This window comes from Sarcophilus harrisii, chromosome 3, assembly GCF_902635505.1.
Source record: "Sarcophilus harrisii chromosome 3, mSarHar1.11, whole genome shotgun sequence".
Lineage (NCBI taxonomy): Eukaryota > Metazoa > Chordata > Mammalia > Dasyuromorphia > Dasyuridae > Sarcophilus > Sarcophilus harrisii.
The window spans coordinates 461,121,409-461,265,587 of record NC_045428.1 but is presented as its reverse complement, the minus strand read 5'-3'; the positions used below and the strand labels follow the sequence as shown (position 1 = coordinate 461,265,587).

The window sequence follows — 144,179 nt, the reverse complement described above, 5'->3', positions numbered from 1 at the left end:
GAATGGCCAGTGTTTGGTGATCAGATATCCATGCTGAGACCATCAAAGGGCAAGAATGATATCCCTAGAATCAACAAGATCTGCCTATTCAAGCATTGCCCACCTTTAGAAATATTCTAAAATTTCTATATTCTAAAATTCTAAATATTCTAGAAATTAGAATATTCTAAATATTCTAAAAATTATTTTTGGAATTCAGAATGCATTTTCCCAAGGAATAATCCCCATATGTGGTAGCTATATTCCTAGCTAAGCTCACAAATCTTATATAAGCCATAACTTCAATGAAATTGCCATTAGAATGGCATTAGAAAAATTAGGAAGGCTCAAAAGTTGATCAGTGGAGCAGGAAGAAAGCAGCCATTAAAGAGGGCATTAGCTTCTCTTCCTTCCTGAGGCTACCTATAGATAATATGAAAAAGCAATAAGATATAATTATGCCAAAATATTTATTACAGTACTTTTGTAACAGTATACTAGTGCTCCTTCATTTTATAATAGTACTTGGAAAGGTTGAATAAATTGTAGTATGTAATTGTGATGGAATATTATTGTACCTAAGAAGTAATGAATATAAAGAATTAGAAAAACTAGAGAGAACCAATATAAATTTTACTAGGGTAAAATTCAAAGAATCAAGAAAAAAATGGAAATGATAATCACAATAATGTAAAGGAATACATTATTAAAAGACTTGAGAAGCTTTTAAAGCTTTGTGAAATGTTGTATTTATTCTCTTAGAAGATTCACTCTATGAATCTGCCCATGGTCCTAAAATGGAGAATAACAGGTACCTAGACCAAGATCAAAGTGATCCTGACCCTCTGCCTTCCAGGGTTATCCTCCCTACCCTACTCAAAGAAGAAATTCACATATTCTCTGAACTCAAGACTCCAGTTTTTCGATCTTACTTCCCTAGAATCCCCTGGAATCTGAATAGCTACAATGACAAATGACCAACTGTGATTTCAGTAGGTCATCTGTGAATCATGCCTCCTGTCTAGTAATGGAGAGAGAGATGGTAGACTGTAGGTACAGAATTAGGAATACATTTTCATGCTTAGTCAATGTGTTGATTTACTAAACTTCTGTATTTGTTGCAAGGAAGGGTTGGGGGTAGGGATTGCAGAAGATGAATAACTGGAAAGTTGCAATAATACTTTTTTTTAAAGTATCATTAAAATATTTTTAAAACCCCTAAGCACCTGATACCTCATGGTTGATGATTAGACTGGACCAATTTTTTTTGGCAAATCAGTATGGCCCTGGGGAAGTTGGTTGGCTTTTCCTGTGTTGTATGATTGATTCTCTAGAAAAGATTCATACATTAAACCAAGTATAAAATGACTAAGGTCTTAAACACAGAAAATAAGAGTTGGAACATGATGATTCTATGTTGGAAGATAATTGACAGCTATACTTTTGACAATGTCTTCTTCCTTTTCCCTTAGGCATGTCTATGTCAGAAATCCAAGGTGCCTGACAGTCACAGACCACAAGAACCTTACAAACAGTCCCTTCAAATCTACTCACCAGTGTTTCAAAGTAAAATTTTCTTCAGATTTCATCATGAGATGTCAAAAAACAGTGATTCTTATTTCCCTGCCATCCTATCTTTAGCCACTGTACCCAGAAAGAGAGACCATTAGAATCACTGACACCCAAAGCTGGAAAAGATCTAGATCATCAAGGCCAAACCTTAATCTGAGCATCCCTGACAAGTAATCATCTGGATCTTACTTGAAGCCCTTGAATAAGAGAGAACTTCCAGCAGCATCCCTCAAGTCCAAGTAACTCTAAGAATGAAGAAACTCAAAAAAACTCAGTGCCTCAAGTTGAAATTTAAAGATTAAGCAAAATTTTAAAACAATAAAAGGAATCAGACTATTAATAAAAACCCTTATGTAAGAAACAAGAAAGAGCTGGTGCCTCAGGTATCGATGGTGGCCAGGAGGGCCTCTAACCTCTGGCTTTATCCTTTACAGAATCTCACTCAGACTTCCTCTGAACTTATTATAAATACATTTCCTCTAAGAGTAGACCCTGGGAATTAATGAAAAAAATCAAATGAAGGTGGCCTAGCTGTACCTGATCTAAAGCTATATTATAAAGCAGCGGTCACAAAAACCATTTGGATAAGAAATAGACTAATTGATCAGGAATAGATTAGGTTCACAGGACAAAATAGTCAATAACTATACCAATCTAGTGTTTGGCAAACCCAAAGATCCCAACTTTTGGAATAAGAATTCAGTATTTGACAAAAACTGCTGGGAAAACTAGAAATTAGTATGGCAGAAATTAGGCATGGACCCACACTTAACACTGAACACCAAGATAAGATCAAAATGGGTCCATGATTTAGGCATAAAGAATGAGATTATAAATAAATTAGAGGAACATAGGATAGTTTACCTCTCAGACTTGTGGAGGAGGAAGGAATTTGTGACCAAAGAAGAACTAAAGATCATTATTGATCACAAAATAGAAAATTTTGATTATATCAAATTAAAAAGCCTTTGTACAAACAAAACTAATGAAGACAAGATTAGAAGGGAAGCAACAAACTGGGAAAACATTTTTACAGTTAAAGGTTCTGATAAAGGCCTCATTTCCAAAATATATAGAGAATTGACTCTAATTTATAAGAAACCAAGCCATTCTCCAGTTGAGAAATGGTCAAAGGATATGAACAGACAATTTTCCGATAATGAAATTGAAACTATTTCTACTCATATGAAAGGGTGTTCCAAATCACTATTGATCAGAGAAATGCAAATTAAGATAACTCTGAGATACTACTACACACCTGTCAGATTGGCTAAGATGACAGGAAAAAATAATGATGAATATTGGAGGGGATGCGGGAAAACTGGGACACTGATGCATTGTTGGTGGAGTTGTGAACGAATCCAACCATTCTGGAGAGCAATCTGGAACTATGCTCAAAAATTTATCAAAGTGTTCATACTCTTTGATCCAGCAGTATTGCTACTGGGCTTATATCCCAAGGAGATCTTAAAGAAGGGAAAGGGACTTGTATGTGCAAAAATGTTTGTGGCAGCCCTTTTTGTAGTGGCTAGAAACTGGAAAATGAATGGATGCCCATCAGTTGGAGAATGGTTGGGTAAATTATGGCATATGAATGTTATGGAATATCATTGTTCTGTAAGAAATGACCAGCAGGATGAATACAGAGAGGCTTGGAGAGACTTACATGAACTGATGCTGAGTGAAATGAGCAGAACCAGGAGATCATTATACACTTCAACAACAATACTGTATGAGGATATATTCTGATGGAAGTGGATTTCTTCGACAAAGAGAAAATCTAACTCAGTTCCAATTGATCAATGATGGACAGAATCAGCTACACCCAGAGAAGGAATACTGGGAAATGTGGACTACTTGCATTTTTGTTTTTCTTTTCTGGTTATTTTTACCTTCTGAATCCAATTCTTGTGCAACAAAAGAACTGTTCGGTTCTGCAAACATATATTGTATCTAGGATATACTATAACATATTTAACATGTATAAAACTGCCTGCCATCTAGGGGAGGGGGTGGAGGGAAGGAAGGGAAAAATCGGAACAGAAGTGAGTGCAAGGGATAATATTGTAAAAAAAATTACCCATGCATATGTTGTCAATTAAAAAGTTATAATAATAAAAAAAATTTAGTTAAAAAAAGAGTAGACCCTGGGCATAAATTCAGTGTTCCCCTCCTTATCCACTATAAACAAACAAACAAAAAAAATGGCATGGTTAATCCTCTCCCAAGGTTCCTGTTATCAGTTCACCAACCAGTTCTTTCTTGTTAATTACAAACTGGTCTAGAATAGTAGTTTCCTCTCCCTAATGAATGATAAAATTAAAAGTAAAGCAAGTAAAGAATGTTTCAATTGCTCCTTTTTTTTAACAAAGAGAGATTCTCCAACAGTGGTGTAGTTAGAAGTTGGCCCACTACAATAATAGCCTGCCTCCATGCTAATTTGAGTGATGTGTATTAGGAATTCATCAATTTTTCTCAAGTGCCTAGGCAGGGTACAATAGACTCCTACAGTATAACCTATTTCTCTAAATTTATGCCTCTGAAATACTCTTACAATCATAAACTTTCAGATTCATGAATTTCTACACAAACCTGTGTTGTTTTCTACATAAACCTAGGATGTCTGCACAAATCTAGGTTGTCTTCCACACATCTACCATGTTACTGCATCACACTGCTTATCTGATCCATTCTTTTTTGGACAAAACTTAACCTGCCCGGGCTGTACTTTGGTAAATACCTCCCTGTATTGTGACACCTAGATTATTGTTTCTTGCTCCCAGCTCTAGTAGTAACAGCCCCTGTGAAATAGAGTTGTGGTTGTAAGAGGGTAGAAAGGGGCTGTGATGAGAATAAACTCTTGCTAGGAGGGGACATTTGAGGCTATAGTAGAAGGGATTTAGTGAAGAAGGAAGAGGGACAGTAGAGATAGGGAGAGATCAGGGCTGGTAAGACAGTTGTTTACACATTCTAGGCATTTGTAACTTGGGTTTCCATAATTTGAAGTCTGCACATTTGAGGATTTTCTCCATCTGGCCTTGGTTGTCATTGACCACCCCCACCTGCTGCCCCCAAATTGCCTTAAGCTTTGATGAGTTCTTGAATAACAGAAATTTTGTCACAACTCAAGACCTTTATCTTCAGCTTTGTTTTCTGTGGGAGACGTTGCCAGAGTCATTCGGTAGCCAGACTATGAGTAATGAAGGAGTAAATGAGTTTCTTATGTAACAGGAAACAGCAATCTCTAGGGCACATAGTGCGCACAAGGAGCCAGGACTCCAGACTTCTATTTCTGATTCTGTCACTGCCTAGCTCTGGATCTTAGAGCTATTTGCCTTCCTTCATCTCCTCTGAAGCCAGGGAAGCATGATTCTGTTCTCCCTTCCCCCACTCTCTCTGAGGGAAAGGGAATTCAACAATAAGAGAAATATTTTCAACTCTGTGACATCCTTTCTCCCATCTCCATTTTATCTTCTGTTCCCTCTCCAACCTTGCCCCTTATCCAATCCCCCACTCTCTTCTCAGAAACTCCATTAGTGTCACTTTCTGCTTTATAGAACAGTCTCAAGAAACTTAAATATAGTTTGATGAAAATAGCTCAGACCTGGGAGTCAGGAGATCTGAGTTCCACCGCCAATTATGTCTACCTAATTGTGTGACTCTGGGCATGTTATTTAATCCTTTTGGGCCACAATCGTTTTTAACTAAACAATAAGAGAGTTTGACTAAGTGATCTCGGAGATCCCTTCTAGCTCTCAAATTCCATGATGCTATTTCATGATTCTTTTTTAGGTAGCCTCTAATCAGAGGTCAAACCTTTGTCCCTTAATTAGCTCTTGGCTCTTTCTAGGTGTCTCAGATGACTGAGTATTTCTCTAAAGCTCAGGAGGCTCTAGAATTGTGAATCTTCTATGGACTGGTCCTACTTAGAGAACATAACAGGAATTCCAACCTCCAAGCAGCAGTTCTATAGTGTAGTGAGGCAAAATAGAGTGACCACAGGCAGCATGGGCAGAAGGCACACTAGAAAAGTATTGAAGCACACTTTCATGCATTGCAGCAAAACTGGAGGGCTAATGAGCAACAGAAGTTGAGTCTTGAAGAACTGAGATTGGCCATCATCTGATGACATTGTAGAGTAGCTGCAAGTGGTATTTGTAGGGACCTGCATCATTTGAACATGAAATGAAAGCAAGAGGTAAACAATTGAACAGTATTTTCAAGATGTCAAGAGAACATAAGGAGTCCCTTATAAAGCACTTATGGGAAGACATGGACAAGAGTTGTCCAGAGTGGATAGAATGGCTGGAATTTCATCCACATCATTAGACAAAATACTCAGACTGGTGAAATCACAGATTCATTTGAGTATAATCTTTTCAGGTGAAAACCAAAGAATAGTCTTTTTTGAAAGCCTGGCTCAGAAAGATTGTATGTTTTAAAGTTTTTCTGACCTATTCATTCCCACAAAGTATCAGAGTAAATGTTTCCCACCTCTCAGTGTTGAGAATAATAAGGGAGGGTACAACCATCCTGTTTGGAGAATAGACTCCCTCAGGAATAAAGAAAAAGTGACCCCTAAAAGGACACCAAGTCTCTTCCCCATCCAAACCTCACATCTCAGCCTTAGGACAATTCTGTAGTGCTCCACTCGCCCTGCGTGGGCTGATTCCTGTTGCTAGGAGACCCTGACCATTTGCATCTCCTGCTGTTTTTATTTTAGATTAGCAGCCGCACTGCTGCAGGAACACAGAGTATTTTAAGAAAGAAAAAAAAGAGGGGGATGGTTAGGGCTTCCTTCCCACAGATCCCAGAAGGATTCAGACCAAGACCAAAGTGGCATCTAATCCCAAACTCCATCTGGCCTTGGATTCCTTCCCTATCCTTCCCCACCCTGACACCATCATAGGTATCTTCAAATCTTAGCAGGAGTTTCAACGAAATCATCTCTCTAATAAGAATACAGAGGTCTCAGCCCAATCCCAGAAAAGGAACCAGTTCCCCATAAATTCAGTACCACATTCACTCCTTGGATGCGAACCAACTGATGGCAAAACTGACCTTAAGTGGTGATTTATTTTGTTTTCTTTCTCCATCCCTCCTTCATTTGAGTACCACCCTAAGGAAAGATGCTATGTGTATGTCACATATCTCTTTATGTGACCGCAATTGCACCAAGTATAATCCCTAGGCTGCCTCCTATGTCTTCCCCTAATATGTCTGTACTCTCTATCCCTTTCTCTATCCCTTCTCCATCTCATCTTTCCTTGGAAGTACATACTTTTTCCAACTCCTCAGTTTCATGATCCATGCTATTGGGAGCTAGCAGAGGACAAAAAGAGTACCACAAGGTCCGGTCCCCAGCCTTCAAAGAAATTCAAATTTGCCATACCCTCTGCATGACAGCCCTCAAAAAGACCAACCTCTGAAGAAAGATCTTCCAAATCAGGGCAGTTGTTGGATCTACCTTGTACCCACATCTCATTGTGTATCTGGCAGACAAGGAATCACCACATCACTCAATTTTAGAAATGAAAGGGCCCTCAGAAGCCCCCTAGTCCAATCCATACCAACACAGGCATTACAACATACCCACTACCTTCTAAAGCAGCACTTTTTTTGACAATTCTAATTGTAAGAATTTTTTTTCCTTACATCAAGACTAAATTTTTTTCATCTTCTGTCTATTGTTTCTGGTTTTTTCCTTCTGTGACCAAATAAAATAAATCTGATCCTTTTACACACAAAATACTTCAAATACTTGTGGATTACTAGCATGCCTCTCCTTGTCCTCTGTTCTAGTCTTCCCTTCTTTTGATTAAATATCTCCAATCTCTTCACTCTGTCATCACATGGCATAGATTTAAGGCCCTTCATCATCCAGGTTATCCTCCTCTAGATACTCTCCATTTTATCAATGCTTTTCCTATTCTTTAGTGTCTAGAACTATGGGATCAGGGACAAGAAGTGAGAGTAGTCAGAAGCTTTTTAATTCCAGATCTCTGATTTTGAAGTGACCCGTACCTGATCACAGGACTTCTAGGCAAAATAATGCCCTGAAAATCATTTTTTGCAGTGTTGAAAAGTTAATGCTCCCTTCTTCTTGTTTTCCTTTCATCGAAGAAGATGAGAATTACTTAGAGACAACTGATATCTCAGTGGATAGAGTGCTGAATCAGGAGTCAGGAAGACCTAAGTATAAATCTGACCTCAGACATTTACTAGCTATGTGACATCTGACAAGTCACTTAACTTAAAACTGCCTCAGTTTTCTCAAGTGTAAAATAGGGAATAATAATAGCACCGAATCCATATTTGTTGTCAGCAAAAAAAAAAGAGAGAGAATTGAAAACGACATTTGACACATTCCTAGCACTATAAATGCTTATTTTTTTTCTCCTATAGAGTGTTAAGTAAGTCATATAATAGCTATATACCAGTCAGATTCCTCCTTTCTTCCCTGCTGTCTAGCACTTTCTTTTCAGGGGTCTCAGAGCAGGCCACACCCCTATCCCACCATCTTTTCTCCATCTCCCCTCTCCTCACCCCACAATCCTCCCCCAGTAACTGCCAATCCGGCTCCAAAGGCACTTTACCAGGAAGGAAATTAGCATGTATGTTGGGACAGAAAGTGACACTGCTCAGCTCTCACTGTCATTCTGCTCTTAATTAATATTTAACCTCAGAGAGACTGTAGCAGACGGAAGTGGCTGACAGGAGAACAAAGCCCAGGCTGGCACCCCGCCTCCCTTCTGATTCTCCCATCTCCCCAGCTTCTCTCTCCACCTCCCCTGGGTCTCCAAGCCCCCTGATGAGTCCCGCAGAGTCTCAGGGCTGGGGTACTTTGGAAAAGAGCTTTATTCTAAAAACCTTAAACTAAATTTGGTATAATAGCAACATCGAAGACTTTGAAGCTCTAGAATGTCTGGGCAACAACGTACAGACAGTAGCGACCCAGAACTCCGAACCGAGAGCCCCAAACCAGAGCCCAGCTTCTGCCCCGTCAGGGAGGCTGTGAGGAGGCAGGAGAGAAAAAGCAATGCAAATGTACCCCTCTCAGGATTATATTTAATGCACTATATTTAGTTCCCTTCAATCCCTCGGGGCTGTCAGGGGCGGTTGCAGCCCCACTCCCCCGGGAGTGAAATGACAGGCATTGTTACCCAGCCCGATAGAGCCGGCAGCCTAGTAGATGGGGGAGGTGCAGCTGCACCAGTTTTGAAATGTAAAGATTTGACTTCTGCGAGGATATGGAGAACTAACCCCTTGTGGCAGGAGCATGATTACCCCTCCCTCTTCAGACAGCCTTCACAGGCTGACCGAGATCAAGTACTCACCAAGCCCACCACAATGTAGGTGTCCTCCCCTACCTAACCCCACCCCACCCCACTTCTTTAAAATCTCTAGAAAATGTTACAGAGCCTTCCTGTTTTTGCCAAGTTCTACCTTCTCTCTAACTTTAGTTATTTTAACACTTCTATTTAAATACTATTTTCCCTTCATTTCACTACCTCTTTTTCTCTCATCCAATTTTCCAAGTCCTGTTCTTATGTTTCTTTTTAGATATAAAACCGTATTTAAGGACTGCCTAAATGCTGAATATAATGGAAAGATCCAATTGTTTGTTATTTCCTATTGTTCTCTAATGCATCATGTCTCATAAGACTGAAAGGATCTTAATATCAAGAATCCCCTTTTTTTAAACATCTTTTATATCATCTTCCCTCATCCTTTCTCTCCACACAAGTGTATAGCACTCTATTCTGGACACACAGAAAGTGCTCAGGGAAATGTTCATTTACTGGAATTTGTGCCACATTCCAAAGAACATTTATTTTCTTATCCAGGGCAATATCATTTTCTTATGTTTCCTTTATTATCCACCAAGTTACCTAGATCTTCTTGGGCCTTACATACACATAATCTGGGCTTCTACATCTTAAAAGTTATATACTTGTTTATCTCTCCAATGGGATTACTTTCACATTTATGACAACAACAAAAATTCATGAAAATAAAATCTGGAAAGGACCATAGAAATTATCCAATCCAACCCTCTCCTGTTACAGGTAAGGAAACTGAATCCTAGAGAAGTGATAACTTGCTCTAAGTCACTGAAATAAAAAGTGGTAATCAGTCCCTGAACTCAGAACATTATATCTTGAAGGCCAATGCACTTCCCATTAAATCAGAATTTTTTTGTTTCTAATGAGCAAGTCTATTTGCTCATCATCACTCATTTAATTTGTTCCAATTTGTTTAATTCATTATTCTCTTTTCCAAGAGACCTGTCACTTTCTTATACCCACTGCCCAATCTTTAACAATAGTTCAGCATACTCTGTTCCATATTCAAGATATCTGATGAAAATGTTATACATCCCAAGAATGATCCCTTAGAGTATACATATCCCCTATGGGATGCAAATTCTTTATATTTCATATAAACTGGGGTGCTAAGTCCCTCCTGCTTTACCTCCTTGCCTCAAACTATCCCAATGACCATCTGTACTGAATGTAGTAAGACTAGAAGAATTATGGGTCAAGTGAACCAACAATCACTCATTTGCTTTCTTCTCCTTGCCTCCCTCCCTTTTCTTCTCTCTGGTCATCATAGCCCACAGGCACTGGAGGTGGACTTTTAGTCCACATTCCATAAAGCAGAAAGCAAGATTCCTTCTGTAGATAATATCTTCAATTCTGCAAATCTGAAACTAGACAGTGAATTTTATATTAGTCCATTCTAGAATTTTGGGTGGGTAGGACCATTCTAGAACTGAGCCAGAGTTCTTGGAGTGATATGTTCAAAATTGAGCTCCAATATTACAGTAGTTCATGTATATGTAAGAATAGAGACCTAGAGTAGATGACATCAGGGATTCCATTTTTGGACATCAGAATATTGCTACCTCCGCTCAAAATGGAGCTTTCTAATTACTACCAGATGTGTACCTTTGTCCAAATTAATTTTTTTGAGAGATATGTACCCTATCACCTTGATTAGATATAGTACTCCTGATGTGCCTTAGTAACTTGGGTTTTGTCCAAAACAACTAGTAATTAAACATCAGGGAGAATGGACTCTTATAGAAAAATACCTGTTTTTAGAATCTATCAGAATGAGGCTATGCTACCCTTTGGATCCTTATGCCTTGGCATTCTTTTCTAATGTTTTTTCTCCTATAGATTTATAGCAAGGGGCAGGGATAAAGTTTATTTGCACTCACCTAGCAGCATTGTACATTTGTAACAGAAACAAGTCAGATGAAAAAATTAATGCCCAGGAAAATCTGAGACTGCAACTTAAAGATCTACTTGTGTCTTTTGGATTCCTTCTCTTAGCACAAGTCAACAATTAGCAATTCTGGAGAACAAATTTCTAGTCTTGGTGGTCAAGAGTTTTTGGATTTGGGATACCAGATGACCAAAAGAAAATGATAACCATAATTCCATACTTCTTAGAAGGGAAGAAGACAAGTTATTTTCTGTAGCAACTACAGAAATTATGGCCCTGACTGGTTGAGAGATCTGAACCTAGTCAATCTTCCATAATGTAGTTTCATTTCTAAGACAGTGTAGAATTCAGGTAAATGGAAAATAAATATTTAGCAGTTTCACAAAGGTGCTTAATAAATGTTTATTGAATTTAGAGCAAATATAATATACTCATTATATGGGCTTTTTGAGTATTCCATGTGCACCTGTAAACACTATGTATATTATACCATTTCATTAGTGAAAGAAACAGTTTTCCCATATTCTATGACCACATTTTCATAACCTCCTGATCATCTTTATGGAAGGGGACCCTGTTGTTTGTGTCAAGGAAACCCAGAGATATAAATCATACCTAAGCTTTTGGAGATTTCCCTGAAATTACTTTGGAGTAGGAGCAAAACCAGCAAAGATAACTTAATCTTCCTTGTGATCAGGGCCACTAAGAGGGATCTGAGGTCACATAAGCCCAGAGGGGTGGGGCCAGGAGTTGAGAAAGGGAAGAGGAGAAGAAAAATGGCCATAGAGTATATGATTTTATTATATATTTTTATATTTCATTTTTAACAATTTTATTGATCTTTTCTTTATCTCATACTCATTTACCTTGCACTCAACCCTCCAGATTAAACTCTCTCTTGTCCTTTGATCCAGCAGTGTTACTACTGGGATTATATCCCAAAGAGATTATAAAGAAGGGAAAGGGACCTGTATGTGCACGAATGTTTGTGGCAGCCCTTTTTGTAGTGGCTAGAAACTGGAAACTGAATGGATGTCCATCAGTTGGAGAATGGCTGAATAAATTGTGGTATATGAAAATTATGGAATATTACTGTTCTGTAAGAAATGACCAACAGGATGATTTCAGAAAGGCCTGGAGAGACTTACACGAACTGATGCTAAGTGAAATGAGCAGGACCAGGAGATCATTATATACTTCAACAACAATACTAGATGATGACCATTCCTGATGGATCAGGCCATCCTCAGCAACGAGATCAACCAAATCATTTCTAATGGAGCAGTAATGAACTGAACTAGCTATACCCAGAAAAAGAACTCTGGGAGATGACTAAAAACTTACATTGAATTCCCAATCCCTATATTTATGCACACCTGCATTTTTGATTTCCTTCACAAGCTAATTGTACAATATTTCAGAGTCTGATTCTTTTTGTACAGCAAAATAATGTTTTGGTCATGTATACTTATTGTGTATCTAAGTTATATTTTAATATATTTAACATCTACTGGTCATCCTGCCATTTAGGGGAGGGGGTGGGGGGGGGGGTAAGAGGTGAAAAATTGGAACAAGAGGTTTGGCAATTGTTAATGCTGTAAAGTTACCCATGTATATATCCTGTAAATTAAAGGCTATTAAATAAAAAAAATAAAAATAAAAATAAAAAAATAAAAAAATAAACTCTCTCTTGTGACAAAGGAAAAACAATTTAAAATATTTGATGTAGAAACATGATTTGATAACATATATAAATATAACATTATGTTCTAATAGCCTCCCACATCTCTTCCATGAAGGATATATTTTTCATTACCTCTTCTTGAAGATTTTTATTAGTTTTTCTGTTACTCAGAATTCAACTTCCTTTTAGTCATCTTTTAATTTAAACTAACAATCATTTTATAAAACACAACATATTAAGCATATGCATACATGTTCCTCTGCACATTTATACTTCTGTAAATTATCATTAATTCACTTTGCCTTTCCTTAAAATTTTAAGTTCTCAAAAGGCATGAACCTTGTCTCCATAAATTTAGAAAACTTCAATCACAGCCATTCATTTAATGGACATAGGATGCATATATATTGCAGTTAGTGATATAATTAATGATTAGGAGTTGCAAGATAATGAAACTGTCTAAGAATAATTTAATTCCATAAATATTTACCCAATAACTTTCATTTATAGGGCACTGTATTAGATACTATGAGAGACTTCTAATTCCTCAAACTCTCAATAATATGGTCACTACCTAACTCTTAATTCAGTTCAATCCTTCCTTAACCTTCCAATTCCTCCTTAAAATCTATGATCTGTTCTTTCATTCTATCTCAATTACACATAGGGGTGGTATTCTGTATCTCACAAATTCTGAAAAATTTAATCAAAATGACTTAATAACTTAGTTAAAATGACCTATCATAATGACATCATATAACCTATTATTCCATCTCTCTCTATGCTTCATTCCTCCAATACCCATTCTTTGCCTTCTTTACTACCTTCTCTCCTTTTTCACAATTCTTTCTGTGGGTTATTACCCCTGCTCTGACTTTGAATTCTTCCATTTCCATTCTCTATTCATAATTAGCCAATTTAACTCTATCCTGTTCTCCGCTCTCAAATCCCATGCCCTCTAGCTACTGCTGTTCCTCACACAAGACACTCCAGCTCCTAATTCAGAATTTTCACTAGTTGTCACCCATGCCCAGAACTCTTGCCTTCTTCAACTTCTAGTTCTTGGCTTTTCTGGCTTCCTGAAAATCCCACCTTCTATAAGAAGCCTATTCTGGTCTCCCTTAATGCCAGTGCTTTCTCTGTGTTGAATATATCATTTGTCTTCTATATATCTTTTTTTGTATATAGTTGTCTTGAGTTCTTAGAGAATGAGAATTGTCTTTTGCCATTCTTTCGTATGCCTTGTGCTTAGCAAAGTGCTTGGCACATAATAGGTACATAATAAATGTTTATTTATTTCCTGATTGACCAGATTACTATTGATGCTCTTTCCTCAACCCTTGATTTCTCCCATCTATCTCCATCCTTCTGCTCATAGAGTTGGAGAAAAGGTTGAATAAAGCTGGAAGAAATCACACAACTATGCTGTTTGAGCACATTATAAATCTTGTTTCCAACATCAACTGGATTCTCATTGAATCAAAGCAATCCTTTTATTTCTCCTTAGTTTATTCTCTATCCACTCACCACAGAAGCTATCTCAAACTTTCTCTTCTCCTAGGCTTCTCTGATCTTTACCTTCCTCTCTCTCTGCTAAAGACTTTTTTGTCTTTTAGAAAATTGAAATAATTTGACATAAGCCCAACCATTTTTCCTTCTCTTCATCCTCAAATCCCTTGACTTCATCCCCTACTCTCTCTCAGTCTCTGACACTAAGAAAGCCTTTCCCCTTGCCAAGGCTAAGCACTCTACTTTTATCCTTGATCCCCTTCCTCTCATCTTCTCCAATATATCGTAACCTCAATCATCCTCTCCCCATCTTCTACTTCTTCCTATCTACTAACATGATCAAGTCTCTTCTATTCATAAAAAAAAACACTGTCACTAGACCCTATCATTTCATCAAATTTTCATCTTATAACTCTTTTGTCCTTTTCAATTAAACCTATGCATTTACTACTAATTATTAATCACCCTGCAATCCTTTGGAATTTGGCTTCTGACCTTACCACTCAATTAAAATTGCTCTCTCTAAAATACCTAACTTGTCCAATCTTTTTTCTATCCTTGTCCTTCTTGACTTATTTGCTATACTTGACATTGCTGACCATCTTAGCCATATGGATATTCTTTCTTAAGTTCTCCTACCTATCAAACTATACTTTGAGGAAACTAGATGACATAATGGAAATAAAAATAGAGTAGTGGACCTAGAGTCAAGAAGACCTAAACCACATTTAGCCTTTAACATTTACTAGTTGTGATATCCTGGACAAGTTATTTAACCTCCATTTACCTCTATTTCTTCTATAAAATGTAGATAATAATATCCTATAATAATTTCCTATAAAATGGGAATAATAATAACACTTCCCTTGCAAGATTGTTGTGAGGTTCAAATGAGGTGAGATCTTTAAAAAGCATTTAGAGCAATACCTCGCACTAATACACAGTAGTGTCTATATAAGTGGTTATTTCTCCTTATTCTTACCCTCTCTCTAATTGTGCTGCCTTTGCTGGCTCATCATCTCCATTTATGGCCCCTAACTATGAGTATTCCCCAGGGTTGTGTTTTGGGATCTCTTCACTCTATCTTGATAATGCTATTAGCTCTGATGAGGTTTAATTATTATCTTTATGCAGGTGAATCAGAGATCTATATATCTAGCCCTAGTAGTTAGAACATCTATCTTACATTTGCTTATTGGACATTTCAAATTGGATGTCACGGTGACATCTTAAACTCATGTCCCAAAAAAGTCCCATTATCTTTCTCCCAGAATTTTCCTATTTCTGTCAAAGACACTATCATTCTTCCCAGGTTCCTAACCTTGGCATTATCCTTGACTTCTCACTCTTCCTCATCCCACATATATAATCAGTTGCCAAATCTTACCCCTTCTACCTCCACATCTCTCACATCCACCCCCTTCTCTCTACTCATAGCTATGAGCTTAGTTCAGGCTCTTCTCACTTCTCATCTGGATTAGTCTCCTAATTGGTTTCCCTACCCAAGCTAGTCTATCCTTCACCCTCCTGTCCAAGTCATTTTTCTTAAGTACAGACCTGACCACACTACTCCCCTACTCAATAAAAAGCAGTAGCTCCCTATTTACATCTGTGTAACTTTGAAGCCCTTCACAACCTGGTGCCAGCCTATCTTTCCAGCTTCATTATGTATGTTTCTCCCCTTCCTTCACTCTCCAAACCAGTAGAACATAGTAAAGAGCAATAAAATTGTTTTTGGAGACAATGACCTTGATTCTAATACTGCTGAAGAGTGGGAAATTAAATCATACATAGGGCTTATTCTGCCTAGGTTCATGTGCTCTTTATCCAGAGTACTATTGGTTAAACTAAAATTTCTCCCCTTTTCCTCTGTGGGACATGGAGTGGGGAAGAGTGGGAAGATGCCAGTTTGGCAGAAGCCTGTTTAAATATGTACCAAACCAGCCAAACTAAGCATTTCTCTGTTCTTTACACACAACACTCCTCAAATATCTAGGCTATTGTACTGTCTGTCCCTCATGCTTGGGATGCACTCCTTTCTTCAGCGTCATAGAAGACAAAATTTAAGGACCATTTTTTATCTTTTATGAGTTCTTTCTCTAACCCCCACCCCCAAGCAAAGTACCTTTTATTTAACCACTTTGTTTCATATGTATTTGGTTGTAAACTTCTTAAGGGTAGGAACTGCCTTTAGCCTCCTTTTGTATCTCCAGCACTTAATATACTACCTGGCACATAATAGGCAGTTAATGAATGTTTATTTATTGATTGGTTTGTATTTATCCTTTTCATGTTTATTTTTATATAATTATATGGGGAGGTCCCAAAAAATCAGTTTTAAATTAGTAAAGCTTTTAAGCTGTAGTTTTAACTACATGAAGACTTTTAGGACATATTCTATCCATACCTATATAATTTAGAATATAAGCTCCTTGAGGACAAAGATTGTTTCATTCTGTTATTTGTATTCTCACCATTTAGTATAATGCCTGGCATTTAATAATTGTTTGGTTATTTACTACCTGATGGTTTTTTATAAATATGTAGGCATATCTCATGTCTCCTGGAAAATTATAAGACTTTTGAGGGCAGAAATCATGTATTTTAACCTACAAGTATAGTCTAAGAAAGGTATTCAAAAGGAGAGACTTGTTTCCCCCAGTGAAATATAAACTCCTTAAAGTTGGGGACATTTCGACCTTACATCCTCAGTTCCTAGCACAGTGTCCCCTACATATTCCTTGTTGTTCAATTACTTCTGTCATGTCTGACTTTTTGTGACCCCATTTGGGGTTTTCTTGACAAATATCCTGGAATGGTTTGCCATTTCCTTCTCCAGCTCATTTTGCAGATGAGGAAACTGAGGCAAACAGTATTAAATGAATTGCCCAGAATCCACAGCTAATGTCTGAGGTCAAATTTGAACTCAGATCTTCTGGACTCCAGACCTAGCATTTTATCCTTACATAGTAGAGAGCAATAAAATTATTTTTGGAGACAATGACATTGGTTCTAATATTGCTGAAAGGTGGGAAACTAAATTATGCAGTGGGCCTATTCTGCTTAAGGTCACTCATTAATGAAATAAGATGTACTTTTTCTCCAGAATAGTACTGATTAAACTGAAATTTCTCCCCTTTTCCTCTGTGGGACATGGAATGGGGAAGAGGTGGGAAGACGCCAGCTTGGCAGAAGCCCGTTTAAATATGTACCAAAGCTCCACCTCTGCCAGCAGGTTGCTAAAAATATCACCACAGTGAGAAGCTGAAATATTTTCAGAGGGAACTGTCTCTACTGCTCCCCACTTATGGCAAAAGCCTGGCCCAAGAAGCCCCCAGACATTATCCCTCCAGAACACAGAAGGTACTATCTCCACTTTTCCCACTCATTGGCTAGTCTCTGAGTTGAATAGGTCTAAGTTAAGGTACTATAACCATAGAATGCCCATACTCCCAGGTAGGAGTAAATAAGCATTGGCAGTAAAAGTGCCACATGGCTTATGATTTCTATTGCCTTCCAGGACCATCTCCACCCAGATTCTTCTCCATCTGTCTCAATCAGGATCTGGCCTAGAACCCAGAACCCTCCCTTCCCATCAATCCATTCCTCTTCTGCTACCATCAATCAACCAATCCTCATTCATCCATAGGATATCCTTCCTCTGACACTATTAGCTAAAGAATGAGTCTTATTATTAGGGTGATTGGTACTCAGCAGACCAAGTAACAGGCTAATCCCAAATGAGATGATTTCTTATTCTCTTCTAATTCTCAGATGCTGTGAGTTAATAATTCCCTTTATCCTACTTTCTGCCCAACTTTCCACCATTCTCCACCCACAGACCCAATCCCCATGCCAGTTAATGCCTCTGCTTCTTTCCCACTATCTTCCTCAATTTATTGCTTTCAGCCACATTATCTATTCCCACATGTATTTTTATTTGTATACCTGCAAGCCTGACACAGTTGGGAGCTAGGCAAGGAGGAAGAATATTTAAATAGGAATAGTCCTTAGGAGAGAGCTAAAAAACACAATTCTAAATGTTCCTGGGGTAATTCCTAAATATTGTCATGTAGTACTTGGAACTAGTGGGGCAAACAGACACGTAGAGCAGCTCCTTTTTCATCCGTGTGATGCCCTCCTAACAAGATGCATTTCCTGATGCTTTTCTATTGGGAATCTAGAGCTTGTATTAAAGGAAGCATGAAAGAGAAGGAAAAGTACTGGATTTAGAACTAGTTTTGATTTCTCTTTCTGATTCTTACTAAGGCAAGTCTCAGTCTCTGTGACCCTAATTTTCCACACCTTTTCTTTGACAATTTGACTACATATCCCAAGGGGAACACACAATTTCAGATGTAGCCTGACTAGGATAGAGTTCAGTGGAATAATGATTCTACCGCATGATTTTCTTAAAATTGTATAAGCTTTTTTTGACTGTGTCAATGAAGTCTACTAAAGCCCCTGGGCCCTTCAATGTTAATTGTTGTCTAGTTATAATGCTTTTAAAACCCAAATGAAAGACCTTCCAGTGAAAGAGAATTTACTCTGGAAGGAAACAACACATTACATTTCTAGTCAGATATAATGATTTTTCAAATTGTTCAATTTGCAACAAGCCCTAAGACAGCTGAGATCCTCTTCCCTGAAATCCATGGTTGCTCAAAAGAAATGGGCCTAATAATAATTCACATAGGAAAAAACAACAACAAAAACTAAGTGATTCCTTATATGACTCTGCTTAGGGGAACAGTTTTAACTGAACAAGATATAGAAATTATTATTTTATAATTCTTATATAATTATATCACATAATATATTTATACAGAATTCTTTCAATAACTATAATTATTTTATAATTTTCATTTGATCAAATTGCAAGACTTTTGTACAAACAATATCAAATAGAACTAGAACTAGAGAAAAAAATTAACTGGAATAATCATATGAAAAAATATGCTAAATCACATAGAGATTTGGAGAAATGCAAATTAAAGCAACTTTGATGTTATACTTTATACCTATCAGACTAGCAAAGGTGGCAAAAGAGGAAGATGACATATTGGAAGGCCTGGAAAAAATAAGAACACAAATGTTTTAAATTGGTCCAGCCATTCTAGAAAGCAGTGTTGAACTATGCCCAGAAATTTATAAAACTTTGTATACATTTTGATCCAACTATATCATGACTAAGTCTCTACTCCCCACCCCCCCAAAAAATTCACAAAGAAGAAAAGAATTTGGCAGTTCTTTTGTCAATAGCTAAACATTTTAAACTATTGGGAAATAGCTAAGCAAATTACAATATAATTAAATATAATATAATGGAATATTTATTCTGCCTTAAGAAATAATGAAATTGAATTGAAAATTTCAGAGGAAACTAGGAAGAATTTCATGAATGGATGCAGAGTAAAGTGAGCAGAACTAGGACAATGTATACAATAATAATATTATAGAGAAAAACAAAGTTGAAAAACTCTAGGGGCATCTAGATAATGCAACAGATAGAGCACTGGCCCTAGAGTCAGCAGGACCAAAGTTCAGATCCAGCTTCAGATACTTAACAATTACCCAGGGCAAGTCTCTGAACCCCAATTGCCTCACCAAAAGGAAAAGAAAAGCTCTAGAACTTTGATTCTGATCAATGCAATGAAAAGACATGAAAGAATAAAGATGAAGTACTATTTGACAGAAAGGTGCATGCAGAAGATGCCCATTTCTGGAAATTGCAAATATAGATATTTGTTTTGTCAGACTAAGTATACACATATTAAAGGATTTGATTTTCTGGGTAGTAGGGTTTTTTTTTAATTTTTCAGTAGGAGAAGGGGGATACTATGAAGGATTTATTCATTTTTAAAACACTTGTTACTTGAAAATAAAAATAATAAACTGAACTAAAGAAGAAAAAGTTCCTTAATTGGAAAAGTTTTTCACAGTAAATATTTGTTAAGGATTTACTGTCCAAGATACTTAGGGAATCTATATAAATATATAAGAAAAAGATTCTCCAACAGATAAGTAAAGGATATGATATTAACTAGATGTTTTCAAAATAAGAAATGCAGATTATTACCAATATGAAAGAATGTTTTAAATCATCAATAGTAAAAGAAATTAAATTAAAACAACTCTGATTTTTCTTTTCATAGCCATCAGACTGGCAAAGATAGGAAAAGATGGTAAATATTGAAACTGAGGAGACAAAGACACTAATAATTCACTGTTAGTAGATATAAACTGGTCCAACTAGCATGTCTGGAAAGTTTTTACAGAATAGTTATTATAATTTAATTATTAAATTATTCATTAAATAATAATAATAGGCAATAAAACATTTAAAGAAAAAATCCATGCCAGAATTATGGCTTAGAGGTGGGAAAGACTTTGTGTATACATGGGCGTGAAAATATACACATTTATACGTATATACATACACACCCTTACCTGTGAGTACTCTGCCCAAAGAAATATAAATTTTGATCACTAAAACTTCATAAGATATCTTGGGATTTACAGATTTGATTTCTTTTTTTTTCTCTTCTCTACTTATTTTTTCCATGTTTAATTTATTATCATTTTTTAAAAATTGGGGACAATTAACTATTTTGCTCTATGTTAGTTTCATTTATGATTTCTTGAAATACAGCATTGGAATGGAGCTACTTAGATTACTAGTGTCTTTGTCTCCTCAGTTTCAATATTTACCATCTTTTCCTATCTTTGCCAGTCTGATGGCTATGAAAAGAAAACTCAGAGTTGTTTTAATTTAATTTCTTTTATTATTGGTGATTTAAAACATTCTTTCATATTGGTAATAATCTGCATTTCTTATTTTGAAAACATCTAGTTAATATCATATCCTTTACTAATCTGTTGGAGAATCTCTTTTTCTTATATATTTATATAGATTCCCTAAGTATCTTGGAAAGTAAATCCTTAACAAATATTTACTGTGAAAAAGCTTTTCCAACAAACCCAAATAACACTGGTTCTCTCTGATTAGCCAACAATAAGTCATAACCTTACTTGGTCATTGTTTGGGGTTCCATAGTTTGGAGTGAGTGTAAACAGCAATTGTTTCTGTTTCAGCCAGAAACTCTGAAGATCTTCCCCTCCCAGATAAATTTCTTTTAATTAGGTAAAAGAGGTCATTTTTTGCCTCATTTTTTCCTAGTCTTGATTACTGAATGAGCTTTGCTCAAACTGAGACCTGGCAAAGGCCAGTCTCCAACTGTATCTGAGACCATCTCCAATTATCCTGATCTATAACTTGCCATTGTACTCAGATGGCTCCAGAGGGGAGAATGAAATGATGATTTTGCACATGGCTACTTCACTTAAATTCAGTTCTCTAGTGCCTTCTTGATGTCTTAGGTTCTTTTTGAGAACGGGACAAACAATAATACATACATATGATGAGGTCCTGTGTAGCTAGGTTTAAGTAGAGAAAGCATGATTATAATGCTTCCTGGGGCTTAAGTGAGCCTTTTATTCAAGTGGACTTTTGATTACAGTCCCATCCCAGTTGGAGGTCTGAAACTCCACTTTACTGTATCCAATCAGAAAGCTGAGTAATTATGTCAAACCCCAGAGGTTATATTTCCCTAATAAAACATAGGCTCCTGGTGTAGATTTTTGCTAAATTCCTTTTAGGGTTAATCTACCAGTAATGGTATAATGATGTAATTTCCTTCCCTTGCTAACCCCCTTTTGGACTTAGTCTGCTAAACTCCTTTATTTCTGTAGCCTGCAGTCAATAGTGGACTTTTAGTGTACAACTTTAATTCTTTGTAGACAACATTCTATTATGCATAGCAATATAACATCACCCAAATAATACTAATATTTTAAAATAGGGCTTTTTTTTAATCCAAAGAAGGTAATCCCCTTCTATCTATCTATCTTGACTATCAGGTGTCTCCTCCTCCATACTGATACACACAACATGGATAAGCTAAGTTTTTTGTTTCCCCTAAAAGGAGAATAGTCAATAGTGTCATGTATCCTTTTAATGGCATCTTCCTTCTGTTTAATTAATTGTGTCTTCTTTCTGGTTAATTGTGTCTTCCCTCTGATTAATTATGAATTCCACTAGGGAACTTGTCTTTCTCCTGATTAATTGCTCATTGTTAAAACCTTTTTCCTTACTAACTCCTGTGTGCTATTCACAAAATAAACGAGCAAACCTTTTTTACCCTGTGATGGATGCCTATGACATAATTTCTTTTTGTCAGGAACTGAATCTCTATTATGCTATTTTTATGTAATATTCTTTTTACAATCTATTGCTCTCCTGAATCTATTTCTATTTACCACTCCTAGAGCCTATTTTACCTCATCACATACATTCATGCATTTACATGATATTCTAAAAGTCTTGTACAGTTTTAAACTACAAATCTTAAATATACATAAATATAAAAATACAAAAATACATATCTAGAGTTGTTGAAGAATGACAGTTAGCCTGCTCAAAATGGTTAACAAAGAGAAGTTGATATTCTCTGGTAGTTTTGTGATCTTGTTAACAAGGGTACTCAATACAAAAATCCAGATAGCAACTTATGAATTCCTTCTCAGCCTGTGCCATTGTACTCTTCTCTATATCTTTCCATAAATACTCAAAGCACCTTCCCAATATTTCTTGATATTTTCTAGCTACCAATGTAGCACATAGATTTTTCTTTGGTTATCCATTGTTCTGTCTACATAACCAAACCACCTCTTTTGTTACATATATCTGATGATACACTTTATGTCAATTCTACTATGTAATTTTTCACTGGTAACACTGCCACCTACTCATGGCTACCATTAACCTCTATATTACCCTTATGAATTAAACACAACTTGAATTCTTTGGAGACAACATTCCATTATGCATGGCAATATAGCATCACCAAAATAACATTGATATTTATAAAATAGGGCTTTTTCCCCAAAGGCAATCCAATCCCCTGTGATAGGGGGCTATATACTTGGGGTCTCCCCCTCCATACCTATACACACAACATGGGTTAGCTAAGTTTTTTGTTTTTCTGATTCCCTAAAAGGAGAAAAAGCTATCCCCAGGATTTGAACAGTCTTTGGGGCTAAGGTACAAGGTAAACCTTGAATCAGTTTCCTGGTAGGCTTCTGGTCATATTTAAGTGACTTCTTAGTCACCTAAAGATATAAAGAGGCTCTCCCATGGGAGTCTAGGTCTTCAGACTTGGAGAATGTCCCAAGATTGAGTCACCATACCCTGCCATGCTGAGCAGACACATTTCCATATGGAGATGAGAGGAACTGTGTCTACCCAAACTCAGTGCTGGAATATCCTTTCTATATACTATGTTATGTAAGTAAACCTCCTTTTGTTAACTGTTGAATAACCTCAGGCTTACCCCAGCACTTCCTCCTTCTCCTTCTCCACTTCAGTGCTGGATCCAGTTCATTATTTGTCCATATGTAATAAATAACACACAAAATCACTACTGAGGTCTAGGAGGGCTAGGAGGGCTGGGGAAATTGACTTCTCCCTCTCAGGTTAAAATCCATATGCATGGACTAAATTCAATCACAGGAGAATTGTGTTCTGAAGAGGGTTCAGGTCCCTTTTCTCGAACTCTCTGGTTTTTAACCCACCATCCAGAAGCCCCAGGGAGAAGCATATAAAGTTTGGATTTGATTCATGACTACCTATAGTAGGGGGAAAATAGAAAGGCATTCAATATACAAATATAAATCAGGTATAAGACATCTATTTATTTCCTACACACACACACATACATACACACATATTAAAAACATAAATTACTCATAAGTGTGAGCATGTGTGTGAACTTAGAATTATTATTATTATACTCTCCCTAAAGGTTGAAAAAATGTCAAAGCACAAAACATTCTGTAGGACTGCCTAACTCCCATTTCTCATTTATCTTTACTCTATTGTCTCAAGGTCCTTAAATAGAAGGGAGATTCTAGGGGGAGACCTGGCTCAGGTTTCTACCTTGTTAGTTCTGGTTTGATGTTGGAATAAAATGAGCCACTATAGAGGTTATTCAACTGTTAACAAAAGGAGGTTTTTTATATAACTATATTATATAGAAAAGATATTCAACAAAGATATTTCATGAATCTTCTAGCAAGCCAAACTCTAAGAAATGTTAAAAGGGGTATCATGTCATGCACAAGGATTAAAATAAAAGTGTAATCCAACTACACTAGTTGATTAACCCCAGTGCTCAACCTCTCCAAACTCACAAGATTGCTTCCAAGATTGGAAATGTCCATCTGAGGGTCACTGTTTGATCACTTGTGCTCAGGAAAGAAACATAAATCAGAAAATGCCAGCAAAGCTTTGAAGTCTAGGCTAGCACATGTGCTGACTGCCAAGTATGAAAAATTAACCATTTCTGTCTCATTGGAAGTCCAGGGAGAGATCTGAAGAGTTCTGACTTCTTCAGTGAATATGAGGGTTGAGGAATGGGCAGGAGACAAGAGAGAAAGAGAAGGAGGAAAACAGAGACAGACAGACAGAGAAATGGGAAGAAAGAGAGTTTTAGTCCTTTAAGATTTTTAAGTGAAAAAGCAATTTATAAGCCTTAAATTTCATATATTGTTTTTATTATCTTTCATAAAGTTTTGAAGCAGGCCTCCAGAGGAGAGAAAAGGACTCATATGTGCAAAAATGTTTGTAGCAGCTCTTTTTGTGGTAGCAAAGAATTGGAAAATGAGTAGATGCCCATCAGTTGGGTAATGGTTGAAGAAGTTGTGATATATGAAGGTAAAATAGAACATTATTGTTCTATAAAAAATGATGAACCAGCTGATTTTAGAAAGTCCTGGAAAGATTTACATGAACTGATACTAAGCCAAGCAAACAGAACCAGGAATACATTGTACACGATAACAGCAAGAATTTGCAATGGATCAACTATGAGAGACTTAGTTCTTCTGAGTGGTTCAGTGATCCAAGGCAATCCCAATAGACTTTGTATAGAAAATACCATCTGTTTGGTATTTGGTAGAGATTAAATGTAAATCAATACATGCTATGTTCACTTCTTTTTTGTGTTTTTTAACTCCTGTGGTTTTTCCCTTTTGTTCTGATTTTTCTCTCCCAACATAATTCATAAAGAAATGTATTAAAGAAGTTAGTATACATATATAACCAGAAAAAAAATTAATAAATGCAGCAGGCCTCCTCTCTAGCCTGATAGCCATCATAGTGTGAGGTGAGAAACCAAGGGATCCTCAGAATTTGTTGCACCATCCCAAAAGACCTTCAGAATTGAGTCTCATACATTGTCAGGGGAGCTCAGTGCATGCTCTATGAAATGGCCCCTGCAGATCAATCCCCATACATTTTCCATGGCATGTACTCTGGCAGATTTCCCCTGAAAGTCCAAGGGATTTTCAGACTAGATTCATTAGATATTATTATAAAGGGTATCTGGAAGAATGGCGAAAAAAAAAAAAAAACATTGGGATTTGGAATAAGAGAGCTTGGATTCAAATCTCATCCCTGTCTCTTACTACCTAACATAGGCACCCTATTCTTTTTGGTTCCCCACTTCTCAAAAGAGGTAGCCTAAGCTACAGATTTGTTTGTTGGCTTTTGCTTTTGTTTTTATTTTGCTTTGTCTAATAAAACATGTAGCCATAATGACTATATTCTATGTATGAGGATCATTGATTGACAAGGAAAGTCCAGAGATGGGAATGGAAGTGGGTCCTAAATATGTCTAGGTTTCCCAGAAATTATAACCTAAAATTCATTATTCCTTAATATAAATTAAAAATTTTGTCAGTACAGGTTTTTATTTTTCCCTTCCTTCTTTCCCTTTCCTTCCCCAAACCACTATAGTTATATGACTTGTAAGGATGGGAAGCCTTCTCATGCACACCAGAAACTCTAAGGAAAACATTCAGTAGAGATTTGAGTATACCACCCACTTGTGGAATAATTTTATATGACTTGCTATCATGCAGTGATTAATAAATTAATATTTTGTGTAGCCACAGCTATTACAGCCATGTCACATGGAATATCCATGAAACATACAAACTAATTATATTGGTCATTATCACTTTTTCTCAACAAGATCTGTGATTTTTTTTCCACTGAAAGAGGGAAGAGGTATCTACCCTAGTCTCAGGTTTTTTGAAAATCAATTCCTCAATGTTCTCAAAATTGTTATCACCTCTAGCAAAGCCACATAGCTATATGTGGCACAGTGGATAGAATGCTAGGCTTGCAGTTAAGCCTGAATCAACTGTAGTTAACTGTAGTCAATTCCTGAATTCAAATCCAGCCTCAGACACTGGCTGTGTGAACTTCAGTTTGCCTCAGTTTCCATATCAGTATAATAAGCTAGAGAAGGAAATGACAAACCACTCCAGTATTTTTGCCAAGAAAATCCTAAGGGAGTCATGAAGAGTCAGACATGATTGAAAATGACCGAACAACAACTAACTTTATGTATTTGAAAGCTCCACTTTACTTATTTTTTCTATAATGTCATTTCTATTTTTACATGCAAGACAAAGAAGGCTGCAATTTTAAAGCCCAAGTAATGTAAACCTATTATCACTGACAGAAAAACTAATTTGATATATAATTTAAAAAATAAAAAAAATTAAAACCAGGACAAACCCTTATCATTTTTTACTTTTTTGTTATTTTCCTTTCAACTTCAATGTTCAATATGTTTAAGAGGATCTGGCTTAATTAAATCTTTCATCAAATATTTGTATTTATTGTATACTTGTTTTCCCTTTTTTAACAAGATAATGCTACACATAATCTCCTACCATCTTTACTGATAGAATTTTATGAACCATTTTGTTTTATAAATAGATATTGCCCTTAATTGCCATATCTCTCTATAACTGTTGACTGATGTAGTTTCTGTGCATTTCTATTCTGAGTTTTTGTTGATTTTTATTTTTTGTTTTTCTTTATTTTTTTCATTGATTATATCATTAGGAAAGGATGATTATCTTTGTCAATATCTATTCTTTTATCCATTTCCCATTTTTGGTGTCAACAGTTTTATCTTATATGCAGTCTTTTTGCAAAAGATTGTCATATATAAGTGAAACTTAAAACAAATATAAATTTCAACTTTACAAGCAGCAACCTGGGGAAAAAAGGATAAAAGATGGAAATGGTCAATATTGGAGGAACGGCAAAAAAAAAAAAAACAACCTATTGTTTGGAGGATCTGTGAACTAATCTGTACAATTCTAGAAAACAATTTGGAATTGTGAAAAAGAGAAAGAGAGAGAGTGAAAAAGAGAGGGAGAGAAAGAAAGAGGGGGAGAGGGAGGGAGGGAGACAGACAGACAAAGAGACACAGATAGAGAAACAGAGACAGAGACAGAAAAAAAGAGAGCTGCTATGAGGAATAACTACTATCCATATGCCCAAAAGAGATCAAATAAAGATCTCATATGTGCTAAAATATTAAAAAGCATACTTTTGTGAAAGCAAGAAACTTGAAACAAAGTAAAAATCAATTAGGTAATGATTAAACAAATCGTCACATAAATGTAATAGAATATTACTATGCTGTAAGTTGTCAACAAGCATGCATTAAGCATATACTATATATCTTCCAAAGTAAAAACATTCTTTTCTGGATCTCGAGCTGCTGCAGAGTGGGACAGTAGCCATGTTATCCTGGATGTGATAGCAAGAGCTATCCAGTGGTTTGGGGAATGTTGCTCTTACTGCAGCTCTTGCTCTTAGCTTCCTATAATTGGCAATTCTTTAGCAGTTTAGTGATAGCAGCGTCAGGACGGTTTGGCTTGTGCTCCACAAAGAGTTTCCTCCACACTACCCCAAGAATGGCTTTGTACTATCAATGATCTGGGGACCACTGCTATTCTTGCACACAGAATTCTGGGCTAGATTCACGCAGTATGAGAGAAGGCACATGCGGCCTTTCTATCTCTCCTTCAAGACACTTTGATACTCTGGCAAAGCATTATATGTGGTAATCAATAGATGAAAGATTCAAAAATGAATCTCCCTCCCTTCCTTGTAGAAGTATGGACCATTGTGTATACTATCAGATATGGTTGATGTGTTGGTTTTACTTTTTTTCTTTCTCTTATATTGGTTATTACCAGGGCTCAATCACTGGGTTGGGGAAGGAGAAAAGGTATATTTAGGAATGATGCAAAACCAAAAAATATTAAAGGTTTTTTAAAGAAAAAAATCATTACTGTGGGCCAAGGACATGAGATGATGAAATATTCTAAGAAATGCCATTTCTTATTGTCTTTGAACACACAACTAAATGAACCCTTACAACAATTTCTTTCTGCCCTCTCCAAGGAGAACCTGTGACTCATCCTTTCATTTAGTCACAACTTCCTTTTGTCTTCCGATTTCATCTACAAGAATATTAAAAATTAGATTTAAGCTCTGTGAGGGCAAGAACTATCTTTTGACTTTTTGTATGTTTCCAGCATTTAGCACAGTACCTGGCATATAGTATAGATGCTTTATCCAGATTTGTTGGTTAATGGATACAGTTTGTTGCCTCTAGTTATTTACCTACTTGTTGGTCATTGAATATAAACTTTTATATTTAGAATACTAGAAGCTAAATTAATCTTCATAGGACATGTAAAAACCAAATGTTATCATTTTGATTCCTTTTCTGTACCTGCTAGTGTTGCTGTCAGTATGGGAAGGGGCCACACAAGACTGATTATTTTTTATTTTTCTTTGTATATTGGATTACCATGGAAAATAATTCATTCCCAAATGGTTAGTCTACTAGCGATGAGTTTCTTTGTACTTAATTAACTATATAGGCTCACAAGAAACTAGATTGGCCCACTGTTACATAAAATGACATAGTGAATACACTGGACTTGAAATTAGGAACACCCAGACTAGGCAATTTTTTTTTTTTTTTTGGTTTAAGCAATTGGGGTTAAGTGACTTGCCCAGAATCACACAGCTAGGAAGTATTAAGTGTCTGTGATTAGATTTGAATTCAGGTCCTCCTGACTTCAGGGCTGGTGCTCTATCCACTGTTAGACAACCTAATCTTAAAGAATGTATGGGTTAAAGAACAAATGACAGAAACAATCAGTAATTTCATTAAAGAAAATGACAGTAATTTAACAATATATTAAAACCTGTAGGATACAACAAAAGTAGTAATCAAAGGAAAATTTATATCTGTAAGTGCTTATATCAATAAAAAAAGACAAAGAGCAAACCAATGAACTGGGTATGCAATTAAAAAATAGAAAAAGAACAAATTAAAAATCACCAAACACTAAATTGGAAATCCTAAAAATTAAAAGTGAAATTAATAAAATTGAGTACAAGAAAACCAATGAATTGATAGATAGAACTAGGAGGTAGTATTATTTAAAAAATCAATAAAACATAAACCATTGGTTAATATGATTTTTAAAAAGTGAGAAACCAAATTATTAATATCAAAAATGAAAAGGGTGAATACCACTAAAGAAGATGAAATCAAAGCAATTATGAGGAGTTATTTTGTCCAATTCTATGCCAATAAATTTAATACTTAAGTGAAATGGAAGAATATTTACAAAAATACAAACTGCCCAGATTAGCAGAAGAAAAAATAGAACATCTAAATGGACCCATTTTAGAAAAAGAAATTGAATAAGAAGAAATGAGCTTCCTAAGGAAAAAAAGTACCAGGACCAGATGGATTCACAAGTGAATTTATCAAGAATTTAAAGACTAATTCCAATATTAAATAAATTATTTGGAATAATAGGCAAAGAAGGGGTCATACCAAACTCCTTTTTATGAAACAAACATGATATTGATACTGATACTTAAATCAAAAAAAGTAAAAACAGACAAAGAAAATTACAGACCAATTTCATTAATGAATATGGATACAAAATTCCTAAATAAAATGCTAATTAAAACATTACAACAGCATATTACAAAGATTATACGTTATGATCAAGCAAGATTCATAACAGGAATACAGGGATGTTTTAACACAAGGAAAACTATTAACATAATTTATTGTATCAACAATAAAAGTAACAATATCAATAATGATATCAATAGATGCAGAAAAAAATATTTGATAAAATGTAACACTCATTTCTATATAACACTTGAAAGTAGGGTTATAAATGGACTTTTCCTTATATTGATAAGAATCATTTATCTAAAACCATTAGCAAGAATTATCTGTAATGGTGATAAGCTAGAAGCCTTTCAAATAAGATCAAATATGAAATAAGGATGTCCACAATCAACAATATTACTCAATATTATGTTGGAAAAATTAGCCATAAGAGAAGAAAAAGAATGAGAATGTAGAATGAGGCAAAAAAAATCTATCTCTTTTTGCAGATGATATGATGGTAAACAGAAAATCCTTAAGACTTGATTTGAAAGCTACTTGAAATAATAATTTTAGTAAAATAGCAGGATTTAAGTAAACCCACATAAATGATTAATACTCCTGTATATTACTAAAAGGATTCTGTAGGAAAAGATAGCTAGAGATACCCCATTTAAAATAACTCTAGAGAGTATAAAATAACTGAAAATATGCCTACCAAAATAAACTAGGATTTAAATGAACAAAGCCATAAAAAGCTTTGTGCAGAAATAAACTCAGATTTAAATAAAGGGAGAAAAAACAATTGTTCATGGGTAGGCAGAGCCAATATTTTTAAAATTACAATTTTACCAAAATTAATATATATATTCAATACCATTTCAATTAAATTACCAAAAAAATATATTTTATGGAACTAGAAAAAATAATAACTAAATTCACTGGAAGAACAAAAAGTCAAGAATATCAAGAAAAAATAATAGGAAAATAATGTAAAGGAAGAAAGTTTAACTGGACCAGATCTTGGAGTAAATTATAAGGTTGTAATTATTAAAACTATCTGGTGCTGACTAAGAAAAAGAAAGGTAGATCAATGGAACAGAGTAGATATATAGCAGCAAATGAATATAGTTACCCAATGTTTGACAAGTATGAAGACGAGATTTTGGAATAAGAATGCATTATTTGATAAAAATTGTTGAGAAAGCAGTTTGGTAAAAACTAGGCAGAGACCAATATCTTATACTTTTTACCAAGATAAATTCAAATTGAATACATTATGTAGATATAAAGGAAATATTACAAGAAAATTTCAAGGACATGGAATACATTACCTATCAAAACTTATGGGTAGGTGAAAATTTTCTGAAGAAACAAGAGATAGAGAGAATGTTATGAGGTATAAAATGGATAATTTTTGATTACATTAAATTCAGATTTTTTTGTACAAATAAAACAAATGTAGCCAAAATTAGAAGAAAAGTAGAAAAATAGGGAAAAATTTTAGACAGTTCCTCAGATAAGGGTCTCTTATCTTAATTATATAAGAAACTTTATTGAATCTATAATGTTAAGGGACAGGTCAATTCTCCTAGAGCCTCCACAGCTGTAGATCATAACATCCGAAGGAGTTGCAGAACAGCCTTTGCTTTACTGGGAATGAAATAAATTGGAGGCAGAGGGAAGAGAAGAGAGGTCAGACAATGCAACAGCCTCTCAGTCAGAGAGGTCAGAGAAAAGTAACTGCCTCTCTGTCTTCTTGTATCATTCTCTCACAAGAGGAGATCCATTTTGGCTGGATCTCCAGCAGCCACTGTCAGGTGGCTCCCGTGTAGTAGCTCTCCCATGAATTCCAACACTATAAGAATGGGGTATCATTGCCTAATTAATAAATGGTCAAAGGATATGAATAGTTGTTTGAATCCAGAAGGAATATTGTTGTGGGGTAGGAAATGATGAGGGGATTTATAGAGAGCTGGAACTCTGAAAAGGTGTAATTGAATCTAAGGCAGCAGCACTTAAGGCTAATTACTTACTCAATGTGAGATAATGGTTCTATAAGCATATATTTAGATGATATGATGATTGTGGTGGCTCTCCTCACTATTGGTACTTGCTGAACAGTTGGTGTGGTAGGATAATTGTAGGCAAGGATTGGAGAGCTGAGGGGAGAGTCAGAGTCAGAGAAGATTCCAGAGTCCAGGATCCATCTTTATCGAGCCACATGGCAACTTGCCAGCCTCCTTCACTTTTCCTCCTAAAGACCAAGGATTTCGACTAATCCTGAGGCCCTCCAGAGAGCTAGTCCAGACATTATAGGGATTGATTTAGAAAAACAGAAAGGCTTGGACTTATTAAGGAAGATGCCATCCACCTTCAGAGCAACAAATGATAGGAAGTAATAAGCATAGTATGGTCTCACATTATATGTATGAGTATATATACTTTGTGTTTATAGATATCTATACATATATATATATATATAACCATACTTAATTGTAGTCTTCTTTAGGATAGGGGTGAGGGGAAGGAGGGGAAAAAATAAAGTAAAAAGTAAATAGCAGAGAACAAAAGAAAACCAACAAGGAAGAAAAGCTAGACAGCTTTGAAAATAATGTATAGTTTTTATTAGATAGATTTTCCTGAAATGGAATTTTATTGTTTTATATTGAATTTTCTTGTGATCTGCTGTATACATGGCAATAGTTTTTTTTCTCATTTTGGAATTAAGTGTAAATTTTTAAAAAATTAAAATTGTTTCATAGGAAAGAAAGAAAAAGGGAAGGAAGGAAGAGAGAGAGAGAAGGGAGGGAGGGAGGGAGGGAGGAAGGAAGGAAGGAAGGAAGGAAGGAAGGAAGGAAGGAAGGAAGGAAGGAAGGAAGGAAGGAAGGAAGGAAGGAAGGAAGGAAGGAAGGGCAGTTTGCTACCAATAGAAAGAAGGCACAATGAAAGGGGAGAAAAGCACTGATAAGAATTAGGAGTAGTGTTGAGGTAAATTGGGATGAGGGATCAGGGACTGGCATCCTTTGTTTATAGATGAAAAAAATTAAGAACCAAGACATCAACTAATCAATCATTAAACATTTTTAAGTGTCTGCTATGTGCCAGAGATTGGACGGAGTGCTAGGGAATACAAATAAGAAAAGGAGAATTAATAAATAAATGCTGGTAAATTATTGGCAAAGTTAATATTAATAAATAAGTTAACAAATACTTGTTGCATTTATTAGGAGCCTACAACATGTCAGGTGTGGTGCCTGCTAAGGAGTATACAAATACATAAGCCTACTTTCAAGAAGCTTAAATTCTAATAAGGGGATAATGTGTGTGTGTGTGTGTGTGTGTGTGTGTGTGTGTGTGTGTTGAGGAATAGAGGATAACACCAAGGTTATGAACTTGGGGTGCTAGAGGAACCTAATGGTGCTGTGAAATAAATAGAGAAGTTTTAAAGTTGTATTTGAGAGGAAAAAATGAGTTCTGTTTTGGACAAATGAATTTTAAGATGTCTCTGGTACAACTTTGAAATACCCAATAAGTAATTGACATACAGGACTGATATTCAAAGGAGAGACTGGAATTGGATATATACATCTCTGTATATTAGAATTATTATTATATTTATAATTAATACAACATGACATTTAATTACAATGTTTATTATAATTATATTATTTATTATCAATTATTACATTATGATTAATAAGATGTTTGAGGTATATAGAAAAATATGTAGAAAAAGAAAATAAGGGCCAGGACAGAGACTTGAGGAATATCCACAGTTAGTTAGGGAACATGATATTGATGATGAGCTAGTAAAGACAGGAAGAGAACCAATAGACCCCCCCAAAAAAAAACCTAAGGTAGAAAAGAGTTGTCTCTATTAATGATGGAGAATGAATAAAAGAATCACTTCATAATCAGTAAAGGCCTAGAAACCAAAACCTATCAATTTCTGACCATCCTGACCAACCTACACAAGCAAGTTTCTTGGACCACTTACATCATCCCAGATACAGGGTCTCAACACCTCTCCACACACTAAAGAAAACCGAATCACCAGCTTAGCTGGAGCCTAGGTCATAGATCCCTTTGCTACCCAAAAGTTCATAACCATTTATTGTTCTATGCTAGCAAACTCTCATTTCCTACAAATGCCTGGGATTCTGAATCTAGCCTGCAGGTGCACTCTCTTCTGCTGCCAGTCCCTGCTCCCTCATCCCAATTTACTTCAACACTACTCCTAATTCTTATCAGTGCTTTCCTTCCCTTTCATTGTGCCTTCTTTCTATTGGTAGAAAACTGCCCTTTCTCATATTTTCCCTTTTCTCACAATCCATTCTCTTCTTCAAAAAAATTTGGCTCTTCCCCAAAACCACTGAACTAGTTCTCAGATGTAACTTCCATTGTGTTCTCCAGTACAATGGATCAGAAAGAGGAGTAAGTTTACCTGTGCTCTTTACCTGTCACTTCCAGGTCATCCCCTTGCCACCATCATTCAGCTTTCTCCTCATTTTATAGAATCACTCCATCTAGATTACCATGACTTCCAAATCTTGGTGGAAGTTATCTACTCACCTTCCAATCATCCTCCCTCCTTTCTCAAGGAATTCAGTACTTCAAGTCACAGATCATCCCAATCCCTTGTCCTTATATCTGCATCCTAAAATAGTTCATCAGCCTCCTCAACTCCCATGACCTACCACACACTCCACCTCAGCTACCCTTAATCTCATTGTCATGTATTCTACCTAACTCTAAAATTACTTTATCTTATTTTGACCTATGCTTCCATCATCATCTCTCCTAAATATATTTTTTGTCCTAACTGTAGCAAGTGAAACTTTCTAAGACACAGTTTCAGGGTAAATTATAATCAATTTTATTAACTACACTTAGCAAGTAGTCTATAAAATGGACTCGTGTGTTTTTCTTTCTATGAGCAAAGAGAAATCAGTCCTTTCTTGTCACTTATGATCATTTGGAAGACTATGGAAATCAACTCTGATAAGTTAATAATAAGAAGAATGAATATTATTATGGAGATCCGGAAGATGTGATTTTGATTATGTCATTTATAACCAGACCACTCCTAGTCTCAAGCAATCTAGAAAAAGGACCTACCCCCACCTCTACCCTCACCCAAGCCAGAATAGAACACATGGGCAAAAATTCACCCCATTAAATTCTTTGTAAATTGTTCATGGGAAAACAATTTAACCTAAGATTTAGGTGAGGCAAATTTTTGGACCAAGTCAGAGATTTCCTTAAAAAAGAAAAATATCTTGGATCTTCCCAATTATTTGGTTATTTAATAATCATTTCTCTCAGTATTCTGTTCTCTAGTCACTTTACCTCTCCCTTACTTTCTAGTCTATAACCCTTGCTTTAACCTCACTATGATGTGATTTAGGAGGGCAATTCTTAATTCCAAATAATGTGTTTGGAGTTTAGAAATTGTTATAAGAAAAAAAATAATAAAGCAAATAATAATTCAATGAGCCCATAAAAAAAAAGAAATTGTTATAAGCTCCAAATGGTGGGGTTCGATCATATGAAGAATTCACAATGACCATTCTCTTGGGTAAAAGGCAGGTTTATTTAGAAGAGTTAGACAAAACGAAGAGATATAATAGATACTAGGAGTGGTAAATATGAAATAGAGTTGGGGAAGTGTATAGTTAGCAAGGAAAGGGGTTTTAACAATGAGCAATGGAAAGGACAAGTTCCCTAGTGGAATTCACAGCTAACCAGGATAAAGGAACTATTCCATGAGGTGGAAGTAGGATTTAGCACCCTAAAAGAAAATTTAGCCACAAGGAGAAAGATACCTTTGAGGTATGGTGGGGGAATGAGAGGAGAGACACCATGAGGCACGTGGGGGAATGACACCATGAGGCACGCTGGGTGATAAGGCTGAGTGCTAAACTCCAAAGGGGAGTCAGCAAAGATGGCGCAAGCCATGGACTGGTTTATAGGAGAAATTGAACTTCAGGAGTTTGATATAACCCAGATTTCTGACTGGGCATAGCAAGGTGGGGCGACCCTCGACTTCCCCAGAGGACTATAAGGTTGAACTGACCTCCATCAGTGCCCTTCCCTGCTTGTCTCAAGGAGTTCTATCTCCTTGAGATTAGAGCATTCTATCAATGCTCTAATTATTTGGGACCTCATCAACTATATTCTCTTTAAAATTCTGGTTATTGGCAAAATGCAGCCCCTGACTAGAGACTTGCACCTAGAAACTCTTGAAATACATTGGAAAATGTATTTAATTGTTTGTAGACCTGATGGCACCTACTGTAGCTCCATGAAAATCATCTGTAATGTAAGTAAGAAGATTCTTAAACTGGCAATCAATATCTCCCTGGAGAAGCTGGTGCCTCTGGGGACCTGCTTTGGGAAAAGTTCAGATTGCTCATTACTGCCCTGAATTACGTGGCACCTTATGCAAGACATAAAGTATGGGTAAAAACTGGAATAGAATCATATGTTAACAGGCAAGGAGTTGGGGCAGTGGATGGAGTGTCAGGCCTGATGAGACTCATCTTCCTGAGTTCAAATCTGACCTCAGATACTTACTAGCTGTGTGATCCTGGCCAAGTTACTTAACTCTGTTTGCCTCAGTTTCCTCATCTGTAAAATGAGCTGGAGAAGGAAATGATAAACTACTCCAGTGTCTTTGCCAAGAAAACCCCAAAAAGGATCACAAAGAATTGTAACTGAAAATGACTGAACAACTACATGGACTGAAGTCTGGCCTGGGTCCAAACACAGAAAATACTAATAGTTTCAAGGACTGGTGTATACTATGAAAGATGTCCCTTTGAATTTTGGTGTGGCAGCAAAGTCTACACAGGACTGCAGGAAGGTGGATCCCATGGCAATTATTATGTTTCACTAAGCTGACATTAAGAAAAATGTGTATCATGAAGACACTGATTTGATTCTTCTTATAGGCTTGAGAAAGAGAAGAAAGACCTCAATTATTCTCTTCTGAAAAATGTGGCCTACAAATCCATCCTTTTACTGATTTACTATCCACAACACTGTGACCTATGTATATACTTCTTCTGTTGGCCCTTCTCAGTACTACAGAGGTACCAGATGGACAATGGATTTGGAAGTAGAAGGATTGGAGTTTGACTCCGGTGCTTAGTATAGTGCCAGGCACATAGTAGGCACTTAATAAATGTTTACTTATCTCAGACATTTAGTAGTTGGGTGATCCTGTGACCTCTAAGTTGCCCACGGTTCTTTCTAAGAGTCTTTTTTATTCTCTCTTCACATTTTTCCCTTGATTATTTCATTGACTTTCTTAAGTCCAGTTATTACCCATATACTGATGATTCCCAGTTCTACATATTTAATCTTCATTTCTCTTCTGTTCCACACACCAAGTACTTGTTAGACCAAGTTGTATTGTAGGTATTTCAAACTCAACATGTCCTGAACAGAACTCATCTTCCTCTCAAAATCCACTCCTTACTGAAAGCTGAGTGGATGCCCATCAGTTGAAGAATGGCTGAATGAGTTGTGGTATATGAATATTATGGAATATTATTGTTTTGTACAAAAGGACCCAATAAGATGATTTCAGAGAAGTCTGGAGAGACTTACATGAAAAATGAAATGAGTAGAACCAGTAGAACATTGTACAAGGCAACAATGATGGATGAGGCTCATTTCAATAGTGAGGTGATTCAGGCCAGTTCCAATGATCTTTTGATGAAGACAGCCATTTATACCCAGAGAGAAGACTATGGGAACTTGAGTGTGGATCACAACAGAGCATTTTTACTTTTTTTGTTGTTGTTTGCTTGTATTTTGTTTTTTTCTCATTTTTTTTCCTTTTTGATCTGATTTTTCTTGTGTGGCATGATAATTGTGGAAATATGTATAGAAGAACATAACAGCTCCTGTTTAACATACTGGATTACTTGAAGTCTAGGGGAGGTGGTGGGGAGAAGGGAGAGGGAAAAAAATTTGGAACACAAGGCTTTGTAAGGGTGGATGTTGAAAACTATCTATGCATGTTTTGAAAATAAAAAGCTTTATATATTTTAAAAAAACCACTCCTTCCTAATTCCCAATTTCTGGAATGGAACTAAATCTTGCCAGTCACTCCAGTTTCAACTTAAACATCATCTTTGACTCTTGATTGTCCCCCAAACCACCATATCCAATTAGTTGCTAAGTATTGTCAATTCTACTGACAAATGTCTAGCATCTATCTCCTCGGCAATTGTATCTTTTTTTTTTTTTTTTTTTTTTTTTTTTAAGCAACTAGGGTTTAGTGACTTGCCGAGGATCACACATCTAGAAAGTGTTAAGTTGTCTGAGGTCACATTTGAACTCAGATACTCCTGACTTCAGGGCTGGTGCTCTATGCACTGCGCCACCTAGCTGCCCCTCGCCAATTATATTTTAACTTCCTTGGTTCCAGTTCTCATCATCGCTCACCTGAGCTTTTTATGACAGCCTCCTAATTTGGGTCATTATCTCCCCCTTCTGATCTCTTTCCCACAGCTGCCAAATTGATATTCCTAAAGCACAATGGTGACCATGCAATGATCCTAGACAAATCATTTAATCTTTACCTCAATTTCTTCATCTGTAAAATGTGGTCATTTGCCTTATAGAACTGTTATGAGAATTAAGTTAGATAATATTTGTTAAGAGCTTAGCACAGTGCCTGGCACTTCCCTGTCCCTTGCCTTTGTCTGGCTTTTTAAAGCTCTTCCCAATCTAGCTTCAATATACTTCTATAGAATTATTTCACACCATTCCCCCTCATGAACTATATTCCAGCCAATCTGGCCAATTTGCTACTCCTTGTAGATAACATTCCAGCTCCTGCCATCATACCTTTCTCCCATGTCTGGAATATCGTTTCTCTGCTTCTCTTGAAATCCTTTCTCCCTTCAGATCTCAGATCGGTGGCTTTTTCTGATTCCCCTAAATCACTTTGTAATTTTTTTTTTTATTTTATCTGTGTATACATGTCCTTCTCCCCGCCCCGCCCTCATTCTCTTTAGACCGTGAAAACCTCCAGGTTAGAAATAGTTTTATTGTTGTCTCCGAACCCTCAGTGCCTAGTTCAGTGCATGTCACACATCAGGTACCTAATAAATGCTTATTTTATTTAATTGTAGATTCTTTCCATCTAGTAAGAGAAGACCCTCCCTTTGCAGTTTTGACCACAGCAGCGGTGTCCATGAAACACCAAGTACAGCTTTGTGTCTTTGTCTCTGTAAACATGTTAAGATAATTGCAGTGTCCATGACTGTCTTTATGCACACGTATCCAATAGTCTATGTCTGCCAGTGACTCTGTATCTGTGCATGTGTCTGTGGGCGTGGGGGGAGGGATATCTATGTGTCTATCTCTCTGCATATGTATATCTTCTGCCATGTCTAGTCCCATCTTGGAGACATCCCATCCCCCAGGGCAGGAACCATGGCCAGTGTAGCGTGGGTGCTTGGAGTGGGCTGTTGCTGTGGTGTTGATTGTGTCACTGGGCTGACAGTTACCACAATATCCACTCTCCCGTAGGCTTGAGACTTTTTAGAGAGACCACTTTCCTCCCCCCACTCCCCAACTCAGACACCACAATGTTTATGTAGGAAAAAGGGATAGTGCTACAGGTATAAGGGGGCTGGGGGATTCACTGCAAAGACACCCCCTCACCAGCTCTGACCAGCAGGAAGAGGGACCAGGAGGCAGCACAGCCTGCAGAGGAAGGTTGCCTAGCAACTTGGGAGACTTTACTGCAAACTCACCAAATCCCAAAACTCCTCAGTTCTAAATTAGGAAGAGAGAAGCACAGAGACTGGGCCTGATACCTACCTTCCCACTTCCCCTTCCATCCCCACAGGACCCTAGAGATAGAGTCCATCAGGGAGTTATCTAACCTAAGGCTACATCTACTCCCAATCAGCTAGGTAAGAGGTGTGAGCCCCTTAGGCAAGTTATGGTTTATTAGAGTCAGAAAATGGTATTTTGTACCAAGAACTGACTGCATTCTCACTACATGATTGGGTCTTCAATAAACTGGGGGGGGGGAGGGGAAAGAGGAGAAGGGGAAGAAGAGGATGGAGAAGTCTCTCATAACTCTAAAACTTTGGAAACTCGGCATCAATTTAGTTTTGAGGGACCAAGCTAATTAATTTCTATCCCTACCCTTGCTCACAATTAGATCTTCTTTTCTTTTCCTTTGGTCCCAAAAACTCATATCTTATCCTTTCAGAATCAACCTATGCTTTTCCACCCTCTACTTAATCTTAATTACAAGGCATCTCCAGAACTCCATCACCTATCTTCTTTCTTCCCTGAATGGCCCTATCAGCAATTCTCTCTCTCCCTCCTTTAGGTTCTTGATTTAGAATTTTCCATTTTTCTTACACACATCTTACCCTTATCCATAGTATATTCTGCACCATTACCAGCCCTACATCTCTGAAAGTGATAGCCTAAGGTAAAAGACATGAGATTTTCCTTCCTATGTAGATTTCCCCACAAATTCCTTCCCCCCAGCTTTTCAAATACTGACTGCATCCTCCCCCTAACACTTCCAGGATCCCAGAGAGATAAATGGAATTCTGATAATTCACTGTGCTTTAGGTTATGATGGCTTTCTTCTTTAGATGTACAGGAAAGGGCAAGGGCAGGTGTGTATTTAAAAGCAAAGGATTTCTCGGATTTTGAGGGAACTTCCCCTACAGCAAGGGGTAGGGACGCAATAAATTCTGGGAAGACAGCTTTCTTGATAGATGTAAGGAATAATGGGGAGTTGATTTTTGAATATTCTTTCCTACAAATATATATATATATATATCATATGCAAAAGGAAAATGTATTTCGCATTACCCTGTAGCCTGTGTATCACAAATCTGCAGGTCGCAATTGCATATGTGTCTTTCTGAGCAGGATATGTGCGTTTTGGGGGAAGGGAGCCTAAGTGTATTTCAGCTAATCTATTTAAAGTACAGCAGTGAGTGTGTGTACAGCTCCTTGTGGGGTATCTGAATTTTTGAGTATTTGTGTATGATTATGCGTCCATCACTGGTCTTCATAACTTGTAGGAAGAATAGATCCACCCTGTACTGGATATGAAGAGGAGACAGCTGATATTTTGGTATGAGGTCTGTGTGTGTTTACTTTGGGGATTCGAGTGAGAACGGAGAAGATGGAAGAAATGATCGGGGGAGGCACATCTCTGAGGGATGGAAAACAAAAAGTGGGGGGCCATCTCTCGGGGGGAGCTGGAGCCTGAGGTAACTGTTATGTCTGTCCGGTTTCCCGTACTCCTTGTCTGCCAGTCTGCCGTAATGGGGAGCAAGAGTGTGGGGGTTATTCCCTGGGAGTTCGGGAGGCTGCGGGCGTGTAGGAGGAATAGAGGAAGGTGGGTAGGTGGAGGGGCCGGGGCTGCTACCGGTAGGGGTGATGAGGAGGGGGAGAAGAGAGGGTATAAAAAGGGCGGAGCCTCGAGACGTAGCCTCGCCTCTCCTCCGCCCACTCACGCTAAGACTCTTCCTGATTGGCTATCCTACTGTGGGGTTCAGGTTACATCCCAGAGCAGCCCAGAGCGCGGGAGAGAGAGGAATAGAGTCGGGAGCGGATTTTGCACTCTGAGCCGGGCAACCCGAGTCCCCGAAGCGCGTCGGACCGCACACCGCCCCCGCCCCCGCCCCCAGCCCCGCCCAGCCCAGCCCTGCGGTCGGGATGGATTGCTGCACGGTAAATACAAGGACCACCAGAGGTGGGGTCTGAGGGGGCTTTGGGCCAACCGAGCCGGGGGTCCCCCGAGGCACCCTAAAATAGGGCATGTGGGACCTGAGGGGTGGGCGACCCCAAGAAAGGAATTGGGACATCAGTTAGGGGGCAAAGGTAGCTGCTCGGGGGGAAATTGGGGGGGGGGCGCGGGGGCGCCCCCGCTAAGCTTCCAAATCCTAAGAACGATTCTGCGGAGACGGCAGTTGTGGTTATTTATTTATTTTTTCATGGTCGGACTTCCCCGGCCGGAATAGACCGTAGTCTTTACTTAGTGAAGCTGCGGCAGGACCGAGGTTAGACTGGCAGGAGACCCTTTCGGAGAAAGAAGGGTAGGAAGCCACGAGAACGAGAAGATTGTGGTGGATCTCTCCCTGGGAATTTGTAGGTGGGGTAGTCTCCACCTACTGCCAGTCTCCCGAGTCCAACTATGCTCTAGGTGGGAGTAATCAGTTAATTGGTTAATGCTGATCGTGGACGAGAAACAATCTGGATGAAAGTGTTCTATCCTCGTTCCTTTCCCCCTCTTCTCTTCAGGGAAGGGGGCGGGGGGGATTGGATGAGGTGACCTCCAGAGGTCTCTGCAGGCGAGGAAGGAAATATCTGTAATTTATCATCCACCCACATAAGAAATCAGAACGTAGCAAATAAGAATTTGTCTAGCTGCCCCGGGAACGGTCTGAATTATCTTACTTTATTCACACCTTTTCATTAGTCTAGATCAGTAGAATTGCACATCGAGAGGATTATGAACTCAGAGCCTCTGTCTCTCAAAACGGAGATCAGGCAGTGGGGAGAGAAAGGTTTAACGTGGAAAGAATGGTCCAGTTCTGTGAGAATACCAGGAAAAGGAGAGAAGAAAATTGAGGAAAAGAGGGAAGAGGTTGGTTTTTTTTTTTTTTTTTAGGTATGGTAGGATCTGGAAGAAGAAAGGAACAAATATCGTGGATAAATATATTATTAGTTGTCCAGAAATGGCTTAATAATCATCTGAATGTTGTAAAAAGGGAGTCTTGCCACTAACAAGTGCCACCAGTCAGTAGTTCTAGTTGCTGAAAGGAGTGGGGAAGAGGAGAGGGTTTGAGAGAGAAAATATGGTTTCCTGAACAACAAAATGAGCTGAAAGGTGAGAACAAAGAGTACAGATGCCATAACTGAAGAATTTTAGTACTGGAAGAGGAATATAATATTTAGAATTTGTACAGTATTTTTAAATTTGCAAAGTGCTTTACATGTATTATTTTATTGATCCTCACAACAACCCTATGATGTTGGCACTGTTATCCCCATTTACAGATGAGGAAACTGAGGGAGAGAGATTAGAGTGATTTGCACAGCTAAGAATTATCTGAAGCAAGATTTTAAATCAACTCTTCATAACTCCCAGAGCAACCTCTTTCCATTGCCTCAGTGAATCTTTCTCCCGTATTAACCTTACTCCCCTGGAGTAACTAGAGAATTTGCTTTATTTCCCTATCATTTGGGATCCAGAGGATGTTACCTAAATTGTACACCACAGAATAGTCCAGCTAAAGCCATGCCTGAAAAGAATTTTGATGAGGGTAAGGAGATTGCTGAGAGAAATTAGGAACTCTCATTAATACTACAGTCATTCCTATAGCCCAATAGCCTTGAAAATTTAAGAGGGCTCCAGAACTGGGTCACCTCCCCCACTCCCACTTCACACCTTCACTACCACCACTACATACACACACACACATAAACCCCTACATCAGAGGGATTCCCCTTCTTTGGGCCCTTCACTGTATTCTCTATTCTCCTACATTTGTCAGGTAAACTGGATAAATAAATGTTCCCAGATTGTGAGCAGTGAGTTAGCTTTGCTCCTGTTCTGGAAAAAGAAAGTATGGACACAGATTGAAGGGTGGGGCAGGGAAGAAGACAGGGGCTGAGGGGCTCAGGTATGGTTGAATTGTAGAGCAAGTATATAGCTGGAATACAGGTTTCATTCCTCATTCTTCTCCACAGGAGAAGTGGCTATTAGAGAATACTATTGAATTCCATACAAGAACTGGAACAGGCAAGAAAAGCCATAAAGGACTTCTTGAGTATTTAAGAGTAAATAGTGTATGAATGGAATTGGAATTAGGATACTTGGTTTCTAGTCTCAAGTCTGCCATTGACAGGGTTTCTGACCACGGGTAAATCACAGTAAATCTCTAAGCCCAAGTTTCTCATTTGTAAAATGAGAAAATTGGGCCAAAAAAATCTCTTAAGAGCTCTAGATTCTATTTAATCTCAACCCTGAGTCTTATCCCACCTTGTCCTTCCTCTTCTCTCCCCGTTCCACAATTTCCTACTGGTTCTGACTATAGAATTTGGGATAAGGCCCAGCCCTGCTTTGTTCTTTACTTCCCCTTGATATTAAAAAGAAAAAGGCTAGACCTCCCAAGGCAAAGAGGGTTGAGAGGGAAGTGCCTTTCCTGTTGATGCAAGCATTATAAGTATTCATTTCCAAAGTTTTCTGTCTTGCTTACTGTTCATTTCATATGAAAATATATACCTCATCACTCCTACCCTTCTTCCCTTCCAACTACCTCCGTCTTTCCCTAGCTCCTGCTAGGTAAAATTGAGGTGGCCCAAATGAAGCCACTAGAATCATAGCCACTGAACCACCTCGGAATTGAGACCCTCCCCTTTCTTTCTTTCCTTTCTCTTCAATTGGGCTAGCTGGTCCTTGAGGATTGAAAAGAGATGCCAGGAGGAGGTGAGGTAGAGGGAAGGCTTTTGCTCTTTATTGCAGGTTTTCACTCTGACTCTGGCTTTGGTAGATTCAATCCTTCTGGGACTTCTCCCTCCACCCCCAACCTTATTCCTTTAGAGTTGCTAGGGTTCTGGAGAGTAGGACTAGTAGTGATCATTGTGCGTCCAGCTCTGAAGCAGAAAAATCACACTTGAGAATTTGGGAAGTGGGGGTAAAAGACTGACCCTTGATCCTAGGGATCTAAGAAAGAGAAAGAAGGGTCCGTTTAAAAACTAGAGGATGTTCTAAACCAAAGAAGATAGAGGGGCCAGTGTTGCCATTCTAGCTTTTTTAATAAAGATAGGAATATTTTATTAAGATAACATATAAGGTTAAAACTTAAGTGCCATTTAAAAAAACCTTAAGATAGAGTGGCAGAGCCAGAAAAGGGGTTGAAAATGGGAATAAGGAGCATGATAAATATATTTCAGAAGTGTTAGTATTGACCTTTTACGTAAAATTAGACTGAGTGTGCACAGAATTTAAACTGATATTGTCCAAATCCCTAGCAACCATGTTAATAAGAACCAAAGGAAGTGGTCTACTGAAACTCCAGAGAAAGAAGAGGCTTACATATATCTTATCTTCTTCTTTCCCTCAACTCGGTGTCTTAACTTGTTTTTTTTTTTTTTTTTTTTTTTTTTTTCTGCTCCAGGGAGATCATCCTCCACACTTCAGTCTCAAATACATTCACCCTATCCCCTCTTCCAAGAAGAGAAACTATGGGAAAGCAATCTCCAAATCCAATTGACTAAATTCTAACTTGCAGTTTCTTTTTTACCTGCTCCCAAAATATTTGAGACAAATATAACATAGTATAGAAGACTTAATAATTAATGCTGTCACAACAAGAAATGGTGTGAAAGTAGTGCCAGTGGTCATATGTCCAACAAATTCCCCCTACCCTAACCTCCCATATACATATAAATGATAAGACAAAAAAGTCCCTTTAAAAACTGGAGAAAAGTTGCTAGAAATGACATGACAAAACCCAACTTACATACTTCAAAATAAAACTAACTCTGAGAAGGAGAAGCACAAACTACATAAGCTCCTTGAATTGAAATCCAATCTATTCTGGATTAATGTGATGTGATTAATACCATTGTCTCACCTCCTGCATCCCCAGTTATGCCTAAATACAACTTTTAGGGAGGCCATGATTCTATGTGGTCTTTGGAGGTCAAAAGAGCCTTAGACTAGGGGTAATTAACCTTTGTTATGTCTTGGATCCCTTAGGCAGTCTGTTGTGGACTCCTCAGAATAATATTTTTAAATAAATAAATTAAAATAAATATAAGTACCAAAAAAAAAAAAGTTAGTGAAAATAAAAATATAATTTTTTTTTCCCCATCCAAGTTCATGGACTTTCAGAAATCTATTCTCAGGCTCCAAATGAAGAATCTCTTTTAAAAAATTTGCTTCATCTAGCATTGTAGTTCAATTTATTCATATTTCATGTTGTCCCTGATTCATTCTCCCATACACACACACACACCACAGGCCTTTCTGCTCCAGTTTATATTTCCTTCTTCTCTTTAGTGGGTGGAAATGAGTTTTTTCCTCTGCTGCTTTTCCCATCTGGACTTAAAAATACTCTCTCTCTCTCTCTCTCTCTCTCTCTCTCTCTCTCTCTCTCTCTCTCTCTTTCTTTCTCTCTTGATGGAACTACTAGAGGTCCAAATTCTTTTGGCTGTAGCTGAGATACTCAAACTCCTTGAGGTTCTGTGAGCCAAATCTATTATCTAAATCTGTGTGATCCTATACAATCTCCTTAATTCACTTTTTCAGTTACCTAAATCTCTTCAATTGTGAACTCTCTCCCTAAAGGCTGATTGCAATCCATCTGCTTTTCTCTTTCGGTGTTGTTGTCAGTGACATATCCTCCACCAGAAGGAAGGGAGAGGGGAAGGGTGAGCTCCACTATCTTGGAGGTTTTCTCTAGATGTCTTGACATTCTATCTATACCAGTGAAATGTGTGGTTTATCCCTAAAATTATTCCCTGATTTTGTTAATGAACCAGTCCTCCTTTTTTCCTGGTCATTATGTCTCTCTATGGACATTCTCTAAGCAATTTCTCCTTCAAAATTCATCAGTAAGACTTGAAGCCTATTCAGATCAATAAAAATTAACCCATATGCCCTCTTTATATCGCTACAAAATTATTATGACCATAATCTCCGTCGAGTGGAAACCATTGTTGATGAAAGTATTAGAAAAGATTCTACAGCAGATTCCATTTTTATGGTACCATCATTGATTGAAAGATGTAGAGAATCCAACTCCCATTTATTGTTGTTGGCTGCTATTAAAGCATTTGATTTAAAACAAAATGCTTCTTTTAAATGGCTCCTTTGACAAGAACCCCAATCACACCTAGTCCCCAAATAAGGAAAATGTTGCTGATTCTCTACAGTTCTGGATTCTCTAACCTGGATCCCTTGTAGCTGAAAGATATCTCAGATATCATATAGCTCAATCTCTTTATCACAGCTAACAAAGCCATATGCCCAGAGGGATTTTAAAGTTGGGTGGTTATAGATTACTCTGACTAGACTCTCACTAGATCGATTCTCTGATCAAGTGGGTCTTGGGGGGGGGTCAGAACCGGGAGAGGGAGCTATGCTTCCTGCCTCGTTTCCTGTTGTTTTTGCTTCTCCAAGTTTTACTGGCTATCCAGATCCTCCCCCATCTCCTAATTCCAGTTGGCAGAATTTCCAGCCCCAAGCCTTAGGCTTCCTTTCCTAAAAGGGTGTGGCCAGAGAGACTCCAGGACCACTCCGGGACCTCTCCAGTCCCTTAGGGGCTATTCTCCATCCAGGTTTCCAATGTGCAGGTTCCCACCCCCGGTACCCTCCTTCCTGTGCTATTCCTTCCCATCTATTCTTGTCTGCAGTCCAGATCCCTAAATACCTTGACTCAGTTCACCCCAAGAAGGTCCCCTTCCCAAGTCTCTAGGAAGCCCCGTCTCCCAAGACCCTCTGGTTCTCGATGTCTCCCTTCCCAGCTGGAGTTTCTTCTCATTCCTGATCTCCAACCACACCCCATCCAAGCACAATTCTCCTTTCCCCTCCCAATTCCCTAGGAGAGCGCTTGTTCCAAGCCGGACGATGACATCTTGGACATCCCTTTGGACGATCCTGGCGCCAACGCGGCAGCTGCCAAAATCCAAGCGAGTTTCCGAGGCCACATGGCGCGGAAGAAGATCAAGAGTGGGGAGCGAGCACGGAAGGGCCCAGGCCCCGGAGGGGCGGGTGGCTCTGGAGGCGCCCGGGGAGGCGCGGGAGGCGGCCCCAGTGGAGACTAAGCCAGGTGAGAGCCAAGTGTCACCATCTATCCCCAACCCTTTCCCGGTTTTCCCAGCATTAGTATTCCTTCCACTCCCATTTCAGCCCTCCGCTCACTTGGGACCCTTCTGCTCCCGATGTCCCAAGAGAAGGGCGGCTAATCGTGTTACCCCGGGGTCTAGAGGGATATCGGGGCGGGGGGAGGAAGGCCGAAATCCCTAGCCCAGATGACTGGCTGCATGGTGGGGAGGAGGAAAAGGCCCTGTGGATTCAGTAAGCTCACCTGTTTTTCTTTCTTTACCTCTCAACCCTTCATCGCCCCTCAACCGAAAGTGAACTGACTGTTTTCTAAGGTAATTATTGTGTTACTCGGGAGGGGCTGGAGTTGTGCTAGTATCAGCCGGGGTGTATTAGTATCTTTGTCGGGAGGGGGCGTGTCTGTCCGTGGGAGGTGTCAAATCCTTCCTCTCCTTTTTCTTCAATTCCAAGGCTAGGAGACACCACCTGCTGCTGCCAGGGCTGGGGGAGGTGGAGGGGGCTGAGGGGGAGGCGATGGTTGGGGGAAGGGAATGCTGTGAAAACTGTCGGTGACCCAGAGACAGAGACAGCATACACACCTGGACAGACGTACAAACGGAATTACACACTTGGGGCCACTGGCATACACAGCGATTCAAACATACGCAATTTCTTTCTCTTGGGTAGGTCATTTCAGTTCAATGACTGGGGGTTGGGGGGTGGGGAGCAGTTTCTGGATAAGTGGAAGTCCCAGGCATCCTCCTCTGAGGCTAATCTCCTTGGCATCTTTGCGGGGGCGCAAGAAGAAGGGGGGGGAAGCAACAGCTTCTGACCCCAGCTGGGGGGAGGAATGGGGACGAGTGGGGGGAACAGGAGGCGATGATGTTCAGAGGTTCTCCCTCCGCAGTTCCCTAGGTGAGATGGATGCCACGTCCCCTTCGCAGTGACAAGACTTCCTTGCAATGTTTGTGACTCCTTCCCCCACCTCTCCTGCCAGCCTCAGGAGCCCACACGCCACCGGGAGACCCCTCCCCTTCGGGCCGGCTCCTTTCGGAGTCACTCTACCTGTTCTCCAGTCTGAAAAGGGACCTGATTTCCCTATCTTCTTTATCCCTCTCCTCTCCGTTTGTCCTCCTTTCCTCCATCTCCTCGTTTCGCCTAACCCGCTCCACCTCCGCAGCGCACCCGCCCTGCATGAACTCACCATCAACTTTGCTAAGCTCCTCTTCGCTTTCTCTCTGCGGATTGCTGAGAGCGCCCCCAAGTAGTCCCTTTGTGTGTGTGCTCCCTCTAAGGAAACCCTGTTTGTTTTTGTGGGAAGCCGAGGGGTATGCCTGCCCCCCACCCATTCTCATTATGCTGCTGTAACCATCCCCACCCAGCCCACCCAAGCTCCAAGACTTTGGGCCTTCTGCTCCTCCACAGGCGGTCCCCAGTTTACACACTCGGGGTGAGGGGAGGCTTTTGGGGGTGCCGGAACCCTTCTGGGCGAGATCCTCTTCTGGTTGATGGGAGAAGGAGCGGGTTCCCGTTCCAGAGGTCTTCTGAAGTGATGGATATTGCACGCCCAGTCCCACGCCTGCCTGAAATTTCCACTCCTGAGCCCATTCCACAACCCTGTCCCCCTCGCCTCCACTGCTGCGCATCCCGGGACCACCTCTCCAACTCTTCTTGTTATGCAAACTCCTAGGCCGAGGTATTCGAGAGGCGGTGTGGGGGGAGTCAGAATCTGCCCCGCCCCCTGCCCTGCCCGCCCAGCCCCGAGTCGGGCTCCTGGGGCTGTGGCAGAAGGGTTTTTAAATTTTCGTGTGTGCATGTGACCGCTCTGGGTTGGAATGTGAACAAATAAAGAGGAATGTCCAAGTGTTCCGGGCTACCCTCGAGAAGGGGTTGGGATGGGCTTAAGGAGAGGGAAGGCCCTGGCCTGGACTAGCCCCAACCTGACTTAGAACTTTTCAGAAATACAAAGAAATTTTCTGACAGCCCTGCAAGACAGGTAGTACAAGTATCCCCATTTTATAGATAAGGAAACTGAAAGAAAGGTTTAAGTGACTGAGCCCAATAGTTTGTAAGTGACGTGGCCTGGATTCCAAAATATGGCTGGAAACCTCTACCAACATGTGAGGGTGGGATGTATCTAGATGATCTGGATAGATTGATGGACATCTTGAGCACACTTTCCATGCAACAACTCCAGGTAGTCTCTTACTTTCTATCCCAAGGTTCCAGAGAGGTTAGACCCATTCTATCCCCTGATTCAGCCATTCCTTAAAGAAAAAAGCCAGAGATAAGATAAGACATTTAATTTATAAATCCAAATCCCAGAGGAAAGAAGCAGAAAAGCATGAGAGGTTGTCACACAATCATGGGGAGCTTGGACTTGGTGGTGGTCACAGTGCTGGCAGAAGGGGACCTCTCCAGTAGCCCAACATCTGAATTGCCTCTCCGGGGTAGTGAGTCATAAACCCCTGGGGCCTTGGCATCCTCTCTGATGGAAGAACAACAAATTCTCAAATAAAACCAGAGATGGTCATCTTTTCTGTTTTCCAGCTTTCCCCTTGAACCCTTAGAACTACTACCTGTGGCTAAAGGAGAGAGTTCTTCTAAACTTCACCCTTTCAGCCCCCTCTCTTCAATAGATAGATATATATGCCCCCAGGACCAATTACCCCGCTCAAAAATGCCCCAGGTTTGGAATCTACATGAATCCAGATTCAAACCTATTATCTCTCAATTTTCCTGGGCAAAATTTCCAGCTCAGTTGCCCTTCTTGACTCTTACCAGTCCTTAAATATCCCGTAGGAGGGTAACATGTGGTAGGGATGTTGCCTCTGGGGTGCTCTGGTGTACCCTAACCTGACACCACCCTTTCCCTTCCTCTTCCCACCTCCAGCCTCCTCACCTAAGGTCATTGCCCCCATATATCTCTGTTGGCTTCTTACTCCTCTGCTTCTGGAACTTCAGTAGGCAGAATACACCTATCACCAAGAACAGCAAACCCAGGAGGATACCTATCACAGCCCCTGCAACCCGGCCCTTGGAAGGGTCTGAGAAGAAACAAAACTCAGAGGACACTCAAAGAAAAATCTTGCTGTTAACCATCTTGTACAGCCCCACCTTTAACATATTCTCCACTGCAAGCCTCCCCAATCCTGTATCTTTCAAGATAGAAAAGTCAGAGTTCTATCCCCATACCAGCCACTTCAAGGGTCAGTTCACAGAAAGCACTGCCTAACTGATTGGCAGCCACACAGCGATAGACTCCGGAGGAAGTGAGAGAAAGGTTGGTGAGGATGAGCCGACCAGAGATCTCATCTACAAAAAGGAAAGAGGAGACGTGATAGAGTAGCTTCGTCCATCGGACACAGAAAAACCAGGTGGTTGGGGCACTCAGGAACAGACTGCAGTTTGTTGGTATAAGTTACAGGGGCTGCCTCTGTCAGACTCTCCTGTGCTATCCACCCCTTATGTCCCAAGCCCTGCTACAGCCTTTTCCAATCATGGCCACTTCCCCTCCTCCTCTCCACTAAGCACAGTGGTTAGGCATTAATAGTCATAAGAGCATAGATCCAGGCTTAGAAGGGCCCTTAGTGGCCATCAACCCCAACCTTCTCATTTTAAAAATCAAGAAACTGAGAAGCACAGAGGGCTTATGTGCCCATGCTCACACAGCTAAGTGTCTGAAACAAGATTTGAGCCCAGGACTTTATGCCTCAAAGTCCAAACCATGCCCTATCCATTATGTTATGCTGCTTCTTAACAGTAAGAGCATAGGGTATCAAATAAAAGGGTGATCAAGGTTTTCCAAACTGCAGGACCCTAAGCAGGAGCCAAATCACTTAGTCACATAGATTCTTGGGTGGTCCTAAAGACAGATCTTGCCATTCTGGTTTCCCATATCATAAATATTGACTTCTCACAACTCCACTCTCTTTTCTCCCCAACGCACCCTCCCCCAACCAACACTTACCTTGTACCATGCTGCCAGGAGCTGGTGTAGGAACAGAACCCAACCGAACCCAGGTGTACACAGGTCGGGGGGCACCCCCTGAAGAACTGCAGCTCAAAGCAGCACCCCCTCCTACAGAAATCTGCCCACTTTGTCCACATGTGGGCTTTGTCGGGGGTACTGCAGATGAAATGTTTTAGGTGAGAATTAATCAACAGAGCATTTATTAGGCACCTGCTATAAGCCAAACACTAAGGATACAAAAACCAGTCAGTCCCTACCCTCAGGGAACTTGTATTTTCTGTTGGCAATAACATACATATAATCAATACAAGATAATGGGGGGACAGAAGTGCAGAGGCACAAATGGGAGCTAGAAGGAATTGGGGAAAAGCTTCATATAGGTAGTGGTGCCTGAGCTGACTTGTGAAGGACATGAAGAATATTAGAAAGGAAGAAAAGAATATATTCCACAGAGGAGGCAATCAGAAATAAGGAAAATATTGTTTTGTATAAAAAACAGAAAAATAGGAGCCATTAGCTAGACTGTAGAGTACTTGAAGGGGTGTAATGTGTAATAAGTCTGGAAAGGTAATGACTGCCAGATTGTGAAAAAAGTTTTAATGCCAAAAAGAGTTTGCCACAGAGGCAATAAATTGTGCTTGGAAGCTTTTGTCTAGGGAAGGTCTGTTTTAGGAATATTGATTTAGCAGTTATATGGAAGATGGATTAATGAAAAGAAAAAATGAAGGCAGGGACAGTAATTAAGGATGCTATTGAAATAGATGATGAGAGCTTGAAATAGAGTGGTTGTGGCGTGACTGGAAAGAAAAATTAATTCTAGGATTGGTGTGGAAGTAAAAATTAAGAGGAATTTGCAAGTGATTAAGAAAAGGGGAGGTAGAGGGAGAGTAAAGATCAAGTAGGACTTTAAAGTTTCAAAACTAGGTGACTGCACCAAAAGTAGTTCTTTTGACAGAAAAAGGAAATAGGGTGAATGTGAGGGGAGAGCAGGAAAGTAGGGGATGATGAAATTATTTATTTGTTTTGGATGAATTGAGTTTATGGCACCTATGAAACATTGGACAGGAGCAGCTAGATGGTGCGCTGGCCCCTGAAGACAGGAGGATCTTAATTCAAATGAGGCCCCAGACACCTAACACTCATTAGTGGGTGACTCTGGTCAAGGCATTTAATCCCAATTTTCTTGCGAAAGAAAGAAAAAAAGAAAAGAAAAAGAATAGGATTCTTTCTAAGAAAAAGAAAAGAAAGAAAGAAAGAAAGAATGAACAAAGAGCGAGGGTAAAAATCAGAAACCCTGGATTCAGGTTCCACCTATAAAACCACTGACTGATCATGGGCAAGTAAACTTTTCAGACAACTCCCTAAGACTATACAGACCTTATCTCCTATGGGAAGTTAGATAACATCCAATATAGACAACTAGCTACAACTAAATATCAGTGCTTAATGAGGAGGCAACTAGTGATCACTAAAGACTCATTCCCATAACACCACTCTCTTGCCTTTGTGTTTAGGAAAAAAAGGTGTCTGAACCCAGAAATGAGAATTTTTTCCTTGGATTGGGCCTATGGAAGAAGAGCTCAGCTAAATGCTCATTTTAGGAGAGAAAGAGCAAAGATAGAAGCGGCATTCCTTAGTAGGAGAGTCTGGGTGGGCCCAATGAGTCTCTCTAAATGATCTTGATAGCTGAATCAAAGGCGAATATAAATATGCCAGATAATAGTGGGTTTGCCCAATCTCAAAGTGTCTACAAGAGAGGTTGTCTCAGGAGGAAAAGAAATGTTTCCTTGATTTTCTTAAAGTGGGTGACTTTGAGGTTCAGAGCAAAGCTATATACCCTAGAGGAAATAGTGGAGGAAGCAGGAAGTGGAAAATACACATACACACACCTACTACATAAACACACATTGTATGTGTATGAGTGTATACATGGGTCTGCCAGATAGGGCCTTTCTTACCCAGCACTGTGAGATTGATCAGCCCCAGACCATTGCTGTAAAAGTCTGGCGGATTGTTGACCTGGCAGACGTAGGTTCCAGTATCTGAAGATCGAGTGTCTGACAGTCGAAGTGTGGCTACCCCTCCTGTAGGGGGATTCTGCAGCAGAGTGACCCTCTTTGCCTGGGGACCCGTCAGATATAGCTCCTTATTGGTGAAATATAGGATCTTAAGAAATGTCAGAGAAAGGGAAGTTACATATGGTATTTTTGTGGCTATCACTTCTATGACTTTCCCAAAAGTCAGGAACCAACACTCCCTCCCATAGTGCTTCAAATTTTACTATTAAATGTGTTAAGGGTTGTTCTTCCTAGGTGAAGTCTTAAAATGGACCTGCTCCTGATTAACACAAAAATCGAGTCACAAATTTATGTCACTAACAGCTTAATTTAAATTATTACATTGAATTTTCTCTGGGACAAGGTGAGTTTGGAGCTGCTTAACAGTAAAAGGGGTAGATAAGAGGCAACGGAGCTAATTAGGGTAAAGACTATGGAAGGAAAGGTGAATAGTTATAAACAATTTTGTATAGAATGGGCCTCTCTCTATCATGGGAATTATAATAGGAACAAAAAGGCTTTGTGGCCATCACATTCTCTCACAGAAGCTGCTATATGCAAGATTCCTAGCTTTCTACTATCTTTCGATGTTGGGAGAGGGTTAGGTTATAGATATGCTAGATTAGGTAAAGTTGGGTAAGAGGGAGGTCGGGAGGGCATCTGGATTGCTTCTTTCAAGTAAGGGAAGGACAACAGATGTGCCCTTAGACAGGCAGAAGAAGTGGCTGGTAAGAAGGGAAAGGGAACCTCAAACTTTTTCAGGGGGAAGGAGATACAGAATAAGGGGTATGTGAAACAGTGACATTTATGGAGTCTTTCCCTTGTGATTCCTGTCCAGATAGGAAATTGCCTGCTCAGGGTAGGAAGACCACATATTCTAGAGGCTATTTTCCTTCTTTACCTAAGTAGATACAAAGGAGGTACATCACCACATCCTTCCCTGAGTGATTACTATGAGTCTATCTCTACATTGCAAAGTTGCCTTCCTCTTCCCTTATTCCCTCCACCTCCATCCCATTCTAGGAGACTTAAGATCTCCCAGTTCACACTCACAGTCTCAGCTGAAGAGAGGGGATTACCAGGCTGGATAAAACTCCATTTCAGCGCAAAGTTTTCTCCCACAGATGTGGAATAACTACAGGTCAGCTCTGCAGTCCCACCAGCAGGTTTGCTCAGGGGTTCAACTGGCACTTTCACTTCCACAGGGCAGCCTGGGGCTGGGGAAACCCCAAGGGGAATAGGGGGAAACTTAAGCTCCTAGCCAAGAAGGGTGGAAGCAGGAAGAGAAGACCAGGGCAAAAAACAAAACAAAAACCAACCCTGTACTCCATCTAAACTCCCCACTTCTCTTCCAAAAATAATGTAAACTTGGTGTCTAGAACTTCTCAGAACATCCTACTCCCCACTCCACTCCAGCACAGGCTATTTGAGTCATTCCCTACCCCTTTACCCCCATGTACACACACCACCTTGAAACTTAAGGTAAAAATGTCTAGGAGGAAGGGAGGGGCTTCTACTGGCTAGGCTGGGTCTGTGGATAAAAGAGAACAAGACAGGGCCAGATATGAGGGTGTGTTTGTAAGTTTCTATGAATTTCCCTTAGAGTATGAAAAAACACTGTAATCCCAGAGTTATTAAAAATCTTGTCAGCAACCCAAATGTCGCTTCCGCTTTTGGGGCCTAATCCGTTCATCATTTAACCTCAGTTTTCAGGAGACCTCTCCCCATTCTACTCTAATAAATTCTCCCTTTTAAAATTGTGTTGGTCTAGCCAACATCCTTCTCCAGTTCTGGGGCATTCCAGCTATTCAGTTTCTGAGACAGATGAAGGAAGAAAGTTGTCATAGGGGTGATCCTGAACTTAGAAGTAAATCTGTGTTCCCCCTTCCCTTCTAATCACTGCTTCCAACTCATGTAAACAGCAAACAGCCCCCAGCTCCTCACCAGTCAGGTAGATGAAGGTCACCATTGTCCAAAACACCAGTGATCCAGGGAGCCAAGCCATAGCTGCCTTGGGCTGTCCTTCTCTGTGTGGGAGGAGAACCCCAGGTGGACTGTGCACAGAGGTAAGTGGGACTGACTAGCACAAAGAGCAAACAAGAGGGAGAGGCCAGGCCTGGCACCTTCAGGAAATGGTGCTTTACCTGGAAAGAAAAGCACTAGGGAGAGCAGAAAAACCTTGGGAAGTCCATATTTAGAATCAATCCCAGGATAGGTTGGGTGCACAAAAAAGAAGCCCAATCTCAAGCTTTTCCAAGTGTAATCAACTCAACATGCTACACAACAACAGGTGTGAAGGACAATGATAGATTGGAGGCTGGGAACAATGAGAAAACTATTAGGGGCTAGGAGTAGGGCAATTCATTACAGGAGGGCAGGGACTGAAATCAGAGGAAGGATTCAGGAAGTTCCTATTCAATCTGACTCAGAAATAATAGCATTGTTATATGCAAAACAATACACAAATGAATATTTTGCATTAATTGCTATTTTGGTGAATATAATATTAGTGTGACGGATATAGTGGCACTGAGGCACTGTGCTTATTACATAGATAGCTACTGGTTCTTGGACAGGGACCCTGCGGCCAAGAAGGACAGTTCATTTCTCTTCCTAATTCATTTTGAAAATAGCAATTAAGATAAACATCTAAATGAAAACTAAAAAAGAATTGTCTTTGGAACCAGAGGGTCTGAATTCAAATCTTGCCTCTGAGCTTATTATGATCTTTGTGGTCTTGGGACTTAGATTCTTCATCTATGAAATGACATGGCTAAAGCAGATAGCCTTTGAAGACTTCCTTTCCAGATCAAGATGTATAATCTTAATACTATGAGAAACTGAAACCAGAGGTCATTTGACCCAGAATGTGGAAAGAAAAAAAAAAAAGCCAACAGAATCTCTAGGGCTAGCAGGGTCATTCTCCATAAGCAAAGGCAGAAATAGAGAGAAGGAGAAAGGGGAGGAAAAGGTCAGGTTACTCAATGTCTTCTGAGCCACATGGTCAGGTTACTCAATGTCTCCTGAGCCATATGGTCTACTTCTACTCCTATGTGGATCTGGAAGATTCTTCACCTTGGCTGCCTCATGCCTCAAATGCTTAAATTGCCATTGGGTAATAATGGAGTAGAGCAAACAGACTAAGAAAAAACAGAGGGACAAGAAGAGGGGAACTCGAAATAGGTTCTTCATCCTACTCCATTTGAAACAGGAGTTTGGAATGGTATTCCCAATACCACTCTCTCTTTAATGACCTCCAGAAGGAGGAATATCCATTTCTGCTTCTTGCTGAAGAACCTTAGTAAGTGATACAGATTTATCTGCATGCCTTGCTTATGCCATTATTTTTCTTTTGGGGCGGGGGGAGAGGGAAGGCTGATGCCATTTTAGGATGGTAAGAAGACTGGAAGAGAAAAGGTGGGAGAAAAATAAGAGAAAGTAGCCATAGTATTACTACCATAAGAATATATTTGACTAGAATACAGAAGACTCTGGGGTCTATTCTGATCTTTGTCTTGATCCTAGGAAAAGTACATGTCTTCTCTGGGCCTATTTCCTGATCTGTAAAATTAGGGTTTTATTTCCAAGATTCCCTTGAGCTTTCATAATTTATAGAATCTTTAAGAATGAAATCTACATAGGAATGATTGAACAGTATCCTACATTCTTTTCTTAAGCTTCAGTTATAAGAAGGAGCACATATTGCATGTAATTCTCACTTTCCATACAAATAAAAGTTGTTTTTCTTTATTAACATTTACAAAAAAAAGGTCAGTTCAAGGTAGTTTCTAAAAATTACATCCATTAATCCTTTCCCCCCATGATAATCCAACCAAAAAAGGTTATTAATGAAGTTGACTCTGAGGTAAAATCACAGGAAGAATATAAGCAGAAGCATCTTGAGAAGGTGGGATGATCACAGATAAACCCCACCACATTGTCTTCCTTATAAGCCCATCTTGGCAGCATTTCAGCTCCAGTCACCAGGCAGAAGATTTGACTCTGGAGTAATATGTGAGATCTAAACTCTTCCTGAGTCCAGGCTTACTTCCTAGTGCTTTCTGCTACCTGCCAGCTATCTGAATGAATATTGATGAAACCTTTTGAAAATGGGTTTTCCCCCACAATAACAGGGAGTTAAGAGAGGTATCTTAGAGCAATATATAGAAGGCAAGCCTTGGAATCAGGACAACAGGGATTAAAGTCCTGCTTCTGACAATATATCAACTGTGTGATTCTGGGGAAGTCGTTTAACCTCTCAAGGGCCCTAGTCAATTCTCTAAAATGATAAGTTTTTGATGGGTTGTCTGTGTCAGAGAAGGGAATTTCTCTGTACCAATGAAATCATGGGTCTAGACCAAAAGGAGGATATAAAAATTGGAGGCAGGGTCAGGAGTTGAGGAAGGAAGCTACATGTCTGGAATATGGTTGTCTTTAAAGCATTCTTACTCCCAACATGGACAATCACCCATGAGGTGTCAGTAGAAAGGGCAAACCAGTAGATCGTTCAGTCAGGATAAGGCTGGCAATTATACCAAGGAGCCTGCCTGGTTCTGAGCAGGCACCATGACTGGCACAGCACCCATCCGACTGAGAGCAGAAGAAGATACCCCTCCAAGGGTAGGTGATACTGCAGGAGGATGAGTCCTGTTTGTCCTGGGTAGCCCTGGGGAAGGCTGGGCCTGACTTGATAGGCTGGGTGTAGGGGTCAGTGCACCAGGTCGGGTAGGTCCATGGGATGATCTGAGAGCACGGGCGGAAGTCACAGAAGAAAGGGTCCCATTCTTGGAGATGGTGTCTGAACCCTTAGGCCAGGGCAGTGTCCGGGGAGCAACAGCATCCTCCCTGAGTTAGAAAGGAGGCATAATGACAAGTCAGAACCGTCAGGGACTCTGGGGATTGGCTTTTACCTCCTACTAGTTCCCCCATCACTTGATCTTCTACTCCAATCTCTTTAAACATTTCTTAAAAGGAGTTTCCATATTTGGCTATAAGATGAAATTGAGATCATAGCCATGAACTCTACTGCTGTTTATCAAGAGTTGGCTAGATTCCCAAACTCTATTAGGAAAATGCAAAGGGATCAAAGTTTTGTATAAGAGTCAGAGACACTTACTTGATGTCATTGGCTGACTCCTCTTGCATTTTTTCCCGGTGATAGTACAGGAGGACCAATACAGCCAACAGCACCAACACCCCCAGGGTGCCCACCACAGCTCCAGCTACCACTGCTGCCTTTGGTCCTAGAAAAATCTAGGAGTCAGAACTGGACATCCAATTAATACTATGCATAAAATTGGTCTTTTCTGAAGTATCCTCCTCCTCTAAGGAGAATGGAAGAAGGGGTTGATTGGGATGTGTGCAGTCAATGATTGCTATTTCATTATTTTGGACAGGAGTAAAGGCTTTAATTATTCATCCCAGCATCATGTGCTTTAACCTTCTCTCCTATACGTCTCCCTTTCTTTGCTGTCACCCATCATTGACCACCCTTTTTGTAGCCACCACATCATCCCTACTGACCTGAAGTTACCTCTAGAGTCACATTGCACTGGGCACTGCCCACCTTGTTGCTGGCTTTGCAGACATAGACTCCAGACATGGAGGCTGAAAGGTTGGTGAGGAATAGAGACCCACGGGTGCTGTCTGTAAGCATAATCCAAATGGTGAGCCCATAAATACCTTTTCCCAATGAACTGTCCATTTCCTTTGGATCCAACTCTAATATGTCAAGTCTGTCCATTTCCAATTAGAGTACTAGGGAATATAGCACTTAGAACCTCCTAGGTTCCAATTTTTATACTTTAATAACTCTATCTGTTAGGTTTATTCTCAGACTCATTCCTAACTTCCCATCTGTCATCTCATAACTATGGACATGTATAGCCACAATGTTGGTTGAGGGGAGGTATACTAAAGGAAATTCACTACTCTCTCAATTTACCTTACACCTTTATCAATTTACTCCCAAATTATCCCTGTCAACTCCCTATCTCCTCAGCTCTTCCTTTCTCCCTGTCAACTCCCTATCTCCTCAGCTCTTCCTTTCTCTTCCCTTCCTTTCAGTTCCTCTTGTTCCTCTTCAACAAACAATAATTAATTATTGTTCCTTTGCTAGGTGTTGGAGATATATAGTGAAAAAAGAGGACACATCTAGACATTGAAAGTATTTATAATCTAGTGTTATCTGTAAGACATACACAAATACATGAAATATAAATTAGAATAACATCAAACAAAATGGTATAAGGAATTTTAAAAAGAAAGAATCAGAAAGGCTTATTTCCAACCTTTCTCACTCTGACGAATCCTAGACATTTCCCTTTCTTGCCCTTTCAACGTTCTAGCACCCCAGCTCCCAAGTTCTCCCAAATTCTCCCAAATTTTCTCACCTACAGCAGGTGAGAAGAAGAACTGGTTCCGTGGAGGGAGACGTTCCCAACTGTACTGGGCAACTGGTTTGCTTCTTGGGGTCTGGCAAGTCAGGGTCACATTAGCTCCCATTCTTGGAACACCATGGAGATGACATGATGGGATAGCTGGGGACACTGAGGAGATGAAGGGATCAGGTGAAAGACTAAGATCAATTACTTCTGAAAGAAAAGACTAATGGCTCTGTCCCACCTTCCCTAAGTCCATAGTTCTCTTATATACTTTTTGGACGACATCAAACTGTAAGGGTAACAGGAAAGGAGAAAAGTGGGGATTGGATGTCAATAGTAAGAAAAGTTAAAATCTAAATAGTACTTTACATTATTGAATATCTCTCTTATGCATATAGGGTAAAAGGAGATAGACTCAAGAGTTTAAGAGTGTTGTTCACTTACCCAGAACATCAAGTTCCAAGCTGCCAACATCTGACATACTATTTCCTTGGTCCTGCACATTCACAGAGCATTTGTATAGCCCAGAGTCCTGCTCTTGGAGCTGGACTAGCTTCAGGGATACGTTTCTGGAGGGCAGGGTGTGTACTAGGGATACTCGAGGTTTGTTAATTATTAACACTCCATTAAGATAGGACAGCACCTAGAAAGACAAAGGAATCAAAAGGCTTCATTACTGGACACTGGAGGTGCCTAACAGAAAAGCAGCCTTCAAAATAAAACTTTTAATTTTGTATTAAAATTATGTTAAAATAATGCAAGAAACAAAACAAATTCAATTGTGGGGGTGACTAATTTTTGTACTGGTTTATGTGTTCCTGGTGTGCATGTTACATTTTGGTGTCTTGGGCTAAGCAATTAATTGCCCCATCTCAATTATGAGTCTCTGCTCTAGCCCAGACTAATTAGTTTTGGAAAACCCCACTTGGTCTTCCCTATTTGACTCATTAATTGTTCTCCTCCCAGATGTTGGAGACATAGGGACAAAAAGAGAACACAGCTTGAATAAGATAATGGATATAATAGTGAATATATTTTAGTGATATCTCTAAGACATGTACATAAGTTGGGCTAAATGGTTTTTAAGGTCCTTTATAATAAATTCTAACAATATCTACATCCTGGACTAAGCACCCACCCGGTGGTCTCATCACTGTCTCAGCTCCCCATAAAATCTTTCCTAAATGTTGTCCTGCCTCTTCTCTGGGGGTACCCTTCTCCTTCACCTGCGCCATTTCCTTCCCGCTTTGTTCCAGGAACCATAGCACGTAAAGGGAGGCCTCAGGCTTCAGAGAAGACATCATTCTGTTCAGCGTGTACCATGCAGGGAGCACCACCTCTGCCCCTTCCACTGCTTCCACCTTGGGAGAACCCACGTGCACTTTCAGCTGGGCTCCTCTGGAAACCGACACTGTGGGAGGGAAGAGAGCCACGTCACTGAGGAGCTGGGCAGAGGGAGGGGGAAAGAGTAAGGGAGAAAAAAAATCATTCTTCCTTCTGCCCACCCTCCCTGCCCCACGTCTCGCTGAAAATAGACCTCTGCAGAGATGGGATGACGCTGGAGCTCGCGCTTGCAAAAGTGAATGGGTTAAGATCTGTGATTCTCTCTCTACTTGCCCTGTATCAATTAGGTCTAGGAAGAGGTATTTCAAAGCTCTTTGCAGAAGGGTGGTTTCCTCCTTTTTCACAGCAAAAATTAGCGGAGTAGTTACACCCTAACCCCTAATCCATTGCTTCACTTTTTTAATCTCAGCACTCCTGATCCCTGAATCCTACTTCCTCCCAGTCACTTGTAGGAATGGGATAACTACCCTTGGTGCTTTAAGGAAAAAAAAAATCAGCACAGCTCCTTCCCGTGCTGCCTTTACTGCAGGGTTCAGAGCTAGCCCACTCACTCCCCTGCCGAAGTAACAGGCAGGTTACTCGCCTGCAGGGCGGTGGGTTTTGCATCACTTCAGTTGCAAGCCATTCTCTTCTCTCCGGACTGAGTACTTAGAGAGGGGCCACGTGAGTGGGAGCGCTCCAGTTACTCATTAACTCGGCGGCTTTATCAAAAGTTCTTAAGAGTGGGGAAAGAAAAAGTGGCTTCAGTGCCTGGGCCTGGCACCAGTTGGGTCTGAGTCCTCGCCTTCCCGGTCATGGACACTGGATTTTTCTCCCTTCAAAAGTGAAGACTTGAGAAGGGAATTCAGAAGAAACCTTTCTCGAAATGGAACTATCCCATACCTATCATGGGAAACAGATTGAGGAATGGAAGGGGTGGAGGAGACAATAGAAATAGTTCATATTTATATAGATGTTAAGGTTTGCTAAGAGTTGTATTTAATTTATGCTGTTTGATCTTTTCAGCAATATAGCAGTCGCTATTATTAATTGCATTTAACAGATGAGGAAGCTTTGAGATATTGACTCGCCCAGTATTTGAACCCAGAAATTGGAAAAACTCAGGTTCTTGATACCAATTGCATAATTCTATCCAAACTGCCTTCCCGATGTTAGCACAGTTAGTGGGCAATGCTAATATCGCTTTATATGTGATTAAAACTCAGGTTTTTAAATGATGGGGGAAGGTAAAAGTTAACAAATTGCTTGAGTTCTCTGAAAATTCCAAGTAGTACATAGTCTGCCATCCTTGGAATCCGTCTTGGCTGTCTGCTTAGGTTCTAAATAGCAAATCAATGAACTTTAGATAGAAGTCTTATTAGAAGTAGTCTTCACCAACTTCCTTCTCCCATTCTATAGCTAATAGGCAGAAGGGATAGAGTACTGGGCTTGAACCAAAGTCTGGACCTTCCAAGGCTCTCTTCTAATGTTGCTGGGTAGAGAAAAGTCATTTAAAATCTCTGAGCCTCAGGCAATTCTGAAAATATAAAATATAAAAGCTAGCATTTATATAGTGCTTCAAGATTTAAAAAATGCTTTATGTTTTTAAAAGTGCTTTAATCCTCACAACTGCCCTGAAAGGTAGGTGCTATTATTCTTTCCCCTTAAAGACGAGGAAACTGGGGTAGAAGGTTAAATAAATTTCCCAGAATCATAAAACTAAAAAGTGACTATGACAGGATTTGAATTCAGACCTTCCTAACTCCAAGTCCAATAGTATCAAGTGTCATTTATCTAGATAGTAATCATTTCCACATAGATGAAATCACATCTCTCTCACTTAATGATAGTAGCTGACATTCATAGAAGGCTTTATGATTTAAAAAGAACTTTACATATAATTATCCTGACAACTCAGTGAGCAATAGGTACTTTTTTTCTTTCTTTCTATTTTTCAGATAAGGAATTGAGGTTTACAATGGACATATAAGTTGCCTATGATCATCCAATCCAGGCTCCTCCTCTCCTGACTACAGGTTTGAAACATTCTTTTCAGGTAGAGAAACAGGTTCAGAGAGTTAGTGAATGGAAAGCTAAAAGAGAGGTCCAAACTTCAGGCCCTACCCCCCCCCCCTCCCAGTCCAGACATTTTTCTATAACCCCTCAGATACTTTTTGGCCTTGCTTTGTAATTTAAATTTCTTAATCCCTAGCCCATTTGGGGTTTAGTAAATCAGCACATATTTATTAAACACTTAAATTTCTCGTCTTCACAGAATTAAAAAACCTAATGGATGAAACAAAATGCAAACAATTATGTACATCCCCGATGGATATAGTGTAAAATGGCAGATAATCTCAGAAGGAAAGCCCTGTCTCCACAAGGACAGAAAAAGGTCTCTTATTGAGAGTATGTGAGATTTAGCAGTCTTGATGCCAAGGAAGCTAGGAAGAAAGTGAAGAGGAAGAGTCAAAAAACATGGGGTCAATCAGTGAAAAGGTACAAAGTTTAGAAATGGAGTGTTGTGTTGGAAGGACAGCAAGAAGGTCAGAGTTAACAAAACTTGGAAAGACAAAGAGGGTTTAGGACATAGCCACTAGCCACTAGGCTTTAGGAATCTGGGATTAACCATAGCCACCCTCTAAAATGTCCTGAATACTCCCTTGAGATAGGGAGGAAGTGACTCTAGTGCAGGATGCACCCTTCCCCCCACCTATTGCACTAGCCCCATTTGTTTGAAGGGTCCCTTCCTCACCCACCTCTTTCCTTTGGATTTTCAGTATTCCCACCAGCAAAATACACACAACCCTCCCCCGTTTCCTGGCAATGTCTTCACAGGCTGGACAGGAAAGAAAGGCCTGAGAGATAAGTAGGGAGACAATGAAGGGGGGGACACAAAACCGGAGACACCCCACCCCAAAATTATCCGGCCAAGTAGCTAAGCCTCTTCTTCCCCTACTGGGCTGAACTATTACATTTGCGTGCCTTTGATATTTCTGCCTATTATTGTCTTTGCTATAAGGAGGTAAGAGGTAAAGGAAAGAAACCATACTTTTCCTGGATTATCCCTAGCTGGGAAGGGGTGGGAGGATAATAGTGGCTGGGGGAAAGTTTATCAAAAGCTTTCTCTATACCCAAAAGCAAGGAATTCTGGAATCCCAAACTTCAATAGTTTGGGAAGACCTCGATTTCTCTCTCTCCCAGAGGAAGCTCTTAAATCTGGAACTAAGACCGCAGAACGACCACTTCATCCATTTCTTTGTGTATGTCTCCCTATCTCCCCGACCCCCATCCCACCCCTATTTCAAGAGAACAACACAACTGAAAGAACAATTTTTAAGTAGTCTTTCTCCAGAGCTTGGATTCACAACTCTAATGTTTTCAAAAATGATGGGGCTAAAGGATCCAGAGAGAACGAGAGTGTATGCACATTCTCCTAGGATCTCTAAGAATATATGGCCCATCACTTATCCATTCTTTCCATTCTACCTCTGGCCCCTAAAAATCTATTCAGGGGAAAAAAATATTTTAAATTATCCAGATATCCTATTTTCTCATCCCCCTCCCTCCCGACTTCTTCATTCCAATGGCCTTTGGCCAGATCTTAATTGGAGTGGAGAGAGGTTGTTATCAGAGTAGTGAGGACATAGAGATCAGATCGGGCCAAAGTAAGGACCATATCAGGGTAGGGGAACTCTTTTCTGCAAAGAGGAAAGAATGGGGGAGCAGGCAGCCCAGGCCCTAGCCTCTACCATCCCCTGGCTATTTTTAGTCTCCCTCCTTCTCTGGGAACCTCCCCCTGCTGGCTTCTCACGCCCCAAGGGCAGCAACACAGAGTCATGGAGAACAAAATGAACTGAGTGGGGCTGAGCCTGGACCAGAGGGTTGAGGATCATCAACCAATGGGTCTATTAACCAGCCCTTTGCCAGTTCAGTATGGTAAAGCCCCTTAAAATCAAGTAGGTAATCTCTAATTCGGGGATAGAAAATTGAAGATTATGGAGGAACGGGGCAGTGGAATTTAGGAGTGAGTATGAACCCAGCTCTATACAACCACTCTCTCTTCACTCCTCTTTATCTAGGCCTGAGGCAGTTTTTCCTTTCAGCCTGGGTAGCCCAAAGGGAAATTGGGGAATAAACAAAAAGAAATTGAAAGAGCCAGAGGATCCCGATCAGTAGCAACTACTATTTCCTAAAGGCCCATACTCTCCCAAAAACTGGAAAGGGTCTTTTGCAGATATGAGCATATTAGTAAAGGAATCACTCAAGGGAGCGGGAAAATCTAATATTCCAATATTAGGGAACTAGATCAAACTAGAATATAATGGAGGGGAGGCTCCCTCATCCCACTACTTTTTGTCCTCAAAAGATTGCGTCCGGATCTTCAACCACAGGTTTTAGTTTTGTTTTTGTTTTGTAATCCCTTAATTTTTCCTTAAAAGACCAATGTGATGAGAACTATAATAATGATGGACAAACTGACCCGGACCCTAAATTTACTCTGGCCCGCTCACACTTCAATCCAACAACAGAGGTTGCCATCTGCTCCACCCCTCCACAAATAATCAGCACGGGGAAGGAAAGAGCGTCAGGAGATAAGGTACGCTGAGTAACGGGTCTGGAAGCTTTCCATTCTCCTTCAGATGTAGCAGCGAAAATGAATTCTGTTACGCCACCCTAACCAAGAACTAGATTCATTTGTAAGATCTTCAAGCACTTACTCTCAAGGAGTATCTCATGTTTTCCACTGTCCCTCCTCCCCTCAAACCCGACGGTTTTATCCTATAAAAGATCAGAGTGGGAAACCTTTTAGGGTTGCAAGCCTGCACTGCCCCACTATCCCCCATGGATCCCTCCCTCCTCTTCTCCCCCTCTCCATACTTCCTGTGTCCCAAATAACCTCACTGCCATGCTCCCGAGGGTGCATCCCCTAGTTCTCCGGGCAGGAAGCAGCCTGAGGGTGGGGGGAGTAGAGGAGGAGGAGGCCCAAGGAAGGGGACGCTAGTATAGTGATAATACTTTAATGTGAAACCCCAAAAGACAGTTAATTTTCAGGTTGTTTGGGGGGTCTCCCCCCGCTCCAGCCTTTTCCGACGGGGTGGGTAAGGGTGCGGTTAAGCCCTTAAGCTCTTTATAGTTGGTTTCTCAACCGGGAGCTCAGAGCAGATCAGCTCAGCTCATCCTAGCTGAAGATGGAGTGGGGTGGAGTGGAGGAATGGGGTTACTAACCCTTGAGAGTGTCCAGATCTACTACCTTTCCCCTCCTTTCCTCCCCCGTTTCCCCCACTCCGAGAGCCCGGGCTCTTTCAATCTGCCCAAGACGGTCAGGAGCCTTGTCATGTCACCGAAGAGGTAAAAGTACTTTCCTTCTCCCTCTCTCAAAATATGAGAATGCTCAAAAGTTTCATCTCCTCCCAAAACAGCATCCACAGTGTCAGAAGCCTCCCTCTCCCCATCACCACAGGCAGCGACCGCTGCAACCACACTTTCCCCTCTAAGCCAGGGGGTCCCGCCAAGGTCGAACTCACCGAGAGTGGTCATCCCCAGGAGAAAAAGCTGGAGGTGGAGGGACCATGGAGGGCCAGGCAAGGGGGCCATGGCACTCCCAATCCCCAGAGCATGCAGCTACTCCGAGTCCTGAAACAGGTGTCGCGTTCGCGCTAGATCGGGAGTCAGAATACCAGCCACGGCCACAGACACCAAATGACTCTGCGGGCGGAGGCTCAAAGTCGGGTGTCCCGGACCTCGGGGAGAGAGGAGGGAGGGTGCTCAGGGGCGGGGCCTTAGCAGGGGCGGAGAGGTCACGGTTCGAGGGTTCGAGTGGCTGGATCGGCCGCGAAGTGGCGCTCCTTCCTTCTTCAGAAACCTGAAGCCCGTAACCTCTCGCAGGTAAAAGCCAATCTAGAGGGGGCAGGTGGATGGGAACATCCTGGGCCCCGAGCAGCGTCGCCCTGGGAAAGGGTCCTTTGCTAAAATGTTTACTATCAGTCCTCCTCCGCCACTTTTTCAGGAGTTTGAGCCTCGGGAATGGGGGTTTGGGGAAGGGACGGCGAACTTTGAGCAAAGAAAGAAGAGCTCAGGGAAGGGAAAAGGATCGAGAATCCACGAGCGTAACCCGCTCTGGGCGCAGCCCCGTCCTTAGGATTCCTTCCCCAACCCATAAAGGTGATGGTGCGTGTCACACAGAGCTGTTGCTCAAACCGTTTTCTATACATAAGGAGTGGAGCAGGATCCTGAACTTAAAAAAAAAAAAGAAAAACCTACTCCTCCCGCCTCCCTAGGCAGAAGGTCCTTCTTAAGTTGGGCCAGTGGGCGTCCCTAGCAGCCTGGGTCTTTTTATCATGGCCGGAGCAGCCGCAAAAGCCCAAAGATGCGGCCGGCCTCGGGCACAGGTTATTCAGCACCTCCCCCTCTCCGCCCCCAATAGTTTTCTGGGGACATGGGGCGGGGTTACCACTGGGAGAGTAAGTCTGTGACGCTACTCAGCCCAGCCTTCTTTTCCTGGGCCGAGAGCTTCGCAAATCAAGAAATCTTTGATGGTCAGGAAAACTCCAAGCAACCCTCCCCACCCCGCTAGGAAGGGAGGTATAACGTACACTCTGGTTGCTTTGTTCTTACCTAAGTGGAGAGGGGAGAAATCGAGAACGAGAATGCTAGTTAGACACAGGGCCCAGGGCCCACGCATCTCAAAGCATGAAATACCTCCTGAATGCTTCTCTGACTCTAGTTGACCTAAGGCGGCTCAATAAACAGAACGAAAACCAGGTGTTCGGGTCCTCTTGGACCCTCCTTCTGGAAGGGGAGTGGCTCGTAGCCTTAGACATACCGGGTGGAATGCGGGAAAATACATAGCTCTCAATTATCCTCCCGTCCGGTGCATGGCTCAAGGCCTGATCTGATCCTTTAATGCTCAGGATTGCGTACTCCGGTTTGCTGAGAATTTAATTAAATTCACAGGGAACAAAACACGCCAGGTCTACCAGACCAAGAGCCTTTTTGGTAATGGTTAAGCGCCCTCCGAGCGCAGCGCGCAGGATCTCGGCCACCACGGCTCAAATGAAACACATTAACATCTGTTTCTCTTCTCCAGTCTACGGTGGGGGGAGGAGGGGGATGCTTCAAACGGTGCAAAACTAGGCTGAAAATAAAGTCAGAAGTCACGTTGGATAGAGAGCTTAAGTAACTCGTTTCATTGCTGTTCACTCCAGCCTTTTGGGTGCCAGGATTTTAGAGCACCACAAATGTTAAGACAGAAGCAACAACTACTTGTTAAGGGCTTACTAAGTGCACAGCATCTCACCAAAGTTTAAGGGAGTAAAGAGAAGAACCATGACTCCTGAGTTTCATTTTCTAATGGTGACCACTCTCATTCTTCCCTACTATTTCCTCTCTAATTCCTTCTCTGGCGTGTCTTTCTGGGCTTTACAGAACGCCAGATTAAATGGCTAGTGAGTTGTCAAAGGGCCAAGAACAACCATGCAAAACATCAGACAAGCCATGAAACCCCAGGAATTTAGTGATGTGGGTACTTGGCTGTAGAGTGTGTGCAGGTGAAAAACTTTTGGAGGCAGAGGCAATAAAGAAGCCTTGAAAAGTATGAGTCCAATATATGAAGTCCAGGAAACACCAATTCAACTGGGGGTGAATTAAATTTTATGCATGCTAATCATCAACATAAAAGCAATATCCTTTTAAGATCTGTGTATTCTCCAGGCTCCACTTTCTACAGTTGAAAATTTGTGAGCATGCTTGTCTAGTTTCCAGATTTGAGTTAAATCAACCCCACAGCTTGTGCCTTCCTGATTTCATTCCATGAAGAACTGACACTCCCACCACATACATCTGATACCACATCCAAGGAGCACATCCTCCCAAGGTACCTCAAATAACCCTTTTGGTACATAAGGCAAAATCTACAAAAGGGAAAAAAGAGATCTTTTCCACTGCCTCTCCTTCCTGTTGATGCCTGTCATTAGAGATTCTTTTCTGTTTAGCCATGGGGATTCCAGGCTGTCAAGTGCTTTAATAAGATGCACTCTGAAGAGTCCTCACATTACTAAAAATCACAATGACAACTTTCTTTAGACTTTCTATAGTACATTTCTCATTCTTATCTGAGGCAAGTTTTTAATAAAAAGAGCAAAGGATAAGGAATAAAGAACCTTGTTTCTAGACCCATATCTGCCATTAATTTTACCTATAATTTTGAACAAATTAACTTAGTTTTCTCCTCTGTAAACTGAGGGGTAGGAGGTAGATCTCTAAGAATTTTCCAGCTCCTAGAATTCTATTTCTTTGATCAGGTAATTTCCAAGTGCTGGAAAGCTGACTATCAGTGACACCTATTCTTTGCTCTAAACTCTGTCTGGCATATGAAACATTTATTTTTCATAAAATGGATTAAATTTTTGTTTTAAAAATATATGCCTTGAATATCATAAAAAGTGAACTATCCTGCTGTTCATAAAATTATTTTACATAACATGCAAAAACTGGGCTGTGAATTATTGAATTAGAATGAGATAGCTGATAAAAGCCAATGTCAGTTTCATGTTGTCTCATTAGGTTTTTTGACAAATTACAGTCAGTCCCACATCTCTAAAATCTTTCCAAACACTGGTTCTGCTTAGTAACTTTCTCCATCACCCTATCTTTAAGAGTTCAATGAGGTCCAAATATTTTTATTTCATTCTGTTTTTAGCAATATTTATAAGCTGAGAGCAACAATGTGCCATCCTTCCTACATTTTTCTAAATATATGCATAGATTTTACACCCAAGGCCTTTTCCAGACAACCTCCTTTCCCCTAATCCTTGGTTCCATTCATTCAAAGCTGAATGTTAACATGACTGTTAATTGTTTTGGGCCCCACATTCTCAGATACACACACACACACACACACACACACACACACACACACACATTTCCCTTCCCTAGTTGAGCAACTATTAAGCTTAAGGGAAGAAGGAAGATTAGAGGTGAGGAACACTTATCTTAAGGATATTATGTGGTATTCCTGATGATAATGTAATTTAATTTTCCTGTATATCTGGATTATTGGTATAGCTTAGAAACATTGCTTAAGAAGAAATGCTATAATTACACATGATTCAGGATGCTTATGTTCATATTGTGTACTGCTATGCCTGGTCAGCATATACCAGAACAGGTAATTCTACATATTACATATCCCCCACCTCCTTAGAGTCACTTTCATCACAAATGGAAATTATATTATTTCAAACTTAATTTATCTCTAGTCACTGGGAAATCAGTTAAACTTAAAAGAAGAAATTTAAAGGTCAAAACAATAGTCAAAATTCACCAGACTGAAGAACAGAATCACTGGTCTACAATTGTCTGTCATTTGGTTTTCAATGACAGGAAGTATTGTAAATCTTACCTGATTTGTACCTCCTGTTGAAAGAATTCGAGCTGGGTGACATTTCCATAAAAGATACTAATGGATCATTGAGAGGAAGTGATTCAAGAAATTTTCACCGTATTAACCAAAACTCTCTAAGTTACATCACTAAACTTGGCTAAATTTAAAGTGGAAAACCACTTAGCCTTGAGAAATATCTGGAAGACCTAGATAAGAGTTCTACTCAGCTATAATCTTACAAATCACTATCTTTATACTTAGCTGATATCAAAAATGACTTGTTTACATCAGTTCCTTTGTTTCTTCAAAACAATATAAAAACGTTTTCATTTTACATTTTGGGCAAGGTATCTCTGTTCACTAAGTAGAGAATACAGAAAAAGAATATCATAGTTCAAGTATTTAAGGATAAGATATTCATGATATTTTGTAAAAGTCCAGATATACAAGATAATAGAGAAGTGGTGACAATAGCCAACAGAATCTAAAAGACTGCTCCTCAAATCACCTGCTCTCATCTTCCACATTGCTAGTAATTACTTTCAGGTCATATTTATACCTTCTTTAATGACTTTAAGTTGACTCACAAAATTTCTTTCTTCCTGACAATGTTATCATCCTTGTGTGTTTCAACATTCATGTTAATGAAGTATACTCTCAGTTCCTTATGTTTCTCTTTTTTTTTTTTTTTTTGGCTGAGGCAATTGGGGTTAAGTGACTTGCCCAGGGTCACACAGTTAGTATTAAGTGTCTGAGATCAAATTTGAACTATGGTCCTCCAGACTTCAGGGCTGGTGCTCTATCCATTGCGCCACTAGCTGACCATTTCTTAATTTCAATAGTCACCATCTATTTCAGCTCAGTCAATAAAACAACTACATGGCCCTACCTCAGACTTCATGACGACTCAAAACCCTACCCCTAAAATATCCTGAATTCCAAAATTATTTTTTCTGCGTACAACTCATTTTCATTTCTTTACTCTAAATTTGTTCTTCATCCTCAGCATGATGTTGGGCTCCCCAACCTTTCTCTATTCTCTGAAATTCTTTCCCCAAATCCAGGTTCTCTTACTCCTAACCCAATGTTGATATTATCCAGGAGCAGCTATCTTACTGATTCATTTGGTATAATCTTATAATCCCTTCCTTCTCCCTTTTGCCTTTTACAAAATTATGATTCTATTATAAAATTATGTAAAATTATGCAATAGAACCTTCATTGATGCTCATCAATCCTTTTTGTTTCTCTCCTCTAAATCTGTTCATTCTTATCTTTTTTTATAGATTTCCCATCCAGTTCTTCCTAGAGAGGGAATCAAATTTAGAAAGCCATGCCTCATATTCTACCATGAAAACAGGCTCCCTTAAATTCCCACCTTCACACTTCAAAAATTTGTCTTTATTATTCTTTCCTGCCTCAAAGATATGTTCAAGCAGACACATATGCACACAGCTTAAACTTTCCTTTCCATCCCAAGCTACCAACTCATCTCTCTACCAAGATTCTTGAAAAAGTATAACCTATACTTGCTTTCTCTACTTCCACATCATAACCTAAAACTGCATTGCCTTTGAGATCCCAAATACCTAGATTCTCAACTACAACTTCAATCTTTCTGCCTCTCACTACCCCATTCTTTTCAAGTCCCTTGCAATGTGACTTCTTCCATTTCTATTATTCTACAGAAACTGTTCAAGGTTCATCGATGATTTCCTTGTTTCTAAATGCTAAAACTCTTCCATTCTGTATACTTCTAGATGTTTTTATAGCATGACACTTTTGGCCACTCCCTTTTTCTCAATACTTTTTTCTCCTTTTTATTCCCTGGTTCTTAGTCTATTAGGGAAGATAGGGCAATTCCAGATAGGCAGGTATGCCAAAGGTACATTTGAGTAAGACTACTTTACAGAGAACAAATGCAAGGAAGGCATTAACATGGTGGTCAGAAGTGATACAAGGGAAGACACTCAAGGACTCTTAAGAACTCTGGGATTGATTTTGTGACATGGGAGATGCTGACATAGGACTACCCAACACTGTGTGCTCCCACCGAGGAAAGAGCTGTGCTCACTGCAGTAGCTCAAAAAAAATATGAGATGCAAAAACTTAATAGATGTCTGCAGGCCAAATAGTCCTAACTTATGGTAAAACCTTCTAAAGCTCACATTGGTCTGATCAGTTAGTCGGACACATTGGAACTTGACTCCAAGAGAGTGATGTTATTTTAGTCCTTTTCTAACAATCAACCAACCAATTTTATTTTACTGTTCTAATAATCATTTCTGTTTCCTCTTATCTTTTTTCAAACCCCAAATATTGGAATTACTCAAGGCTCTGCCTCTGCCTGAATAGTAGGATAGGAACATAAATTAGAGCTAAGAAGGGCATTAGAGATCATCTCCAATTTCTTGATTCTAAAGATGAGGGAACTGAGGCTCAAGGGAGTTAAATGACATGCAAAGTCACACTGGTAGTGGCAGAGGCAGGATTTGAACCTTGGTCTTGATTCTAAATTTATTGTTCTTTCTCATGTGCCACCAGGGCTCTTCTCCCTAATTATTTTTCAACAAAAGTATATTTTCCCTTTTAACTTTCTATTTCTGCCAATGGTATCACTATTCATTCAATCACTAAAAGCTATTTAGTGTTATCTGTAACTTTTGTGTTATATTTGACTCTATCTAATAAACTGCCAAACCCTGCAAACCCTTTTTACTTATTGAAGGATCTACTTGCCATGTACCTGGCCAACCTCTTGTGCTCTTTCCACCATCTTGCTTCTCCAATATGAATTTTACTCTATAATATACTAATCTGACTTACACAAAAATCTTATCATCCAGCTTCTCTTGTGTTCAAATTTCTGCAATGGAGCTCTGTTCCCTACTATATAAAGAAGAAATTCCTTTGGTATTCAAGTATCCTATCTTTCCAGTTTTCTCTATCATTAACTTCTTTCCATATATTTTTCATGTCAGCAAATCTAGACTAAACATTGATCCTTCCTTTCTCATCCTAATATTTGTTACTACTCTGGATACTACAAAACTTCCTACTCACCAAGTTTCACAATTTGGGAATCCTCCTTGACTCCTCACTCTTTCACCTCTCTATAACTAATCAAATCACTAAATCTTATCAATTCTATCTTTATAATGTTTTTCATAAACATATTCTTATCTCCTCTGACACTACAGTATCCAATTCTAACCCCATTATTACTTCATATCTGAAATCTTTGGTTGTTCTGCCTCAAATCGCTATACTTTTAATACATCCTCCACTCACTCAGCTGTCAAAGTGACTTTCCTGTAGTGCAACTATGCCATTCCCTATTTAATGAGCTCCAGTGACTCCTTTTTAGCCTCTAGGATAAAATATAAAAATCTATTTTATATCCCAAATTCTTAACCTGGCCCCCTCCTGCCTCTTGAGTTTTCTTATATCTTACTCTCTTCTATAAACTCTGGATTTCAGTGAAATTGATCTCCTTGTTGTTCCTCACATAAGATACTAATCAATTTACTCCAGAAAAAATCCTCTGCCTCATCTCTGCCTCCTGACTTCCTTTAAATCCCAGCTAAAACCTTACCTTTCATAAGAAGCCTTTCTCAAATCCCCTTAAAATTAGTACCTTCCTTCTACTGTTTATTTCCAATGTATCTTGTATAGCTTGTCTGTATGTATTTATTGCATGTTGTCTCCCCCATGTCTTATTTATGCTGTTTTGTATACTGGAATGTCCTCTCTACCATCTCTAACTATTGAAATATTGCCCACTTCAACAACCAATTCCTCTATGAAGTATTCCCTTGTCTACTCAATGGGGAATTATTTTTCTTTTCTTGAACACAATGATGTGTGCCTCTTAGGAACTTATATTCTAGAGTTTTATCTCCCTCTTAAATTGTAATCACCATGAAGAAGGCGCATATATTTATTAAACTTTTATACCTCCCATGGTATTTAGAATAGAGTTCTACACATAATAACTAGTTTAAATGTTGTTCAATTGAAAAATACCCCCTCTTGTGGCAAAACTAATCCAGGCTGATAGTGCCATATAGTAGCCAGTGGGGAACAGAAAATTAAAGTTTTACAAAAAAGGCAAGGTATCCTACTTTTGCCCTTTTTTTATGTGCTCTAAGCAGCAAATATAGGAGCTTCGAAGTTCAGCTGCTTTAAAGGATCGTTATGCTACAAAAATTCCAACTATTATTTCAAAAGACCACAAATTACTTTAATGTAAAAAATAAAAAATAGAATTGATATAGCAACACAACTAGTTAAGTGAATACATCACAAAATAAATTGTTTCGTTTGGTTTTTCCAGGCAACACTGGCTGTAAATAGTAAAACAAGTAAAACAGGTTAAAAATGAATTCTAAATTATATGTAATAGTAGCTAAGAATGATATTGAAAAAGTCTCATTTAACATGACTCAAGATTTAACTTGCCATTATCTATTGCTTATTTATTCAGGGCTGTAAATAACACTTATATAGAGACATAGAGAGATGTGTAAAAATGAAACATTGTGAAAAAAATACAGTTTTTCAATTTCATATGAAACTCAAAAGTATAAGTTCAGTCCAATGTGGAATGTACCTACAGTTGTTTATATCAGGGCTCTAAAATCCATATTTTAAAAATTTTTGTTTTAAAAAAACAAACAAAAAAACAAAAACAAAAACAAAACCAGCTGACCCACCCTGCAAGTCCATTGTGTCTCGTTTGCTCAGAATAAGCATTTTTCAGGAGTGGTTTTGTTGCTTCTTTCTTGAAGTTCACTTTGATTCCTTTAAAGTTGTACTGGCCCAACTGTGGAAAGACAATTTCCATGAAGAGTCCGATGGCAGTGGGTATATGGGAGAGGCAAATAAGGGGAGGAAAGGGAGACAAAAACCCAAATCCTTATGAAGGATGGAAATCAGTTGTTAAATTTTAAGGGGTATCCAATGGCTTTTTCCAGGCACTCCACTAAAGAGCCAGCGGAAAGAAAGTCCCTTTCTACTTCCACAAATTTGATATAGATGGACTTAGGGGACACACCAGGTTCCACAATGCAGTTCTGAGACAAAAAACCATTGATACCAACCCAATCTTTACTGAAGGTTTTGGTGTTTGCTTGGAAATGTAAAAACAAACATTGCTGCAGAGTCCGAACCTCAGCAATCCCAAGGTAGCAATAGATAATGCGGGTGGACTCCATGTCCACCTGTAAAGAGGCCTGTGATGAAAGAGTCTCTGTGTCTCCTCGGGCTTCCTTTCCTATGTCCTGGGTACGGCGTTCCAAGTGTGGTGAAAGTGCCCTTTCAATACATTCTTCATAGCCAATAGCATAAAGGCCTGGGCTTTTGGGAATACCCCCTGGTAATAAATATTGAACAACGTTCCCACCAGTTGGCTTGGAGTGGGCAATGGGTATCCAGTCAATCTCCATGTGCAACTCTAGGCATCTGGCTTCACTAATTGTGATTTCTAAGAATTTATAATAAACATTTTTCCAGTTCATTTTCTGTACTCGTGTCATAATGATCCGACCTTCAGGTTTCTCTGAATTGAAGTACTCCCGAAGACGCTTGCCAAGAGGCACCTGGGAGCTGATTTCAGCATAGTGGTAACGGATATCCTCTTTCCAACGAGTGTTGTAGCCAATGCCAAAAATGGCCAGTTTGTTAGAAAGATGGAGCCTGGAAAAGTCTGTCCAGCTCTGAAACAGTTCCCATTTTAACTGTACTGATTCCAAAATCTGCACAATATTTTGCATAATGTCACGCTTCCTAAAAGGAAAAACAAAACAAACAAACAAAAAAAAATTCAGGTGGGCAGAGGATCACAGTAGCACAATTTTCCTATAAGAGAGGTCTGACTTAGCAATCTTATCAAAAGTGAAATAAAGTTAGGTTGACATGACACCAAAAAAAAAAAAAAAAAAAAAAAAAAGAGAGGTCTGAGAAAAATTTACTCTTTGTGGAATTAAAGGAAGCAGACTTCAATCATCTCTTTAGTCTGGGTACAATCCAATTTAATAAAATATTTTTTGAAAAAAATCAGACATTCACATTTCAGGAATCACAAACATATCAAAAAGTACCTATCAATAATGTAAAGTCAATGGTGAGCTTTATGAGCTTCCATTCCTGAGTGAAGCTGAAAAATACTGGTTTTGAAAACATATCTTGTACCACTTTAAACAATCACTGTAGTCCAAACCTGGTATTTCTGATACATTAAACCAAACTTACATACCCTACACCTGCCATGGAACCTATTCAAATAACTGGACCAAAAACAGACATAAAAAAAGATCAGTGTCTTCTTGCTTTTTCAAAAATTATTTAAAATACATCACCATCTCAGTGTCTTACTAATACCACTGTTAAGTTGACTTAGCACAGCATTAAGCCATAAGAATGAATCTATATGGCAAAGACTTACATTCAATCAAAGCCATTAATCCTAACAAAAATAGACATTAGGAGTAAGATTAAAGAGTGTTGGAACACAGCAGAAAATATATACTAAAACTGTCCTGGGAAAAGAAACCAGCAATGAAGAAAGTTCTTGAATACACAAAACAAAAAAGAAAAAACTAGGAAATTCTCATTTTACATTTGCTCAACTTGGAGTTGCAAAAATGCAGGGTTGATCAAGGGGATGTAGTTGGTTGAATTCTTTTCTTGGCTGGTCTCATTTATAGCAGTAGCTAAGACCTTTGTTTTAATGGAATTCATCAGAATTATTCTGATTTACCCTTCTATAGGAATCACTATACATTAATTGTAGATTCAATCTGCAATATGCTGAACCAACACACTCACACACAGTCAAACAAAAGTGAAGAGTAAAGATGCACACTCCTGATTTAGTAGCAGCTCTTTGGAGGAAGAGGAGAGAGAATTGTGGCCTTCTGAGACATTCCTATCAGGCTGAACACTCTTTGAGGGACATCCATATGTATCTTTCCCAGAATACACATGATCACATGTCAAATCTGTTCTCCTACCCTTTCTCTTTTGTTTGATAAAGAGTTCATAAATTGCATCATCTTCCTCTGGGTGTCAGAGACGTTCAGTGTGAAGGTCTTTTTGTCTTACGTAGTTCCCAGAAGATGAAATGACCCTTCCAGATTCATTTGCTGCTTTGTTAAAAAAAAATAACATCTATTCTTTTACATTTATCCTGGAAAATAGTAAGCATCCAATATTGTCTATTTTTATAATTCTTGGTACTCTCAAGGCCAAGGTCCAGGATTCTATTTCTGAATGGGCAAATTAGCTTTGAAAAGAGAAAAACCATTCCATGACCAGTTTTGCAAATCCCTGATCTCAGCCAACTATCTTCCAAATGAAATTTTATCCGGTCACAAGGAGGACCAAGCAACACAGTATGAATGGTTTAACATAAAGCCCTTCCTCTCAGTGAAAAATAACTTAAAGAATATATATTTTTTAATGATGGGCTGGATAGCATCATCTTTGGATGGCATATTTTATTCTAACTCATGACAGCTAACCTGGTTAAGCCCTCCTGTGTCTAGTACAGCTACACAAATGAAGATAATTTGTTCAGCATTGTCACACCCTACACCATCAGTAATGCTACAATTAGACACTGCAGGGAACAGTTCTGGAGAGACCCCTGCACTGCAGAGTGAGCACCCTGAGAGGAACCTCTTCAAATCTCTCACCGTGTGGGGTGTGAACTGGAGAGAGGAGGCGGCACAGCTTGGAGATCTCTGCAGAGCCGGTCAGTTTCCTGCCCTGCTGATCTGATCTCAGCTTGGAGCTCCTACGGCTCACATCAGCTCTTCGGAGCTATGGAGCACAAACAGGGAGCTAGACCCAGAGTTATTCAAAGAGTCCCTGCGATCTGTTTGTCGTTTTTCCTGGACTCCGGAGTTCCAACAACGGGAAAAGTTCAGGTGGTTTGAGGTTGGTGGCACCGATTCTGTGCAGTTTGAATTCAGCCCCAGTTACACCAACTGCAGGGCCTCCCCTGTAGATCTCTGGTGGCTAAAGGGAGAGGTGGGACATTTTAGTGAAAGAGCCAATGGCTTTTTTGGAAGTGGGGTGGGGTATGGGGAAGGATGAACTAAGAACTTTTTAAAGTTTACTTTAAAAATTGTAGAATTAAAGTGTTTCCCTTCTTTTGGGACTCTTTAGTTCCATAGTCATAAAAGATGAGACCTAAATTTAGTCAAGGGATAGTTCCAAACTTAGTTGAGTTTGAAATTATTTGTCCTCATTCTATTGCAATTTTTTGAACAGCTCATTAAAATGTTAATCATAACTGGTAAAATAATAGGATCTTAGACTTGGAAGTGATCTCAAAATTCCTATCTAATAAAAATATCTAAAAAGTCTAATAATTCTTAAGGAAAAATAAAGGCCCTCTACAATATACCTGACAAATGATCATCTAGCATCTACCTGAAGATATCTAGAGACAGGATTCTTAAGGCAGCTCAAGATTCTTAGCTCAAATTTCTACTATCCACCCCCCCAGCTATAGCATCAGGCCTAGTGATTAACGTTCTGGTCCCAGAGGGACTGTTCTAAGTCAAAGCAGGGCAGCTGTCAAAGGGAGAGGGAAAGGGAGATTCCAAAGAAAAGCACCTAGTCTCTCTTCACTATACTGATCATTACCGCAGCAATTTCTTCTTGCCACTTTCTCTCCACTTCTTCCCACCATCTTCTCAGATGATGTCGAGAACTTGTATTTCCCCATAATTTTGTCTCTTCACTTTTTCTCAACAATAATTAGGCTTAACACAGCATTTAAAAGCATTAAAAAGAATAAATCATTTACATTTACTGAGATCCCAGAGAGTTGAAATATTTAACATAACAGAAAATACCAGGCTCCTGGGGAAAAAATTAGGTCATCAGGCCATAATCAAAAGGCTCTGGCTCCTAACATTTTGCATTCTCCTTTCTATTAATTACTTTCTTTACTTCCCAATTAAGGAAGTAGGACATCTGGCTACACAAAATGCAACTTAAGATGTAAAATAAGAATTGAGTACTTTTTGTCCCACAATTTTTCCATCTAGTCTTAAGACCCTTCTGCTTTATTTATGAATCTGTTTAAATAGCAAAGTATTTCACACCCACACACTCTAGCAGACACATACACACACCTTTTTACTTAATAATGAATTTGTCCTTCTCAGATGTAAAATTCTCAGCATTTAAAGATGACTTCTAGGGATAACATTATGGAGAAAGTCAAGAGATGAATAAATGTGCTTGTTTAGTGGTATGGCTATGATTTTGCACACATGTATAATTTCAAGTTCCTAAATTTCTCCCAATGTTCACCATCCCTAGGGAAATGCACTTTGTGGCAAGGTGAAACAGCTACTTACTGTGCTTCTTCAGAAGACTCTTGTTTTATTTTTAATGTTCTCTTTGTGACAGGCATTTCATCTGAAAGGCAAAATTTTGAAGATGAATTACATATTGCTAAGCCACGACATACATTTATGCAGATTTGTAACTATCTTTACTGTTGATTCCATATTTTCAATTGCTAGGCCTTAATTCTGATGTCAAATACTGTTCAATGCCAGATTTATAAATATATCTCCCAAATAATGAGATGCACACATTTATATGCATGATCAGAAACCAGCTCTACATGTACAAGATTCTTCAAGGTCACCAATGGATTTCTAGTTAGGAGATTAAAGTTTCATTTCACTATGAACATGATTTTAAAACCACAAGAATGAAAACAATTCTGTTCAACTTAGATTTTCCATGTAAATTTTTCAAAGCAATTATTTCCCCAATAGCAAAAAAACTTCCTAAATGTATAATTTTTTTCAAAGGTTTTAGTGAATTAACCTATCAGAATAAAACAAGTCGCAGGACACTAAAATAATTTAGCCTTTATTAATGTGCTTCAAAAACAAAACGTGATTAAATACTTTCTGCTATTTAAGTATATTATTTTTTTCCCTTTCCTACTATATCAAGACCCTTTCCTGCATTTAGCATTATTTTTTTCTTCCTCATTCAACATGTGAACATTTTTTTTATTTTAAAATACAGTATCATTTTGAAATACTAATTTTAGATCAGCATCCAACTCTTGCTTTTGTCATCCAATTCTTTTCTGCCATTAGGATTTTATATATTGTATTTAGATTTTATCTGCAAAGGAGTTCATGCTAAGCTTATTACAAAAGTATGAATAGTTCTAGATAAATTTCATAGGGATTTCTTAATTATCTCAACATAAGGTAACAGGATTTTGGCCAAAGTATGAGTTACTTTCATAAAACTTAGTTGATATAGTGACAGAAAAGGGACTTTTTCATAAAATAATGATCAGAGTTAAACCGTTAAAAAAAAAAAAATTTCTTGATCAGGCTCAATGGATCTATATTTTTGAGGAAATCATACTTTTTAAGACTTTTTCAAGGTAAATTGAAGAACTCTACCTTTTTTTCAGCCAGATTGAAGCCTGACAGGGACCTTCATCCATATTTAAGTTTAAAAACCAAAAAGGGCAATCAAAATGTCAGTATTTTGTCCAATTGACAAAAAAAAAATAATAAAACCAAACAATATGGAAATAGCCAATAAACTTTGTAATTATTCGGGAATTATAGGATACAGATACCATATACCACATTTAAAAGTAAATTGCTCTGAATTCAAAAGTCTTTCATATCAATAATCTTGCTGATATCTTAAATATCAATAGAAAAACCATGCTGTAAGATATCTGCCTACAAGTAATTACACCTAGTGCCAAGTGGGAATGGTACCAGGATATAGTCCTGGATTATCTATAGCAGTATGCACATAAGGGTAGATAATGGCTCTCTTACCCAATTCCTGATCTGTTGGATAGCCATGTAGATCCTGACTGTGGTTTCCCCAGTCCTCCTGTGAATAATCCTCCATAGTGCTGCCATCTGACTCCAGCTCCTGGTACAAGCCACTACTGTTAATAAGTACAGGCTGGCAGGGCTGAGCATCCCATCCTCCCTGACCAAACACCTGTTCCAACTGTTCAAATGTGTAACTGCTCTTTCTTTTCCCAACACCATGTTCTTTCACCCGACTGTAACACCTGCGAAGGGTCTAAGACACAAAGTCTTTTGTTATTCCTTTAAATCTGTACTTCCTCTTCCAGGTATGGACCACAGATATTAATTACTATTAAACAGACACAAACAGACAAACACAGACACATTGTTATAGGAATGCTAAATTTCATTTTCATTCATTATATTAGAAAAATACTATATTCAGCAATAACTCAAACACATTACAATTCAAACAACAGTTTTGCAGTTAATTATCCATTATAAAACAAGAAACATTACATCATAGCATGTCCCCGATACACACATTTTATCCCTCCTCCCCCATTAAAAAAACAACCAAGAAGTACCAGCCAGCCAATAGGATGCACACCTGCCACAGAAGAGAGAGTACAGCTGCTATTGTGCCCAGAATTTGGAAAAAGGTGAGGGAAGGGAGGACAGAAAAGAGGATTCCCCAAAGCAAAGAATACAACCTTCCTTATTCTAAATTAAGGAGGAATACAGGTAAAAAAACAATTGCCTAAACTAATTAGCTAGTAAAATATATTACTTACATAGTCTGTATTCCTTACTAACTCATTCTGTCTCTTGGGAAGCTGCTGAAATTTAAAATAGAGGTCAAATCAATAATACTCAAAATTCTCAATCTAACATATCAATTATCAAGAAATAATATTCTAACCTTGATCTAATAAGAACCTAATATACTACAAATCTACTCTAAGACCCAAATTATCAACAAAAATGAACAAATAAAGGTACATAATTGCCTTTTTTTTTTTTTTTAGAAAGTGAGTTGGAAGGCAATATATTTATTTCTTTTCCTATTAAATTATTATATATTAAAAATTTTATACAAATACACAGATATATTAAAGTTACTGTTGCACAGAAGCTGTTATTTGTATGGTCTTCATTTCATTTCTGATTATCAACACCATTTTTTATAACCAAGTGATATACTCTAAGATATGTTATTGAGTAGCACACCCTAAGATGTTATTTTAAAGAATAAAATAAAGACCTGATACCAACTTCCAAATCTAGTTAGCTAGATTCCTACCCCCTCCCCAAGTGTAACTTTTCAACATCCATTCTGTTTCCTTATGTTTAACTGCATGAGCAGTTTGCCCAACAGACAATGCCATCTCTCTTCACCCCCACCCCCACCTCTTATTCCCAGATGAATTCCAAGTACTTCTGTATTCAACTATGCATAGCTGGTTCATTTCAGAATTAAGTTGGAGGCATTAGTATGATTGTAAATTTCTTCTTTAGATATAACGTTAAATCCTGTAAGTCAATACATTATCTATTCCATCAAAAACTCTGGATAACTTTAAGGCCTCCAATACTATTAAAACAATGATTTTACATTTTATTCCAAAATGTGTCACTTGAAGCTAAACATACAGAACGAACAATGGTAAGTATAAAAGAATGATAAAGATGATGAACTGCACAGTCCATCCTAAATGCTACCCATTGTATTCTCTGCATAATCACTTCCCTACTTAATTCAACCTTCTTCACTTTCTCTTTTGGTGTCTCAAATGAACCATTCAAAGGATTAAAGTTGTTGGTAAAATTTCTTAAAGTCTTTTTTTTTTTTTTTTAAACCAGGGGTAGAACAATCCCCTTCGACACAACCTTCTTAATGGGCATTTTAGGCTCCAAATCTGCCCAGAACTAGTGTTAAAAATCTGGATTTGGAAAATGATCAATAAGCAAGCTTTTTAATCAAAGAAGACAAGTACCTTCAAAGTTTCTCTCATTCAAACCTCAAAATATTCCCGTACCCCATTGAACTCTGCACTCCTTACAAAGATTAGAATTTGAATTGCAAGCGACCCCAGCCAAGTTTTTTTTTTTTTTTTTAACCTTACAATATTTTGTTCTTGCCTCCAAAAAACCCTAACCCCGCCTTATCCAGCCCAACTAGGGCCATAAATGGAGATTCCCAACCATGCTCCTTTCACCCTCCAAGGCCATAAATGGAGATAGAAATGATGTCTCTGCTCAATTCTTTCAAGTAACCCAGAGAAAAAATTCACCAAATAAAATATCCCAGCCAGAATTATCACTGATAACAATTTGGGAAATCAAGGAATAACGCTAAAATCATCTCTCTAAAGAAAGGTAACTTAGCCACATCAAACCCACTAGGAAATAATACAGACCAAAGAAAAACCACCAATCTCTGATACCAAGCATGGTGGGAAACCACAAAACAGGCTCTTTTACCATCTGTGTAACCACTAAATTGTAGTCAGCTAAACTTGAAATTTCATGAGGCTTATGTAAATGTGCATGAAGAAAGTAGTAAAGTCTAGTAGTTACACAATGGTTGAGAAGTTCCAAATCTGTTTTAGGAATATTGGCCTGATGACTTGGTTTCTTTTACTCAAGAGGGACTAATAATTATTGCTATAAACCTACTTGTAATAGCTAATGTAGGAAAGAAATACTCGATTTCATTGTTGAAGATCTGAGTAAGCAAATATCACATTAGGAATTTGATATATAAAAGAATAATGTTAAAACTAGTTAGAAACATAGATCTAGTATTAGAACTCAGAGGCCATTTATTCCAACCCCCTCATTTACAAATGAAGAAACTAAGGCCCAGGGAGATTAAGTGACCAAAGGGCATATAAGTAGCAAGCATCAGAGACAGGATTTGAACCAAAGTCTTCTGATTCTATGGCTGGTATTCTTTCCATTGAACCAGACTGCTTTCAGGTAAATTTGGCTTCAGTTCTCTCAAGAAATGTACATTTTTCAAGAAACGTTTATAGCAGAAGTGCCTTGCTGATCTCCAGTATGGACCCAAGAATCAAGAAGATTTCATATTTTTCATATAACATAGGTAAGGCATGTTCATCAAGATAGATCATGTCTCCAGACTTGAAGGAAACATTATAACTGAGAAATGTTTGTCTAACTCTCTGAGAAATATTATGATACAGCTAACTTGGGGGATTTGTGGTAGATAAATAGGAGGGAGAGTCCTCCATGTCTCAATATACCTGACCAGAAAAAAAGCAGACCTTTCTAACTACGAAAGATTACTTAAGGGAAATAATATAAAAACTATGTACCATATGTACAAAAGAATATGGGGAAATCCCCTAGTCTAAGTCCTGACACCAAATTATAACACTCCAGAATCCAGGAAAGGGAACCTTGATGATTCTCAGGGAGAAGTCTCATCTCTCATTTGCTGACAGGCCATCTCTGGCAAGAAACTCATTCTGGCCTTTCTTAGGAAAATAATTTCAACTATTAAGAAGAGATGTTTCTTTTTTCCCTTCTCTTTTTTATCCCACCTCAAAGTCAAAGGAACTTAGATTCAGAAAAAAAATTTTAAGTAAATTAAAATTTAGGGGAAGAAAATTTACTTAAAACTTATTGGAGGATTTACTTTTCTAGGCTACAGAAAATATTCAAAGTGGAGTAGTCAGTATAGTTACTTATTATCAGATATTTTCATAGAAAACTAAATATATATCTATATCTATATATAGATATACACATGATTGTTCTCATAAGAAAAATTAAGTCACATATTATCTTATATCTTGAACAAGTTTTGTTTTTTTTTAAATTACAGCTATATGAGCACTAAAATACCAATTTGATCAGATGACCAAATCATACAGGTGTGAATGCTTCAGTATTGAGTTTACAAGAAATGCCAAGTGAACTCTTATTGAAGTCCACCATGCCAATTATTTGAGGATTAAAAAAAAGGCAAGAATCAAAGAAAAGATTTGAAAAATGCCCCACTACCAAAGTAGGGAGAAAAAGATGACTGACAACTTATAGAACATAGTTAATTTTTTGGCCAATTTTAAGATTAAAAGAAAAGAAAATGAAAGAACAAGAAGATGACATTCATTGGGGATGAATGCAAAGCGGTCTATCTGAGGAGTAAACAGAGGCAGGAATTGAGATTGGCAGGATTTGGGTTTAACAGTAGCAATGCAGAGAAAGACCCAGGGTTACAGTACACGAAACATTAAATACAGTGCACAATGCAACTCTCTTGCCAAAATAAGTAAATCCAGTATTGGGTTGTATAAGCAGAGGAATCACATGTAAGCTATGAAGGTGGCTCTTCCTCTCTATTCAGCACCGGTGAGGCAACAGCTGGAGCACAGCATTCAGTTCTGGGCATCGCACCAGCTACAAGAGAGGGAAATTGTAGAGTTCAGAAAAGGGCAAATAAAATAATGAAAAGCTTGGAAAAATAAGATCTACAAGTAGGGCAGTGGTTTCAGTATAGCCCTCCCTGACATTATACAAGATACTTTTGGGGTAGGAGTGGGTCTCTTTCCCTCATATCTCCTAAAATCCTAGATTTTCAGGAAGTGAAAAGAAATAAATTCTTCCCAAAACTGCCACAGCATAAAAGGAATTAAGCAAATTCATAAAGCAGGGTAGAATGTCACCAATTTCTACTATCAGCACAATCATCTCCTTAAAGTTTGCCCCATTTTACATATAATCAGAAAAGAATTATGACAGAACCACTGATCTATGAGAAATGGTTATAGGTGAAACAGAACATTCAATAAGAAGTAGAAAAAATGGGCCACAATAACCCACATAGGTAAATGTGTTGTTTGAAAGACACTTGGCATGATCACGTGTCAGAAATCAGATGAAAAATAGTCATATTGTAGGAAAGAAAGCTGAGTGGTAATAGTAGGAAACAGTTAAAAAATAAAAATTTAAAAACCAAGTAGCAAAATAAACTTTCAATGGTAGTTACAGAACTACCCATACTAGATGGGGATTAGATATACTTTATCTTAAATCCTTTGCCAATTGAAAATTATCCATGTGATTTCCTTTTTTTGGACAAATGATTAGAATGGGGGTAACAAAATCAACCTTGGGAAAAGTATCCGGAAATTCATTTTCTAAGAACCAAAGAAAAACCTATGGCTAAAATAGCTGTAACTCTTAAACGCACCAAATCACATGTCCCTTCTAATAATACCAGCTGATAAAACTTTCCCATATCCTTATTCATAAAAACTACAAGTGAGAATCCTTCCAAAAGGAGGTAAAAATGAATTGCTGCCAGTTGTTTTTAAGAATTATCTTTTTAAAAATCTTTATTATTTTAGGCCATACTAAAATGTTCTTCATCACATTTTCTCAGTGTGATCAGCAAAGTTACCAGAAGAAAGTTTCAATTAGCAGCTGTTAAGGGAAAACAAACTTATTTCAACATGGGCAAGAAAGATGATAAAAATACAGGGTACAACTTCTGGCAATTTACTTCACACATTTTTTTGAGGTCTACCTATCAGCAACACAACATCAAATTCTATCCATTCTTGCAAAAGGTTTACTAAAATCCCAAGTTTTGCTCTGCTCCCATTTGTTTTCAATGTATTTATTTCTATAATATTGTGATGCTGACAATCACCTTTATACCATTTTGTCATTTATTTGAGCATAAAAATGCATTACAAAGAAAAATAATTATAGTTCTGGAGTCTTTGACCACCTAACATAACATGTCAAGTTACTGAGTAAAATGTAAAAGAGTGTGTATGTGTGTGTGTGTGTGTGACTAAAGCAACAGACTATTATTGGCTCTTCCTTTTCCCTTTCTAGATCACCTTAATTACGCCTTTGTAATAGAAAACAGTTTAGCTATGTGAGTAAGAGACACAATAGGTCTACATAGTAACCTCTCTTGTAACAAATATCACAGTCCTCATGGGAGATTGTAAATCTTGAGTTAGTTTGGGTTCTATTTTCATACTGAACCTCGCTCAGAATGAATGGCATGTAGGGACAAACAGCCAAAATTCTCTTGTTCTCTGGCAGAACCAAAAAAAAAATTTAACAAGCAGAAGTGTATACTAGATTTTAATGCAAAACATTTTCATAATTTAGAGGTATAGATCTACTGGACAAGAATTTTTTTCCTGTTGCACCAATTAAATGTTATTGCCAAATTGATTCATTCTATAGCTTTGTGATTGTCATCAATTATCTGACTTCAATATTCAATTCTTATTTTAGATAAATTACCTATAAGAATATTCATATAATGCATGGTAATCTCACATTTTCATTTCTAGTGATAAGCAAATTTAAATATATTTTGTCTACCTTCTTAAGCAGTTACAATGATAAAACCTTAATCTGTCTTCCAATTTCAGTATGACAAATAGGATATTAATCCTAGTGATATGGAATCGCTGTAGAAAATTATATCTGTCCATTTAGACAAGTAATTTAAGGAGTGAAAAGCAAAGATTGGATATGGTCAGAAGAATAAGTGAGGAGTGTAAATTTAATCAAAGCCACCTAAATTCCATGTTCACTCTGAAGGTGGAAATATTTATTAGGGGAGGGCAGAAGTCAGTTCCCTTTATCACACATACTCAAGTTCATTCCAAATTTGATTTTTAGAAATGGTAGATGATGTTTAGAATGCTCAGAGTGAAGGAAAAAGAGACATATTATTCTCACTTGAGCAAGGGAGCTCAGTTTAAGAAATAAGAGGGAAGAATACCATCCCCTCATATATTATCCCAGAATGTTCAGGGCTAAAATATAACACCATATACACAGCTAGCTCCCAAAAAGTCAGTCTTTGTTCTTAGTGGGAAGACATATAAGAGGGTTGTCCTCGGTGAGGGAGAAGGAAAGGTGTCTCTCTATCTCTTGCTGCTCATCCGGATTTCTTTGCCGTTGCTAACAAGATTGGAGAAGGGGGTTGGAGTGCCAGCAAAAGCAGACTGTGGCTAGGCTTACTTGCAGTGATTCAGGTGCTGTGAAGGGGTACATGGGGTAGATGGGGATCACTGCCTGAGCCAGGGTGGGGAGGGGGGATGTTAGGCCATTCCCATTCTGACTCTTAAGAGGCTGGAGAGGCTGCAGGAAGGCCAGCTGGAGGCTGGGAAGTGGCAGAAGTGCTGTCGTTCTGTATCATCTTGCTGGGGAGCTGAGCTGCTGGGCACTCTACTCAGGGTCTGGCTTGCTGAAGTTGGGGCCCTCAGAATAAACCATACAGAATTCTCCAATCTTCTGAACATCACCCCCATGGCCAGTGTAGAGGGTCAGAAAGCCTTTAAAACTGAAGCATACCCCTTGGTGAGTCGGATAATGTCCCCAGGATGGATCAGGTTGTCAATATCATCCCAAAAAGATATATTGATGCTACCTGTTTTGTCTGCTACTTTGCAGATCCTCACCTCATGTCTTTTGTCTTGGTCACTCGGCCTGTCTCTAGCACAATGAAGATGAGATTCAGGTTCTTAAGTCCTGGGCTTGATATCTTTCACAAAGGTCGCCATCGCCATGCTGCCCAGGCCTCCACACTCTGAGGGAGAGCCAGGGTTGTCTCCCAGATAAATTCTTGTGGGCTGTTGATGTCTGGGAACTGGTGGATTTTGCAGCTGCAAAGGCTGTAAGAGTTGCCAAATTTCTCTTTTACTATGCAAATTCACAATATAATTTTTTTAAATCCTTTCCAGGGGAGGAAGAGGGATAAGAGAATTTCTGATTGCAACACAGGCTCCAATTACATCAAGTAGACACTTCCCCAAAAAGACTTTGGTTTGTATCAAAAGATGACACAATGTTTAATAGTTAAATCATGACTGGATTTTAAAAAATTCTTAGAATTAAAACAAAAGCTCTTTAAATATTTAAGAATTTTTTTAAAATTCCTTAGAGGTTAATTTTAAATAAAGGGAAGATTAACAGAGGGAAGAAATAGAATTTTTCTAGAAAAAAGAACTGAAAGTCATTGGCAGAAAATTTTCTTGGACTAACTACAGTTAACTTGGTTTGTTATCTGGCTAGACTTAAATTGGGCATCTCTCACTGTTATTCTTCTATATACACTATTGTTGCCATACTACAACACAAAATCTGAGATGTTAAGAGTTTCCTAATACCTCCTAAGAAAAACAAGCAGAAAAGGTAATAAAAAGTAGGTACAAATGTAAAAAGTAACATTCTTTTACTCAGTGCAAATGGTGACAAGGAAGATTGTTTAAACAGTACCTCTAATCTCTGATTATGATTTCCTTATCAATGAAACACTACATTTTAATTTCAACATGTTAATCTGTAAGGAATAGTTCTGTGGTTATAGGATAATGGAATTTAAAAGTTGGAAGAGACTTAAGAGATCATGTAATCTGATCCCCACATGAAGCAAGAAAGATTTCTACAATCATAACCCAGTCATTAAAATTAAGTTGTTTCTTATATTTGAAATATGGCTTAAGGAATTCAAAAATATAGAATAGCTATTTCTACTATAAAGATGAAGGAAATCAGTTGATTTCTACTCTTGAGTTTTATAAGGTCACATAGAAAAAAGATGACCATTGTCAAAAGGTTTCCTTTATTTATAGCTTTAGTAATTCTAAGAAACTGTTCAGAAGTGAAATTGTTCAGCAATATACATACATAATTCACTTAGTTGGAAAGGACCTCAGTCATCTAGTCCAATTCACAAATGACTGAAAATCTCCTTTACAAGAATTCCTACAAGTCTTTGCTTAAAATCTTTAAGAAACCTAAGAAGCAGCATTCCTGGTTTTTTATCCTAAGTTTTTAACTTAAAAAAAATTTTTTATACCAAGATTAAATCTGCCTCTCTGCAAGTTCACTTACATCATCTATTTCTACATTTTTCTTTCAATTGTCACCACAATCTTCAATGAGATGTAATACTTATTACTCCTGGATATCCATTTACTCCTTTAAGTGTCATAAAATCATCATAAGAGAAAGATTTGATAGGCTCATAGATCTACAGTTTGAAGAGGCTTCCCAGGCTATCTAATCCTTTCCTCTTATTTTACAGATGAGGAATCTAAGGTTCAGGGAGATTACATGACATGCTCCAAGGTAACTTAAATAGTAGGCACCAGAGACAGGTTTTGGAATCTGGTTCATCTGACTCCAAAGTTAGTTCTGATAACCAGAAAAACCTGATCCTCTTCCTGAGCTAGCTGTTTTAATCTGGGTACTAGTATAGTTTTCTGTACTCATTAGGTCTGATTGTTCAAAGAATCCTTGAGGAAAAGCGAATGCTGAATACTACAAAACATAATAAACTCTTGTTGCCTCAAGAGCTAATCACAAGTAGTCATTATTTTTAAGGCTATAAGAAACAGAGTATCAGGACTGCACTTCAACTTCTGATGTCCCTCAATGAAACAATGGTCACAGGACTACAGCAATAAGAACTGAAAGTTCATCTAATCAAGTGATTCTTATACCTTTTTTTGTCATAGATCTCTTTTGGGATCTGGTGAAGCCTATAGATCCTTTCTTACAATGTTTTTTTAAAAGACATAAAATGAAATACAAAAAATTTGAAAGGAACTTATTTTCTTACACACACACACACACACACACACACACACACACACAGTTCCCAGGTTAAGAATCCCTAATTAATCCCAACTTCACTTTCTAGATAAGAAAACGGAATCCCAGAAATATGAAGCAATTTGCCCAAGGTCTCTCTCACAGACACAAGGAGTAAACAGAAAACCTGGGATTCAAATCTAGATTTTCTGACTCTCAATTCTGTGCCTTTCTACTGAATTATGCCTGCAAAGATCTTATAATATGGACTTATTAGATAAGGAAGAAAATACTGTCATGATATATATATTTGAGAACTTCATCAATACTTTCAAAGCACAAAATAAGGGAAAGAAAAGGTAGTTTACCTTAATACTTGCTAGGGAAAAAAACAATACATAAACTCAAGCATCATGAAACATAATTTTAACAAAAAGAAAATTATTGGACATAGAAAAGAGTAGGACTAGGGTATGCCCTTCTTAATGCAACATTTTCAAATAAAACAGAGATTCCAGTAGAAAAAGATGGAGAAAAATAACCAAACTGAAAGAATACAGCAATAGATCACAACTGGGCAGGTTAGAGATGCTATAAAGTTATCCTTATATCTTTATGTATATCAGCATTGTCATTCTAATTGAATCCAGCAAAATATATATGATGTAGTAATTAATAAGCAAACACACATTCCATAAGCTTAATGTTTCAAACATACATATGTGATTAGTTGATTTCTTAGCTACTTAGTACCATTAGTGAAGTATACATAGCCCAATCTGATTTGCAATTTTCAGTTAATATTTAAGGAATTCTTCGGTTAAGGAAGAGTTATTTTGGAAGATGAAATCCTTGAACAATGACATACATATACATTTAGAACAGATGTAGTCACCCATCTGAAATATGTTGGACATTTCAGCTACTTTACAAGTTATCACTAACAGGTAGCTATGTCAATAATTAAAACTTGCCTTTTGCCACCTTTCCTTAAACTTCCCGTATCATTTTCCATATCACTCTACTTTCAGCACTGTTGCTAAATCTTCATATTAAAAAGTATGCTGATACATTACTATATGTATATCTTCTGTCCCAAAGATATACCCTAAAAGTCAGTAATAACCAAAGAAATGTTAATGCTCCTATTCTAAACTTAATATCTATTACAAAACATACCTGACACTATCTAAAACACTCCAATTATAGAAAAGGAGAGCATTAAATTTTAAGTGCTTCTTATTTTCTGCTAAGTATAGTCAGTTGCAACTAAAAATGTAATACCACTGATCTACCATTACAATATTATTTAATACTTCTTGTTTATTAACTAAATGGAAATTTTTAACCTATAAAGACAATGTTTGCAACAAAAACTGGTCAGAGTGAAATTTTAACCCAAAATATAAATGTCACTTTTCTTCTTTCATTTAAATTACATAATTACTTATTTTCAAATGGGACCCTAACACTATTTGCCACTCATGAATTAAAAATAATTTGTAATGAAATTATTTTTCATAATTCATGCAAAGATCTTGACATTGAATGTGGAGATTTGAAAGACTTTGGTAAATAGATCAAAAAGAAGAGTATACAAAGACTTTGTCTTAGGATCATAGGATAAAGGGACCTTAGAGAGCATGTAGCACAACTGCCAAATTTTTTTTAACAGATGAGGATGCAAAGTTCAGAAAGGTTAAATGACTTGATAATACAAGTAATAAGTAGCAGACATAGGGCAACTTTCACCTCCCTTTATTACACATGATCTCTTCATCTGATGCCACAACACTTTGTCCTCCTTCTTGTGCACTTGTCACTTGCATTCTAAAGAGAAATACACATCTTACTAGGTTGTAAGAAATAAAATTAGGATCAAAGCTTACTTATAGGAAGAAGCTAGAATGGTGCTGCTAGTAAGCCTACAACCCAGTGGCAATTTACTACATAATAGAAAGAAATAGCCCCTAGATAAATAATACACATTATCTTAATTCAACACAGAAAACTGGGATTTTTCATGATGTACCCAAAAACTACAAAAGATCAACTTCTGGCTTTAAGAAAAATAATTAGTCCAAAGAATTTTCTAAATATTGATATAAAAGGAATCTCTTCTCTTAAAAAAAGTTCAAATTCTGTTAGCTGTTCTAAATTACGTATATGAATTACTAACATTTTAAAATAGGAAGAAAGGGAGGGAAAGAAGGAAAATAAGCATTTATATAACTCCTACCATGTGCCAGGCATTGTGCTAAGCACTTTTACACATTTGACCTTCAACAATTCTTCCAAGTAAGAACCTAATTTAAGGAAATGAGGTAAAAGAGTTAAGTCAATCAATTAATCAGCAAACATTTATTAAACACCTACTATCTGCCAAATTAAATGACCTACCCAGGGTCACAGAGCTGAACTCACATCTTCCTGACGCCTGGCCCAATACGCTATTTACTTCACCACCAATTACCAAAGTAGGTAGCTAAAAGGTCAAAATCTAGAACAAAACATTTTTCAATTCTTCTTGAACCACAATTCAAGTCCTCTCTTGCAGGGAAAGAATCTGCAGATGTTAGAAATAAACTAAATTTTAACCAAAAAGAATTTTTCCTGATCACACTAAGATCAATTAAAAGAACACTTGGTTTAGTCAGAGAAATGGGAAGAAGAGTTAAATAAATATAAATACAACAATGAATTTTTAAAATATAACTTTTAAAAATTTTTTTAAAGGATCAGTTCCAACAAACAGTGTCATTCCACAGTTTCAAATACACTACTGTTCAAATACAGTACTGTTACTGTTACTGTTCAAATACACTTGTGTTAAAGCACAAGGGGCTATAAACATACATATAAAAATATGTAATGATAAAAACAAACATTAAAATGTTTAATAGTGGAATATCAGTTAATCAATTAACAACCAATACTTCCTAGGAAGCAAAAATATGGCATAGCACTACTCTAAATTATTGGGAGAATTGGACTTTTATTTACAAATGGGGAAACTACACTAATACTTTACTAATGACAAATTTAAGAAACACAGAAATAAAACTAAACCAAGCCAAACTAAAAAAACAAGCAAGTTGGAACCAATGCATTAAATATCAGAGATTAGAAATGGAAAGTACCAACTAAATATCCAGTCCAATCCCTCTCCTCTTTTATAGAAAAAAAACAAGCTCAGAAAGTGAAAGTGATTGGCCATAGATCACTCTAATAGTAAGAGGTAGAGTAGGACTTTGAACCCAGGAGCCTCTGACTCCAAATCTGGAACTCCTTAACTTTACATGGAGAGGTCAACATTTTGGCAAACAATTTCTAGCGCACATTAAGTGTGCTTAAGGAAATTAAGTGAATGCACATAACTTAGGGAATGGCTGAATAAATTGTGGTATATGAATGTACTGGAATACTATTGTTCTATAAGAAATAATGAGTAGACTGATTTCAGAAAAGCCTGGATAAGACTTACATGAACTGATGCTGAGTGAAGAGAGCAGAACTAGGAAAACACTGTACACAGTATTGGCAAGATTGTGTACTGAACGACTATGACAGACTCAGTTCTTCCAGCAATACAATGATCCAAGACAATTCCAATAGACTTGGGATAGAAAATGCCATCCCCATCCAGAGAGAATTACAGAGATTGAATGAGAATCAAAGCACACTATTTTCACCTTTATTTTAGTTTGCTTTTTCTTTCCCACGGTTTTTTCCTTTTGTTCTGATATTTCTTTCACAACATGACAAATATGGAAATATGTTTAAAATTACTGTATATGCATACTCTATATCAGATTGCTTGGAGGAGGGAGAAAAAAATTTGGAACTCAAAATCTTGCAGAAATGAATGTTGAAAACTATCTTTACATGTAATTGGAAAAATAAGATATTATTGAAAAGTTAAAAAAAAAATTTCTACCACAGGATAGAAAAATCCCTGCAGCAATTATATTGTAGAAACTTATGTGGATGACATTAAACTATCTCTGCAAATATGATAACCAATTAAAAGCTGTTATACAAAACTCTTGCTTTTAAGAATTTTACATTTTTCTTTTTTGCATTTGTTTTCATTTGCATTTTTAATTGAGAAAAGTCATTTCTTATATTCAAAAATTTTCATGTTGCTCTAAGAAATCTATGAAGTTTGAGTACAGATCAATGTGATGACATATTGGCCAACATCTAATTGGATATAAATTTCAATTATTACTGTCCTGTGAAAGTGTTAAGGAAATGGATAAGGTTGACAAAAGAGAAATAAGAAGCCTGTATAATTTACTCTTCCAAAATTGAGTTGATTGATTTCCAAGTGATATCTTCATATCAATTTTTACAGATCTTTTAAAGTTAAGCCTAAAATTTGAAACTGTGTACTAGTTCCTTGCTAAATGGTGATCTCTATATATAACATGGTAGACTGCACGTTCTTATTAATGTCTAAAAAGCAGATCTATAATTTAAATATTTCCCTAATCCATGTCCTTCCCAAATTTATTTTTTTTTAATACTAGGCTTTCTGAAAATAGAACACAACCCTATTTTAATTCTATACCACACCAGTACTCCCACATTTAAATTTTTTTTAAACCCAGAATCCTGTTCATTTACAAATATATTTGCAAGTCGATTTACTTTTAACTAGGGAAAACTCTTGATATGTTTCAAAAGGTTCCACAAGGATATGTTTTAAAAGGTATGAGACAATATTTTAAATGAGTTGTTCTGGGCACTTCCTACACTTCTCGCAGTCTCATCAACAAACCTGAGAGTGAATATCCTTTCAGGTATTATCTGTAAATATAATAAAGTAGAACAAATAAAAATTTTAGTAGAGATAACCAATTTAATTAAATTCTAGATACTTTGATAGCACTATTCAGCTTGTAGAAAACTTTTCATCATAATGCAGAAAGTTTTTGTAGAACCTAGGGAGAAAATTATACTCCTATTAAGATGCTCAATAACAAGGCAACTTTTGGCCCTAAGCAGCTCTTTGATTTAAAACAAAAAACTCCCACTATTCTTTCAAAAGGAGGGTTATGAAATTATAACTAGAATTAAGGCAAAAAATAATTTATCTACTGAATCATAAAAATTATTCTGGATATTATAATTATTTTTAATTAATCCAAAAATAATCATTAAGAATTATTTTTAGTGGTAAGGAGAAACCCCACCCATTATCTTTAAACATATTCTTAAATAAACAATTGATCCATTAAAGACAAATTTTTTAGGTCACACATTCACCTTGCATTCATCTTATGGCAAGCTAGAAGTACACATCTGTTTCATGGACATGAAGCCAACTCCCAAGAGGCAAATTTTTGGAGAGTGCCCAATAACATGGGACTTGAGAATGAGTTTTGCAGTGCATTAGATTAACTGACTGAACGTGTGAACACAGCATCTGGCTCAATAGTGAATGATTTTATAAATTCAAAGCTTGGGTAAAGTGTCAAAACCAAGAACTGCTAACAGTATGAACTGCAACATTCCCTTTTTTTCTGAAAATAGCCTTTACTGATACTCCTTCTGTTGGAACTTAAATCATACACTGTATTAAGACACCTTGTGCATTCATTGACTTGTACTGTTACTCATCTTTTTCACATATTTCTTATCTTCCCAAACAGGTTGTAATCATGGTATAAATTACAAGTATTTACTTGTAATCATTAGATTGCAAATTCATAGCCTATTACTATACACTATATACAATAATAAATGTATACAGTATCATACAAAGAATATTTACATGTCTAGAGAAAGATTGGGAAGCTCATCTGCGGTGATCTGTCCTATGAGACTGCACAGGATGGATACATTGCAACCTTCACAATTTAAGAAAGCATACATATCAATGAAACCCATTGATCACTTAAGTATCAAGTATATTTCTTTGTTTCACTCAGAGAACCTAGTGTTTTAAATATATACATAGTATTCAATAAATGGATATGAATAAATGTTCTTGCCAAGCACAAGAAAGAATTCAAGATTAGATCACCCCAAAACAGTCATTTTTACCTTTTTGACAAACAAATAATTTTTCTGAAGTAAATAATCAAATCTTGTTAAGTTGTGAAATGCTATGTAAATGATAAATTTGAAGAATGTAAGGAAATATGGAAAGATTTACTTGAAATGATGTAAAGTAAGATTATCAGAACCACAAGTGACTATAATGTTATAAAAAGATGAAGACAAAGCTAGTGGAACTTCAGATGGAAGTGGAAAAGTCATAAGCAAGACTTGTTTTTGTGGGTTTATTGTAGTAATACATTTGGCTCTACTTAATAATATTCTGAGTTTCATATAAGATGCTTGTATTTATTCAATCATTTGTAATGGTGACAATTAAATTTATAACAATTTTTAAAAGATCATTATAATAATTATAAGATATAATAAATCATGCAGCAATAGCCAGCTATTTTCATCAGAGCAAAATTGTGTCTGTCCTTAAATTTCAATACTGGACTAGTTAGAAAAAAACCCAAAAATTACTAGCCACATCCAACTGGGATCAACTCCATATGTCTTTATTTCTTATGATGAGATAAATATTATAAAATAGACAAATTCACCCTGCCTAACTAAGGTATAGATGTTACGTTGGTTGGAAAAATAACCTCTCCAAGGCACAGTAATTTGACAAGCTATGAATGGATACTATACTAGGCCAATTTTTTCCTGCCCTACACAAATTTCTTTTTCTTCAGAATTTTGAGCAGATATTAAGTTATCAATTAAATCAACAATTCTAATCAATGTAAGGAGTCCTTTATTTTTTCATATTTGGTGCCAAGTCATTTGCTTGTATCACTATTTAAAAGCAGAATATACAACTCTCCTTGAAAGTCAATGAATTTTTTTAAAAAGTTAATGAACTTATTTCTGAATAATTTTCAGGTAGTACAATTCAACATGTTTTATTTCTAATTTACAAATGAATACTGTTCTTCTAAGAATTATAGCACAAGCTTGTGAAAGTTCTCTTTCTAGTCTTTAGTTAATAAAGTCTGGGTTGTTTTGATTGAAATACAAAAGTTAAGCTTTTTCCTCCCTTTCTTTTAAAACAAGTTAATTGAGGCAGTTTAGCTATACTTGTTCAACTTAGAATAGTTACAAGTGAAGTTGTATTACTTTCAATACAAGGATTAATGTTTTCCTTAGGTATAACTTCCTCCACAGAGTACTCAAATCCCTCTGTTTTGTAGATGGTCTTCAAGAATTTCTATGATTGAAAAAATTTATCATCCTGTAACTAAAAAAAATGATGAATTTGGCTGGGCTAGTTCTAGGACAATATACATATAGCACTCCCATATTCCAAAGTCAGCTTCAATTGGCAGAAGCGACAAGAACTTGTATTATACTAACCTAGGTCTCTAGGCTAGAGGTCCTCAAACTACTGCCCGTGGGACAGATGCAGCAGCCAAGGACATTTATCCCCCTCACCCAGGGCTATGAAGTTTCTTTATTTAAAGGCCCACAAAACAAAGTTTTTGTTTTTACTATAGTCTGACCTTCCAATAGTCTGAGGGACAGTGAACTGGCCCCCAATTTAAAAAGTTTGAGGACCCCTGCTTCTAGACCCTACCAAAACCACTTCCAAAACACTGAAGACATCAAAATAGACCTTCAAAGGAATGTAGTACTGTGTTAGAACGGATATAAAAGTTTTGTATTTTTTAAAAATAACCTCCTAGACATGTTAAGTTTGAGGACAATTTAGCCATTTTCATTTGCATGGATAAACTTATCTTCTTAAAACATATTAATGAGACTGTAATTTCCTTTATTGATTCCTCTTTCAGACTGGGACAGTGGAGCAAACTGACTAAATATTTGATTATTTCATGGATTATATCTAGAATAGAGCTGCCCATGTTCAGGAGATTCTCTAATGGCACAGAATGCTTAACAACTTTCGACCAGTCTTGGAATTCCTCTACAAAAGAATTCAGATAGATCATATTTTAAGGTCTGGGTGTATCCCTAAGTAGAACCTAAATAGAAGAATGGTATATTGCATATCATTATCAGTGATTATTTCTGTTAAATGCATCAAGAATAGGGAGCTCCTCAAATTTCTAACTTTAAAGATCTTGACCCATTAACTGACTAGATCAAATACTGATAAAGGCTTCTTATTCTTCATTAAATTTAAAAAGAGCAACTCAAATTTCTTACAAAACAATAGAAATAACGTGGCTTCCTCACATTTTCCTACTGATTCATTCCTAGGTTTCCCCTCCCCCACTCCACACCCCCCTGAATTTATTTGGGCTCATCTGGGGCAGATAAAGTAAAAAGTAAATTCTTAGAGGGTTGAGAAGGGATTACATTGCTTTTAATCTTTGTATTTCCAGCAGCCAGCACAGCGCCCAGATCGTAGCAAATGCCCGAACTGAAGTAAAAGATTTAAAAAAAAAAAAAAAAAAGTCGAAAGCATTACGAATGAAATCAATTTAGAATAAGAGAAGTAATTGGTCTCAGAACAGTATTGAAATATCTTTAATTTTGATCATGCCAAAATTTTCCAAATTATTTTTCCTAAATCCAGACAGCAGCCTTCAAAAAGACCCTAATCCAAAAAGGACTTTTACTATTTTTAAACCATATACTAGAGAGAAACAGCCTCAGTCACAAATGTTGAGTTTTATTGAACGTGGAGTTGAAGTAGGTAGGTACCATCCTTAGAAATTAACAGAAAGTCTTTCCTTGGGGAAAGTCTGGGAAGATGGATCCTCATCTGAATCTTAACTCTGGTGGACACTAGAGATTTGTAATCACAAACTTGTTCAACTAAAATACAACTCAATATCAAGAAAACTGGAGCTCGCAGGTTTAAAAACTACAAATTAAGTAAAAATAAAATAAAATTTAAAACCCCCAACAACCTTCACAAATAGGAAATTTCTGATCCTGATTAAAAGTACTTAAACGCTAAAATGCCTATGTACGTAGAAATTCAAAACTTATGAAGCTTTCTGCCTATTACTACAAATAGAGCTCAGTCTCTACTTACTGGAGGAAAAGGATAGCTTTCATAAGGGGCCTAATCAGAAATGTTAGAAAGTCTCAAGCCAAGGGAAACAACAGTCTCACTCCACATTCCTTCCAAATTCCAAGTCTGGGTGTCATTGTGCCCACTAACTTTGCCACGGTAACAATGCAAGATTGAGCTGCCAGCAGCAGCTCTTTCCAAGGCATCTGGAATCCCACTAGCCCCGCTGGCAGCTCAAGTTGGAGGTACTGCAACGGACACAAAGGCCAGTAGTCCTAGAGAGCTCTTTTTGTGAGCGTGGCTCAGCCACTCTGGGAAACCCAGAATGGGAGATCATTTCCCCCCTGCTCTCCCTTCCCCCAACCCCGCCTCCGACCCTGGGAGCCCCACGGTAAGGAACAAAGCGAGGGGCCCCGAAGCTGGAGGGAAAGAGGCGCCCGCAGCGCGAGCACCGCCGCTCAGCACACAATGAAAAAACCACCAACTTCCAAGAGCTGGAGCATCCAAATTAGCAAGAGAAAGGGGGCGGCGGCGGTAAGGACATTTAAGTTCACACCCAGAAGATTTGAGGCCCGGCGGCCCCCCTGGAAAAAAGTCCCCTCCCCAAAGGGAGAAGAGAAAGGCGGAGGGGATACGAACCGCCCCCCCGGCCCCGGAGGGAAGCTCCGCGGACAGCCCAGCCCCCCCCCGCCCCCCGAGGCCGGCTTCCCCGCCTTCTCTCAGTGTATCGGGTTCGCTGCCCCGGGCCGGGCGGCCGGTTACCTTGATGCGCTCCCGGCACTGGGACGGGGTCCGCTCGTAGCCCAGCTCGGCCAGGGCCCGGGACACGCGCTCGTACATGGCTGGCCCAGGGGCCTTGCTGCCGAACACCGTGCCGGCTCCCTCCAGCTGCTGGTACCGCGCCTCCACCAGCCGCTCGTTGCCCCACACAGCTATCAGCGCGTTGGTCTCGGCCGGGTCCACGACATGCCCCGGCAGGCAGCGGCGGCGGCGGCGCCCCGCCGCCGCCGCCGGGGAAAAGGAGACGGAGGATGAGGCGGCGCTGCGGGCCCCCAGCCCCAGTCCCCAGCCCCGCCGTCGCTGCGCCGAGCCGGCCGCGCTGCCGGGTCCGAGCGGAGAGGCGCCGCTGGGCGTGGAAGGGTCGGACAGAGACGGGTTCCCATCGCTCATTCCGCCCGGAGAGGCCGGGGACATCACCTCCATCTTCGGGATCTTCAGCGGCGAGCCAGTGGGCAGCTCCGAGCCACAGGGCGCAGCCATCTTCCGAGCGGCCGCTGCTGCACCGCCCGGAAGTGACGCGCCCCACATCCGGTCGCCGCGATTTCGAGAGCTGCCGCTGTTCTCTTTGGAGCTCGCGGGCGGGCGGGTGGGATGGTTTCGCTCCCGCGCCTACTGCAGGGACTGGGGCTGGGGGCGGGGAGCGGACACACCTTCTCCTGGCTCGACCTGGCTGGTGGGCGGGGGATGTGAAGCGTGGGGGGCCGGGAGCCGGGGCCCGGTATCCCCTCCTCTAAGGCTGAGGGCCTCTGCCCTGGGCGAGGGAGAGCGGGGGAGAGAGGAAGGATAGAGCTTCCGGGAGAGGAGGGTCAGGGATCTCTGCAGCCTCTCCCCCTCCCCCTCCGCCGGGTCCTAAATCTCCACGCTGGCCCTAGGGGGCAAAGGCTAAAGCTCCCCGGGACTCCTGGAGAGCCTCTTGCCGAGAAGGACAATGAATGGCGCGTCTCCGAAGCAAGTAGAGTTGGGGATGTCAGAACAGAACGGAGTTTGGATTGTGTCCAGGGGATCCTCAACGAATAAGCAGCATTCTCAACCCCTAGCACGGTGCCTGGTATCCAGCAGGAGTTTAATAAATGCTTGTTGATTGATTAACGGGTCGATTGACCTTGGGGAACTGCGTGAATTGGGAGTCCAGCAGTTCTTCACTTCTGGCAAATGTTTCACAGTCATTCTCTGCATATATCATCCTTGATTCCGGAAGAAATGGTGTCACATTTGTGCTTTTTCATACCTATAAGTGATGATTGAAAGAATGTCACTTTTATGACAGAGTTTGTGACCTCTGTTAACAAATTAGCATATTATTCACCCCTTGAATATATTAATTTGAATTGGACTTTTAATAATAGCTACAAGCACATTGCTGAAAAAAACCCTTGGAAACCATTATCTGGTTCAACTTCATTTTACAAAGAAAATAGATCCCCAGAAATGAAGTGACTTACCTAAAGTCACAGCTAATCAAAGGGAGAAGTGAGTCGAATCCAGTTCTGGCTTTAAATAATATTCTTATTAATTTAGGTTTGTGCATTTGGTTTCCTCACAAAAATTCTGTGAAGTAGAAGTCCAAACTTCATAAGAAAAGCAGCTGAAACTCAACTAAGCGAGCTTTTTTACTCAGGGTCACAAATTTACTAAACTTTTATCACTAACCACCACCAACTATCTAAATTGCCTTTTTCTTATTATTGAAAAGGCAGAGAATAAAAGGCAATGGCAACATAGGTTACAAATGATCATCCACTTTTCTTTGCCAGAAGGAAAGTAATGGGAAACCCCACTACTTCCAAGGTGGCCGCTCTGTCACAGCTTTACTTTTTAAGCAGTTTTTTTCTTGCCTAAATCTGGAACTTTCATATATTATTCCTGATTCTTTATAAAAAATTTTGTTTTAAGGTTAGGCTATAAGAAAAGGCTGTCTTAAAGTTACAAATGATGTTGTTAGCAGGGGAGCACTTTCAGGAATCAATTTGACAACTGGGTAAATGAAGGGGAAAAGTGAAGGTGAAGAAGTTCTTAAGTCCTAAGTGTCACCCCTGGAGGTGTGCAATGCTTGTTTGATTAAAGAAATATGTAATAGGGGAGAGATTAAAAAGATAAAAAATAAATGAGAAAGAAAAAAGAAAAAGTGGGAATCAGAGTCCAGTTAGAAGAGTGATAAATGTAGAAAGTATTATTTTTATCCCATATTGCCTCAAATACCACAGATTGACTATTCCTAGATCCATTCTTTTTTTTTTTTTAAACATATTAAGCAGTGTAATAGTTATTACTGATAAAATGATAAAATTTGTAAGAAAACACCATTTCCTTTGACCACTTCTTTTTTGGATGGTACTCATTTAATTATTACACTGCTTAATTAACTGATTAAAAAATAAATGGATCTAGCAATAATCATCTCTGTCCTGAGCTCTAATCCCACATTATCAACTGGATATCTTCACCTGGATATCCTATTGTTACCTCAGACTCAACATATCCAAAAGTGAACTCATTATCTTTCTATACCACTTCTATTTTTGTCAAAGGTACTACCATATTTCCTGATTATTTTCCTGATCAAAAAGCTTTGGTAGTTTTCTATTGATTCTGTATGTCACTTAAATCCCCTCAAATTCTGACTCTGACTATTTTTTTCTAGACCAAAGGTTCTAATTTGAAGTCTGTGAACTAAAATTTTTTTTTATATATTGCCATATAGATTCAATATGCATATCTATATAGTGCCATATATAGTTTATAGTAGCTAACATATTTGGCTTCTTTGCAAGCCTATGTATTTAAAGACATTATTCTGAGAAGGGGTTCATAAGCTTGATCAGACTGCCGAAGGAAGGTGGCCACACAAAAATGATGAACCCCAAACTAGGCTGATTTCACATTACCCTGCCTCATTCATTTAATCATTCTGCCAACTGATCTGCTTCCTATTTTGAAGACCCAATATTCTATCTACTGCCTCTTTTCCCTGCTCTGAGTGGAATTCTCTGCCTCTTGGAGTTTCCAGTTCTCTTCAAGACCTAACAGCTTCAGTACTACTTCCTATAAAAAAGACTTTAAGTAATTCTTCCAGTTAATAGCTTTCTTTTTTGGAAATAACTCTATCTATTCATCCATCTGCCTGTCGGTCTGTCTATCTATCTATCATGGCTATATTTATTTGTATGTGTGTTTTAAAAATTTTTGTCCATGTTGCTTACCCCAAGTAGAATATAAGGATCTTGAATGGAAGAACTGTTTCATTTTTGTCTTTATCCCCACCATCTAGCACAGTGCTTTGCATACTAGGTTTTTAATAAATCCTTGCTGAATTCAATCTATTTGAAATACTTATTTTGAATTTGTGTGTATACATAAACACACTACAATATATATATTTGTACATGTATAATTTTATGTTACAATCCTAGAATAATTATCAATAAATTAATTCTAAAATAGCCCCATCCTGGAGACCTAGAGCTAAAAGGAACCTCCAGAATTAATTTTCTTTTGTATTTCTCTTATAATATAGTCACTGGATTTGACCTTAGTAATCTTTCATTTCTCAAATTTCAGATTGCTCCAAATGTTTTCCAACACCGATTTTTGGCTATTTTATTCTCCAACTATCTCCAACAATTTTGTAATTCTAAAACAACTTTCATAGCAAAATTCCTTTTCATTCACAATTATAATATCAAAAATAAGTGCAACTCAGTGCTTTTGAGTGGGTGTGGAAGGGGGAAGTGTGTCAAAATTTTTAAAAAGGGTAGGGAGACTCCAGGAAGTTTGGAAATTACTGTTCAACACCTTTCTACATTGCCCCATATGCCTGAAATAACAATAATAGCTTCCATATTTCTGTTGCCTAATTCAAAACCTTCTTCAAATCGACCCTGACTCATGCAGGAAGCTGTTTCAGATTAGGTGGGTTGGTTGAAAATCCTCTCCTTCAACAAATTTCTGTTTCTAGCTGTTACCTCTACCTCCAACACCGCCTCCACAACAGTGAATCTACCAAATAAGAAAAACAGAAAAGAAAAATAAGGCAAAATTCAAATACAAAAATGAACCTTAAGAGGTAATTATTATTACGTTATGTGAGATATATGAACAGCCCATAGAATGCTTACTATGCTGCTTTAGCATACCAGGACACTACAGATACTTTAATATATAAGAAGTTTCTGAACTTCTGCTGTACAATATTTAGCACAAGATACTAGGTACTGTTGGAAATACAATGAAGATATGACAATAAGCCATGAACTCCAAAAAATAAAATAAAATCTAGGGAAGACAAGTATAGACTGACTCTACTCATCTACTGCCAAAGTGGTAATGAATTTAGAAGAACAGAGGTATTACTGTGGTGCATTGTCTATATGGGAATTTATTTTGCTGGATTATATGTGTTTATGATAATTCTCTTCATTATTCAATTGAAGAAGAGAAGAACAAATTATAAATTCATGTTAAAATTAGTAGATTTATTTTTTTTAAGTAAACTATTGTATTTTTGCTAATTATTCCATGTGACCTTATAGAAGTCATTCTACTTCTCTGGGCTGCAGTTTCTTCTGTAAATTTAGATCAGGAGTTCTTTTTTAAAAAAATTTATACTTGTATTTCAGGGCAATTTCCTCGGTAACCCTATCCAATTGATTTTATGCATTTAAGGATGAGATTTTGAGAAAGAGTCCATAGGCTTCATCAAACTAATAAAATGATGCATGCCATTAAAAATGTATTCCTATATACTGTGACCTATTTAACATGTATAGGACTGCTTGCCATCTCGGGGAGGGGGTAGAGGGAGGGAGGGGAAAAATCGAAACAGAAGTGAGTGCAAGGGATAATGTTGTAAAAAATTACCCTGGCATAGGTTCTGTCAATAAAAAGTTACAATTATTTTAAAAAATTGTATTCCTAGCCTAGATCTTTAGGATACCTTCTTGATATAATTTCAATGATTTGGAGTTTTAAGGTTTGCCAGGCATTTTGCATCTCTTATTTCATTTGATCAAAGAACTCCTTGAAGTAAGTAGTACAGGGAAATCAGTATACTGCAAGGTAGTAGATAATAAGATATTTTTAAATAAATTTTTTAAACTTTTTCTTGTTCTCCTGTTAATGTGCCACTTCCTATAGAAGCCCTTTCCTGTTCCATCCACCCAACTGCCGGTTTCCCTATCCAAAAGCAATGTTGTATTTGCTTCGTTTATTTGTCAACTTTCTAATTTTTAAAGCATTTTCAATTCATTAGTCCTCTATTTTTCTCTTATTAATATGTTTGTATGTATATATGTTAATATATGTTTGATTTCTACCCCCTCCTCCCCTCCCATCCCAGGAATACTTTAGCTGCATCCCAAAATTTAAATATTATCTCATCATCATTTTCTTTCACATGACTATTAGTTTCTGTGATTTCCTTTTTGACTTACTTTAAGATTTCATTGTTAAGTCTCCATTTGGATTTGTTGCCTTTTATTATGCTTCTTGAACCAATGACTATTTTTATTGTGTCTACAAAGGATGTATTTCTGCTTTTTTCTCTTCTTTCTTTTTTTAATAATGGCTATACTTCTGTGCCCTAATATGAGTGCCAGTTTTTGTAAAAGTTTCATGTGGTATTGAGAGAAATATGTCTACTTTTGCAGTTCCATTTAGAAGATGCCACAAGTCTTCTACCTCATTTTATCAGAAATTTAAACTGGTGTGTATATTAAAATTGGAAATGCCTGTAAATTATATGAGCTCCTTATCCACTTTTGTGATAGGCTATGTTATGTTTATTTGGCTATCACTAATAAAAATTGTGAAATTACTAATTAAGTAGGGGTTATTGTCATAATATTGAAATCTAAAATTGTTAAGGATTATTGATGTGATAGATTGTTAGAAAGAGGTGGAGTGGAAGAGCATAGGCAGAAGTATTAATAATTAATGATGGAAAGAAAAGGGCAAGTTCTTTGGTGGAACTTGCCATTTAACGAGAGAAAGAAAACACTCCATAAGATTGGGGTATGTTCTTAGCTGACAGTCTAAATCCTGAAAGGGACTTAGCACCCTAAAAGAATTAGCTATGAGGAGGAAAAGTGGGGTCAGAAAGCATAGTGGAGTTAGGGGAGATACCACATGGCACAGGGAAAGGGAAAGACACCATGAGGTGGAATTCCTTGTTGGGCTGACCTCATAGGCTGACCTATGAGGGCAGTGGTCATAGGGTGGCCCATAGATAGATTTTGTGGGGAGGATTTGACCCCAGGATTTGACTGGGAATTTCTGGTTGGACAGGCAGGGGAAGTAGACTTCAGCTCTTGCACTAGAGTTCATTCCCCAGCTTTGTGAACTTGCTGGGTTTAGAAAAAGCTTGGTCCTGGGTGTAGAATTCCCATCTCTTCACCTTTAGGTTTCTGGAGGTTTTTGATTAGGATTTTTGGTAGTTGATCTGAAATTTAGGATTGAAAACTGTATACTAGTTATTTGCATGAAGACAAGGTCATTTTTGATCCCATATCAAAGATTTTGTTGATTAGCGCAAGAAACTTTTAAGAGATTTGTTAGAACTTTAAGTTCTCTAAAAATGATTATTTCTACCAAGGTCTCCATCTGTCTTCAGCAAAATTATGTAATATTTATTTAAGTGCATAATAGGCTATGCACAATAGTTTGTAAGCTTTATATATGTATATATAGACCTGAAGTCTCTCATTGGTGAAATTTGCTATTGAGATGAAATTTCTTGGGACTGTAACTAATATTGTTTTGAGTTTTGAATTTGGGAATGATTGCCTGATGAATTATTAAGTCAATAACTTACCATTTGGGAGAAATGCTGTAAGTTACTCAGAGAGATGCCTTCCTAAACTGTTACAAATGGATGTCTTATCTGGACAAGAGCTGGGAGGACAACTTTGGCCTTCACTCAAAGTGGGAACCTTCTGACTCAATTTCCCAGTTCTCTTTCTTTGTTTCTCACCTGATTATTCTTGAGTTTGGCTATGAGATGAAATTGTTACTGCATGATTGCTTATCAAACAGAGCTAAGGACGCTTTTTCCTGTCATGTATGTGTTCTCAGGCTGAGGCCCTAAAGGATAAGTTTTGATGCTATTATAATCAAGTCCCTGCTTTTTCCTCTTATAGCAAATTTCTGTAATCAGAGCAAGTGGTCAATGGAAGCCATGAGCACAATACAAGTATATAGATGATATCTTGATGTTCAGCCTTGCCCTAGAGGCTTCTTTGGCTGCTACCATAAAAACTGTTAACCTGAGGCTAGACTTCCTTTGAAGGCATAGTTTGCTTATCAGTCTATTAAGTATTTGAGACACCTCCCTTTTGCTCATTGCCCTGGAAGCTGAAAATCTTATCACTCCCCATCAGGCCAAGGCTTTTTAAGATCTTGAAAGCTAAACTGACCTCTACCCCATCTTAGACTTACCTAAAGCCTTTTACTCTATATATTGATGAAAAGCAGGGCCAGGTCCTAGGGGTCTTGACTCAGTCCCTGGGATCTGATCCCAGACTCCTTTGCTTACTTCTCATAGAAATTTGGTGTCTTTGAGATGGCCCTCCCACCTTGGAGCAATGGCTTCCACAGCCCTTCTATATGAGGAAGCCCCTAAGCTCATCCTGGACCAATCATTGGATATTCTAGCTCCCCACCAGTTTCAAAGCATTTTTACCTGTACCAAAGCTTTAGAATTGGGAAAAGGAATGAGAGTGAATATTTATACTGACTTCAGATACACTTTTCATGTTTTGCATGCTCATTGGGGTTATATGGAAAGAAAGGGGATTTTTTGACAACCAAACATTCCCCCATTAAGTATGCAGGAGAGCAATTACTGCAAGCTATCCTTGGACTTAGAGAGGTTTCTGTTATGTTTTGTAAAGGGCAACAGAAAAGGAATTCACTTCAAACCAAAGGAAACAGACTTATAGATTCAGCTGCCCATGCTGCTGCCTATTTGCCCCTAACCATGGTACCTTTAATTCCCCAACTCCTGACTCCTATTCTCCCTCATATAGCTTCCAGACAAGTAAATTTTGAAAGGGCTGTTAAATTCTCCCATCCTGAAGTTTATCTGGAGAAGGGATACATATTTCAGGGAGGATTGGCAGATGGCTTTTGCATAAATGCCCCGGTAGGGGCTTCAAACTGCTTTTGAACTAGTACTACTGTACTAGTTGGATAAAAGCCTTCCCTTGTAAAACTGAAAAGGCTCTAGAATTTTTGCTAAAGGAGATCATATTCCAGGCCACACTATTGCGCCCATTATCCCTACTCCTTTGAGGAAATAAAAGCAGGATTTTGGGAAAATGTTCTTTGGTATTTATTCTAGGAAAAGCTGTCTGGGATGAGAGACATTCATGATAATTGCATCTCCCTCCTCACCCCAGTCTTCCTTTGGGTAGGGTTCCTGGTTACTGTCCCTAGTAAACCCCATACTAACTCCACTTTTGTTTAATTTTTTTGGGGGGGTGCTCATATGTGGTCCTTGAATTATTAATCCTTGTGAAAATTGTTTCTTCCAGATTCTAAGCCATGAAATTCCAACTACTTGGTCAACCTGAAATCACCTGATATCTGATTCTGAAATTCAGCATTCTCCCATGCTCCTGATGCTACCCACAAGTCACTTGTCTCCCCTCCTCAGTCCAGACCCCACTAGGCAGGTCCACCTCTTTGCCCCTTATCAGCCTGAAGCAGTTCCAGAAGATGAGACCTTTATCCCTTTGTCCCAAATGAATCTGAGTCTGGACTGCTTGAGGTGGGAATGATGGGATAATAGCTCTGAGGCCACTGGGCCTTGATAGTTTTATAGATAACACTAGCTGCCAGATGACAATCTGTTGGTCTGTGATGACAGAGTTTCCAAGACAAATGATGGGAGTTAGTGGAAGCAGGGGTTTCTGGTTCTTGCTCATTGCTTTAAGCAGCATTATTCTATCACCCACTTGCTTATGTAGTTAATCATTAGAGTAGTTCTAGATTTCTTAGCTAAAACAGTTCCTGAAAGCTTTCACTGAGGTGCAGGTGTTGGTTCTAAATAGCAGAGGATGGATTACAGTTGATACTAAAGAGAGGGACCAGCTTGAAGGCCTAGGTAACACGTATGTCCCAATGGAAGAAGTGTTTCAGGACTGGTGTGAGAAATTTTCTTATGTATGAAATAAAGAAGGACTGAATGGGACCCAGTGAATATTTCTCAGAGGGTATAAGACCCCAGGCCTAAGTTTCAGGAAGTTATATGACCCACAGGAAGTAGACAGCATTGCTGACTATTGGTCAATGATTACTTCCTTTTCAGTCCATCCAATGAACCCAAGTCTTTTGCTATTTAATCCATTCACTGTTTCTGGTCCAGCCCACACACCATGCTGGGCTGCTCAGTAGGTATGTTTGTAGCTCTCCTTGCAAGGACTGAATAAATGCTTTCTGTTTGTATCTGAAGATGTCTCTGAGTAAGCAATTTGAGTAAGGGGGAATCTAGCACCTTATCCCACACAGAGTGGTCAAAAAGTAAATAATCTCTTCAAGTCTTATTTCATTTCCAGAAAGATTTTGAATAACTTTTAAATTATTGTGTCCATCTATTTTCATTTATGGTTAAATTTAAATCTATAGGGTATATCCCCTTGGGCTTTATCCTGAGGTCCAGTGCTCAGTGTAACAGATTATTCCTTGTCTTTCTGCATTTCTGGGGGCAGAATAGTCTTGTGTTATTCTAATTTCTTTACCTTTGTATTTTTTGGTCTTTCTTTTGATTGTTAGAACTTGATATAATAGATTGATAGAACCTGAATAAAATGGTCATGTGAGTTTGCATCTTTGTTTCCCCCTTTGAGGTGATTTGTGAATTCTTTCAGTAATTCTTAGTGTGTGTTTGTTCAGAAGTTCTGTCAGTTCTCTTATTATTTTTTGCATTCACCTGCATTTTTGATTTCCTTCACAAGCTAATTGTACAATAATTCAGAGTCTGATTCTTTTTGTACAGCAAAATAACGGTTTGGTCATGTATACTTATTGTGTATCTAAGTTATATTTTAATATATTTAACATCTACTGGTCATCCTGCCATTTAGGGGAGGGGGTGGGAGGGGTAAGAGGTGAAAAATTGGAACAAGAGGTTTGGCAATTGTTAATGCTGTAAAGTTACCCATGTATATATCCTGTAAATAAAAGGCTATTAAATTAAAATATATATATATTTTTTGCATTCTGGTGTTAAGATTTTGTGTCTTATTATGGTCTTCTGGAAGATTTATGATACTTAGGTAGTCTCTATATATCCCAACTTCAAGATAGTATGTTTTGCCTGAATTATATTTTCTTTTAATATTATTATTTTTTGCCACTCTTCTTTTATATTGTTCTTCACTTCTTGGTATGTGCATGCCTAAGCTATTGTTCTCTTTTTTGTTTCTTTTGTGAAACTTGCCATTGCAGATTCAAAATTTTTTTTTCTATTCTGCCCATTATTTTTGCTGGGTAGGCATAAATTCTGCTTTTGTGATTCTCATTTCTTTTTTTAAACTACTAAAGAACAGCATGTTATGGTTCTATGTTCTCACATTTGACAGGATCCTTTATTTCATTTGGTCTTGGATCTTTTTCATTAGTTTTGCTGTATTATTCATAGATATGTGAGTTCATTTATTACACTGGAATGTATATTTCTTACTAATGTTATTGTTTTCCTGAATGACTTATCTGCTTATGTTCAAAATATTTGAATTTTCTTCTTCTTGAGGTCGTTGGTAATTTTTGATTTTCTTCTATTGCATACTTTCTGATTCCCGAGAAAAATGATTATTAAATAAAAAATTATTGGGAACATCCAGGTTTTTTCCCTTATTAGATTCTCATTCTCTACTAGACCAAATTAACATCTGAAGGAATTGTTGATAGATGAGATTGCCTAAATCCCTGAGGTACAAGTCTGTAAGTTCTGGATAGAAGACCTAACCCAACTAGAAAACTTTACAAAAATTTTAATGTAAGATGAAATCTGGCTCATTGTGTTCTATTCAGGTAGATCTGAGCAGAGGTGGACCCCCTTTTGTTTAAATTGCCTTGGTACTCTGGATAAGAGATAAATCTCCTTTTTCAAGACAGAATGATGAGTTACATTCCTCCAGCCTCTTATTAGAATAAACTCATCTCTCATTGTAATATTGATTCTTTTTCTTATTTATTAACCAATCAGAATTGATTGCCACTCTCAAGAACACCTGCTCTTCTATACAAGCATTGGGTAGGTTTTATGAGAGGTCTTTGACTTTTGAAAATGTCCCTGACCCCTTTTAATTTATTATTATTAATTAATTATATTACATATTTTATATAATTATATGTAATAATATATATTAACTAATAATAATAAATAACTATTAAATTATTATAATTTAATTTAATTACCTGCTGACATCATTAATAAAATGATTAATTATCCAGAAACTATATCTCTTGAACTTTTACACGTCACTCTCTCCACTACTGGTGGTTTCTTTGAAGGGATAAATCTCTAAACTGTCCTAGTCTTCCCCTGCCACTGGGCAATTTATAGCTTACCAACCTAGACCTCTACTTTGAAGGGGATAGAACTGATCTTTAAATGAATGCTGGATTCTTTCTCTCAGGCTCAGTGGGGTGTTCTGTGCAGTCTTTCTTATACTCACACCTAGCTGCTTGTCCTAGTGTCCTGTCTTAGTCCCCCTATTTCTCAGTTCTGTAGTTCACTACTGCCATTTCAAAGAAGTGAAGTTTAAAAAAAAAAACCCTATTAATTGATACATACCTACCCTGAGCTAATCTAGAATGTCTCCCACACCTACTATGCTATCAGTAATGAGGCTGCACTAGTGTACAGACATTTATACAGCCCAACCAACCTTGTTCTATGGTGTTATGGAGATCTAAGATCCAGGCTTTGGAGCCTAATAGCAGTGAGAAATACTTAGTGCTACAGTGGAAATGTCATAGACCATGGAGATGATTAAACTTCCTTGATCTTTGGTAAATAAATTCTGGTTTGAAGAAATTTATGAGGTTGTGGGCATCAGAAAAAATGTCTGGTCCACTATCTTGGTAGTCACATGATCCAACAGTCTATATTGTCTTTGTATATTTTTTGTATTTACTTATCTATGTATATGTTATTTCCTTCTAGCAAAATGTGGGTTACTTTATGGCACAGACTATTTTCATTTTTGCTTCTATATCCCTAATATTATACTTGATACCTCTTATGTGCTTAGCAAATTATTATTAAAATTCACTTGAGCTGAATTTGCTATTTCTTCTCTTAGAACACCCACATTCTCTTCCTTCTTCTAAATCTCTACCTTCCATCATTTCTAGGAGGCCTCCCTTAAATTAGTGGGAGATCTTTCTCCATCCACATCCTAGTTATATTACTTCTAATACAAGAATGATAAATAGCAAATCTAGTACAAAATGCTAATATTTGCTTATTCTTTCTCAAAATGAAGAGAGATTTGCATCATCTCTCAATTTGCTCTATATTTGTCAACATATTTGTCTGCATTTGTCAGTATAGTCAGTAAAGAGACTAAAGCTAGCAGAGAGGGAAGAAAAAGAAAAGGAAGGTAGTGCCCTGAAAAAGATGTCCTTAAGACATTTCTGCACTGCATTGACCTTCCTTCCAATCTCTAGCTTAGTACTATTGCCTAACAATTGAGAGGATGTCACATGGAAACTAAATACTTAGGGATGTTGATAACCTACCTGAATTAATTCCTCAATGATTAACAATTTCCCATCTAGTCATATTCTCCCCATCTCAGTAATCCCGAATTTCTGGCCGTTATCACTCAAAATCCATCCTCTATCCCCTACTAAGCATTACTCTAATTCCCCTCAAACCAACTTTCCCTTCCCCCAACGTGGCTACATTTTCACTCACACTTTTCCTGATCCTAATGAGGTGGGGGAGTTCCTGCTCCTTATTGCCACATCCAAGCTTTCCCTCTACCACTATCACTCAATAACTTCCTCTCCCTTAAGGTTCACTCAATCCATAGTCTCCACCCAAATAAGATTCTGTAGTTATTATCTATTGTCCTCTAGAACACTCCTCCCCTTTCCTCAAAGAGTTCAGTGGCTGACTCACAGTTTTTCTCACCTCCCCAATTTTTCCCCAATTCTTTCTAGGGGACTTCAGTATATATATTGATATCCCCTCAAACACTCTACACCTCAGTTACTAACTTAGTAATTTTTCCATGATCTATTACTATATTCTATCCCAGTTTTACACAGAGATGGTCATATCTTTGATCTTGCCAATTACTTACAAATATTTCATTTTCATATTTATGAACACTACAATTCCCTTATCTGATCACAATCTGTTATTCGACCTTTCCCTCTCTCTTGTAATCCCAAACCCTGTTCTTCTTCACCATGACCCTGATCCCTTCTAACTCCTAAATTCTAAGCTATCACTCTTAGAGTGATTCCATTCTCCATCTTGACCTCTTTGTTAACCAGTTCAACTCTACATTTTCTTCTTTCCTTGAGTACCTTACGCTTCATCTTCTCACTGAATATTGCCCTGCCTAGTTCCATTCTTGGAGTATTCCCAACATCCATTACCTTTGTTCCTACTCATATGCTGTGGAATGAATTTAGAGAAAATCATGAAATCATGCTAATTGGGTCTGCTACAAATTTATGTTACATTGTTCAGCTGAACCCTTACCGTGTCAAGGCAAAATATTTACACCTGTCTCTTAAACTCACTATCCCACTCACCATAATAGCTTTTCCAAACTCTTTTAGCTCTCCTCAAATCTCTTATGGCTTTCCCTAGTTGTGACTCTCTCAGCTGAGAATCTTACCTCATATTTTTACTGGGGGGAAAATGAGATCAATAACTCCCCTTCTTTATCTCATATCACCTAGTTATCTTTGCATACTATCTCCTCTTCATCACTATCTCATATGAAAAATAGCCCTTTTTCTTTCCAAGGTAAACCCTATTACATACACAAGTGATACCATTCTATTCTCTCTTTGCCAGAACACTCTCTATGTTATCTCAAACTCTCACTTATCTTCAATCTCTTCCTGTTTACTGGCTCTTTCTCTACTGCATACACACATATTTATGTATTCCCCATTCTTAAAAAAACCCTCATTTTATCTGTCCATCCCCAATAGCAAGCATCCCATTTTCCTACTTCCTTCTGTGAATAAACTCCTTGAAAAGACATTTACAACATTTGCCTCCACTATCTCTGTTCTTATTCTCTTTTTAACCTCTTACAATTTGGTTTTTGACCTTACTATTCTACTGAAATTTCTCTCTCCAAAATTATCAATGACGTCTTAAAATCTAATAGCCTTTTTCAATCATCACCTTTCCTCACCTCTCTGCAGTTTTTGATAGTTAGTCACTTCTTTTCTTTGATACTCTCTTCCCTCTAGTTTCCATGACATTATTCTCTATTGGTTCTTCTTCTTTCTGATTATTCCTTTTCAGTCTCCTTTGCTGAACCTTCATTTAAATGAGGCCTACTAACCCGCAAAGGCGCTGTTCCTGGGCCCTCTTGTTTTTTCTTTATGATATTTCACTTGATGATCTCATTAGTTCCTAAGGATTCAATGTTCATTTCTATGCTAATGATTTCTATGTATACTTATCCAGTCCTAACTTCCTGACTCACATGTTTAACTATTTATTGGACATCTCAAGCTGAATATTCCATAGACATCTTAAACTCAATATTGTCCAAAACTGAATCCATTATTTTCCCCCAAAGCCCTCCCTCCTAACTAACTTTGATGTTATTTTGGAGTTACCCAAGTTCAAAACCTCCTTGACTCCTCTGTCTGAACCTAATTTCCAATCAGTTGTCAATACTTATCTATTTTCATAATATCTCCAGTATATACTCCTTTCTCTCTCCTGACACTGCCACCCGCTTGGCCAAGTCTTCATCTCACACCTTGAGTACAGCAATAGTCTTCTGCTTGGTTTTCCTGACAGTTCTCTCCCCACTCCAGTCCATCCTCCACTTAGCTACTAAATTACTTATCCTAAAATGTAAGTCTGAACATGTCATATCCCCCATTCAACAGATTTTACACACACACATACAATTTCCAGTGCCTCTAAAATCTGTTTTGTCTCCAGGATAAATGTAAAATTCTGTATGGAATTCAAAGTCCTTCGGAACCTGGTCCCCTCCTACATATATAGCTATCTTAAATCTTAATCATCTCCATATACAGTGTCACTCCAGTGACACTGGTCTCATTGTTCCTCACAAAAGATACTCCAGACATTTCCAATAGTTCTTCCCTAGACCTAGAATTCTCTGTCTCCTGAATCCTACCTTTTTGCTTTCTGGCTGCCTTCAGATCCTAACTAAAATTCCAATTGATAAAAGAAGTCTCTTCCCAAACCCCGTTAATGATACTACTGTCTTCTATGAATGATTTCCAATTTATCTTTCATATATTTAGTTTGTAGCTGGTTGTTTGTATGTTGTCATTCCCATTATACTATGAGCTCCTTAATAGCAGGAGGCAAACTATCATTTACCTTTCTTTGTATTCCTACCATTTAGCACACTATATGGTACATAGTAGGAAATTAATAAATGCTTATTGATTTGACTTGTCAGAACTATTCCTACAGGAAAAGTTTCTGAATGAAGTAGTCAATCCTTATAGCATTTCCATAGGGATTCTTAAGAGATTCAAGTAGTGCAGGTGTATATATCTTAGATTAAATAAGGCTCTTCTATGTTTTGATTACCAGTGTAGTCGATCAGAAGTCGTGACATCAGAAGATGAGGCTAGGGAACACTTTGGCTCCCTCTGGCATTTGGTTCTGGATCAATTCATATTCTGTTGTCATGTTGTGTTACAATCAGAAATTAAAACGATTCTGAAGTTTCACTTCACACTTGTCAAATTGACTAATATTACCACACACACAAAAAAGTAAATTATAAGTGTTGAAGCGGATGTAGGAAAACTGGGACACTAATACATTGTTGGTGGAATTATCAACTCATAATGAACTATAGAATTATGTATATCTTTTGATTCAGCAATACTACTAGTAGATCTGTTTCCCAAAGAGAGTCTTTAAAAAGGGATAAAGAACCTATTTGTATAAAATATTTATTGCATCTCTTTTTGTGGTGGTTAAGAATTGGAAATCAAGGGGATGCCTACCAATTAGGGAATGGCTGAACAAGTTGTGAAATATAATTGTTATGCTATAAGAAATAATGAGCTGGATGGTATCAGAAAAAATTTACATAGACTGAAAGATTGGAAAGATTTACATATATAGATGCAAAATGAGGCAAGCAAAATGAGAACAGTATATAAAGTAACAGCAATCATCTATAATGATCAGCTGCAAATGATTTAGCTTTTCTCAGTAATACAATGATTGAAGACAATACCTAAAGTCATATGATGAAAAATACTACCCACCTCCAGAGAAAGAACTAATTGAAAGAACTGAATTCAAACCAAAGCGTATTATTTTTCACATTTTTCTTTCCTCCTTTCTCTCCTTTCCTTTCTTCCTCCCTTCCTTCCTCCCTTCTTTCCTTCTTTTCTCCCTTCTTTCTTTCCTTTCTTCTTTCCTTCCTTCCTCACTCCCTTCTTTTCTCCTTTCCTCTTCCTCCCTTCCTTCCTTTCTTCCTTCTTTTCTTCTTTACATCCATTTTTCCTTCATTCTTTCCTTCTGTCCTCCCTTCCTTTCTTCCTTCTTTCCTTCCTCTCTTCCTCCCCCCTCCTCCTTGAGACAGTAAGCAATCTGATATAGGTTATATATGTGCAATCATATCAAGCATTTTCATATTAATCATTTTATAAAGATTCAAGAAAAGAAGTCAAGAAGGAAGGAAGGAGGAAAAAAAACAAAAAATAGTATGTTTTGATCTGCATGAAGACTCTTATCATGTTTCATCATAAATCTTTTTGAGATAATCTTGGATCATTGTGTTGAGAATCAGTGTTATTCACAGTTCTTTATGGTACAGTGCTGATGTTATGTATATAATGTTCTGCTCACTTCACTTTGCATCATATTCAATTGCATCATTTGCAGTTCATATTCCTCTTACCAGGTTTGTTTGTTTTTTTTTTAAAGCATTCTATTTATCATTTGTTATAGTAAAATAGTATTTCATTAGGTATATATACCACAACTTGTTCATCTATTCCCTAACTGATGAGCATCACCTCAATTTCCAATTCTTGGTTACCACAAAAAGAGCTGCTATAACTATTTTTGTACAAACAAGCCTATTCTCCATTTCTTTGATCTCTTTGGGATCTAGACCTAGTAATGGCATTGCTAAGTCAAAAGGTATGTATACTTTTATAGCTTTTGGGGTATAGTTCCTAAATTGTCCTAATTGGACTTGTTAACAATTCCACCAAGAGTATGTGGTGATAGTAGTGGTTGTTCAGTTTCATGCTTCATCACCCCATTTGGAGTTTTCTTGGCAAAGATATTGGAATTTGCTGTTTCCTTCTCCAGCTCATTTTATATGTGAGAAAACTAAAGTAAATAGGATTAAATAACTTTATCAAAGCCACATAGCTAGTGTCTGAGTCCAGATTTGAACTCAGGAAAATGAGTCTTCCTGACTCCAGACATTCTATCCATTGTGACACCTAGCTTCCCCTCAACAATGTATTAGTGTTCCATTTTTTCCATCCTCCAGTAGTTGTAATTTTCCTTTTCTTTCATGTTATCCATTCTGACAGGTATGAGGTAGTGTCTTAGAATTTTTTTCATTTGTATTTCTCTAATCAGTATTTAGAGTATTTTTCTACATGACAATTGATAGTTTTGATTTTTTTTTCTGAAAACTAGTTGTATCCTTTGATCATTCATCAATTGGTGAATGGCTCATATTTTTACAAATTTGCCTCAGTTCCCCATGTGTTTCAGAAATAAGGACTTTATCAGAAAAACTGATTGTGAATTTTTTTTTACTATTTTCTTTCTAATTTAGACTGCATTAATTTTGTTTGTGCAAAAGGTTTTTGATTTTATGTACCCAGAATTATTTATTTTACTTCCCATTATCTGTTCTGGCTCTCTTTAGTTTAGTTTAGTTTAGTTTATGATGATATCATCTGCAAAGAATGATAATTTTGTTTCCTAGTAGCCTATTTTTATTCTTTCCAATTACTTTTTCTTGTTTTTTTTAGCATTTCTAGCACAATAATAGTGGTGGTAATGGACATTCTTGTTTCATGACTGATTTTACTACAGAGACTTCTACTTTATCCCCATTATAGAAAATTCTCACTGTGGGTTTTAGATAGTTAATACTTGTCATTTTAAGAAAGGTTCCATTGACTCATATGTTTTCTAGTGTTTTTAGTAGGAATGGGTGTTGCATTTTATCAAAAAAAAGCTCTTTCTGCATCTATTGAGATAATCCTATGATTTCTGTTGGTTTTGTTATTGATATGGTCAATTGATATGGCCTAATTCTGAACTAGCCCTGCATCCCACTTGGTCACAGTGAATGAACCTTGTGATGTATTGGATGTAATCTTGATGATATTTTATTTAAAATTTTTGTGTTGCAAAATATATATTGTGTCTAAGATATACTATAACATATTTAACATGTATAAGACTGCCTGCCATCTATGGGAGTGGGTGGAGGGAGGGAAGGGAAAAGTCGGAACAGAAGTGAGTACAAGGGATAATGTTGCAAAAAATTACCCATGCATATGTACTATCAATAAAAAATTATAATAAAAAAATAAAATTTTTGTGTTGATATTCATTAAAGAAATTGGTCAATAGTTTTTCTTTATTTTTGATCTCTTTATATGAAAGTATTTTTCCATGATTTGTTTTTTAATTCACTCATTCTTTAGGATTATATTATTTAATTTGCAACATTAGCTTTTAATCTTACCTTTATGGTACTTTATTAAATGTAATTTTCACTACATTATGATCTGAAGAGGATGCATTTAATATTTTTGATTTTCTGCATTTTGGTTGTTAGTATTTAATGTCCTAACACACAATCAATTTTCACAAAAGTATTATATAGCTGAGAAAAATATGTATTCCTTTATATTCCCATTCAGTTTTCTCAGAGGTCTACCTTATCTAACTTTTTAAAAGATTTTATTCATCTTCTTGACTTCTTTTTTATTTATTTTATAATTAAGCTTATCTAGCTCCAAGAGGAGAAAATTGAAGTCCCCGACTAATAAAATTTTATAGTCTCTTTTCTTCTGTAATTCATTAAAGTTTTCCTTTAAGAATTTGGATGTTGGGGAAGCTAGATGATGCAGTAGATGGAAATCTAAGTCTGGAGTCAGGAGGACCAGAGTTCAAATCCAGCCTCAGATACTTATTAGCTATGTGACTCTGGGCAAGACATTAATGCTCATTGCCTCAAAAAAAAGAAAAAAAAGAACAAGAAAGAATTTGGATGCTATATCATTTGGTTCATATATGTTTAATATTGATATTACATCATTGTCTATAGTTTCTTTTAGCAAAACATAGTTTCTTTCCATATTCCATTTAATCAGGTCTATTTTTGCTTGTTCTTTGTCTGAAATCATGATTGCTTCCCCTCCCTTTTTTTTTTTTTTTTAAACTTCAGCCCCTTAATTTTAACGGTGTATGTCTTTCTATTTCAAATGTGTTTCTTATAGACAACATTTTTTTATTCTAATTTTCTAATTAAAACTGCTATTCATGCAAGGGGGGGGGTGGGGGGAGAGGGAAGCTAGATGGTACAGTGGGTAGAGCACCAATCCTGAAGTCAGGAGAACCCAAGTTCAAATCTGATCTCAGACACTTAACACTTCCTAGCTGTGTGACCCTGGGCAAGTCACTTAACCCCAACTGCCTCAGCAAAAACAAAACAAAAACCCTGCTATTCATTTCTATTTTATGAATGAGTTCATCACATTTATATTTACAATTATGATTACTAAGTGCGTATTTCCTTCCTTCCTAATTTTTTTATCCTTCTCTATTTAGCCTCTGACCACTGACTTCTTTTATTTGTTTTCCCTTTTATTATCTTCCTTTTCTCTTATTCCTTTTCCTTCTTACTTCCCTGTTGGGTAAGATAGATTTCTTTAAAAAAAAAAAAATAAATAAAACATAACAAAACAAAACCCAAATAAACAAAGCAAAACAAAAAAACCCCACAGATTTCTATTATCTATTGAGTGTGTATATGAATTTTGAACAAACTTAAACATGAATGAGGTTCAAGCAGTGCATGACACTCCCATCATTTTCCTCTGCATTGTAAAAGCTCTTCCTTGCACACCTGTTTTATAAGAGAAAATTTCCTCATTCTTCTTTCTTCTCCTATCTTCCAGGATTTTCCTTTTCCTTGTATCTATTTTTTAACATGATCCCAACATAACTGATTTGTTCCCTCACCTTTTTTGAAAATGTGGAATCCTTATAATTGTTCTAATGATGATAAAGTTCTTAGAAGCTACACACACACACATTCCATAAAGGTACACAGCTTAACCTTACTGAATTCCTTATGATTTTTCTTTCATGTTTACCTTGTTGTGCTTCTGTTGAGTCTTGTATTTGAAAGTCAAGTTTTCATCAGGAATACCTCTATTTAATTAAATATTTTTCTCCCTGAAGAATTATACACACACTTATAGAAAGGTAACTTTTGGTTGTAAACCTAACTCCTTTATTTTCTAACATCATATTTTAAGTCCTCCACTCCTTTAACATAATAGCTGCTAAACCTGATGGTATTTCCATTAGTATTTTAATTATTTTTTTCTTGATGCTTGAAATATTTTCTCTTTAACCTGGGAACTCTGGAATCTGACTTTCATATTCCTGGGCATTTTTATTTTAGTGTCTCTTTCAGGGTGATGGATGGATTCTTTAAATTTCTATTTTTACCCCTCTGATTCTAGGATATTGAGGGACTTTTCCTTTCTTTGATCATGGCTTTTAGGCAATCCAATAATTCTTAAATTATCTCTCCTCAATTTATTTTCCAGTTCAATTGATTTTCTGACAATATACTTTACATTTTCTTCTACTCTTCCCCATTCTTTTGGCTTTGTCTTCTTGTTTCTTGATGTTTCATGAATTCATCAATTCCTACTTCCTCAATTCTAATTGTGCCTCTTTTTTCACTTGACCAATTCTGTTTTTTATGATGTTCTTAAGTATTTTTCTGCTTCTTTTATCAAGCTGTTAATTGGTTTTTCATACTTTTCTTTTGCTTTCATTTATTTACCCAGGATTTTTTTTTTCTCTGCCACTCTTATTTGGTTTTGAAAGTCAATATTTAGCTGTTCCAGGAATTCTTGTTGAGATTGTGTCCAATTCACATTTTTTTTGAGACTTTGCTTGTAGATGTTTTGACTTACTTGTCTTCTGAGTTTGCATTGCTCTTCCTTGTCATCATAGTAGCTTTTTATGTTTAGTTGTTTTTTTGTTTTTGTTTTTGTTTTTGCTTTTGCTTTTGTTGTTGTTGTTTGATCATTTTTCACTTAATTTCTTGATTTGGAAGTTTATGTTAAAGTTTGGATCTGTTCCCAGCACAGGGATGAGGAGTTCCATCTCAAGCTTCAAGTTTTTCCTGAACTGCTGTTTTCAGAATGAGTTCTAGGCTTTGGGAAGTTTTTGGTATTTCCAAGGTGGTATGATAGGCTGTGGTCACTGCTTTCTTTGGTCTGTATTCTGGTCCTTCTCCAGGAAAGTCTCTTGATCAGTTGGGATTGCGATTGATACTGTTCCTCAGGGCACTTCCTTCTTTGGGATCAGAAATGGTATTGTTCCTCATCCCTTGGAACCAGAAACGATACTATCCCTGAAGGCTTTCACTCCCTTTTGACCAAAAGCACTCCTCTCTGCTCTTAAACAGTGACCCTGATGTGGATATAGACAAAGGAGTTGTCAAAAAATTGCACTTCAAGGCTCCTACTCCTACTTAACTGAAAGTTCTCCTCTTTTTCCTTGAGCTATGACCCAGAAATGAGTACAGACAGCATCTGGCTCTGTGTCTATTGCTAACACATGGGTACTTTGTAATGTCTTTCTGATCATTACCAGGTTCCCCATCTCTACCTTGAGAGCTCCAGAACCTGCTGCTGCTTCTTTCACCATCACTTAGTCCCACCACCGGTGTTTCATCCATGTGGACTTTAAGCCAGCCACCTCCCCTATTTCACTTATCTTTCTTTTGAACCTCCTATATTGTCTCCAACTGGAAGAATATGTCAGTCTGATCTTTTGTTGTCTCTACTGCTCCAGAATTCAATTTAGGGCATCAGTTTAAAGTTGTTTGGAGGAGAACGTTAGAAAAGGTTGGCTTCTCTACTTTGTCATCTTGGCTCCACCCCCAGAACTCTCTCCTCTTCTATCCTATTTTAAAAAGAAGTCTTCAATGGTTTGTTTCTTCCCTCATATTTCAATAGATTGTCTTCAAAAATTACAGTTCCTTCTTTTCATCCTCCTTGGAAAATAAGATGTTATATATTCTTATATATATATATATATATATATATATATATATGTTATATATTATAGAATCTTTGGGTTGAAAGAGACATTGGAGATCACTTAGTCCAACTCTTGCCTGAAAACATGATTTTCCTTTATAACATCCCTAAGAAATTGTCACTCAATCTTTGTTTGGAGAACTCTAATGATAGGGAATTCACTATCTTATGAGGCAGGCCTTTCTATTTTTACAATTCTAAGTTTGGGGAAGGTTTTCCTTGTATTAAACTGAAATTGGTCTCTTACTAATTTTGGGACTAAGTAAAACAGTTCTTCACTATGACAAATCCTTTGAGTATCTAAAGATTGTTAACATGTTCCCCTTTAAGATTCCTTTCTTCAGGTTAAACATGTCCAATTTCTACATTAGAACTCCTATAACATGCTTCTTGGCTTCTTTTCAGTCCTGGTTTTCTGCTTCAGTGTAGTCCAGGTCTTTCCTAAAATGTGGGTCACGGTATTCCAAGGGTGACCAATCCAGAGTACAATGGGATTGCAACTTTCATTATGAATACTATGTATATTAGTCAGGAAATCATGGATCTGGCCCTCCCCCAAACCCCTATCTTAGTCATAAGTTTATAGATTTAGAGTTGAAAGTACCTTTGTAGCCTGTTCAACCCTTTAAATTTCACAAATGAGGAAACTGAAGTACAGAAAGGCTTAGCTATACATGTAGCAAGGTTTCTATTAATATAGCTTAAAACTGAATTCACTTTTCCGGCCATTATATCAGACTATTGACTCAATTGTGCTTTTTCACTCCACTAAGACTCCTAGATCTTTTTCATATGAAATGCTTTCTAGCCATGTAATGCAAAATCCTTGTACTTGCACAAATGAATTTTTGGAAACTACTATAAGGCTTTATATTTATCCTTATTAAATTTTATCTTTTACATAAGGTTATTTCAATTTCCCTGATTCTGTTGTCTAGAGTATTAGCTATCTCTCTCAAGTTTCATGTCATCTGTACATTTGATAAGTACCAGTCTTCAACTTATTGATGAAAAAAATGAACAGAATGAGGATAAAAAATATTCATTTATGAAATAAGAAAAAAAGAGGGAGAATGGTAAAAAGAAAGGCAGAATGAAAAAAAAGGAAAGAAGGAAAAAAGTGTTAAACCTGATTGATATTTTGTTTCTCTCCTTTATTAGCATCTTTAAAAATAAGTTTCCTTTTCCTTCTGACTCCCAAAGCGAGTCAGTTGGCATGAAAAGGTGGTAGGAATCAGGAGATTGAATGCAGGGATGAGTGATGGGAAAAAATTCCTCAGGACATCAAGGATAAACCAGAGCTCAAAGTTCAGATAGTGGCACTGAAAAGCATAAGTGGAACTGCTCTTCAGATATATGATGATGATGACAATGATGAAGTTGATGATATCAACAACGTTTGTATAGCACTTTAAAATTGCAATTTATTTTACAAACATTTCATTTTATCTCCACAATCATCTTAGGAGATACATATTACTGTTATCCTCACAGAAGAAAACATTGAGTCAGTCAGATAGAAGTTAAGTGACTTCCAGGAGCTAGGAAGTGTCCGAGGTTGGATTGTAACAGGAGATGACACTGAATACTGTGTGTGAACTGTGTGTGCACATATGTACATGAGTATGGGTGGACATATATGTGAATATAATTCCATAGTTGGAAAGAATCAATAATCACAGTGCTTTTGCGCTCTGTCATCCTCTCCTACCCCATTGTCCAAGTTTTTGCCTCTGTCTACTTCTGAGAATAGGCACTGCTACCAAAAGTCAGATAGGTAGCCCAATGAACCCAATGAATAGTACCTACAAATAGGCAGCTAGGGGGCTGGACTTGAAGGCAGGATAATCTTAGTTTATATCTGTTTTCAGGGACTTATTAATTGTGTAACCCTATTCAAGATACATCATTTCCTCGAACTTCAGTTTTCTCATCTGTAAAATGGAACCTATGATATAAGATATAAGTTTTATATTCTATTAACAACCACCTTGGGACACAGGTTCCATTTTACATATATATATATATATATATATATATATATATATATATTCTGGTATAATATAAACTAGTATAATAAGATATATAGATACATAGATACATACACACACACATATATACATAACTTTGTAACTTTAAATGTTATGTAAATGCTAGCTATAAGTATTATTATTACCATGCCACAATGGCTAAGCCTATTAGATTAGTCTAAGTAGCTGAAAACATCTTTTTTCCATAGATCAGAAAAATCAGATTTGGGGAAAATTCAAAAGGAGTATAAACAAAAAGTTAAGAGAAATTGAAAAGATGATAACACAGGAAAGAGTTGATATTTTTATGTTAACTGCACACAGCTTAGCTGACAGCTTCTAAGCCCCTAAATTCCAGGTCTTTTTCCTTACCTCAACCAATAAGTATGTTGTAGGAAGGGTAGAGAGTGGGGATAGCAAAGTGGGAGAGGAAAGGCTTCCAGAAAGGGATAGCTGAGCTAAATCCTGATAGAAGCAACAAATTATAAGAGACAAAAGTAAGAAGAAAATACATTATAGGCCTCCAAGATGGCCTGTGGGAATGCAGGGAGAAGGCTATTTTCTCTGGAACATAGAATGAGTGAAGAACCATAATTATTAAAAATCTGGACAGATAAATTGAAGCACAATTGTAGAAGGCTATATAAGTCAGCTATATAAGTTGTGTTTTACTCTAGGGATAATAGAGAACCACTGAAGATTTTTGATCCAGGGAATTCTATTATCAGGAGAAAAAATGCCTTACTTCATAGATGACTCTTAAAGGACTTTAGTGCTTTCCTCATAGTCACCTTGTGAAGTAGTTATCTTCACTCTACAGAGCTAGAAACAGGAAGCTAGTGATAGTAAGAATTGAAATTAAAATCCAAGTTTCCAGACTGCAAGCATAGCATTTAAATGTATTCTTCCTTTTCTTTTCTCATTTCTATGGGTTTTTACTCATTTTTATGAGAGGTAACCTAAACATGGTTGTTCAAGTTGAACAAAGGCTTTGAATACCCATGTCTTATAATTCTTGATCTTTCCTTCTCTTTTCTCTTTTGATTTTTCCTTCTCTCGATCCCTCCTCCCCATACATTATCACTACCACATCAACAATAAACCTTGTAGCAGTGAAGGGTGGATTGGGAAAGGAGAAGGGGGCCAAGTCAGTCTCAGTCAGCATTTTCTTCATAAATAAGCTAATTTACCTTTACACAGCTCTACTCCTAGGGTATCATTTAGTAGTCACTAGAAAGGTGGGGAAAGGAATGGAGAATTTAAAAATATAGGCCTCTTCCTAGGGAAGACAAGCCTGAGAAAGAGACATCAAAATGAGAACTCTGGGAAGCCAGTTGACAAAATTATGATTCTGGATTCCTTGGTCACTAGGGACAAATTTAACCTAATCCCCAATTTTGCCTTGGGCCTGCTCTGAGAATTCCATACTCCATTATAATTTACAGATTATATTTTGGGGTACAAAACTAAGACATGGAAGCTACATTACTCAGCTATTTGTAAGAAAGTGAAAGAATGTCCTCTCTAAAGTTCCTGGCTCCTAGTCACAATAAAGTCCCTCCCCAATGATAAGAATTTCCATGATGCAAAAATTCCCTACACACAACAGTTGGAAAATGAGTCTGATAAGAGACCAATAGACCTTTCTAATAAAACTTATTTCTTCAAAATAGTTCCCTTGCTTCATACTTTCTCCCTTCTCTCTTAACCAGATCTCTGTGGAAAATAGGAAAGTTTGTTAACTAACAACTATAGGAAAGATCTAGTATAGGACTGAGAAGAGTACCATGGGTTATAAAAATCACAAAAGGAAGCAATCAGGAACAAACTACCCCAAATATTTTTAAGCTGCTAGAAAGATAAATTCTTTATTTTCCCCTATTATTTCTATCTACCCAAAATTTTAAGGTATATATGAAAAAATGCATTTAGAGCCAAATGTGTCTTTTAGTGTTAGTTGGTAATTTTAGTGTCTTGTATTTCTCTGTCTCTTGTGTATATAAAGACTTTTTTTTTTTTAAAGGTTATACATATACAATCAATTTAAACATATTTCCTTATTAGTCATGTTGTAAAAAAAAAAAACAGAATAAAAAGAAGAAAACACAAGGAAGAAAAAGCAGACAAGGTAAAAATAGTATGTTTCAATCCACATTCAGTCTCCATTGTTCTCTCTCTAGTTGCAGGTGGCATTTTCCATGCCAAGTCTCTTGGAACTGTCTTGGATCAATGTATTGAAGAGAACTAAGTCTCTCACAGTTAGTCATCATATAATCTTGCTGTAATTGGGTACAATGTTCTTCTATTTCTCCTCAATTCACTCACATAAGTTCATATAAATCTTTCCAGGCTTTTTTGAAATCAGCTTTCTCATAAATATGTCTTTTGTTAGTAACAGAGAAAATGAATTCTCCTTCTCTTTATATATTAATTCTAAAAACTGAAAGATTTTTAAAAATTGGATTTCTGTCTTGAAAAGACAGTGCTTGTCAAACTTGACTCCTTGGTATGAAATACAGAAATATGAAATTCAACCATATTTGTGAATGCAAAACCTGTTTCATTTATTCATGGTCACTAATACACTATAATCCAGGCACAACCTGTTAAATAAACAAGCAATTAGCTCTTTGTTTGAAGTGCAAATAAAGAATAATTCATTAATTTTCTAATTATTCCCTTCTACCATAGATATTAGCTCTACAAGGTCTTTACTAGAATATGTACATAGGTACAAAAATACATATATATCTTCTAACAATTGAGAGGCTCTGAATAGTAGGTTATGGAGGAATTACTTATCTAAATGGAGTATTGGTACTGAATTCCAAATCAGATCGTGCTAACTCTGCAACTAAAGTAAATTCCTTAGTGAGAAAAGTTTCCAAGCATGACCTGGTAATTGTTTTAATGGATTTTCAATGAAGGGTGAAGTACTGTGCTATATTGAATGCCCTTAGGGCACCCAATAAATACTTTTTGACTGACTATGCTCTGACATGTGTTAGTAAATATTAGAGACTATAAGCTTTTTTTTTTTTGTAAGTATATGCTTGTGTTTCTGCTCAGAATCCATATTTCCGTATCAAAAACATGCCTGAGTACACAAGCATAAGTAAAGTGAATGAGAACTTCCCAAGTCAGCTGACATGCTGAGCTAAACAGTACTAGTTACTCCTCCCCATTCCCACCTCCAACTAACTTGAAGCCTGGGATCAGCCAACCCAAAGCTATGAAGAGAATGAGGAAAAGTATGAACTTCTCTTAGGATCTAAAAGAACAATGTTTTAGGTAATTACATATCTATTTGGAATGGCCATAATCCCCCTACCTTTTACCCAGAAGTCAGATCTGTCCGGATCTCCAGCATTCAAATGTGTCAAAGATTGACCTAAAGGTAAGGAGTGGTGTTAGTGAAAATACAATAGAAAGTCTCTACAATTCTTCCTTAGGTACTCCATGTATTACGTACATTCCAACATTTAATTTCTTATTCACTTAGAAGTTCCCAGAATCAGTAACAAAAACGTCTGGTTGATTGTGTTTACTCTTATTTCATTGATCCTAGGCAACTTTATAATGTTTTGCAGAGATGCAATAGCAACACTCAGACACTTCCATTTCCTGGTTGTCATTTGGCTTAACAGTGGAACAAACTAGACAAAAATGGCACCAGATAAGAAAGTTTGGATGGGTTATTTTTTTTGAGTTATTGTGGGAAGCCCCTGAGGGAAGAGTATTTGAGTAATGAGATAACAGATCCAGCAAGACATAGAATCAATCTTGCAGTAATATACCTAATTCTGATAATGAACACAGGGAAATTTAAGGGACATAGACTGTTAAGAGGGAGGGGTTTTAATCTGGAGAGCATTGCCACCTCGTGGTAGAAAATAAGATGTCATCCACCTAGGACCTGGTTTTCTCAGACCTGTAATTTATGATGTCATTTTGTATTCCTCTCTCTTCAGTGTCTACAGAAGGAAACTGCTTAGCTCACAAACATGAAAATGTGGGAAATCGATTTTTGGATAAGCACTTGTAGACCATACCTCGAACTCAGCCAGTTACATTACATACATACAACATGTTACAATTTTTTTGAAAGGCATAGGAGAAATTTAAGGAGTAGGAAGTGTCCTAAAACAAGCAGTCAAATACTCAGATTGTTCTGAGGCTTAAATATTAGTGGATGAAGCTTAAGTTTATAGTTTCATTTTTTCTAGTGATCACCGATAAAATAATGAATAATAAATAAGCATGGGTTCAGGCATTCATTCATTCCTATGTTCAAAAAATATTGACTGTTTACCTTAATATAATAATAACTAGCATCTCTGTTATAACTATAACAATAATAATTTGAATTTATACAGTGCTTTAAGATTTTCAAAGAGTTTTACTGACGAACCCTATAAAGTAGGTATTATTACCTTATTTTACATATGAGGAAATTAAGACACAATTTAAATGGCTTGCCCCAATTTATGCAGCTATTAAATATCTGAGGAAAAATTTGAATTTAGGTCTCTGTGGCTTCAAAATGAGAACTCTATTACCAGTTTTGAAAATGTAGTGGAAGTCTGTTAGACTTGGAATCAGAGGATCGTGTTCAGGACCAACTTTTCCATTTATGAGTCATGTAAATCTGAGAATGTCATCTCATCTCTCAGGGCTTTAGTTAATCTGCTCTAAATGAGTTAGGTTGAACTAGATGAGTTCTAAGGTCTCTTCCCACTTCATCATACTGTGATTGTCTACATAGGATACACTTTATAAGTATCTTGGTCTCTTTCATAAAGACTCAATCAATCATAATTAATTATCTCAACAATTAGCTGGAGGGCTGGAAAACCAACAAATTAGGGGGTCCATAGCAACTGATGGAGCATGGAATCAGGGAAAATTAGGGATTATACTTGCTTTATTCTGGCTGAGTAAAAAATGAAATTGTCATTGTCCTCTAGGGGGTGCCCCAAATCTCCAGTTTTAGCACAATTCTTTTTAATTACATAAAGGCTAAATTTCTGGAAAATAATGGTATTCCTTGGAGAGCCAGAGTTTGGTGAACTCAAATAAAAACTGAAGAAATCCTGATTCCTTAATAGCCTTTGCTTTCAACAACTTGTTCCAGTAGTGAATGGCTTAATTCTTCCTCCAACTTCCTCTAAGCTTTTTTTTCCTAAGAAAGCTACAGTGTTATTAGTTTCAGAGCATTGGGCCATATTTGCCTGAACAGCAGAAAGAGCAGGGGCAGAGAGAACAGATGCCTCCAGGCTAATTCTGTGAAAAAGGTCATTGTTATTCCAGGAGTATTTGCCAGCATCAACCTGGCATTGGTATACTGGACATGAACCAAAAAAACAATCATCCTATGTAAGATCAGACTGGCTAGAGTATCAAGGTCTTGAAACTAAATGACTCTGAATTAGCCACTGAACTCAAAGTGGTTCCATAGCAAATGCAAAGTAAATTTAGCATTATGACTATCCTAACCCATATTCCAGTTCTTCCCTTAGATCCAATTTCAATTCCTGTTACATCTTAATTTGTCTTCTCAAATCTGTTTCATCACCTTGCTTAAGTGTAGTCATTTGTCCCTTCTTTGTCTCATTGAAAATTAAGAATTTATCTCTATTGAGGATTCCCAAATTGGAAACATCCTTGGACTTTGAATCAGCAAGTGTAATTCCATTTCTGATTGTGCTGCTTACCAGTCATATGATCTTGGATAATTTATTGCATCTTTCTGTATTTCAGTTTCCTCACACGGATGATGAGGATAATAATACTACCTAGAACATATTGCTGTTGACAGAAAGTGCTTTGAAAATCTTAAATTCCCATTAACATGAATTATTATTATTGTTTCTAGATTAATGGCCCAGATGCCCTCCCTTTCCCAGATTCCATTTTGAACTCTAGCTTTATAATCTGCATTCGGCTATCTATCTATCTATTTATCTATTATCTATCTATCTATCTTTTTATTTTTGCTCAGTAGCAGGGGAGCAGAGGTAGGACTTAAACTCTTCACTGCCAGCATATCCCTGCTTTTAGCCTTCCCAATGTCTAGCTAACCTTCCTCTCCCCTTTGAAAAGTGTCCCACATTATGGGTCTGATTCAGAGTTTCCATCTCCATCACATAGACAGCTTCAGCCCCAAACTACTCCCCATGTGTATCCCTCAGTGACCTATTCCTGGACCCAGCCAGAAACTCAGCCGAGGAAATAGGAATTGGGGCTGGGTTTAGGGGATGTGCCCTCCCCCATTTCCCCGGGCTGGGTGACTGTCAGGCCGCATCTGCTCCAAATTTATAGCTCCTTCTCGGTGGCCTGCCTCTCCAAGGCCTCTTTACCAAGTACAGCCCCAGCTGAGACCCCTCCCGCGGGGTGGGAGGGGGGAGGAGATCCCGAGCCCGGCCCCGGGCGGGGGGCGGGGGGAGCAGGTGTGAAGCGGGGGTCGCAGCCGCCTGGTCACTCTCCATTGCACCGCAGAGACCCCAGAACACCCCAACATAAACACAATGGGAGAGGGTGGAAGAGAAACTCATTAGCCTGACCCAACTAGGAGTGAGTTGGAGCGAATAGTAGTGGGGGGAAGGGCACTCCTTTCCTAGGAACAGAGGACAGAAAAACATTCTGTATTATTAGGGGTGGGGGTGGGAGAAGGGGAGGTACTCTTAGTAGTAACTGCTCTAGTCGGAACGTTTCTACCCCGCTTGCTCACTCCCTGAAACCTGGATAACAGATGCAGTAAAGAAAAAACAGCTGAAGGAGAACTTTGGCAGATGCCCTAATACCCAGGCCAAACCGGCAAGTTCTCGGTTACTGAAGAACAGAATAGGAGAGTTCGGAGATGAGACCTCATACAGTCTAGCATGAGGACGATTTGGAGGCGGGGTTGGATATGAAGATTAGGATTTAGGTCAGGAAAAAATGAATAGACTCATCCACCCGATTAGGGTTTCCAGTCCGCGCCCTCTGCCCACTTACTCAGTCTAACTGATTGCGCTATTGTAAGTTTCCTCAGTCAGCAATCACGGAGGCGTCTGGCTAGCGGTCTGGACCGGGACCTCGATAGACTCCTCGTCCCCTCCCTTCACTTCCCCGCCTTTCTCCTCTTGTTCTCCCACTCCTCCCCCTTCCCAAGACTGGGACATTTCTTTCCTAAATGACCTGCCAGAGCTGCCGACACGTTCGAGAAGGGTCAATTTTAGCAGAGGAGGGAGGTGCGGTATATGGTATAGGGGTGGATGCAGAGAGAAAGAGACAAAGACAGAGGCAGTGTGAGAGAGGCATTTTCCCCAAACAGAACATCTTTATGCTTCCGTCTGTAACTTACCGATCTACCATTTCACACACATTTGGATTTAAGGAAAGTCTATCTTTCTCCTCCTTTTTCATTTTATCTGTCTTCCTAATCTGTAGTACCACTGACCTTCTGAACTTCTTGATCCTTAGACTCTGGCGTGGATAGATCTTCAATTGTTACTGGGAATTAAATTTTAAATTCTTCCCAATAGAAGTAAAAGGATTCTTATTACCAAATATAATCATAATGCAATAAAAAATACTACTTACAGATTTGTGAAGCTCAAAAAGAGCTTCGATGTGGTTGGACAAATCAGAATTTAGTCATACTTAGCCCCTGGCTGAAGGAATGGCTCTCTGTGGCTCTTTAATACCTCTGCTGTAAACTCTAGTTTGACTAATAAATCGGGTAAACTCTAAATTGACTTTTCAAATAAACGATTAATTTAGAGTTCGAAACACATCAAATTTCTAGGAAGTCTAGTGCTGGCCAGCAGACAGAAACTGTGAACATATTTTAAAATTAAGTGGCAAAGGTTGGGAATTCACCGCTGGATTGGGTTTGCATGGAGTTCAAAGTTGAACTAGATTGCTTCCAAAACACTGAATCTATAAAATTCTAGTTCTTTAGCTTAGCCCCAGGAGGAAGGAAAGCATCATGGGAGAGACAGGTGCTTCCAAACCTCATCATAACTGTCAGAGGCCTTTGAAGTAGTCCCATAATCAAGTTTAGTAGCCAAGATATCCCCACCAATCTTCAGGGGCAGGACAAGGAGTTGTGAGTCACTCTTAAATGTTCTGAGCACATTTGGGTAAATGATTGTCCAACAAAGGCTCTGAGCCTTCACATTAATCTTGACGTCACAAAATAGGTACTTGAAAGCAGGCCTTTCTGCACTAACAATGTGTATTTATACAAATATTTTTATGGTTTCATAATTTAATAGAGTACTTCTTTCCATGCAGATTTCACTTTAAGACCCTCTTATCCATATCTTTCCAAAATCAACCAACAGAAGATACCCCAACACAGAAGAAGGCCTTCTCTCTTGCTTGTCTATCATCTCCCATTCTGGACAAATTGTCCAACCATCTCTTTTTGCAGCCACACATGTTCTCAAAGATGGTTTGAGTTTGTTTTATTCTGTCTCTCTTCTGTTAGTAACCTGCTAAAGCTAACTGACGCCATGAAGTATCTGCTATTCATTCTATTTCTTTTAATTGACAGGCTGGTAACCCACAGAATGTAGAGTCAAGAACACTTTAGTTTTAATCCAGCCTCAGACACTTACTAGCTGTGTGACCATGGGCAAGTCACTTTACCCAACTCAATTTCAATTTCCTTAACTGTAAAATGCGTATAATACCATCCACCTGCAAATAAAATGATATAATAATTGTAAAGCATTAGATACAGCATAGTGTCATATAAACGCTGTTATTTTTATTGTTAGTATTCTTATTGTGATTCTGCTTCCTCCAAAATTAAGGTGTTCCATCATTAGAAACTATAAAGCATTACTGGAATACTGATCACAAAGAGATTGGACTTTGCGGCAACTAGTACTTTTGGAGTCATTCAAAATGCTGCCTAATTTCCCAAAGCCTTCTTGTCTCCTCACATTTAATTAGACCAATTTATTGTCCATCTGAATTGACTGTTCAAGATGTCTATATATGTGCACATAAAAAGTATCTATCTATGTGAGATTAACTATTGACTGTCATAGTTTTCATGCCATAGTCTAGGCACAAAAAATGTAATATTTTAAAAATTGTCAAAGGATGCAGCTCTCTTCAACAATGAGATGAACCAAATCAGTTCCATTTGTTCAATAATGAAGAGAACCAGCTACATCCAGGGAAAGAACTAGGGGAAATGAGTGTGAACCACAACATAGCATTTCCACTCCCTCTGTTTTTGTCCACTTGCATTTTTTCTTTCCTTCTCAGGTTATTTTTTCCTTATTTCTAAGTCCATTTTTCCTTGTGCAGCAAAATAACTGTAGATTATTGTATTGTATTTAACATATACTTTAACATATTTAACACATATTGGTCTATCTGCCATCTGGGGGAAGGGGTGGGGGGAAGGAGGGGGAAAAGTTGGAACAGAAGGTTTTGCAAGGGTCAATCCTGAAAAATTACCCATGCATATGTCTTGTAAATAAAAAGCTATAATTATATTAAAAAAAAGAACAACAATGACAATAAAACAAAATAAACAAAAAAAAAGAAATAAAATTTTTTTAATTAAAAAAATTGTCAAAGGAAATATCAGTGCTTGAAGTAATCACTGATTCTTCAAATTTCTTATTTGAGTTCCCCAATGACTTGTACCCTACTCGGATCCTTATTTTGCATAGCTAACTTTAGGAAGTAGTATGTATATAAGCATGACCATCTTATACTTAAGTGGCCATCAGATAGAATACTTCTTCAAAGGCTGTATGGGAGGATGATGGAAGTGGTGAACTGACAGTTCCATGCCCCTCAGAAACACCATTCCCATCTCTATACCCTCTTGGCATCTGGAATAGAGAGGTACTAAGGCTGTCCCTGACTAGTCATATAACCATTGAACTCAAGTCTGTTGTGTCAGTTCCTTTAGCAGCAGGGCCACAACCTTTCTAGTCATCTCCAGCTAGCCCTGTGCGTTGTGAGCGTCTGTATGTCTTGGGGTGGGGGGGTGGGGGTGCGAAGGCAGGGAAGAGTACTGGGTAAGAAGAGGATGAGAGTTCACCGGTGCGGCCAGCTCCCCTGCCGGGAGGGTAATTAAAGCACCAAGCTGCAGAGGGGGCGGTCTGCATTCCCTGGGGCGCGTTTCATCTGGGCTGATTAATGAGGCTAGAGAGTTAATGAGGAGAAAGCTAAACGGAGGGATCTAGGGAGCAGAGCAACGGAAACAGTCCCTGTCCTGGGGGAAGGGACTCTCCAAAGGCATCTCTTTCCTTCTCCCGTTCAGGTCAGTTCATGTCACATGCGGTCCCTTCCTTACCCGGCCCCAAGTATTCCAAATCCAAGGGCAGGAGCAGAGGAGGGTTATTTTGCCCTGTCACCCTAATCCCAAAGGAAAGCTGAATCTACTCTCCCCACTATCACATTTGTATCCAAACACCACTTTGAAATAAAACTTTAAGCTTTCTCATATCATTGGATATGCTGTTTTTATATTTGCATTCTCAGCAGGAAACATATTAGCTTACATATAAGTGTTGTTGTTGTACTGTCATTTTTTTCACTCATGTCCAATTTTTCATGACCCAATTTGGGGTTTTCTTAGCAAAAGATCTGCAGTGGTTTGCCATTTCCATTTCCATTTCATTTTACAGGGAGAAAACTGAGGCAAACTGAGTTAAGTGAGTTGCCCAGGGTCATACTTTTACTAATAGGCACTTAAATATTTGTTGAATTGAAACGGATTGAACTGAATTGAACTGAATCCATCAGAACTGAACTGAACTGAACTGAAGAGCAGAACAGACTTTTTCACACGGCAAAGGTTACCTAAACTTACATTTCTAATTGTAAAAGAGGGCCACCCTGAGCCATACCTCTCCTATCCCTATCCCAACCTCAACATTAAACAGATTGGCCAACTCTAGTTAAACTCCTTCTCTTGGGTACCAAGCAGGAAACAAATAATGTATCTGGAGCAGAAGTCAGATTATGAGGGAAAGAACATATAAACTGAGTGGAGAGGTAAGAAAATGAGCTATTTAGTAGTAGAAGGTCTGGAGAGTGAGCAAAGCATCTGATGGCCCTCCCTCCTCCCCAAGAGCATGCAGTTTTCCCTCTATAAAGGGTTTCAAAAGTTTTGTTTTAATCACTAAGATTTTGGGGATACTTTGTATGTCCAGACACATCAAAGGATTTACCCATCAACCACTCTTTGTCTCCACACAGTTAAAGTAGGAAAAGGTCATAACTATCTTCTTATTTGGTAGGGAGGTTGGAATAAATTAGGTCAACTCATGTCTTTCCTCTAAAATCCTTCCTACTGTGCTAACTGGAATAAAACTTATTTTGCATGCTACTAAAAGAGAAATACTAACCACATCTCCAGAAAATATCACTGATGTCTGAAGTATGGTAGACTGGGCAAAGAGCCTAGGTTCCCCAATAGCAACATCTCTCCCCCTTCCCCCAATCTGGCACTTCAATTTATAATACTGTATTTATTGATCTCCAGTGGGCTATGAATGATTTGAGACCAGGAGCCAATCAGCAAGATAGTTCTTGATGGGTTTGGAGTGGGTCAGTTTCCTTTAGATGATCTTGCCCTTCAGAATCAGGAAAATGTTGCTGAGACCCAATAAAAACAAAACTCATTCCTTTTTTTCAAGTATCTCCAGTATTCTTAAGATATCCTGAAGTATGCAGAATGTTATTTTATGTAGCTATATGTGTTTATATAACAGGGGTTTTGTTTTCTTGTTTTCTCAATCAATGACAGAGGATGATGTGGGATGAGAGAAGGCAGATCTTCATTTGAAAAAATGTATATAATTTAATTTAAAGAAAAAAAAAGACATCTTTATGTAGCAAATGAAGTGGGGACTTGATTTGCATCCAAACCCAGCTTCTGACATTTATTCCTGTGACCATGGACAAATCATATATTTGTGTGAGACTCAGTTTCTCCTTCTGTGACATGGGGGCACTAACATCCCACAGTACCTTATAGGGTTTTTGTAAAGGTCATATAGAATAACATATCAAAGACGTATTACAAATCTTGAAGCAGTATATAACTGGCAACTATCATTATTTGTACATTAAGGTTAACCTGACCCCTAAGCTCCTCTCCACACTGGCACCCTTCCATGTTGAGCTTTCCAGGCTTGGAGTGAATCTCTTTAGAGGAGTGAAGGGGTGAGGGGATTATGGGGAACATTGATGATTTACTCCAGAGGAGCCTGTGTCTGGAGAAACTAATATTTAACATCCCCATTTACATTGAAAGCGTGATTCTGATTATGAGATGGTAATGAGAGGATTATCCTAAGGAAAGCAACCCCTCTCTCATTCCACCCCCCTTTTCCATTCTCTCCTCTACTAACCTGCACTATAGGCTTTTTCTTAGAAAGGGAGATTGTGGGGGAGGGCGTTGGGTTCCCTAGGGGATAGCATTAGAGATGCCAGAGGAGGGCATGGGGTGCTCCAAGTACCCTTTTCAAAACCTTTTTTTTTCAGATCCGAATGACATAGCATGTAAATAGATTGTGGCTAATATCAACATGAGACTATAGAGGTTCTCCTTCCTGACCTCTCCCTCCATTCCCCCTACTTCTTGCTCTTCTCTCAGCCTGTCTCCCTGCTCTTCTTCCCCTATCTCTGATCACTTTCCCCAGATTCTCTCCAAAACTTCCGTTTCTTTCATCCTATCCACCCTAGATCACTCATCCTCAATCCCTGCCCTACTCTCACATCCCTAGCTTGCAGATTTAGGCCACGGAGTCAATGGGGAACAAGTATGTCTTATGTGTCTGTCTAAGGGGACAGGACGATTGCTTTGAAAGTCTATGCCCCTATATGATGAGGAAGGATGTGAGTGTATCACTTGGCTCCCAGATTTGCTAACATGACCCCAAGCCCCAAGTCCCCACAATCTCCCTATCTCTCCAGAAGGAGTTCATCTGGAGTGTACCCAAAGCCTCTGCCCTTTAACCAGGTAGAGGTTTACCTCTGACCTTTTGGGGGGAGGCAGGGAAAATGAAAAAAGATAGAGATCCCAGGGAAGGGTCATCCATCCAGAGGCTCTGCTTGTTGGACAATGATGCTCAGACAAGATAATTCAGTGTGTGATTGTGGTCACGCCTCCCCCCTTTGTGCCCCTTTCAGAGCCAATCTCCCAGCCCCAGATGGGTTAATCCATAATGCAGACGAGCAAGTAATTGGCTGTCAGCCCAACCCCCACACCCCCTCCCCTATTAGTGCCATGGCCCTAATGAAGCCCAGCTTGGAGAGCCCCCTTCCCAATGAGAAGCCAGCCCCAACCTGCCCCAGCACACATGTGTCTCTGCTTCTCTGCCTGAAGCTTGGCTCCCTTCGGGGACCCTCAACTCAGCCTCCCCGGGGTTACCCAGCTGCTGGGGCTGCGGCGGCCCGGGGGGAGAATGTGATGGATTGGGGCGGGGGAGTTAGTTAATAGAGTCCAAAACACATGGGCCCTGTCCCCACATCTCCCTCCCAGTTTACATGACAGCAGCCTCATCCCCTAGAAACTACTCTCTGGAAAAAAACATGTCCAAACCTAAGCAATGGTAAAATGGAGCAGGGAGAGGGGGAAGAAAAGTAAGAAATTACTGTTTTGGACAAAATCCTTCCACTCAACCCCCAGTCTAACTTATTGAGAGTAAAGTGATGGAAGATGTAAAACTTCAAACTATGCTACTCCCAGCTGCTTTGGGCCCCAATGAAATATTTCTCTCCCTTAGGACTTGGAACTCAAGTAGGTTTATCACCTTGTTACCTTGATCTCTTCCCTTTCATTTTTCTGATAAAGTACAGAACTGTGACCCATAAGGGAAATTACCATATAGGCAAATGTCAGTAATGAAAGATTTTCTCACACTCAATTATTTGAAAATAGAATGGACTGTCTCATCAAAGTTCACATTCTCACAAAGGAGCAGAATGACCATTTCAGAAATGCTCTTAAAAAGAAAACCTGTACTGAGAGGACCTCTAAGATCCTTTACAACTATAACAGCCAAAATATTATATTCTCTTATTCCCTGCTCCTTTTCCCCTGCTCCTATATTACTACAAAATTTAGCAGTGGTCTTAATGAAAACAAAAGAGAAGAGGGGGAGATATGCAACAACTTTGGCCTCGGGTCATCTTGGCAATTCCCCATATGGGTTCCCAATATGGGAACTCTTTACTTTTACCAACATGGGAATTCTTTACCTTGAAGCGAATTACAGAATCCTGGACCTATTTGCCTCCTCGTTCTTTATCCTGAGTTCATTCTAGTTTCACTAGTATTATTGTCTCAAATTTTTGTATTAGGGATGCTAACAAGAGGTCTAAGAGAAGTAGTATATACTTTTGAATGGAAGATTTAGAAACATCTACATTTAGAGATTGAAGACTCTAACTCTAGAGAGACGAGGAACTGGCAGACCCAGATAGCATCTGTTTTCAGAGCAATTGTGAGGAATTTCTCATCGTGATGAGGAACAAAAGCTGAGAAGATTAATACTCAGTCCCTCACTAACCGGTGACTTTTCTGTGCAAGGTTGGTTAAAAGAAAAACTATTCTCTCCCCTATACCCTATTTCCCAAGTGGATGAGGAGATATCCTTTGAATGAGAATGCATAGGTGCTGTTAAAAAAGGTTGAATATTCATGAAGATTGCAGATGTGAATAAGGAAGTGGGAAAGATGGAGGGAAAAAGGAAGAGAAAATAGAAGGGAGAAAAATGAAGAAAAGATCAGAAAGGGGAACTTTCATTTTTTTGATCAGTGATTCTTGACTGCCTCATTCCTGCCCAAAAAGCTATAGCACTGATGTTTTTATTTTCCTTCTGTGATTGTGAAAAATCAAACAAGAATAATAACAAACATTCTAGGAGATGCAGTGTTTCAATTTGAGAGTTTAGAAGAGAGAAACTGGAACCTAGGCGGCACTATCCTCCCTGACCCCAAGAAGATGCATTCTATAGCAAATTCAGGAAATATAGAACATACTTGCTAGGGCTAATATAGAAGTCACTATCCTTGGCAGCTAGGTGACAAGAGTGGATAGAGTGCCCGCCAAGGAATGAGGATGTTATTCGGTTGTTTTCCAGTCACGTCCAACTCTTCCTAAGCTCTTTTGGGGATTTTCTTGACAAAAATACTGCTGTGATTTGCTATTTTCTTCTCTAGCTCATTTTACAAATGAGGAAATTGAGACAGGGTTAAGTAAATTGCTAATGGTAACACAGATAGTAAGTTGAATCCAATTTTGAACTTTGGTTCTCCTACCTCTGGGAAGCCAGTTGTCAAAGTGAACAAGGTATCAGACCTGGAGTCAGGAAGACTGATGTGCAAAAGACTTCTCCCTTCTGGAAACTGCAGCTTTCTTTATATCCCCAGCATGAATACAATGCTTGGCACATAGTAAGTGCTTAGAAATGCTTGTTTGACACTGACTGACTAGTGACACCTTTAGAGTTGCTTTTCAATTTGAAGCCTCACATTTTGAGAGTGATATGGAGAAATTAGAAAGAGGCAAAGATGAGCACCCAAAATGAGAAGGCACCGAAAGAAATGAAATTTGAAACCTTAAGAAAAATGAAAGTTGGTGTAAAGAAGAGAAAACTGGTAAGGAGTGAAAAAGTAATCAACAATCATTCCATACAAGGAAGAAATTATCAATATACTACTTGGGCTTATAATCCTTCCTTGAATTTCTGCTGGGTTATGGACAACTCAGCCTAGTAGCCTTTTTGACGTCCAGTTTTTTTGAACTTTGAGAATGGCAAGAATAGTTTCCTACTGACTCTTCCACTGACACCCCATAGGGGTGTCTGGCTTATTATCCCAGCAACAACAGGGGCCAAGCCAACAAACTCTGGCTCCTGCTGGGGGCTGGCTTCTGCCGCTTGCTTTCCAGCCGATACTTGCTTTTTTTACTCTCTTATTCTCCTTGCCCTTATTCGGTCCTCCAGCCCCTGCAGGCTGGGTCATTGCCCCCTGGCATCCTGATTCTGAACCTCAGAAATCCTGCTGGTCCATTCATAGGCACTACCTCTTGGTGATGGGAGGCAGATGTTTGTTCCCAGCGAAAGACCTATCCCTCCCTCCCTTTCATACACTCCCTCCCTTATACACAGTCAACGCATATTTGTGCTCAATGAAGGCGTTCAGACAGAGGTTGTGATTGGAGGTTGTAGCCCTCAGGAGGGATGTTAATGGATTGGGCGTGTGCCTGTGTATGTGTTTATTGGGGGGAACAGTGGTAAAGAGCACTGCAGGGTAATCGGTGTGGGATAAGGGATTCTCTTCAGACTGCTCTTTCTTGGCAGTGACATTCCAGCCCTCACTCTAACCAGCTGGTGCTGACACTTCTGTCAACACCTCCCCCCTCCCACCACCAGAACTCAAGTTCTACCATTTTCCCAACCACATTGCCTGGACAAAAAGAGGAGAGTGCTGGCATTGGACCAAAATGCTGTCACATTGGGCTGGAAATTACAGTTAGATGAAACTCAGCCCATGAAGTAAGTATTCATGGGGAAGAAGGGCACAAAAAATTACACATGACTACCACCACCACTACTTCAAATTAGAAGAAAGGTGGTTGGGTCTGTTTTCCTCAGAGGTGTATATCCCTCATCAGACAGCAACAAGGTGACCCAGTCCTGAAACTTTCAGGTTCCCCACTCTGATCATAGTACCTTTTCCCAGTTATGGGCTACTTTGGAAAAATTTCTTATTTCCCATTCATTCAGGATGGTTCAACTCTGAGAAATTAGCAGAGACTCACAGAACTTTAGAGAAATCTTATTAATTTTCCTTGTTCCCAAATAAGGAAATTCCCAGAAAAAAGAATATGACTTGTCCAAAGTCATGGATCTGGAAAACCTGAAGCCTGCAGTAATATGGGGAAAAGAGAGACAAATGAAGGGACTTAGCTCTCCTATTCTTTCCAATCTGCTATTTCTATTCCCACATATACACATAATGTGTTCTGTGAAGGAACCCAAAGAGAGATTTTCTTAGAGTCTATAGCCCTCAGGAATGATATTGATATGTTGGATATATGTGCCTGTGAGTGGTGGTAAATGGAATACATTGGGGGGATTTTTACGGAATGAAGATTCTCCTCAGCCTGCTCATCCCTGGCAAAGACTCCAACTTGTTGGCACTAACAATCTTGTCGAAGAGATAGGACCAGAACCCCTCTATATTCCCACTTTAATTATCTTCCTGTTACATATAGTGATAATTCTCCCAACAAAGAAATACAATCTTTTACTAAACCTCCTTACCTCAGAGACTCCAGATTATTTCTTTTTGTCCTAAAAGGCAAGCTCTAAACTACTCCAACATTCCTTTCTCAAATATCCCCATTCAGTTGCCCCAATGTAGTCCTGACAAACATTTTTTTTCTAGTCCATTCTACTACATAACATCACCTAATCAAAACAAGCACACTTCCTAATGTCATCTGTTGGCTGTCATTCAATGGTTTTCTCTTCCAACTGTCCTACCTTCTTTCTCTTTTTTGCCTGCCCTATAAAATTCTATTTTCTCTCCTCATCCTTCTTTCTCCTTTTTCTCACTCACTTTTTCATTGTCTCTGCTCTTCTGTCATGACTAATACTACTATATTAATAAAAGTATAGCAAAGATGACACATGGTCTCCAGAGGAGTGAATCTGTCCTCAAACCTTAATGCCGTAAATCCCAGGGTCAGAGAAGAGGTCAAAAGGAACTGTTATTCCTTGGAAGTATTTGCAGTTGTAGACAGGAAGTACCTCCCTACATTACCCATTACTCTTGTTTTCAGATGAAGAAACAAAATGAATTATTTTCACAGGATTACCTAATTAGATCGTAAAGGAGTTCAGAACTACCATGTTCTGACAAATTCCTGGATACCTTTTAATGTAATATTACAAGGAAACTTTACAGTGCCCATAAAAAACCACAGAGAAGAAGTATAAGCTTTAAAGAATGTAAAATCTGAGAAGAAAACTAAACAAATGTGTTTAAGGTCTAATTATGTCTCTTCCCCTCTTTAATCTATCAACTATCAAAAACATCTTACTAAGGCACAGATCTGATCATGTGACTCTTCTGCTTCAAAGAACTTCCCATGGCATTCAAAGTCTCTGGATTAAATCTACTTTCCAGTCTTATTTTGCACTACTCACCACTTCACTCTCCACTCAAATTAGACCCAAATTATTCTCCTATATAATGCTGAATTTGGATTAAAGAAATGTTAGTTTGGTATCCTGCTTCAGACATTTATTAGTTGTGAGACTCTGGGAAAGTCACTTCTGTGTGCCTTAATTTCCTCATCTACAAAATGAAGATAATGGCTCCTATCTCTTACAGTTATTGTAAAGATCAAGTAAAATATGTATATAAAGCAATTTGCTAACATTAAAATACTATATAAATGTCACTGGCTATTCTTATTCTCATCCTATACTTTCCTAATTTCATGTATTTGTACAGGTTATACTCCATTTGGAACACACTCTCTCTATTTCCCTAGCTATTGATATCTTCTT

The 144,179-nt window shown here is 38.2% G+C and overlaps 4 protein-coding genes across 5 annotated transcripts; 1 reads left to right on the top strand and 3 right to left on the bottom strand.

Annotated features, from left to right (window-relative positions):
* The first annotated feature begins 40,864 nt into the window (after positions 1–40,864).
* NRGN (neurogranin) lies at positions 40,865–49,544 on the top strand. Its single transcript, XM_023499537.2, has 5 exons — positions 40,865–40,972; positions 41,400–41,574; positions 47,458–47,684; positions 47,993–48,012; positions 48,585–49,544. The coding sequence occupies exons 2-3, from the start codon at positions 41,560–41,562 to the stop codon at positions 47,677–47,679; spliced, it is 237 nt and encodes a 78-aa protein (XP_023355305.1). The 5' UTR covers positions 40,865–40,972; positions 41,400–41,559; the 3' UTR covers positions 47,680–47,684; positions 47,993–48,012; positions 48,585–49,544.
* Positions 49,545–50,032: 488 nt separating this feature from the next.
* On the bottom strand, positions 50,033–56,378 carry VSIG2 (V-set and immunoglobulin domain containing 2). The gene is made up of 7 exons (XM_023499536.2): positions 55,652–56,378; positions 54,761–54,924; positions 53,609–53,816; positions 51,648–51,806; positions 50,873–50,992; positions 50,580–50,724; positions 50,033–50,165 (listed from the first exon to the last, which is right to left on the bottom strand). Exons 1-7 carry the CDS (start codon positions 55,710–55,712, stop codon positions 50,033–50,035), a joined length of 990 nt encoding a protein of 329 aa, XP_023355304.1. The 5' UTR covers positions 55,713–56,378.
* Positions 56,379–57,425: 1,047 nt separating this feature from the next.
* On the bottom strand, positions 57,426–67,191 carry ESAM (endothelial cell adhesion molecule). Of its 2 annotated transcripts, XM_031960953.1 has the most exons (8): positions 66,942–67,027; positions 66,135–66,195; positions 61,317–61,501; positions 60,535–60,733; positions 60,100–60,255; positions 59,231–59,353; positions 58,824–58,950; positions 57,426–58,552 (listed from the first exon to the last, which is right to left on the bottom strand). In XM_031960953.1, coding segments are annotated over exons 2-8 (1,107 nt in total). In that variant the 5' UTR covers positions 66,136–66,195; positions 66,942–67,027; the 3' UTR covers positions 57,426–58,236. The 2 variants fall into 2 exon arrangements, with proteins under 2 accessions (XP_031816813.1, XP_003764394.1); XM_003764346.4 differs by lacking the exon at positions 66,135–66,195 and having other exon boundaries at positions 66,942–67,191.
* Positions 67,192–74,938: 7,747 nt separating this feature from the next.
* Positions 74,939–101,743, bottom strand: MSANTD2 (Myb/SANT DNA binding domain containing 2). The gene is given in 7 exon segments (XM_031960952.1): positions 74,939–76,585; positions 80,176–80,236; positions 81,649–81,904; positions 82,425–82,469; positions 101,033–101,229; positions 101,232–101,266; positions 101,268–101,743. Coding segments are annotated over 7 exon segments (1,758 nt in total). The 5' UTR covers positions 101,579–101,743; the 3' UTR covers positions 74,939–75,732.
* Positions 101,744–144,179: the final 42,436 nt, after the last annotated feature.

What these genes read in the sequence shown, in the direction of transcription:
- VSIG2 (XM_023499536.2), bottom strand. Translation starts at nt 55,712, where the DNA reads ATGGCTTGGCTCCCTGGATCACTGGTGTTTTGGACAATGGTGACCTTC. An exon ending in GACCTTCATCTACCTGACTG is followed by an intron (nt 54,925 to 55,651) that starts GTGAGGAGCTGG and finishes GGGTTTCCCCAG; the next exon opens with CCCCAGGCTGCCCTGTGGAA. An exon ending in GATCAATCTCACAGTGCTGG is followed by an intron (nt 51,807 to 53,608) that starts GTAAGAAAGGCC and finishes TTTCATCTGCAG; the next exon opens with TACCCCCGACAAAGCCCACA.
- ESAM (XM_003764346.4), bottom strand. Translation starts at nt 67,011, where the DNA reads ATGGCCCCCTTGCCTGGCCCTCCATGGTCCCTCCACCTCCAGCTTTTT. An exon ending in CCTGGGGATGACCACTCTCG is followed by an intron (nt 61,502 to 66,941) that starts GTGAGTTCGACC and finishes TCCCTCCCACAG; the next exon opens with TGTCGGTTTCCAGAGGAGCC. An exon ending in CTTCTTCTCACCTGCTGTAG is followed by an intron (nt 59,354 to 60,099) that starts GTGAGAAAATTT and finishes TTATGCTTACAG; the next exon opens with ACAGCACCCGTGGGTCTCTA.